This window comes from Equus asinus, chromosome 4, assembly GCF_041296235.1.
Source record: "Equus asinus isolate D_3611 breed Donkey chromosome 4, EquAss-T2T_v2, whole genome shotgun sequence".
In the NCBI taxonomy this organism is placed as follows: Eukaryota; Metazoa; Chordata; class Mammalia; order Perissodactyla; family Equidae; genus Equus; species Equus asinus.
In genome coordinates, this window is record NC_091793.1 from 98,439,167 (window position 1) to 98,583,345 (window position 144,179).

General features: G+C 37.1%; 1 protein-coding gene and 1 long non-coding RNA gene across 7 annotated transcripts; one reads left to right on the forward strand and one right to left on the reverse strand.

Annotated features, from left to right (window-relative positions):
• Positions 1-24,575: 24,575 nt before the first annotated feature.
• ACVR1C (activin A receptor type 1C) lies at positions 24,576-92,796 on the reverse strand. 6 transcript variants are annotated; one of them, XM_014858266.3, is made up of 9 exons: positions 92,333-92,796; positions 64,509-64,739; positions 43,217-43,456; positions 37,879-38,109; positions 35,118-35,285; positions 33,917-34,073; positions 31,741-31,865; positions 29,249-29,379; positions 24,576-25,023 (listed from the first exon to the last, which is right to left on the reverse strand). In XM_014858266.3, exons 1-9 carry the CDS (start codon positions 92,400-92,402, stop codon positions 24,898-24,900), a joined length of 1,479 nt encoding a protein of 492 aa, XP_014713752.1. In that variant the 5' UTR covers positions 92,403-92,796; the 3' UTR covers positions 24,576-24,897. The 6 variants fall into 6 exon arrangements, with proteins under 6 accessions (XP_014713752.1, XP_070363905.1, XP_070363906.1 ...); XM_070507804.1 differs by having other exon boundaries at positions 24,586-25,023; positions 64,509-64,685; positions 92,333-92,535; XM_070507805.1 differs by having other exon boundaries at positions 24,586-25,023; positions 64,509-64,761; positions 92,333-92,470.
• On the forward strand, positions 92,733-99,192 carry LOC139045110 (uncharacterized). Its single transcript, XR_011502822.1, has 5 exons — positions 92,733-93,275; positions 94,752-94,846; positions 95,811-95,901; positions 96,107-96,178; positions 96,696-99,192. It is a non-coding gene; the product is annotated as an uncharacterized lncRNA (long non-coding RNA).
• The last annotated feature ends 44,987 nt before the right edge of the window (positions 99,193-144,179 follow it).

Below are 144,179 nucleotides of genomic sequence, written 5' to 3' on the forward strand. Positions count from 1 at the left end.
TAAGCCTTGACCCTAACAAGCCCTATATTCCATTGATTCTACCATGATGGCACTGCCCATCCTCCCAACCTATGTTTATTTTCATTACTAAACATCTTAAATTCTAGAATCAATCATTGCAATCACTCTCTATCATACACCTTCAACTCACTTAGACCCCTCTCAATTTGTTGAACCTCTTGGCCAAGCCACCATTATGACAATTAAATGATGCCTTTGAAGTTGTGTAAGAATAAGGTGTATAGCAAATATCTTCTGTTTTCCCCTTAAGATCTAATCTCCTTCCTTCTCTTCCCCACTGCATGCCCTGGCAATTTGACCTATAAGGACTGCATCTATAGAGGCCCGTGACTTCTTGCTTTCAAATGGTTCCACAAATGGAGAGCCCAAGCAGGAAATAGAAGGGATAGAGGACAATGGAGTTGCACTTATTTATTTCACTGGTTCCATTCCTGCAAGTTCACCAAAGGCTGCCTGTGTCCCTAACTGAAGTCAGTTCACTGGCCCGCTGTAGGGGACTCACTGTCCTTCTAAATTTTGGAAATCTTTTGCTCCCACCTGGGTCGTTCCTGTCTAGAGATATTAGCAGCTCCACTGCCAGCAGATCTGGGTTCCAGCATATCCCTGTAGGTCAACTGAACCCCACCCACAACTTATGCTTTACATTTATTATTAAGGTACAATAAACACAGTGAAATGTAAAGAACCCAATCAACTTTGACAAGTGTACACATCTGGAAATCCCACATTCCAGTCAAGATATAGAACATTTCCATCACATTAGAAAGTTTTCTCATGAATTCTTCAAGTCAGTAAACTCTCTTGCCAAGGCAAGCACTCTTCTGATTTCTATCAACATAGATTGCTTTTGTCTATTTTGAACTTCTATAGATTGAATCATTTAATTTTTATTCTTTCATGTCTTGCTTTTTGCTCTCAACATCATGTCTATGAGATTCGTCATAGAGTTATATCTATAGCATGTCTTCTTTTACCAAGAGTGTGATTCTGTTGTGTGAATATACTACAATTGGTCTCTTCTATTCATGGGCATTTGGGTGGTTTCTAATTATTGGCTTTTATACATAAAGATGTTATGAGTATTCTTGTACAATCTTTTTATGGGTATATGTTTTCATTTTCTTAGATAATTAAAGAGGAGTGGAATTGATGAGTCATATGGAAAATCTATGTTTATCTTTGTGAGAAATTGTCAGTTTTTCAAAGTGATTGAATGATTATATATTCCATAAGTAATGCATGATAGCTCCAATTGCTGCATATTTCTGCAACATTCAGGATTGTTATCTTTTCTTTACATTTTTAGGCATTTTACTGAGCGTGCAGTAGTATCTCATTGTGGTTTTAGCCTGCATTTCTAAGAGTGAGTACCTTTTCATGTACTTATTGACCATTTGCCAATCTTCTTTTGTGAGGCGTCCCAGTCTTTGGCCCAGTGGGAAGGGGAGTATTTATCTTCTTATAATTCAATTATAAGAGTTCTTTTTATAATCTCAATGCACGGTCTTTGCAGATATATATTTTGCCAATACTTTCTTCCATTTAGTGCCTTGCCTTTTCATTTTCTGTGGAAGAGGATAGGGTTGAATCAAGGTTAATTTCCTATTTTGATCATTGTAATGTGGTTATCTAAGAGAAGGTCCGTGAGTTTAGAGATACATACTGAAGGAGGTAAAGGTAAAGAAGCATCATGTCTGCCATATTTATGTGAAACAGAGAGAGCGGCAATGATATAGCAAAATGTGGTAAAACGTTAACATGGGGAATCTGAGTTAAGGGTAATCGGGAATTCTTTATACTAGCAACTTTTCTGTAAGTCTGAAGTTATCTCAACATAAAGTTTTAAAAAAAGAATTTATGATATCAAAGAAATCATAGGAAGAATGCCTTTAAATAAGAAGGAAGGTGTATGGACCAAATGTTTGTGTCTTGCCAAAATTCGTAGGTTGAAGCCCTAACACCCAATGTGATGATTAGGAGGCCTTTGGGAGGTAACTGGATTGAGATGAGGTCATGAGAGTGAGGCCTCCATGATCGGATTATTGCTCTTTTAAGAAGAGGAAAGGAAACCAGAGCTTCCTCTCTCTGCCATGTGAGGATACAGCAAGAAGGCAGCCAGCTGCAACCAGAAAGAGGGCCCTCACCTGACATGAATCCGCCAGCACCTAATTCTCAGACTTCCCAGCATCCACAATTGTGAAAATAAAGCCTTGTTTTTTAAGCCTCTCAGTCTACGATATTTTGTTATAGCAGTCCAAACGATGACAGAATCATCAGACTTAAGAGCTAATGAGAAGTCAAGTAAGATAAGGACTGAAGTATGGTTTTTTTTTAAAGATTGGCACCTGAGCTAACACTTGTTGCCAATCTTTTTTTTTTCCTTCTTTTTCTCCCCAAAGCCCCCCAGTACATAGTTGTATATTCTAGTTGTAGGTCCTTCTAGTTGTGATATGTGAGACGCTGCCTCAGCATGGCCTGACAAGCAGTGCCATGTCCACACCCTGGGCCGCTGAAGTGGAGCATGTGAAGTTAGCCACTCGGCCACAGGGTCGGTCCCTGAAGTATATTGAAAATGTATGTAGAGGCTAAATTGTAGAAGCTTTAAATGTCAGACTAAAGATAATTGATAGTTTTCCTGAGAGGAATAAGGATACATTAACAGTTATTGAGCATTGAGATGTGTGATAGACTATTTCAGGAAGATGAATCTGGCAAAGGCATTCTGGGCGAAACAAGAGACTCCCAGTCAGAGACACCAATTAATAAATTATTGCAACAACCCAGCAAATGAAGATTTGGACTTAGGTGGTGATAATGAGAATATAAAGGAAGGGACAGATATGAAAAGCATTGTGATGCAGTGACTCTGGATGGCCTTTAGAAATGTATAATTTCCAAAAGCTTCCCAGAAAATTCTGATACACAGCCAGACATAGGAACTCTGAGACTAGGGGAGGTACTGGCACCATGTGGTGACATTAATGGAAACATGAGCCCTGGACATAGGAATTAGTGGTCAAAAGGAACCAGATTGAGGCTAAAGAAAATGGAAGGCTACTATGATAAAATCTTAGGTTTAATTGTTATAGGACAGGGCACTTAAACAAAATAAACTTCAAAGAAACAAATCCAAAGGGAATGTAATGAAACGGACACTCTACATTGACTAGAAATGGAGCCAAAGATTTGGATAGGGGCTGTTCAATATTGTTTAGTATAAAATATTTTTATATCTTTATTAAATTATAATGCATTTTAAGTTTTATTTTATGTATTTTGAGGACAGTATGAATGGATAAAAATATGTGTGATACAATACAAGCTGTATCTGCTCCTATTCCTTTCTTCACCTCCCTCGTTACTCTAATCTGTAAAAATCTCTTGTGGATGTTTCCTGAAGAGTGAATCAAATGCCTGTTCAAAAGACCTTCCAGTTATATACTTTATTCTCTGTAATTTCTACTTCGTGAGCCTCCACAGTGCAGCATAAAAAAAACGCTTTATGCTTCAGTGTCAAACAAAATGGAGTGAAGTCACCCTGCCATGGTCAAAGGAACAATATAATTACCTTTTTCTCTCTCTCCTTCTCTCTCTCACTTCTCTGATATGATTCAAATAAACACTAATAGTGAACATATTTTTAAGAAAATAAAGTTGACTAATCCAGAAAGTAAATACATAAGCAGATGACGAGAGCTACAGCAAGCACCTACTATGTCATGGTGGTCAATAAATGATAGCCTCCTCTCCCACCCAACTCCATCCACTATGTGAAGACGGTGAGAGGTAGAAAAACAACGGTCACAGTTTTAAAATAAAGTTCATCTGTGTTTTGCTGCCAACCTCAATTCTCTCCCCAGGCAACAAGTTCATTTCTATTGGGCTCTGTTGGGATAGAAAGTGTCTTCCAAAAGGGGTGCAGAGAGGTTACAAGGCAGCTTCAGGAATATTTTTTGCTTATTGTGGGAGGAAGGAGAGAGTAGGCAAAGAACTCTGGAAACAAAATTCTTTCTCCCACTAATCCTATCAATTAGAGATTCATAGTAGTTAATGAGCTGCTCTTTTAAAGTGCAAAGGTCTTATAGGGCTAAGCCTCATTTGCACCTAAATGTCATTAAACAAATAATCAATTTTAGCTAAAACTCAAGGCAGAAAAGTTTGTGATAGGGGAAGGTGATGTGAAGAGCCTTTTTAAGGAGTAAGGAAAGTGGCATACTGCATCTGATAGCTAGAGGTCCTGAGGCCAGTGAGTTTCTGAAACTATGGGAAGAGACAGAAGGTGGCAGCTGGATTTCCAAACAGAAAGGGCCAATGGCCAAGTTCAGCGATGACATCTTGATCAGAGGTCAGAGAGCAATGGATGTGTGCCACTCCTATTTGAGCAGGACTCTCAGATGGCTACATTAAAATATTCAGACTAATAATAACAGTTTCCCTTATTCCCATACAAAAATCATAATCCTTGCAACAATTTTACAAGACAGATATTATATCATCATTTCCCAATTGAGGAAACTTGCACACAGAGAAATTCCATAGCTTACTCAAGGTCATGCCAAAGCTCATAAATATAAGGGTAGAATCTGACCATAAATTTTTTTGACTGCAGAATCTACCTTGTTTTCCAGGAAGGCCTCTACATTTGGCAGGCTACAAATATTATCTTCCTTCTCCTGGGCTCTATCTTCTCAGGCTAGAGCTTGATGGACTTTCTAGTTCAACGCAATGTCTTTCTAGTCAACCTATGCCCTCTTATAGGAGTGGGTCTAAGAGTGGAAAGAACTCAAATTGTAGATTCCAACACCCTGGGATCCACAGCTCAGCTCTTCCACTTACATGCTATGTAGCTATCAGCATACTTCCTCTGCTGTAAATTAGATGATCATACCTAGTTCACAGTATTCTTGGTGGTGGTTTGAGTTATCTATTGCTGCATAACAAACTATTACCTAATTTAGTGGCTTAGACATTTGATATTTATTTTGCTCATAATTCTGTAATCTTATCAAAGTCTGGTAGGGATAGCTTCTCTCTGCTCCACTCAGTGTCAGTTGGGGTAGCTTGAAGGCTGTGGGTGGAATCATGCAAAGGCTTGCTTACTCACAAGTCTGGCAATTGATTCTGGGTGTTGACTGATATTTTAGCTGGTGGTGTCAGCCAAAACATCTATATGTGGCATCTCCCTGTAACTCGGGCTTCCTTACAACATGGGGTTCCAAAGATAAGCATTCCAAGAGAAAGATAAGCATCCTGTTAGATGGAAGCTCTACTTCTTTTTATACTCTAGCCTCAGAAGCTACACAGCATCATTTTTGCAACATTCTATTGTTTGAAGTAGTCACTAAGGTCTATGGGATGGGACATATATTCCATTAATGGGGGAGTGGCAACATTTTGGAAGAGCATTTGGGACCACAGTATTATGGAGGCTGTTCTTGGAAACTAAAATCTGCCACAATCGACTTTCAGGCCACACAAATTCACATCTCTTCCACATGCAAAATACACTGACTTTCTTCCCCATGACCGTTCTCCAAGCTCATCAGGCTTAGGCTTGAGATCCAGGATCTTTTTTTTTTAATCGTTTTTTAAATTTATTATTTTTTTTATTGCAGTAACAGTATTTATAACATTATATAAATTTCAGGTGTACATCATTATATATTTCAATTACTGTGTAGATCACAACATGTTTACCATCCAAAGACTAATTACAATCCATCACCACACACATGTGCCTAATCACCCCTTTCAAGGTCCAGGATCTTGTCATCTAATCAGATGAAGCTCTTTAGGTGTGGTCCCTTGGTTTTATAACTTTGAGTGTCATTCCTCTCTATCTGCAGATCTGTGAACTAAAGAGATAATTCATGTATTCTACACACACCTGACATACAATGACATGAAAAATAGAGGCAAACCATTAAATGTACTAACATTCAAAAAGGAGAAAAGAGATGAAACACAGCAGGCACTGGTTCACAACAGTTGTGAAATACAGCCAAAAACATCTTACCAGTTCCTTGATTAGAGCTCACTCCAACTACCTGGGAAATTTCGTTGGCTCTTTGCTCTGCATTATGACCTCTTTCAATCCACTAACTTATCTTTTCTATTCCATAAAATGTAGGTCATCTTTTCAGTTGAGTGGTTTCCTTAGTCTGCTTCCTGCCCATAGATTTTTGGGAGTACAAAGGCCTCTTTTAATTTGTCTCTATCCTTTTCAGTACAAGGTGATAAAATTCCTTTAAACATTTTGTGGGTTTCTTATGAATCAATTTATAATCCACTCAGTCAGACAAAAACAATGTGTCTAAATCTCATTGAGGTAAGTCTTTTTTCTAACTTGGGCTCTCTTTAATGACACCCACCTTAAGATTCTTAGTAATGCTATTGTTTTTATGAAAGGAATCTGTGAGGCACCCCTTAAGATCCTTAGAGGGACTTTTGTCTGTTTGAAATAGTCTATAAGGCACTATCTTAAAACTTTATGAGGTCTTAACAAAGGTTTTATATTTAGACCATGTTTTCCTGACAGCACCCTGGATTTGATCTCTGCTCAGAAGCCACATCTTAATTTTAGTGTCATTTGCCATCTGGAGAGGCTGGGAATGAGAAACAGTTTTCTTTTCCAACCCAGCAAGTCCTGGAGTCTTTATATATAACAGTTCTTTCTTTAGCTCATCTCTGTTTCTTACATTTTACTACAGGCAGCTATAAACAGACAAAAGGCAAAGCACTTTCAACCTTCTTTCTGAAAATCTCCTTAGCTGAAAACAGGTATATTTCTTATTTTCTACCTTACTGCAGGAGACACTGTTGCTAAACTCTCTGTCACTACATAACAAGAGTCCCCTTTGCTCCAGCTTCCAATACCATTTTCCTGTCTTTCCTTTAAGTGCTCATTGACAGTCTTTTCAAGGTCCATGAGGCTTCCTCTAAGTCTCCTTGACTCCTTTAGGATTTCACTAACACTTTCCTAAAGATGCTTCCCATTTCCGCTTGCATCCTGGTCCTAAAGCTGCTACTATAGATTAGATTTAGTTTTGGCTGCACTTTACTTCCTGAAATCAAAATGTGTTCCAGCTATCTACTGCTGACTGTAAAACTACCCTAAAACTTAATGGCCTAAAGAAATTTATTTTCCTTGGAAATCTGCAATTTTAAGAACTCTCCAGGGTTGCTCATGTCTCTTCAACTCAGTCTCAGCAGGGGCAGCCCAAAGCTAAGGACTAAATTCATATTTTGTCTCTGTTCCAAAACTCTGATGTGTTTTGGATCTCAGTTGGTAGACTTAAAGCCTATGGATAACTCTCAGGCTGAAGCCTGGAATCATCTGAGGGCTTGTTAACTCACATGTCTGATGGTTAATACTGGCTGTTGGCTGAGATCTTTCCTGGTGCTGTTGGCCGGAACACCTGCATGTCATCTTTCCATGAGTCCTGATCTTCCATCATGTAGCTGACTTCCAAGTGTAAACATTTTGAGAGAAATAGTGAGCCAGGAAGAAGATATAATCTCTTTCATGACATGGTCTCAGAAGTCATGTATGTCGCTTCTGCTGCATTCTTTTCATTGAGACAGTCATATAGGCCCCATGAGTTCAAGTGGAGGATAACTAGATTCCACAGATGAGACAGCGGCAAGTTTCTAGAATAAAAAACTATATATTATTGCCACCATTTTTGAAAAATACAGTCTGCCTCTAAATAGTTAAATGAAATAATTTACATTAAAAAAATAGATGCTCAACACAGGTCAGTTTCCTGTCTCCAGCAAAACATACATCTCTTTTCTATCTTCATCCAAAATACTGCCTTAACATGGGGTCTATTCATGGTCTTTAAAGATATCTTGGATTGAATGTAAAATCTTACAGGTGTATATGTGCATATAATTATTTTTAATGTGGAGAAAAGCCATCAGATTCTTAAAATATTAGTGACCAGGAAAAATACAATTAAGAAGTATTGCTATGGTCTGTATGATAGGGCACAATATTTTTTAAATATATTTTTGGAAACAGGGCCTATTTCCTGTAACCTTGAAGGTCAATTTTGCAGATATTTCCTTCAGAGAAACTAGCAGGAGGAAAAAGGAGTACAGATACAAGAAAAGTTAAATGTTGTGTCTTTTTTATAATCCAATTGATGTGCACTGTATATTCTTAAGCAAACACATATTATCTCTTTGCTCCATCCTGCTTTTAAATAAGCTCTCTCAACTGAAGCCAAAATCAATATGCAGTAATTCAGCATTCCTATTTCATTAGAGTGGGCATGAAAGAAGGCACATTATGATAGTACTGAAAGCCACTGGGGACTGTGTCAACCTGCCCCTGGAGTTATTCTTTCTTAAATTTCAATAAACAAGCTCTGATTTCATGAATCTAGCCTCAAAATACTTTAAGCTAGATTTGTGTGAGTCATGATTCAGAGGTGACCAAGCCATGTGAAAAAGGAATTTTTTTCTCCTTCTAAACCAATCTTCATCACTGTAATTCCCAATATCTACTGCTTCTTGAGTAACAAAGAGTGAGAAATGGAAGAATATACACAATTAGAAAGGAAAAGAAGAAAAACTGGTAGTAAGAAAGGGGAGCATAAGTGCCACAATAGGAAGCATGTCAGGTACCTGCCACTCCAACCCCCACCATTCCAGAGGAGAAAAAAATCGTAACTATCGGAAATAAGATAGAAGTGTAGAAAGTATATATAATCACCTACATTAATTTAGAATAATAATTAATGGTTTTGTTCTAGAGTTTTGTAAAAATTGCAAATTTCATAGAGAAGTAACACTAAAGATCCAAGTAATATAGGTACCATACCAAATATTTCTGTCAAGCTATGCCTACAATGAAACCAAACATTAGAGGGACAATTTTGGAGATGTCTGCACCTATCACAAGTAGTCTGTCCCTCAAAAGTTATCATTCACCAACTCCTACCATCTGTCTATATCAACCCCTCAACATGAACAAATGATTATGAAGCTCTTGTGATCTTTCTTTTCTTCCCTGTCCCCAGTCACTCCTTATATTATAAACACAATTTACTGAATTTTGAACATGTCCAAAATCTTATTTTAGGTACTTATTCCATTGCAGTGGACTTGATTCAGTCTCAAAAGACCTAGTTCATAGAATAGACAAGGCTTTTGGTAAATCATTGGAAAAACAAATATAATACATTAAAAAATTTTAAAATAAAAGAAACTTCTGCTTCCATCCATCACAGACTATCTGGTACTATAATTACCCTCCTACCATAAACAGCTAATAATCTGAAATGAATAAATGTATATACAATGTTAAGTGTAAAATAGATATGTGAAATATACATGAAATATTATATATTTTATATTATATAATCATATATGTTATATTACATATATATATATTTTAAGATATTCAACAATAGAAAGCATAGAATTATAATCCCTGAAACAAGGGAACCATGAAACAAGCATCCTCATCATTGCCCAGAATCTTTTCCTGGAGGCACTTCCTGGAGGATTGTGAGGAGAAAGGAGGAACCAGGAGCCAAGTGAAGTAAGGCAGTCTTGCTGAGTTGAGGAGATGGAGATCAGAGTTTGAGAAGGTTACGATGACTCGTATTTGCAGAACAGGATGAGAGTTTCACAGAGAAATAGCTTCAAAAGTCTGTATTGAGGTATCCTTGAGTCTTTCACTAATGTTAAGTAGTGCTACATAGGTGAATCTTCTTGAGACAAGGCAAAGAACAATTAGTGCGAAGCTGTAAACTGAACAATTCCCACAGCTCACTCAGGGCTGGGAGATATTTGAGTACTGACCAGACAGAGTGGAGAGAGCTTATTGAAACCTAGGGCGTTCAGTTGAAATCTCAAGAGGGTCACATCTTTGTAATATGGTTAAACTAGCCCTAGAGTTGGGCTATTCTAGACCTACCCTAACAAAGGTTAGAAAACAAGGCTTGAAAGGACAAAACTATTCTTCAAGCCTCTTGAATGTCTTCTAAATCAAATTTCAATTCTCCAGAAAGGATGACAATAAAATCCAGACACTCGATAATGTAAGCTTTACAATGTCCAGCATCTAAAAAAAAAATTGCTAGACATGCAAATGAGAAGAAAAATATGATCCATAAACAAGAGAAAAAGCAAGTAAAAGAAACAGACCCAGAGGAAAACAAGACTTTAAAAATTATTATAAATATGCTTGAGAATTAAAAGTACACATGAAAATAATGAGAAAAGAAATGGTATAAAAATGATCCAAATGATACTTCTAGAGCTGAAATATACAATATCTGAAATGAAAATCTCACTAAAAGGGCATATCAGGAGATTGGAAAATGCAAAAGAAAGAAGTAAGGAACTTGAAATCACAATCAATTGAAATGAATCAAATTGAAGCACAGAGAGAAAAGCAGCAGCAGAAAAAATGAATCGAACCTCAGTTACCAATGGAACAATATCAAGTTGTGTAATATACATGTATTTGAAGCTTCTTATAAAATGGAAGATAGTGCATGAGGTAGAAGAAAATCTGAAGAAATTGTGAGGCCCAGAAATTTTCCAGATTTCGTGAAAGCTATACATACACAGATCCTAGAAGTTCAACGAAACAAAAGCAGGATAAAAGCAAAGAAAGCTCATACCCAGGCCCATCATAATCATAATCATAATCATAATCATAATCAGATTGCTGAAAACCTGTGAAAAAAGAAAATTTTACGACAGCAAAAAAAGGGCACAGCACAAACAGAGGAAGATAAGAATCACCACTGACTTCATCAGAAACCATGCAAACTAGAAGCTTATGAAACACTTTAAAGTACCGACCAAAAAAAACCCCCAAAACAACCAAAAGACAAAAAAACCTGTTAATTTAGAATAGTATGTCAGTGAAAATATTCTTCAAAAATGAAAGTGTTTTCAGACTAACAAAAGCTGAGAGAATTCAGTGCTGTATAAGGAATGTTAAAGAAAAATCTTCTGAATAAAGAGAATAATAGATTAAAACTCAAATCTACACAAAGAAATGAAGAGCAGCAGATATAGTAAATATTAGGAAAAAATAGCGCTCATTTAAAAATTTTTAATTTAATTATTTAAAATATAACTGACAGTTTAAAGCAAAAATCAAATCAATATACTGTGAAATTATAATATATATAAAAGTAAATTGTATGACAACAAAAGCACAAAGGACAAGAGGGAGAAAACGAAAACATATTTTGTAAAATTATTACATTATATGTAAACTGATATGACAATATTTGAAGGTAGATTATGATGCATATTGCAAACTCTAGAACAATCCCTTAAAAAAGAGATATCACTAATAAACTATAGAGGAAATAAATTAGAATACTAAAAATACAGAACTAATCCAAAGTAAGATAAGAAGAAAAAAAGACAAAAAAGAAAACAGATGAGACAAATAGAAAAACAATAGAGCAAGGTAATAAAATAAATTAAAAACAAACATATTGACAATTACATTAAATATATGTGGTCTACACACTCCAATTTTTAAGTCAGAGGTTGTCAGACTAGATAAAAATGTAAGACCTAACTATAAGAAATCCACTTTAAACAGAAAGACACATATATGTTAAAGTAAAAGGGTGGAAAAATATATTACATGCCAACACTATTCATAAGAAAGGTGCAGTGGCTATATTAATATCATGCAAAGTGGACTTCAGAATAAGACTATTATGAGACATAAGAAGAGATATATCATGATAATAAAAGGATCCATTATCAAGAAGACATAAAATCTAAATGTGAATGCACCTAAAAACAGAGCTTCAAAATACATAAACAAAAACTGACTGAATGAAAGGAAAAACCAGCAAATCCATAATTATAGTTGGAGTCTTCCACACCTTTCTGTCAGTGATTGATTAGAGAAATCAGATAGGACAAAAAGACTTGAGAACTCTATCAAGTAGCTTGACTTTATTTACATATTTAGAACTCTAGACGCACAAACAACAGAATACGTATTCTTTTCAAGTGCACACAGAATATTCACCAAGATAAACCATATTCTGGCTATAAAACAAATCTCAAAAAATTGAAGAGGATATAAACCATTTGGAGTACAGACAATTCAGGACAATACTAGCAATAAGTAAACCTAGATTTGGGCTCAGAAGACTGATTCCCGTAGCCAGGACAGTTCACAGGGGAATACTGTGAACTTCTGGGAAGATGTGTTTTTTTCCCCAGGGATCTATGGGTCAAAGCATACAGAACTTGCACATCCCTATTTGATAAGTAAAAAGGAGAATGGGATTTTGCCCCCACTGCTATCCTATTTTTTATGATTTAGAACAATCATACTTATGATTTAGAATAATTGCTAATGTTATCTGAGGAAACATATAGGAGGGGAAATTACCTAAAACAGTAGTGGCATAAAGATGGAGAGAAGGGATAGACATACCAAGGAAGCAGAAACAATAGGACTTGGTTGTTGGGTGGAACAAGAAGGATCATAGGCAACAGCATAGGTTTGTCATGAAGAAAATGAGTCCATTGTGACAAAATGTTTGTATCTAGACTATGTAAGGAACACTCAACTCAATAATAAGAAAACAAACGACCAATTAAAAACAACGGGCAAAATATTTTGACGTACCTCACAGTGTATGAGTCAATCAGCACAGGAAAAGAAGCTAAATATGCATTAGCTATCATGACAGCGCAATTTAAAATAATAATGAGATACTACTGCACTTCCACTAGAAAAGCTAAAATGAGGTCTGGAGCAACTATTACTCTCAGACATTGATAGTGAGAGTGTAAATGGTATGAATACTCTGGACAACAGTGTCCACTCACCATTTGACCACTCACAATTTCACCAATTGTACTCCTAGGTATTTACCCAAAAGAAATGAAAATTATATCCACAAAAATACTTACACATGAATGTTCATGGCAGATTTATTCATAATAGCTCCTAATTTGAAAAATCCAAATGTCCAACAGGTAAATGGATAAACAAGCTGTGATATGGTAATACAATAGAATTGTACCCAGCAATACAAAAGAACAAGCTGTGGATACATCTAACAACATGAATGAATCTCAAAAACATTATGCTAGGTAAAAGAAGTCAGACACAAAAAAGTACATTTTGATATTTGAGTCCAAAGTAACTGTGACATGTCCACATGAACACATCAAGAAGCACCTGGAAATTAGGACTGGATCTTGTAAAAGAAGTCTGGAACAAATGTGTGGGTTTGTCAAAGACAAAAGGGTAGATGAGATCACCGAGAAGGAATGTTTAGGATGAAGAGAGCCAGAACCAGAATCCTGGGTAAATATTAGCATTTTAGGGACACACAAAGAAAGGAAAATACGTGCAGAACACTGAGAAAGAGAAGAAGAGGTGGGAGGAGGAGAACCAGAAGAAAGGGATATTTCAGAAAATAAGAAAAATAATTCCAAGAGAGGACATTCTGTGTCAAAGATCCTAGAGGGACCAAGAAAGAAAAGGGTAAAATGTTCTTTGCACAAGGCTGTGTAAGGTCACTGACGAGCAGAGAGCAGGCAGTTTTAGAGGAGCAATGAGAACAAAAGGTCTATGGCGGTGGATGAAGGAGTGAACAGGCAGAGCTGAGATGCGGACAGAAAACGTACCCTACTTTTACAAAAGTTTGTTTCAGAAAGGAAAGAAGAAATAAAGAGCCACATCTGTGTATTTCTGACTGTCTTCTTCCTACCCGACTGTAAATTTTGGTTATTCAATAAGTACTTCGCAGCAAATGGATTCTCAGTGAGAGGTTCACGACATCACCTGTACATTTCTGGTAAAGGGAAAGCTGACTTAGAGGGAAAGGTGTATTTCATGAACTAGTTCATGTATTATATAAAAGCATAGATCCAGATTGTGGCATAGAATTGAAATGTGTTTTGCACAGTCTTGCTTTTGCTCTGTGCAGAAAACTAGGCTGTATTTCCTCGTTCTGGTTCACTTACATCTCATGTGATAGTGTCACCTTGTGTTTCTCCATTTAAAAATAAAAAGCCAACTCAGCAGTTCCCTTTTCTTAAACAGCTTCAATAACCAGCGGTTGCCTACATTAAAAGCATTAGCTGGAAGATTATAAAAATAGTCTAATGCTTTCTAGCAGGTAAATGCTTTTGAACCAATTCTCCTGTCAGGGATGTAGTGAGGTCAAATCAAAAGGCCAAGGAAGGCCAGGCTATGAGAGAGAAGAGAGAGACGCTTGACATTCAGAGGACAAAAGTGCATTGTGTTTGGAATGTTTTGAGTAAACGCTAAACGGCGCCCACATTTAACCACCTGCTTCTTGTTAAGAAGAGTTCAAATGAAGAACTTCAAGCACAGTGGAGTAACACTCAAAAGAAAATCAAGTGGAATTTCCTAAGTTGCTGAAGCAAGCGTTCTTCTATGAAATTACCATTAGTATCTCTAAACCCAATTTGATTATATTTGAAATTTATTGTGCATGGTTCAGTGGCACCTGGCAATTTCCTGATGTGCAGATAGAATTATGAGGCAGACCTTTTTATTTTTTTTATTTTTTATTTTTTATATTATTTTTATTATATTTTATATAATTTTTATATTATATTTATTTTTTATATTTTTTATTTTTTTAAGATTTTATTTTTTTCCTTTTTCTCCCCAAAGCCCCCTAGTACATAGTTGTATATTCTTCATTGTGGGTCCTTCTAGTTGTGGCATGTGGGATGCTGCCTCAGCATGGTTTGATGAGCAGTGCCATGTCCACGCCCAGGATTCGAACCAACGAAACACTGGGCCGCCTGTAGCGGAGGGCCCGAACTTAACCACTCAGCCACGGGGCCAGTCCCTGAGGTAGACCTTTTTAAATGATTGTGGCTGTGTGTGTGTATGTTGAAATTCCCTGAGTCATATTTGCGATACAACTAAGTTATTAAAGATGCAATCTTTAATATTTAATTTGTTTTCTCTTCCTTATGAATACATTTTACTTTACTTTTCAGACACATTAAAAACTAGAAGAAAAGCACCATATAAAGATACCTACATCGCACCAACTGTACAGCTCATCTTGAAATTCTTCACCTGTCTCCTATCTTTAAATATTCACCAATTAGGGAAGAGAGGTAATAGTGGAATCTTCAGGTTTCTTTGATAAATCTCCTAAGAAGGTAACTCTACTGCCTTTATTAAATACCAACTTCACATTATCTTTGCCGCTTTAAACCCTTCAATGTCCCTCAAAGGCAGGATCAAATTTAAATGCTGCAACCTGAACCTTATACAAACCCCCCATTCTAGTTCTGTAGGTTACTCACTGTCGTGAGCGTTCCTACCTTTGTTTCAGACATTTTTCCTAACCAGGGGCTTCTCTGTCTATTCCACGTCTACAAATCTTTCCCATTCTACAGCATCGACTCATTGATTTTCTTGAATCCTCCAACTTAACTTATATCTCATCTCCATGTCTTTGTTATCATTTAACATCTATACCCACACTCAGCCTTAATGATTTTCTTCCTATGACATCTCTTGTATTACTAGCTTCTAAGTTTAGATTGCTCTTCATGTGCATGCCTTGCCTTCCTAAACAGATCATCTTCTCAAATGCAGGAGCTTTTTGTTTTCTTAGCATCACCTACAAAGACTGTTAATGATACTGTGCACTTAACAGCAATATTTGATAAAGATTTGTTGACTAATATTTGAGGGGAAAAGAATTTTAACCTACTCTAATTATAGAAGTGATTGTAATTACAATTTTGTTAGAGACGGCATTAACAAAAAACCCTCTCTATAGAAATATGTTTCTCATTAAATAGATTTAAAAAAACCTATTCAGAGTTTTAATAACTCTCCTTAACCACAACATACATATATTTCCTCTAAAAGTCACAGAGCATTTCTTAAAAATCTCACTTTTAGAACACCCCATAAAACAACCTGGCTTTAGTGATCCCCTAATCTCCAGGAATCTATCCTAAGAGAAAAAAGCAACTATCCAATTTAAAGTTCACTCATTAGGTAAATTATTTCATCAACATGAATGTTCACCACCTTTTGCACAAGGTGTTAAAAAATAAAAATGCTGAAAAGTTATTAAAAAATTACAACTGAAGAAAACACGAACTACAACTCGTGCTGCTGAAACTGAAGCATTTTTATAAAATTTCACGCACAGATGCCACAATTTAGATTGCCATAAAATAAATATTTTGCCTTTCTCTACAACTCCATGAAGAAGCTAACAAGGACAGATGAGAACTTGACTTAATGACTGCTGATCAACAATATTTGGCTTTGAATCTGGTTGGTACCCATTTAATGCAAGAAAATGAGGACACATTAACAAAACTGTCCCAAAAGTGGAAAAAAAATGAAGCAGCAGCAGAACTTAAGAACCCATAACAAAAGTAAAATCAAAGCAGTGTTCTGTCTCTCTTGAGCTAAGTCCTAGAAAATATCAACTTGGTAGAGTTTGGAATTAAAGCAAACAACCTAATTTTCTCATAATGTCATTCTGGAACAACCACTATGAATTTGGCTAAACTGTTCTTTTTTCTTTTATTTTTTTTGGGAGGGAAGATTAGCCGTGAGCTAACTACTGTTGATCCTCCTCTTTTTGCTGAGGAAGACTGGCCCTGAGCTAACATCCGTGCCCATCTTCCTCTACTTTATATGTGGGCCGCCTACCACAGCATGGCTTTTTGCCAAGCAGTGCCAAGTCCGCACCCGGGATCTGAACTGGCGAACCTGGGGCTGCCGAGAACGTGCAAATTTAACCGCTGTGCCACCGGGCGGGCCCCTACACTATTATTGATGGGATATATAACTATCCCTTGAGGTTTATTACAGACATTTGGGGAGGGGGTGTGGAGGGAGGGGATAATGACTTCCATGGAGTATATCTCACTGTGCAAAACAATATATTACTCAATGTTTTAAAACTGTATCTTCAGACTTAAGTGAAATGACTCCTAATTCTAGTGCTCAAGGATCTAGTCATTGTGATACTGTATACATAAGATATATGATATAATATAATGGCAGTTAATGCAAAATGATATAAAGAAAAATAAAACAAGCTAAGTGGATAGTGAATGACAAAGGGTGTTACTCTAGAAAGGATGGCAAAGAAGAACCCATTTGGTGATGGTATTTTAACAAAGACCTAAACCATACACATATCTGGAGGAAGAGTATTCCAGGCAGACGGACTAGAGCAAGTCCCGTGGATCAGGCAAGTGTATGGCAAGTTCAAGCAACAGCAAGAAGCACAAGTCTGGAGAAGAGCTGAAGGTGGAGGTGGGGGGATACCGGAAATGAAAGCAGAGAGGTTGTCAGATTCCATATCCTGAGGGTGCTTGTAGATCACGTGAGTGTTTAGGATTTTTTTTAAGTGTGAAGGAAGCTATTTTTAGCCTGAGAGCAGGCCAACCCATTAAGTCTTTCAATAAATGCTTACATAAGTGCAAAGAATGGTTACTCTACAGGAATAAGAAAACAAAGACTATGGTCCTAAGCGTCATGTAGAGAAACGGCTGTTGAAGAAGCAAGTGTCACTTCCAGGAAGAAAGAAGCAAAATCCCAGTGCCCACCGGAGCCAGCAGTGACATTCCAAAACCCCCTCCATACACTGCATAGGAATATAAATACAATATAAAAATAATAGGACATAATTGTACAGAAACCAAAATATGACACATTTCCTTTTTATTTAAAATAGAGCTCTATATGCTTCACAGAAACAAGTGCAAGGAGTGCTTAATTTATAATATTTGCCACTTTACAAAACAATACATTTTCAGAAAATGCATACATAAAAATATAACATTTAGGCAGATACGTATTTACATCTAGAGGCAGCTGAAAGTTATGCAATAATATTAAAAAAGCTTTAAAATAAATACTTTTATGACTTGCTGTTGGTAAAGTTAAACATTTTGGTATGAAGGCTATCATTGAGTTCTTACTAAATTCTAAAATACTATTATTTCTAAACAAAATAAGTATATATATATATTACTATAAAATGCATATTTCCACAGACTAGAAATTAATGAAACATCTGAATATCATTCATTTCTCTTTGGATTTTGGAATTCTCTTCAGCTTCAACAACTAAATTGCAACTACTAAAATTGCCATCTGCATATTTTTTGATACAATTTATTGCCCAATTCTTATTTTAAAACCTGATTTATTTCTTCATATTCCTTATATACATTCATTTGGGCCTGTCTCTTGAAAGGTAACCTCTTTTTACATACTTAAGAATATTAGCTAGCTTACAATAAGTCCTTACAACAGTGACTCTTTTCACAGTAGTTCAAGAGTTCAAGGCATGTTTTGCAATGTCAAAATGCAATGGTTTTGACATTTACAATATGTTCTTAGGTATAAGAAAAGTCACACTACCAAAAGAAAAGTATAATTAGTATTAGTACTTTGAAAGTCAATCCAAAATTCCTTTTTTTCTTTTGAGATTTGAATCTGATTTTCTGTTTTTAGGACATTTTAAAACCTGAAACACAGATTAAGTTTGAATAATTTTCTTTAGTCTAGGAGCAGAAGAGTATAAGAGCTCGACAGTAGTCATCGTGAAAATGAACTAGAATTTAATATTTTGGCTCAGATACCCTTGTTTTATATAAAGAGGAAAAAAAGAGTTGGATTTTTAGAATATTTAATTACTTGTATTCAGCCTATTGGAAGAAATAGACATATTGGTAAATCTCATTTTATGCCTGCATTAGTTAGACAGAACTTAGGGATGCAATTTCCTCCTTGCAGGCAAAGTCAATGAATAGGTTTGCACAGGAGATGAAAACTCAACTGAGATATCAAAATTAGAGTCCATATGTCTTGCTGCAGATTGGGTCAAAAAATTAAACCAACAGGACAAACATGTAATTTCTTTTGATCTCTTGGGAATGCTAGGATGAAAATCTAAAGTATTTTTTTCTAAGTTCTCTATTCAATCTGCAGATGTCAAGAACTATTTTGAAATTTTAATTCTCATTTTCGGAAGATATGTAAGCAGGGCCATTTCCTGAAGATATATAAGCACATAAGGTGCTTTTTGCAAAATATAAAAATATTTCTGAGTTGAGGAGCCAATTGCAGGTTGGATTTCAGCCCTACCTGTCCCTCAGCTGAGAGTACTTTCGTGCGGAGCACAACATGCACAGCTGGATGTGATGACCCTCGGTATAGGCTAATTTCCTAATACATTCAGATTCTTAGGGCTGTGTTAACATTCAGGTTCATGTAGCCCAGGGTAAAAATCGTGCAGTTAAAACTGTTAGACCTGGAAAGAAAAAACTTCTTGTAGGAAAACATGAACAAATGATAAGAAAATATAGTCATATCTGAAAATATTAAAATCTAGGATGAGATAGAGCTCCTGTTCTCCCAAATGTTGTGCTAACCTACAACTGAATTAAGAAGTATCCAGGCAGTTCTTAATAGAGAGATTTTAAAATAGGGATTATTACCTAACTTTGATATAATATTATCTTCCAAACCATATGATGTAACGGCTTAATTTAAAAAGATAGCCAAAGCACAACAAAGGAATAGTATGAAACAGCAAAAATAAATTTAGCAATCACATTATGGGATACGTATTTCACATTCTCTGCCCGAGTCACCATCTCTTAAGTGGAATTTAGCATTAAGGCAAAAGTAGACATTTCTTATATGTTAGCTAAAAGCTAGAGTATAACTAGATTGCTAGTCTTTTTAAAATTTAAAAGAAAGTCTTCTCTGCCATTAATGAATATCCTCTTCATCGTGACAAGTGAAAAATTACTGGAGGAGGCATGAGACGAAATCTTTCATACAGGGGTATAGGAAATTAAAATCTTGTTAAGAAGTCCAGTGTGTAGCAATCTGAACAGGGGCAAGAATATTAGACAAACAGGAATTATAGACTGATTGTTGGAGTTGATGAAATCCTGCAAAAATTTTTTAATGTACTGAAAGAAAATGAATGCCAAAGATAAACTAATGAGAAACTAAGAAGAATGAGAAGAAATAATATGCTACTAGACATGGTCCCAAATTCAACTACCAAATCACCTTTCACTCCCGTTCCAACGCATAAAGAGACAGAACAATTCCTACAGCTAAGAGGGGAAAAGAGTCATGAAGAGTCTCTTACCATTACTTGCACTAAGAAATTCTATGTTCTCACAATTCCTAAATTTTATTCAGCACTCCAATAGTTGCCTACCTAACTTGGCAAATATTTCACAATTCTTCGTGAGCCTATTTTAGTTTCTCTCACTGACCTCACCATGAGTGAGCAAACTATTTTAGCAGAAATAAAAAGAGAAGTGGGATTTGATCATCACCATTAAACAGCACATTATGTTCGTGTACATTCAAAGTAGGTTACGATGTATGCTAATTATTTCTTAATTAGTAAACGTTGGATATGGGAGGGCACTGCGGTGGGTGTCACCATTCAGTGCTCCTGTCAGTTCTGCAAATAACCAGCAGTCATTTAATCTCTGATCCTTGGTTTCTTCATCTATAAAATATAGAAATTGAATTGTAAAGTCTCTTATATCCTTTACAATTTCCAAATTCTGGTTTTTGTTTCTGTGTGTGACACATCTGAAATAATCTAGACCACCAAGGGATTCTCTTTCATAGAAGGCTAAACACTAGAATGATTAGGTTAAATAATAGCTGGTTATTCTTAAAATTAGAGACTAAAGATAATTTTAAAAGAGTGAGGAAATGTTTTAAAAGGAGGTAAGAGAAATAATGAAACATAAAAGAAAAGCTAGAGGGAAAAACAAAAGTCAAATATCAGAAAATTTGCATTAAAACACTTTGAAAAACTATATTATAGAAATTCTATTTAATATTAATATTTTTATGAAATTTCTATATTCCAACTGATTTTTTTTCTGTTTGGAAGAGGCCCTCAGGAGCAAAGAGATTACTGTCTTCACTAAATAGTACATAAAGTCCATGTAGGTAGAAGCTTGTGGAGGGACCTCAAACAAAGCATTGTCAAACAGAGAACAGTATGTTTCACAAAAGAAAAGATATTTAGAATATCTTCTAAAACCACAACGATACCATTTAAAGATACTAATTCCTAACCATTTCCAAGTAACTTAAAATTTTGTTTTTGTAAATTTATTTAACGAAATGATTACAGAAGACATCAATTGCCATCAGCTTTACTCATTTGCTACTGTTACTTTCTTAATTTCCCGATGGGAAATAAAATGATCATATTTTAAATAAATTTATTTAAACAAAATACATTTCCACATTTATCTTAAATAAGTAATCAAAAACTATTCTCTGCCAAGCAATTTTAAGTTGAATTTTGCATAATGGCAAACGTGGGCTCCCTGCTTTCGTGTGATTTGCTAAGTAGGTTCCTTGGTACTCTTGCATAAACTCTAGATAGCCCTGAGTTTTCTCTGCTCCAGTAAGTCACATGGTGGCAAAATTCCAGCATAGTACAAGTAGTTTTGTTTTGTTTAATAATTCTACTAAAGTAGAAGTATTAAAAATAATAAATTATTATGGAACTTCTAACCTAATGAATATATTGTAGATTTTCATTTTAAAACAAAAGCTGATTTGGAAGTCTTCAGACACTGCGATTGGGTTACTATTTTCATACAATCATGGAAATTTAAAATGCAAAGTTAATTGAAAGTATAAAGATGAAAAACAAGTGCTACGCCTAAAATAGTGCACGACACAGTCATGTTTCACTTAACTTTCAAGTCAGAACATAAATTAAGAATTCTAGATGTGACATGCCAAATATTTTAGACATAGAAGAAAGCACACAACAGAATCTGTACCAATTACACACTTAAATGCATAGCTTATAAGGCAACAAGTTCATGCTGAAATATTGACAACAAACAATGTTTCCCTTATTTTAAGGAAGTGATGCTGCATACAAACTCCATCACCATTTTATACAGTACTGAAATTTCATAAATAGCATTTTCCCAAGCTTTATATTACACCCAAAGCCAAAATATGTGAAAGGAGCAAAGAACACTGACACTTTGAGCCTAGGAAGAGTACTTTTTGCTTATAACACAATTCAAAAGAAATAAATATTATACAATAAGACCCCATCAAAAACAAAGAATAAGAAGTTTGACAGCATAGGTATATACAGAAAATTTGCCTTATGCTCTAAACTTTATCCTATTTTTCTAAGTGAGCCTTTTCTACTTATAATCATGTTGAGTGTCAAGGAAAAATTAGAACTTTTAAGTTTTCCTTGTCATTTCTGTTAACCTACCCCTTTTCTTAAAAAATGTACGTGGTAATTGAAATATAAGACCATTCAGTTAGGAGTTATAGTTAACCAACACAAAAACAAGAAAAATATCTCAAAATGTACAGATTTCTCTAAAGTTAAACTTGAACTAATAAAAATATAGAATTATATTCAGACACTTTCAAATAGATTACAAAACATTATGTCAAGGAAAATGTTAAAACATCTTCTCCTAAAAATTAAATAAGTATATTTACCCAACATAAATGAATAAAACAGGAAATATTATTCTTGTTTATTTGAAACTATAGTATGACCATAGTAAATAAATAATTTCATTCTCATATATGCAGAAACAATCTATGAGAAATCAAACTAACAAGCATAAGCAAAACTACTCCTTCACATAGCTCTTTTTAAAATCCCTCCACATATGCACTTTTAAAACTTATTATATAATTTAGATTGTCTGGAATAGCCAAATAAAGATATTTTCTAAATGTGATGCAAATTAAAAGTAATTTTCAAAACCCACTGTCATATAGAACTCAAGACATCCTACTTTGTATTATACCTATTTGCCAATTTACTTCCTTCCCCTACACACCCACATCCCTATACCCATTCCCAAATTAGACTTTAAAATCCCTGAGGGCAGAACTTATCCAACTTTTCATCTCCCTATGGGACCCAACATTGTGGCAAGGAAGATATGGGGGCTCCATATTATTTAATGAATGGATAACTGCATGAATGGGAGCAAAAGTATACGCAAACCACAGGTGTCAGAGTTTTGCCTTCGATATCTCATACCAGTCAGATGAAGACAGGGTCAGTAACATATTTCCATAGTGAAATGAAGTGTGATCACTAGATTGTGCTCTACGTGAAAATACTAGGTATATCCTTTAGAATACTGTTACCCAAGTTGTGCTTTGTAGAACCCTAAAATTTGTGATAGCAAAAGGTTTCCCCTGCTCTTAACAAAAGGGTTCCATGGTCAAATAATTAGGAAGCCCAGTTTAAAGAAATTCAAGTAAATTTCTTTACTGCTAGACTCCTCAAAGCATATGATATGTGAAAGTGCAGTATCACTTTTCAAGAATCTATCAAAGAACGCTTTTGGTCTTCGTTCATCTCAGCAGAAGAGTGTTCTAAGGAATAGAGTTTAGGAAAGAACATTTTAGAATAATAAAAGATACCATGTTCAATCTCCTTCACCAAAGCTTTGAAGGAAATATTTAATGTTCCATGTATTATTCAGAACTTATTGCTGAATTTGTCCGTCTCCACAGGAAGTAGAATAAAAGCAAATGATCACGAGCTTTCTTCTGCGCCCACTAGCTCATTTTGAAAGGGGAGGGGGTTATCTCTCCACAGTTAACTGATACCTCTGTAGGGTTTAGTGGTTGTACGTCATTTAAGAGTTTTATCAGTTTTTCTCAAAATATCTCCTAGTTTCCTCTTTCTGTTCTTTTCTTTCTAAAAGTATATGTGCAAAAGTAGTAGGGACCTCTGAAATGCATCTTAAAGACATCTTCTGACAATGGATCTTCATGCTTGATTAATCTCTGGAAGTATTCAGAAAACAATACTCCTCTAGAGGGTGACTATGAAATTTCTGTGAGGAAAATCTCAAAGGATATTGTCTTGAGAGTTCATGCAGGTCCATTATGATTCAGCAAAATAACTCAATTTGTCTTCTGTTTGACTAAACCACAAATACCATGATGAAAGTTGTTGTTTCTGCATAAGGAGAAAAGCACTATGGGAATTAAAGGGAAAGTAGGAAGCTAGCTAACTCCGCAGTGTGGATTACCACAGGATTTGGACCTACTGCCAGCTCTACCATTAGCTATGTGACTTTGGAACATTTCTCAATGCCTTAAGATGTCACGTATCTCATTTGTAAATGAGAGGAAGTAACAATTTTAGTGGCTTTCAAACTGTTTGCCTGAGAGGCTGCTGTGGTGGTGGATTATGAGGAGTAGGGACACAGGGGGAGGGGAGACCAAGTAAGTGACCTCTGACCTCACTTCTATCTTCCAACCAAGCAGCGCCATTTTTACTTGCTTTATATACTAAAGTTCAGAGCAATATTTAATTTTTTAAAAGATTCTACTTAATTAAAAGAAATAGAGAAAACCATAGATGGTATGATCTAAAGTTTTGTCTAGACATAACATGCTCTAGTTCACATTTTTAATGAATGTGTTTTTATCTCAGGAAAAAAATGTGTTTTTACCTTTTTGTTTCCTATTCATTCATATGCTCTTGATTCAAGTAAAATAAAACCTTAATAACTTTTATTATCTTTATATAGCTTATTTTACACTTTTATAATATCCTTCTTATTAAATAAAAAGATGAGTTAATGTATTGCTTTTCAAAATAAAATTAAAGACAACACAGAAGGTGGATGAAGTCAGCTCCTGCCCATGCTTGACTTGAGAGTTATTTTTTCATGCTGCCTTTGGGCACTTAAATACTGTACTGTATTATCTTTGAGGTAGAACAACAACAAAAAAGGCAAACATTCACATAAAGAGGGAAAATGAGAAAGAAAGCTGTGAGAGATTTCTTTTTTACACGATTGTCATTATTAGGCCTTGCAGTCTTCTTTGACACAAAGTTGAGAAATAGTCTTCTTAATACGGAGGGCGGTTAGGCGGGCTGCCCCATTGGCATACCAACACTCGCGCATTATTCTCCCCATGACTCGGAGTGCCTTTAAGAGAGAAAGAGATCAAAGATTTTAGCTACTCACACAAAACAGAGTGCAAGAGAAGCAAAACCACAAACCCAGAAATTGATGCTAGGCTCTGATGAAGAAATAGTAAACTTAAAACAACATGAGAAGGAAATTAGGGCAAAACTCCATCAAAAATCCTGTCAAAACACATTTATTAATCTTATAGAGGCTAACTTTTAATTGAAAATTCAATCCATTGATTTCTGGGAATATGGTAGAATGGCTATCTTTTAAAATCTTCTAAGAAGGGACATGAAACACAAAAAGGGATATGAGTGGGTTGGAAATTCTCTGTATATCAACCTGGATGGTAAGTACACACTTGTATACATTGTATAAAAAATTCATCAGTCTGTCTACTAAAGTTTGTGAATTTTACCATATGTAAATTATGCCACAATAAAATAATGATCTAAGTATAAATATCAAAAATTCTGAATTAAAAAACATCAGTATAAGTGAACTGGTAAATAAATAAGATAAATACTCTGAGGAGAAAACAATGAGAACGCATAAGTCCACAAAGATATGAGAAATCGCTGAAGTTGAGAGGCCGCTCTGGTGGCATCACTGATCTCAGAGTCTAGAATTTCAGAAATGATGGACTACATGCGAAAGACAAGAAGCATAGCCCAAAGCACACAGAAGGTTGTCAGATCAGGATGTTCACAAAGTCCTGAGTGTGAGGATGAAGTAGTCTTAGAAGGAACTTTGTAAAGAAAATTGTCTAAGTCTTGGCTCTTGGTAAAGAAAAAATCAAACCCAGGCCTGAAAATGTTGCAGTAAGTCTGAGCTCATAATGAAAATTCACAAGCACATGAGGAAATAAAGTATCATAAGCAAGAGTCAACTGAAACAACACAGTAAAATCAGACCCATCAAAACATAAGGTGCTAGAATTAAATGCTATAAAATATAAAATCAGTCTATAAAAATACATTTTTAAAAAGCGAAGTGGAAATTCAAAATATAAGTAAAAAAACAATATTTTTTAAAAAGTGCTAGTAAAGCTTCTTGACCTGAAAAATATAGCCATTAAAATAAAAAACTAAATGGATGAGTTACATGGCAGATTAGATACATCTAAAGACAGAACTAATGAAATGGAAGATAAATAGGAAAGATGATGCATAAAGACACAAACATGGAAAATAGGGGAGACTAAGAGACAAGAAAAGTAAAATGAAAGGTCTAACATGTCTGCAATGAGTTCTCTAAAAATGGGCAATAGAGACAATGAAAGGAGGAACTATTTGAAGAGATAATGGCTCAGAATTTTCTAGAACTGAGAAAAGTGACAAATCTTCAGAATTAGAAAGTCCAAAAATTCCAACCAAGATTAATCAAGAGACATCTACACCAAAACCTCATAGAGAAACTGCAAAATACTAACAACATAGGGAAATTCTTAAAGTAGTCAGAAAGGAAAGATAAATTAACTAAAAAGAAACAAATATTAGTTGACTTCTCAACAGTCAATAATGGAAGCCAGAAGACAGTGGAATAATACCATTAGGGTGTTTAGAGAAAATAACTGTGAACCTAAATTTGTGTGCCCAGATAAACTATTTGTTCAAGATTGAGGACAAAATAAAGACATTTTCAGATAGCCAAACACTGGAACAACTTACAACCACTAGATCCCCACTGGAAAACCAATTTAAATAAAATACATTTAAAAGATACATATCAGGAAGTCAGAAAATGATCTTGAAAGGAAGCTCTGAGAGCTAAAAAGGAATGTTGAACAAAGAAAATGATAAACATATTCATAAGTCTAAACAGACAGCGATGGTATAAAATCATACTAATATCTAATACATGGGATTAATACAAAACAAGATAGAATTAAAATACCGGGAAAAAATGGACAAAAATTGCATATATCAGCAATGTACAAAATTGATCACATAAAAATTGTTAGATCTATTTCAGGAACGCATGATTACTTTAACAGTGGAAAATCTATACATGCAATTCATCAGCTTGAGAGACTACAGCAGAAATGTCCTATCATCACCTCATAGAAAGGGAGAAAGCTTTATCAGAGTCAGCTTTTGTTTAATGTAATTAAAGTTCTTACAAACAAGACCTACAGCAAACATCATACTCAGAGATGAAACATACAAAACTTTCAGAAGCAAAACAAAGATAGTCAATATCACTACCTTCAGGCAACATTATACTGGGAGTGCTAGAAACTGCAATAAGAAAGAAAGAAAAGGCATGGGGACTGCTCCCAAAACTCTCATTATTTGCAGATATGATCATCTATGTGGACACCCCAAAAGATCTAAAGTTTTATGCCTTAAAGAAACTTTTCCATGCACACACATGTATAGCAGCATTGTTTTAAAACACTAAAAATCACACACATGACAGTCAACAGAGTAGAAAAAGAAATTATATTATATCCATACAATGGAATACTACAAGATACGAAAATGAACAGATACAGCTGTACGTATACAAGGGAAAATGAAAATAATTTTAAGAAGAATATCAATAGTAGGTTTCCGTAATATGTTTCATGATATACAAAAGTAAGCAATATATTTTTCAGTATATATATATAGATGGCAAAATTCTAAAATTCTAAAGAAAAGCAAGGTAATGATAAATGATTAATTATAATAGTAACCTCTCACAGGGGTGAGGAATCTTCAAAGGTACTGGAAATGTTCTATTTTTAAAACTTGGGACTGAATTCACTGGCTTTCAATTTATTCTTATACTTTATATATTATACTTTAAACTTTACACATATGTTATTGTGTACTATATTATGTAATGTATATATAAATTGTTTTATATGCATGAAATTATTAATATTAGAAAAGAATTTAATTTAATTTCAATTTGGTTCTAAGTGCCTCAAATTCTGCTTCTAAAATAAGTATGTAGTTAAGATATCTATACAAAATAGGAATACCAAGAGATAAATAGAAAAAGAGTTGAGTGAAACACAAAGAAGGGGAAAAGGTGAAGAAAAAAAGTAACTGTATATAATAATCCCTATGACAAAATCAAACTAAAAATGTCACTTAAAAAAAGACCTCAAGCATTATATTTAACTATGGCAGAAGATACAGAGTAATAGCTGGGATGGAGGAGATTAAAGTAGTTCTGGACTTAGTTAGATGGTTTACAGTCTTTCCCCCACCTTCCCTTCTTCTTGTGGGAGCTAGAAAAGTCTCTCTCTTCATGTGAGGGCAGAACAACCACTGCGATAATTATTTATGGTGTATCTACTATATGACGGTTACTACATGTGTCATTGGGGGTGAAGAAATAAACAACAGTGGGCCCTGCCATGAGGAAACTTCTCTGCTGTGAGAGAATAAGCTCAAACTTCAGCAAGTTAGGGAGTAGGAATAATTTATTGACTATAAGGATGATTGAAATTGTAATACTCTGCGTGGCACAGACATTGACTATCCACCAAATACGCCTGTGTTCTCCACAGTTCCCAGCCACCTTAGAGTCAGATGGCACGGTGGGACTGATTCTGATCTGTAAACCCTGAGTGAAAGTGATGTGAGTCACAAGGAGCCAAAGCATTAAAGAGGCAGTGTGTGACCCTCCAGCTCCTCTCTTCTGCTGATCTAGACACCTGGAAACTGTGTGTTGAGATAGCAGCAATCCAAGATCAAAGTCACCTGGATTACTGAATCATCACAGAGAACACAGACGCTGTTGAAAGTTGCCTAACCTGTAAGGGACTTCGCACAGCAAGAAATAAAGTCACGTTAAGTAAAGTCACTGAGATGTCAGCGTTTGTTACTGCCACAAAACTTAGCACTATGTATACACACAGCTAAAGGGAATAAAATCCTTCTGAAGACTCATACAAAGACATATACCCACATACAGTCATGCATCGCTTAACAACGGGGATATGTTCTAAGAGATGCGTCGTTATGTGGTTTTGTCATTGTGTGAAAATCATAGAGTGTACTTAAACAAACCTAGGTGGTATAGTCTACCACAGTATCTAGGCTATATGGTGCTAATCTTAAGGGACCACTGTCATATATGTGATCCATCATTGACCGAAACATTGTTATGTGGCAAATAACTGTATATGAAAGGAACTGGATGCCTGGATTAAGAGAAAAGAACTATACGGTCTCTGAAAATCTCCCCTGATAGTTACCTAAAAATTATAATTGAAAAAATATACATAAAAATATAGCCTTACTTCACAGCTTTGCCACTGGTTTGGGATACTCGGTCGAAACTTCTGGTCACAAACAACCTTCCTCATTTCCTCTATTGAGGGATCTGAAGGCACCATGTCATAATAAGGCAACTGGTACTCCTCAACAATTCCTATAAGAAATTTGCATAATAAATTTCCCAGTGTGAATAAAAACAAAGATGCTTATTTCAAACTAATACCAATTATGTCTTCTAGGTACAGGTGGCACCCGGGGAAACGGGAAAGTCAGGTTTATCAAAATTAAGAATCACTATAAAACCAAAGATATAAGTTTAAAGCACTCAGTTGAATAGTTATTATATGTTTATGAAATTTTATATTATGAAAATTTATATAATTTTGCAATTATATAAAACAAAATTATATGCAATTATTTTATATATCATTTATATAATTATTTTTATAACATTTATATTTATATAACTATAAAAATATATTTTATATAATTATGTATTACATATACTTAATTTCTTATGTAAATATATTACATCTATATAATTTTAAATAACTGTACAAAATAGAATTTTATATTATGAAAATTATGTAAATCTTGATTTACATAAAATGCCATTGTGCAATTCAAAAATATTGTGTAATTGCAAAATTTGTAGCATGGCCTCATTCCTCTGTGAATGAAGTATATTTCTCTATTAATTAACCTTTTCAAAACAAAATAGCTTTCTCTTTTTGAAAATTGTTAGGCGATCTCTTAAAAGCTGAGTTTCTTATTTAGATTTTAGAACCAGTGCACCCGAGAATGTTCCAAAGAAGCAGCCAAAGGTATTTGAAGACAGATAGTTCAGCATGAAGGTCAAGATTTAGAGTCTCAAAGACATAGACAAAGACTTGACCTCAATTATCAGAATATCACTCGAATTTGAACATTTCCTTATAACATCATTTGAATTAACTACAGTCCTTTTAATTTAAAATATTTAAGATATGCCATAATATTAGAAAATAAACTTCAAATCATGTTAACTAAATTACTATTTCAACAGTTGAAGAAAATTGAAGGACAAAAACCTAAAAGCAAATCTAAACATATATCAATATGAAATTTTAAAAAATAATAGCAAACATGTTTGAATCTTGCTATTTAATAAGCACTGTCCTAAGCCCTTTACTTATTTTAACTAATTAGTCCTCAAAACCACTGACTAAAGAAAGTGCCATATTGTCCCTATTGTACAGAATGAGGAAACTGAGGGACAAAGTGTGTCATGCATTTGCTCAAGATCACACAGCTAGTAAGTGGCAGATCTGGAATTCAAGTCATGTTCCACACCACATAATTCTATTCTATGAATAGTTTCATCTTCCTAATGCTTTACTATCTCATCTATGAATAAAGGGGAAAAGTATGTTTTCTCATTCAAATACAATTTTAACCTTGTAAGATTTTCATTTTTTTAAAACGAGATTGATGTGGGGCTGACCCAGTGGTGTAGTGGTTAAGTTCACGTGTTCCACTTCAGCAGCCCAGGGTTTGTGAGTTCAGATCCTGGGTGCAGACCTACACCTCTCATCAAGCCATCCTGTGGGGGCAATCCACATACAAAATAGAGAAAGACTGGCAACGGATGTTAGCTCAAGGCCAAATACAAAACGCAAAAACTGATAGCGATTTAATAATAACAGCTGCTATTGAAAGTTTAACCTGAGCATGCTCTGTATTAAAAACGTTACATAAATTAACTGAATTAATTCATTAAATCCTCAAAGCCCAAGGGGTTGGCTTTATTATCATCTTCAGTTTACAGATGAGGAAAGTGAGACCAAGTAACTTTCCTTAAGACAGACATTCAGGAAGCTGCTGAGCCAAGGCTGAGCCCTAAGTCTGTCTCACTTGAAAGTGAAAACTCCAAACCATTTTCTACCAGTATTTAACGTTTCTCCACTGATGCAACAATTTCACCAGACTGCATTTGTAGGACTTCATCCTCTCAAACTCTTCCTCTCATTATTAATCTCTAAACTGCCGGGAGCAGTAGAGTCAGGAAGTCAGTCCGTGCTCAGCTCTGCCCTCCACTTTATCCCCCACACATTCACCATCACAGGAAAGAAAAGCCTGAGAACCAGCCTATGAACCAGGACTTCAATTCAAGTCCGGTGGCCTTGGCAAGTCATTTGACTTCTTTGGGTTTCATTTCTGGTATAAAGTAGGGAATATAGCTAACTGCATTCAAACTCAAATAAGAAAATTTTCAAGCGCTTTGCAAGGTATTGTTATGGAAACCAGAATTATCAGGAGAACTGTCACCTCACCTAAGCAGTAATCATAATATAAAATCTCCGTTATATGCAGGATGCCCCACTTTTGCCACTGGAAAGATAGTACCTAAAAGTATTTTCTTAAATATTAAGAAATGATTCAATATAGTGCTTACGAAAAAAAAAAGATAGAAAATCCTATCTTATATTCACAGCATCAAGGAAAGGCAGACACAAAGACTGTTTCTAAATCTTACCTCCAACTGAACACCTTCGGGCTATTTCCCAGTAAACCAGACCAACAGAATAGATGTCAGCTCGTTTGAAGGACTCAAAGATATTCACATTTATTGTATCATCGAGCATTTCAGGAGCCATATACCTTCAAAAACAGGCACATTTCAGATTCTGTATAAGATTTATAGTAGTCCAGGAAAACACAATCTTAATAAATCCTGATACAAAATATAAATTAAGATAGCTTACATCAATTTAAGCCACTATAATAAAATTAAATAACATAGTTACTGACTCAACAACCATAATATAGAAAACATTTTAAATAGAGCTAGAGGTCAGCCTACTCTGTGTTAAAGTACATGCGCCAGGAGCCAAATACTTAGAAAGTACAAGCTGGAGGGAAATTCAGTAAGCAAAGAACTCAATAGGAGAGATGGAACTCAATTTCCACCAGGAGTTTGTTGCCACAGAAAGTTCCTTGAGGGCAAAGAGCAGATTTTATTCATCATGATGGGCCCAGCACTCCAACACAGCGCTCAGCAGCATTCCCTAAATATCTTCTCTGAATGAACAATTTTATTATGCATTGGCTCCAAGAAACGTATACATATTAAATATTGGCTCCCCCAAAAATGACAGCCTTGTCTGAATAGAAGTAAATCAAAGAAATCTACAGACCATGGGACCTGAGTGAATCTAGCTGTCCTAGGGAGATTTTGAGGATTTTCCAGAATATTGAGGTGAGGACATTTCCCAGAATATTGAGGTGAGGTTGCAACCCTCTCCCAAACTCTTTTACAAATTTTAGATCCTCGGAAGGACTCTGACATCTAAGGCTTCCCTGAGGGTCTCTAAAGTGGGGACCATCAAATGGGCAAGTTAAGACTTCCCTTTTACTGGGAAAAGAAGAGGTGCCTTACAGCCACCCAGTTTGAACAAACTGTCCTGAAGCATTCCTAGGGCCTCATTAAATCCTCCCATCGAACCAAGTGAAAGACTCAGAAGGACTAGCTTGGAATCTTTTTCTTTCTCTTTTTTTTTTTGAGGAAGATTAGCCCTGAGCTAACTACTGCCAATCCTCCTCTTTTTGCTGAGGAAGACTGGCCCTGAGCTAACATCCATGCCCATCATCCTCTACTTTATATGCGGGATGCCTACCACAGCATGGCTTGCCAAGCGGTGCCACATCTGCACACGGGATCCAAACCAGCGAACCCCAGGCCGCCAAAGCGGAACGTGTGCACTTAACCGCTGTGCTACCAGGCCAGCCCCTAGCTTGGAATCTTAAACAGGGCTGAGGCCAACTATACCAGCTTAGAAATTCCTCTCAAAAGCCTTTAACAACTCCAGGAAAATGTTTTGGTTGTTTTCTGATTTCAAGGTCAAGTACCCTGGAATTATGCCAAAGCAGTACAGAGCCTGAAATTCAAATAAAAAGAAATGGAAGTATGCTGGCCATATGGTCACTGGCTGGCCATAACATAAAAACACCAGAGCTCCCATTATTAATGGGCCTGTCCTGATATATGTGTAAAGGTTTGCTCTGTTTATATCATGCTTGTTCTTAACCCTCAGAGATTCTGTTCTTTGAAAGTGAGAATTGTGTGCAAACTCATTATCTTAATACACATCAGTTTGAGAGATTCAACAATAAGCACAAGTACAGGTAAATACAAAAACTGTTATATAACATTTCTAAATATTAGAGAACACAATAGCATACATATGTATTTTATTACACAGAGTCCCTTTCTTAGTCCAATATATTGATTCTGTACCGGTTGTTTAGAACCTGAACACATAGAACGAGCCCTGAGTTTCAGTTCATTTATGAGGTATACAGGATTTGGAGGAGTTATACACTGCTGACATTCTTCTCTCTTATCTGTAGGAAAATGTATTTTCAGAACATAGCACACTAAAAAAATACATCACCGTCTCTTCCTCCATTCCTCTTCACTGGATTCCCCACTCAAATGGATACTGTCTATATGACCAAAATGCCAACTCTCCTTGCTTTACAACCATCGTGCCATTGACTTATCAACGACACAGAGAAGCCTTCTTGCTTTCTTGGGCCTAATGATTTCCCATTTGGACCTACCTGCCCCACCCTCTCTCCCCACATCCCAGGCATTCATATTTATGGGGTAGTCATAAGTCTTAGTATGCTACCAAAGTTAGTCATCTTACCTTTTGGTTCCCACTTTAGGATTCTGAGGTATGTCGATAGTGTTCAGTATTGAATCATGCTTCACAGCCAATCCTAAGTCTGCTATGGCACAAGTTTCACATTTTTTCACTAAGATATTCTTTGATTTTATATCTCGATGAGCAATAGCAGGTTTACCTATGACACAGAAGAAAAGCACATTCTGTTTTTTGTTTGCTACTGAAGATTGACTCTCCAAAAGGAGTCATTTTGAAGACTTGGCTCAAATGTTACCTCCTAAAAAAGGTCTTCTCTCACCACCATTCCAACTCCAAGTCCTTCTCCAACAGAGTAGCCCGTTTTGCCTTCTTCATAGCTCTTATTACTATCTAAATTATCTTGTTCATTCACATGCATGTTTAGTTATCTGTGCCCCCCAGCTAGACTATAAGCTGCATAAAGGCAGTGACTGTGTCTTGCTCATCGCCACGCCTCCAATGCTGAGAACACTAGATGACATTTAGTAGTCACTAATAAATATTTGTTGAATGAATAAGGAAAGAATTAAGATTGCTATGTCCACATAAGAACATGGCAAATACTCTCAGAAAACAAGTTTCAAATTTCTACTACCCTAAATCAGCAGTTCTCAAATGTGGCCCAAACATCTCCAGGGGTCCTTGAGACTATTTTCCAACCACATATCTGTGTGATATCACTTTTTCTTCACATACTTCAGCCAAAACAACAATATGGGAAACAAGTGAATAAAGAACAGACATGAAAATCCAGACATTAAAGAGATTTGAAAAATGTAAAACAAAACCATTATCTTCACTAGATTGGTTTTTGTATTACAAAAAGTTATGTAAATTTTTAAAACTATAATATTTATGTTAACATTGACTTGATTAATTATTTTATGTAAATTAATAAATATTTTTAAATTTCTCAATTTTAGTTTCTAATATAGTCAATATCCCAAGTATAAGTGCCAAATGACAAAGATGGAGGCACTAGGAATAAAAATATTATTATGGGTAATATACCAAATCAGGAGTATGTAGATGAGAGTTGGCTGTATCACGACAAAATCTTCAGCTTTATAAAGTACCTTTAGCCTTTCTTTACATTTGATAATTGTTTGTAATAAACTAAAATATAACTGAACACTAACATACAACCTAGTGTTTCTGTCCTCATATTCAAGGAAATTAATATTCATTAGAAAGAAAAACATACCTTGTGTACCAACAATCTCCATATGAAGGTGGGCCAGACCACTAGCTATCGAAAGGGCCAGTTTGATCATTCCAGCCACTGTCACTATGTTTCTATTCAAATAGTCATATAAGGAGCCCTGTTCATGATATTCGGAGACAAGCCAAAGCTGAGTCCAAGTTCCGTTATCTAACAGAAAAAAATTATTTTGTTGCTATAAATATACATTGAGAAAGAAGCCAAACGCTTTTAAAAATGTCTTTTTTTAAAGTAAATCTGTATTGTTAACAAGGCAAAGTGAATTCCTTCAGTGATAAAGTTTACGGTCCAAGTGAGTCAAGCAAAGATTCTCAGTGAATTCCTGACGATGTTGACATATTAGAACTTCTCAAACGCACCCATCATAGTTACAGAAAGCTGTGAGACAGTGATTCTAACTGAACAGCTCCTTTCTCACTCCCTCTACATCAATACCTGCTGGTGATAGCAACCACATTGTAGGAGAAACTACTGAGAGATACTTTTGGCCTCAGTCTTGGATTATAAATTACTCCTGAGCTTTTAAGAAAGATTGTATCAATGAAAAACAGAAATATAACAAATTACACAAAGTAGCACAAAAACTCTTACACTCCAAGAATGTTCATGTTATTCACCTTTCAAAATATGAAGTTGATGATTTTCCCTAAAGGTTATAGTAAGAGACAAACACAATTACCAGACATTATCAAATAACTTATCTCATTTAACCAAAAGTGGATCCAGCTTATAAAAGATTTTTGGCAGAAGAGAATTTAGCCTAAAATTTCTCTAGGTATTATAGCCCTTAGAGTTAGTTTAAGCTTTTGCGATAAGGTGTCTACAATAGCCCTGGGCAGTCCTAACCAGTTCTGACACGCAGAGAAAGGAAACCATAATAAATATTTGCTAAGGAATTTTTCTACCTAGTGCTTTATGAACAAGAACTCCTTGCTATCTAAATATTTAATTTCCAAAACTGGGTGGTGATAACATTTCCTAGCAATGCAAATCAACATAACATGATAAAGTTCACTAATAAACTCACCATATACAAAGTAAACCCTTACTCACCCCTCTCTCCCTGCTTAACATCAGTGACTACCTTTGCCCTCTCATATCAATGTTTCTGTCAGACAGTTGACTAAAGAGCGAAACTGCAAATGTTGCAAAAAGATACATAAACGCATGAAGATGAAAGCGATATTAGAGACTACTTGGAATCATGCACAAAGCCACTGACAAGTAAACCATTGGCAGAGGTAGACCGGTTGACTGAAGAAGAGAAAATCAAGGATGATCTCTCTTGTGCATACTGTTTTATAATCCAACAAGTGTCATGAGTAAATTAGCCCCGCCAAGATGATCCATATAACCACAGTCATTACTGCTTGACAACACTGCTTATTAATTTAACCAGTAAGCAGTTTAGCGCAATCTCAGGAAGGAAAAGAAAAAGTTCTTAACAGCTTAATAAGAAATATCTCATTTTCAACAGTCTGGATATATTTTCAAAGTACATATAGTTAAGAATTTGGAAAGAATCTTTTCTTTTTAAGCTCGCCTTGGCTTTAGTCTGTTTCTGTCTAGCAAATCAGAAAAGACAAGTCATTAGCACACATTATTCCGGCCAAAATGTACGATAATGCTAAGCATCTCTTTTGCCGTCTAAGTAATAATGAATACTTTCATGATCAAGCTTATATTAGACAAAAACAATCATATTTTTAATTTTCATAGGTAATGGTGGGTCCCTGATATCCATAGATGATTCGTGTTTTAGATAGAGCTTACAATCTCTGCCTCACCAAAGTTCTTTATGAGTATCACTAATTCAAACAAAAAAATAGACTGGATCAAATTTTTCTCACTTTTGTTCCGTGTTTCTCTCTAAAGGACCTAAAGTCAAATGAGTAAAAGCCATGTGAAAAGAAGAAGGAGAACATGGGATATCCACAAACTTTATATCCAGCCTCAGGTTATTCAGGCATATATACAATATTTTATGAATATGGATTTAAATATCACACGTTGATGCTGTGTCTCGCTCCATGAAACTCAAAAAGTAATACTGTTTGGGGTTGTTAATGTTAAACCTCAAGATGTAAATCAGATTCAAAGTACATTAACAGAAAATTTCACTAAAATTGTCTTGCTTGCCACCATTCTGATAATGTTCACAGAAAACTTGAGTCCAGGAGTTGAAGCCTGTTATGTAGATGGAAAGGAAAGTCCTGGCAAAGGTGATTATTCAGATAGCACTCACTCATGTGTCTACACCAGTTATTAAAATACTGAAATATTTCCATCTTGGTTGGTTAACAGTTACTATACAAAACTCGCAATGACATTCCTCTGCCCTAGACACCCAAAGCGACACCCCTCTCCCTGCCCCCAAGATGCCTCTAAATCTCTTCATGACCCACCAACTAAAGGGGTAAAACCTAACAGAGTAGGGTTCTCCCAGGACTCTGTTCCCCCTGAAGCTTCTATTCTGATTGGTTAGTTCCTGTGCCATACCAGTCATCAAATATTTTAAATATCAACCTGGCTATACAGCATCATCATGATTTTATATCACTCATTTGCCCTGCTTTATTGTACGGTTATGCACATTTATCTGCAGAGAAGAGAAAAGCATTTTCGTTCCTGAGTAAATGCATCAGGCTTTTACGTAGATTTTATTTAAACAAAGAGACTATTTATTCTCATCTGATAGTAGACAGAATATCTTATTTGCTGAACCCAACGAGATTGAAAATACCTTTGTTGTCGGCAGCAATGAAACCAAGGATGTTTTCATGTCTCAGCATAACCGTCTGGTAAATTTCCGCCTCGCGAAACCAAGATCTTTCATCTCTGGAAGAGAATATTTTCACAGCCACATCTTCCCCACACCATCGTCCATGCCAGACCTCACCAAATCTCCCTTTTCCTACGATCTCCTGAAGTACAATCGTCCTTGCAATTGTTCTTTGAACCAACAGAGGTAGACCTAATCAAAGAAAAGATGGCATTGATGATTAAAAACAAGTGCCAGAAAAGAACTGTCATGATGACTATTATTTTCATAGAAAAAGCAAACATTTAAGCACTTTAATAATTTTACCAATTGTGAAGAAATAAGCACCTTTATGCCAAATTTTAATGTCAGGCCATGCTCAAAAAAATACTCCAAATTCTTAATAAGAATTTCTCTTCTCATATTCATAAATAAAAATTTCTTGAACACAGCCTGCTGCTGCAGATAGCTGGTTTTCCAGAATTGCTAAAAGTCTCTCTGATTTGTTCATTAAAGCCAGGGAGGTTACCAAATACACAAAAGTTCAAAAAATACATGTCGTTGGCCTCTAAAATCAACTGGATGGCTCCTAGGACAACTGGGAAGGCAGAAGAATTCTTTGCGAGTTTTTTTAAAAACAAATTAAAATTGGAAAGTGAAGAATCAAACTCAGTGATCAAGTGGGGTGAACATGTTACACTAAAGGCAAGATCCAGTCATAGAAAATATCAAACAAATATTTTTTGTGGAATAAAAGAATATTCAATATATTCAAGAAAATATATTCAGGGTAGAATATTTAGATTCTTTGAGCCAATAACTTCACCTCTAGAATTCTATCCTAAAGATATAATGCAAAATGCAGAAAAATTTACGTCAAAGTGTTTAGAGCCAGCCCCAGGTGCCTAGTGGTTAAATTCAGCATGTTCTGCTTTAACAGCCCAGGTTCGGTTCCCGGGCACAGACCTACACTGCTCTGTTAGCAGCCGTGCTGTGCTGGCAGCCCACATACTAAAAAAGAGAGGAAGATTGGCATGGATGTTAGCTCAGGGCAAATTTTGCTCAGCAAAAAAAAAAAAAAAAAGAGAGAGAGAGAGAAGTTTAATATATTATTATTATTGATGGAAAAATAAAGAAAAGTGTCAGATAATAGAAAAATTGTTAAATATAATGCAGAGACTAAGAGCACAGAAAAGAAAGACCTGGGCTCAAATTTCAGTTGTGCCACATAGTAACCATAGGCAAGTTTCTGAACTTGTCTGAGCTTTAGCTTCCTTGTCTGAAAAACTGGGGATAATTATATTACCTATCTCATAGGGATACTGTGAGAATTAATAAGCTTAATATTAAAATCCTAGCACAGGATCTGGCATATTACTTACTCAGGAATGGTTAGCCCTTAATATTATGTCTTAGGACAGATTACTTAGAGCTAACAACTGCTGCCAATCTTCCTCTTTTTGTATGTGAGCCGCTGTCACAGCATGGCCACTGGCAGACGAGTGGTGTAGGTCTGCACCCAGGAACTGAACCTGGGCCACCGAAGCAGAGTGCGCCAAACTTAACCACTAGGCCACTGGGGCTGGCCCTGAAGAGGTATTTCTTAGTGACATGAGAAATTACTTTTGCTAGAATGTGAAATGAAAACATTATGGTAAATTCTATCCATCTAAATAAGTGTATCTAGCTATTCAAAATATGCTCAGGAAAAAGACTGAAAAGGAAATATGCTAAATGCCATAACAGTGACTTCTATTTAGTGGAATCAGGGTGAACTGTGATATGCTTCTTTCTAATTTTGTACATTTTCTTAATTTCCACAATGGGTATTTACTACTCTTATAATTAGAGGGAAAATAGTTAAAGGGGTCACAGTATAAATTTATTCTGGAAAGTCATGTTTAGTTACTGTCATTGCACTCAGATGGCTGGGAAACCCTCATAGCAACAGCCCTGGAAGCTCCTGCAGACTTCGGCCTCCCCTCCAGAAATGAGCCACGGTTTATGCACACGCTCTCAGCTTCATGAGAACCACCCACCATGGCTAAATAAGCGCAGACTGTAAGTTTGCTATTATGGGTCTCAACAATTAGTCACAGAGCCCCACAGCCAGAAAGTTCTCCTGAGATCATCTGGTTCAACATTATCATCTTAGAGATGAGAAAATTAGGGCCCCAAGGTAATCAAAGATTTGCCTGGGAATATGTTGCTAGCGAGAGGCAGACCTGCAACTAAAACACTGGTCCTTAGTTCAAACTTTTGCTCTCTCATCATCCAGCAGGTATGCCTGCAGTCTTCCTCTGTTGAGCAGATTTCTAGCAGCAAACCATACGGGCTATTTTTGTAGCTAGAGCCAATTTTTTTTTAGTACTTGACCACACAATAAAAGTTGTACTAACAATTATTAGGCCAAATCGCAATATTAATCTCTCCCTCCCGCCCCCATCTTGCACACACACTCACAAAAACATCACCACCAACCACCACAACCAAACAACAACTGGCTAGTGACCTAGACAAGCCGATGTTTTCAAACCACAAATTGATCAAGCACGTGATCAATGCCACAGACCATAGACAGAAGTAAGATGACAGCATCTAAGGGACTCAGCACAGCAATTAGGTTGGGACAGTAAAAGTCAATGAAAGGTGCTTCAGGGGGCCGGCCCGGTGGCGCAGCAGTTAAGTTCGCACGTTCCACTTCTCTGCAGCCCGGGGTTCACCAGTTCGGATGCTGGGTGCGGACACGGTACAAACGCTTGGCAAGCCATGCTGTGGTAAGCGTACCACATATAAAGTAGAGGAAAATGAGCACAGATGTTGGCTCAGGGCCAGTCTTCCTCAGCAAAAAGAGGAGGACTGGCAGTAGTTAGCGCAGAGCTAATCTTCCTCAAAAAAAAAAAAGAAAGGTGCTTTGGTATCTTTGAAAGCAACCTCCCCAAATAATCCAATTCTTGTGTTATACACTTAGAGCTTTCTTTTGAAGGTCCATGGACTTTCCTTCCCTTTGTAGGTTCGTTTTACTCTTTTTTACAGGAGTTGTAGAAGCTGATGCCTTTCAGATGGAAAGGCACCTCTCAGCGGTGTCAGAAGTGTTATATCATGAGAGGAAAGCCGCCATCTACCCAGTTTCTGAGAAGCCACCTGAGACACAATCCACTCTCAAAGACAGCCCAGCAAAACAGTTCACTTTCTCTCCTGCCGGCATTATGTCTCTTTGAAATTTGTCCCTGACCTGGTCACGGATAAGCTTCACAATTTCTGTTTCTCAACATCTGACAAAGCTGCCTCTCGTTTAAGGTTGCTGGCTAATGCAGAGATGCCGAGGGGAAGCAGAGCTGCCTGCCTTCCTCCCCAAGGGTGAGCTGCTGTGACAGAACCCTGGCTGCAGATGGACCCATCCTCTTGGGTTCTGGATGGCAGCACAGAGTTCCTTTCAGCCAGTGGTCACTGCTAAAAATATGCAGCTGGCTTCGGGAAAAAGTGTCTAAAACCCTTTCAAATTGGTCATTAAAGAAATCCTTCATGCTTGGGTACATTTACAGCTTTCTTTTTAAGAGACAGAATAATCTAAAAAGGAGAGGGTCCAACAGTCAATAAATCCAGTTTCAGGATTAAAGATGCACCCCAAAAATTCACTTTTTCTTTTATGCCCTGGCTTAGGACTACTTTCTTAAACTAAATATCCAGTCTCCAGTTATAAAATCTCTATTCCTTTTATTGGAAAGGGAAATCCTTGGTCATCTCAAACATATTCAAGAAGTAGCTCCCAAATCCACATTTCTACCTGACATCTTCAGATGAACCGCAACGTTTTGGTGGGGATTAAATAGATGACTATTTAGCCACTTGAAACTTTTAAAGAAATTACGTGAGGTTTCAAGGAACTTGGCACAAATCAGAGCTCTCTGTGCCCACAACATTGCCAGTGCTCAAGAAATAGGGCACAGCAGGCCTCAAAATGTAATGCTAGAGGAAAGAGTGCTGAGTCCTACGAAGTTGTAGTTTTAAAGAAAGAACACTAACATTACATCCAATAATCTAATTTGGATTTCAGTTTTATAAACTTGGCAGTTTGGAGATAGTCTCCCGAATATTCCTCCTCTGAAAACGTGCCACCTAATTTGTGCAATGGTGGTGTAACCATTGAAACTGGTCAGTGACAGTGGAGGCGACCTTGCCCCTAGAAGCAACAGTCTGAGCTCCCCGGATGACGTAGTTAGGCTTCTCTTTTCCGATGAATACTTGTCTGTCCAAAGCTGCTCCATGTTAAATTTGATGTTCATATAGATGCTATCATCCCTCTGTCATCTGCCCCTGTTAACTGTGCCTGCCTGGATGCTCCTAAAGGCCATGGGCAAGGGAGTTCCTCAAAATCTGTTTCGGGTAATCATCCTTAACGATCTTTCCAAAGCAAGAGGCGATGCAGGAGCTTCTGAAGTGGCTCTCCTAGGCTTACCCTAGTTCTTATTTCTGCAACACCACGTGCTGACAGGGTTTCTGGAAATATATATGAGACCAGGGTTCCTCTCTGCCATTTCAGAGAGTTTGCTATTACAAAGGAAACTCCGCTCTGTCACCAGAAACCCAAAAAGCCCACAGATGCTTTGTGATGTGAGAAACGCTCATTTAGGCCATAATACAGCCTGGTACTTTGAATTGCTTCACCAGGGATTCTGCAGTTCCATTAAAGAGGAAAAGAGTGATATGTAACCTTAGCAGCAAAAGCCAGCACAGGAACGCTGTGCGCTTCCCTTTCATCTTCCATTGTTATGCTTTAAGAACACATTCTTGATTTTAATTTCGGGTCAGCTCCCTGTTAACTTCACACACACATCCCAGGGGATGCCTACAGATTCTGAAGACCTTCATAACCACAAGCAAAGGGGCTGTAAGAACACTACTTTGCATAACTAACATCTTTTCCCCCAAGACTCAACTGCTTATATAAAGTAACTCTTTTGAACCCATGAAACATTACCAAGAGAGCAACAATGATTATTACTAACTATGATGGGGGAGAGGGGAGAAAAGAGAAACTCTTTCTTGCTTCAAAAATAAATTCTGAAGTCATGTGAAAATGACAGTCTGAATGCCTAAAAGCATAAAAGGCAATTGAGAAGACTTACTTCTTCAGGCCATGACAGTGTTTTCTCTTCATCAAATCCTAAAAGAAGTCTCTATATCAGAATTTACCATGTACCATATCAAGCATTTTAAACAGTAGAATTCATAATATTTGGGCCCTTTTTTGTTAAAAGTTGTTTTTATTTATTTTTAAATAAGTTTTCTTACTGAAAAATGGACAATGGGCACATACCAGAGCCAGATCCAGAGGCGGTCACATCGTAAATCAGATCTTTTAGAGTTTTTCCAGCATTTACCAGATTGCACTCAGAGAGGGGCTCCTCCACATTCTGTCTCTTTTTCTTTCTGTATGTACACTGTCGGCCTTGGCAGACCCATACTGTCAGCACTGCAGCTATGGACAGGAGGCAAACTGGCACAGTAACAACAATGGTCAGCTCCAAGGGTCCGAGTTTTGGGGCATTTGGTGATGCTTTAATTAAAAAAAGAAAGAACATGACCATAAATCAACCCATTTCAAATATTTTAGAAACTGGAAATGCAATCGCCCAAATTTCACATCTGTAACGTGCAGCTACACTGTATGCGCTTATGTCAGTTGGTAAAGACTCTCTGTGCTATAAGCAAAGATGGGGAAAGGGATTGAGGTTAGGGCGTAGCTAGGAATAATTATGCCAGGCAACAACACGAGACAGAATTAGGAACTTGGAAAGCACTAGCACACAGAATCCTTTTTAAAACCTCCAAACCATCTGAGATTTTTCTCCCACTCTCTCCCCATTTTTCAGCTGTCCATCCTTAGAGTACATTCATTCATTCATGCCACAAATAATTCCTGAGTTCTGGCAATATGTTGCCAGCACTATTCGAGGCACGGGACATATAGTGGTGAGTGAGAGAGCCCAAATCCTTGCTCTTGTGATGCTTATGTTCTCATACACCCATTAAAAAGATGGCTATGCAATACAAACGCAAGGGATGGTAAGTGCTATGAAGAAAATGAAGCCAAGGAAACAGTGACAGCGAGATGCTACTTTCCATCGACTGGTCATGGGAGGCCACTCCGGGCAGGCATCAGGGAGCAACAACAGAAGTCTCTCAGGGAAACAAGGGTGAGGTGCCCTAGGTGTGGACCTGTTTAGCGTGTTCGAGAACAACCTGTGCCCAGAGCACAGTAAACTCGGAGAAGATAGAAGGAAATGGGGTCAGGGAGGTAAAAAAGAGAAAGATCATGTGGGGTCTGGTAGGCTAAAAGGAGGACTGTGAATTTTATTCTAAGTAGAAGCTGTTGCAGGGTTTTCAGCAGGCAAAAGATAAGATCTAACTTATATTCTGAGCGGCTGCTGTGTGAATAGACACACGGAACACAAGCTTACGAGTGAAGAGACCAATTAGAAACTGAATGCAATGATCCAGGCGAGACACGATGGTGTGGGGTGACAACTCTCTAAAATAGCACTCCCTTCTCATTCTCTGTTCACTCTCTGTACCCTTTTCCTGTTTTATTTTAATTCCTGGATCTTATCACCACCTGGCACATCATATATTCATTTATTTATTATCTGATTCCCTCCCAAGAACATATGCTTCGTGAGCGGAAGAACTTGGCCTGCTTTGTTCCCAAATATATGCGCCGTGTTTACAATGGTAGTTCCTGAATGGGAGAATCACTAAAGGTTCTACTGGTTTTATTTTTAATAAGTAAGGGATAAGACATTTACTTTCAGAAAAATAAATATGATCATTGAAACCAAATAACATAAGGATATAATTAAACTTGTGACTCTAATTTTAAAACACATACAGCCAGATTTTTTTTTTAAGTTGACCTTGCATGTAAGAAATCTTTTTAATTTAGAACAAAAGGGGATACAAGAGAAACCTGTGATGACAGATACTTCCTGTGTTTTTCAAAGAAATTATTTTGACACTTGAAGTGAGCACGTAGTTCATTTTCTTTTCATTCACTAAAGACAGCCTCAGCATCAATTTAATTTTATCCCTAAGTCCTGCCAGCAAGGATGTTGCTTTTTAGTTTTGATAAACCTTGGGGTGTATTTGATAGAATATTGGAATAGAATTCTGAAGTCTTAGGTTCTCAAACACCAAGGAGAAGGAGAAGAAAGCAGGCTTTGGAGAGAGAGGTCTGCTTCCAAGCGTGGGCTGCCACTTTCTCACTATGTGGCTATTGCGCCGTGGGACAACTGCACGCCCTCCGGCCCGCTGACTCTGCACGTGGGCTGCCACTTTCTCACTATGTGGCTATTGCGCCGTGGGACAACTGCACGCCCTCCGGCCCGCTGACTCTGCACAGGCACGGTGAGAGTTAGAGACAATGCATGGGAATCAACAGCATGATGCCTGCACCTGAGAGTCTACACTCACGACAACAACAATGGCCCTTGTGAATCAGCCATTCCTCAGACTTCCTAGAGAGTTTGTTATAGTAAATCTATTTACATATTACTTACAATGTGTCAACCAGAATACATATGATTTGAAAACAAATATTATTTAATTCTAAAGGAAAAAGGATCAAATTCCTCAAAAAATGTGTTCATAGAAGTTTCACTATAATCCTAAAAATAGTAGTCTATCTACTACCAATGAGTAAAAGATTTAAAAGTGTTGAGTGAACCTTGGAAACAAACACAATCCACACTCTTGTACTTCGCCTGGTGACTTCTGACAGATCACCGGCTTTCCTCCTCCCGAGTGTTTTATACTCCTCTGAAAGCATGAGACGTTGCACAGGTGCATCTGAGGACAGCTTGGGCTTGAGAGTTCTTACAAGAAGGAGATAAAAGCTCTTGGACTTGACTTTGCTTGAGAAATCGTTAACCATGGCACCTGCAACTTGTAACGTTTGCTGTTGTAAAAGAGCTTCATTACCCATTTGACAATGAACTTTCAAATCTACATTTCAAGTTGTATTCATATTTTCATGGCCTCACACAGGTATTCTAGGAATGCAAAGAAAGCCCACAATGCACTTAATTACTTGCAACTTACATAAACATCTATTTAAATCTGTTTTTAAAAATAAAATTCCACTATCGGATACATTTATATGGCTAAATTTTATTTTGAAATACGTTATCAGGAACTATCAATATCAACATTACAGTTAAAAGCTTATTGATTATCTTCATTTTGGTAAAGCTCTATTAAGCAGAGCTCTGATCATCACTATGGCAACCCATAAAGAGGCAAAAGGTCAGTAAGCCTGAAAACAGAATAATATTTAGAAAAGTACACTGCTCTGGTGAAGGCTGCTGCACTCAGGGATGTTTATTACAGATGGGCAATGTTTCTACTTTTGTGAACAAATTTACTGATATGAGTTAGTAAGAAAAAAGATTACTCAGCTAGAAAAAGGCTAGCAACATCATCCAGAAAGAGCTCCTTAAACACTGAGCAATTTTCAAAGCAAACATTTGTAACACTATCTTCGAAACCAAATGTTGATTGTAATTTCTACAGGAGATAAATGAAAAACTGTAATGTACACCCAATGAGTCATGGTAGAAGGAGACAGTAGTGCAGTTAAGAATACATTTTAATAAGTTACCTTTGATGACATATTAATTTTTCTGGCAGGTTTTACATTCTTGATCATAGAACTCTTATTTTTTGATAGTTTCCAGTTTTTGAGATTGTCTGTGTCAATTGAGATGCGTTCTCCATGGAATAAGCAGCTTCATGGGGGGATATGTTAATCCCAAGTGCAGTCTGGGAAGTGCTGCACTGCTAATTCAAGTTATTTCACTCCCTAGTGAATTAAATAGAAGAGAATGGGGAAAAAGAGAGAAAAGTGCTAGGCCAGATGGGTGAGAGCAGAGCTCACAAATCTCTCCCCTGTATAAGTTACAATACATTAAACCAAGACAACACAGGGGAAGGAAGTATTTACAAGGCAGGGGGAAGGGAGCATCGACTTGAATGAGGTGGAAGATTCTGTACAGCTGAAGACATCATGTGAACGGCAAAAGAATGTAAGAAGATAAATTTTTTTTTAAAAAAAAGGAAAAACAGAAAAGGAAAAAGGAAGGAAAGAAGAAAGGAGGAAAAAAGTTTTTTACCTGTAAAAATACCTTTATTAAAATGGCATCAATATATGCTTGGCTATAACTTCTTCCTGGCTCCAACACATATTGGTTTATATCTCCAAAATTTTTTTATTGAAGTGTAAGTGACATACAATATCCTATTAGTTTCACAAGTACATCACAGTGATTTGGTATTTATATAACTACAAAAGGATCACTATGATAAGTCTAGTTACCATCTGTCACTACACTGTTACTACAATATTATTGACTATATTCCCTATGCTGTCCATTACATCCCCATGACTTATTTATTTTATAATTGGAAGTCTGTACCTCTTAATCCTCTTCATCTATTTCGCTCACCCTCCAATGCCTCCCTGCTCTGGCAACCACCAGCTTGTTCTCTGTATCCATGAGTCTGTTTCTGTTTTGTTTTCTTTTGTCTGCTCATCTGTTTTGTTTTTTAGATTTCATGCGTAAGTGAAATCATATGGTATTTGCCTTTCTCTGTCTGACTTACTTCACTTAGCATAATACCTTCTAGATCTATCCATGTTGTTGCAAATGACAGCATTTATTTTTGTGAATTTTGTAAGTTTCCCTAGAGACGCGAGGGGAACTGGTGATAGTAAAAGGCGATGGTGGTTGCCACTGCCCAAATAAAGTCCAGAACCAGTTTAGATGCCTCCACTCCTCCCAGGACAGTTCACTGCTCCCATTACCTCCTTGCCACTTCCTATTTCTGGCTTTAGGGAGGCAAACTCCTCAAGACGAAAAGAAAAAGATGAGAAAATGTGGGCATGATCCCCATGTTTCCACCCCTGCTGACCTCTTCTCTTTCTTTCCTAAAAGTCTGAAAAATTATTGACATGTATGAGATTTATTTGACCTTCAAATTAATTTAATTTACATTTCCTTAGTAAACGCTATTAGGAGGAGAAGCCTTGGAACTACGTGGAGATATAGACTTGACCAACTGCTTCAAATAACTCGTACTGACACTAACATAAAAGTCTTGTAGTAGTATATCTACATTCAACTTACAGGCACATTTCTTCTCTATATTTGAATGACATTCAACTGATTAGAAACTAAGATATGACTATGGAGCGATGTATGGAACCTCTTTGAGGATAGAGTGACTGAAGAGACATATATTGGCTGGACAGCTGTTTAAAAACAAATTCAGATAAAGAACACAGAGGTCTTCATCCAGACAAAGCACATTTTTATGAAACATTTCAAGGTTAGTGCTTCCTTCCCAAAAGCTGCTGGAACAAGTAGCTAGGGAAATTTAAAACGATCAGAACATCCCTAAAGAAACCACAGACTGATTTAGCATTAAAACCACTCCTCTTCCTTTCATGAAAGATTTTCCTCAAGTGAAAAGATACCATTTGGCAAGGCTGAATCCATGAATGTATAAATATCAAGTCTCCAACTGCCTCCTCACCCCACCCCCAAAAAAGGGGAAGCATTTCTTTCTCCAGTTTCTGGCTTTGAAATGTTCTCAGGTAAAAAACCAGCCAAAAAGGCAATGTTGCTTGAGATGCTTTCTGATGGGTCTGTTTCTGTCCTTACACCGCGAGGAAATGCCACAATGTCAACTGAATGATGTGGTGATATACCGTGCATCCACATATCCTATAAATCTCCTATGACACAACCCTGTGACTTCAATTAAAGAGTTTTTGTTTAGTTCACAAGTTTCTGGGGGAAAAATGTGGAAATAATATGTGCAGCTGAAAGAAGAAAGAATAAATTACCTCTAAGACATTCAAAGCTACCTCATTAATTAGCTCAAAAGGAATAATTTCTTTTGTCAAAAACAGAGTGACATTTTAAGCAATGAGAAATCTCTCAAATCTTCATGATGAACCTCCTTTAACCTGCCATTTTTAAAGCATCCTTAAACGTGGGTACCATCGTTTCAAACATTTGCTTCACGGTAATGAAAACACATGTCTAATTGGTTTCTTCTTGCTTTACTAAGTTGGTTCAGAGACTGGAACCAAATGGATTGGTTTGTAAAACGTTGCACTGAGAACAACTCTCTAGAGGGTATGTCAGAGAAATGCAGCACAGTCCACACCCTTGTGGAACTGAAAATCTACTAAGGAATACATGACCCATCTAGGGAACAGTTCCAAAGCGACTTTGCAAGGTGAAATATGAGAAAACTTTATGTAAGAGCAAAGGAGATGGGAGATAAGAAAAAGATCCTCATGAAGAGTTCCATTCATGATGAATCAGCTCAATATAAAAGAATACATAACTGCACTTACATGTGTGAAGCACACACGTGAGGTAGAATGGGTCTAAGGAGCTAAGTAGCTAACACTGGTTTTATTTGTCTAACACTCCCATGGAACTCTGTACTCACTGCTTGCAGGCAGCCACCCCACCACCAGCCCCTGCCAGAGTTTGTCCTAGCCTCCTACTTCTTCACAGTGACCCTTATAAACGTCATCAGGAATAATCCAGGTAGAAGTTAATTCGGTTAGATCCCTCCAACATGTTCCACCATATGGAGAAGCAAATGGTCTCCCTTCTTCACAGAGCAAGAATAAGCATGTCAATCAGGTTGTTTCTGATCAACGTGACATCAAGTACTGGACAAGAGCAGAATATTTTCTAATCTAGATATTCTACTAAGCCATGACAGTGATAGAAATAACATGAGAATTATTTATACCTTTTAACTGAATCAGATGAGCTACTGATGGGCCATTTCATTGTTCAGTGCTCAATCTTTAAGTGGCTATTTGCATACACTGTCTTTGTCTGGCTTGATTTCAGGAGTGTACAGCAGGCAGGGGGCATCACACATACAAGTACGTCCTGGACAGTTTTCCTCGTTCGCCTGGTTTTCTGGGAGTATGTGAGGAACACTGAGAAGCTTCAGATCTCATGTTGTCCTCTAGCATCTGAACTTAATAATAATACTGTTTTTGTATTTTACGGAAATATGAATGATAGACTGAAGAATATAATCTTTGGCATAAAGGGTCTGAAGAACTTTGACTGAAGCAGAGATGAGACTGATAAAACATAGAAAGGAGAGTTTAAATTGGCTCCTGAGAATTACATCAGTTTTTCTTAATTTCAGGGGATGTACCCAGAGATTAGTTTTAATCTGTCATCAAAACACATATTCTCAAATAATACATATCTGTAAAGAAACTAGATAATAATTACTCAAGGAATATTTTAGGTTTTCTTCTCAAGCCAAGCTTGCACATGGGAAAAAAGAAAGTTCCTTGGAAGCATCACCCATATCTTGTCTCTCTGTTTCTCCAGCTCATAGCAGAGAGCCTTTTTCCAAGAAAGCTCTTAAAAATCTTGATGACAAAGGATCAGGTACACTTCTCTGTCCTCAAGATCATGCTAGAATAAATTCTCCCACAGCTGACACATTCACACAAAGCAGCTTGTTCACACAGAAAAGACTGATGTGAGAGAATCATATTTTGACCCAGCTCAATGTCCCAAACATGAGAGTCGCCCCCAAAATACTTGAGTAAACAGGAATAGTATTCACATAACTGAAGGAGTAGGGGCTTACCTAAGGTAAAATCCTTAATTTAGAACTGGTCATAAATTTTACTTTCAATTTCCCATTACATCTCTACGAACAAAATTTCACAACTGCAATCAGTGTACTTGTTTCTTGAGACAAGAAATGTTGCCTATTTTTAACTTTTAAAGCACAAGTTTGACTTCTTTGTATGCTTATATTTCATAGCGCTTTCCAAAATATAAAAATCGTAGCATCTTTCAGTTCATGGGGAAAAAAATCCCCCCGTCTGACACACCTGTCAGGTGTGCCCTGAATCCTCAGAGAATGAGCTATAAATGGATTTGTTCATGTGATGGCAGAACAATTCCACAAGGGGTCCCAGGAGTATTTCTCAGCATGTAGATGTCACCTTCCACTGACTAGAGCAATGAATTTATGTTTAAAATAGAAAACCATATAAGTTAAGAAACAACAATGGATTTGTTCAAATGAATGAAGATAACAAAATTTTTAAACTTCCAAAAGAATAATACTCATTATCTGAGTCTGCAATTTTTATGATTATTGCATGCTTTAAAATTATTAATTTTGATAAATTTTATTCTAATGTTTTGGCAGTTTATCCTCCTTTGGATGTAATCCTTCAGTTTGACTTAAATTAAAATCTAATTTAGACATGTACCCAATCAATACGCATTGTTCACCTACCCTAACTGATATAAATAATCAATTTTTCTTCTTCTCTCTACACAACTAAGAACAGAATAGGAAGGCAGAAATTATACCGAGGTTAATAAAGCACCCACATTTAATGTTGTGCATGTATTTTCTTTATTTAAACTAATTATTTGAATCAGTCAAAAATATAATAACATTATTAAAATAGTGTATTGAAATCTGATAGGAAAAATCCCAGAAATTATTACTACACTTACCCTTTCAAGCACTGTATGTTTGGGTAGCAAAATGGGAACAAAGATACCTTGAATGTTTTTGTTGAATAGTCTATTTCCATAGGAAGGGTGGTAATTAGCACAACAGGAACTAAACAGCAATTGCTATCAAAATTAACCCTATAAATAACCAGCTTCTCTGGCCCAGGTTTCCTGACCCTCTCCTGGATGAATTTTCATAGATGATTTTAGAGTGCTATTGACATCACTATTTCTCTGACCATTTCTCTGATGTCACCTAGAGTCACCCGAAATCATTTCTGTTACAAACTGAAATGCAATCCAGCCATGAAAGAATCAAGCAAGAAGATGTGAATCCTTCATGTAGGAAAAGTCACATGTTTTAACAATAAGGGAGAAAAGTAAGATACAAAATTGTATTAAACAGAATAACTCAACTATACTAAAATAGAAAATATGCTAAACTAATGATAGCGAGAACTCTAGGCCACTGGATATAAGCTCAATACATACTGAATGAATGAATGAAAGGGAAAGCCGGTGCCCAGTATGGAAGAGTCAGTCACTTCCGCTTCCACCAACTGATAACAAGAGGGCGACCTCAAGGATGCCAAATCTTCTGATTTTTCAAGACAACCCAGATATCTGGATTTGTATATTAAGACTCTTAATTTTTAACGTTATAAAGAAGTCCACTTTTCTTTTCCAGAAACTGTGTAAATCAAAAATAACCTGTCTGTGGTCTGGTTACAACCCACAAGCAGGTAGAACTCTGGATAACTTGTTTTGCTGTTTCTATGTTCCTTAGAATTAGGTTTAGCTACAAGTAACAGAAGAAACCAAACAGAAGTTTCCTTTTCTCTTTCTTGCAAAAGAAACTTGAAGATGGGCAGTCCACTGTTAGTAGGGTGGCTCCATGACTCTGAGACTCCATCAGTCTTCTCAGAAGTTCCCGAAAACACTACCACTCATCTTACCAGCCAGAACTTAGTCACAAGGCCACACTTACCTATAAGAGTGACTGAAAATATTGTCCATTGCGTGGACAGCCACACAACCAGCTAAAAGTCTAGGTTCTGCTACTAAATGGGTATTGGAGGAAACCAGATGGCTTTGAAACACTTATTTATAGTCATAGTAAACTTTGATCCATTAGATTCTTTTCATTAGAAAAAGAACATGGTTGCAACAAAACAAGTCAAACAAGTAAGAATTGATGAGGAAAGAGTTAAATAATGTCCTTAGCCTGTCTGCTCTCCAATACCAACTTGAGATGTTAATAGAGTGCGTAACTTCCGTAAATTTACCTATACTCAAACATTACTTTGAAACTTGACATTTCATTCTTCTTTTGTTGTGAAATATAATGAATACACAGAAAAGTGCATAGGATACACAGATTGAGTATAAAAACAAGTCTAAATTCCCATGCATTACCACCCCTCTCACCCTGCATGTCCCTTTACCCCCATTCTGAGATACCCCAACATGGTCACCACCTTATCCCTTCTCCCAGGGTAGCCATTATCCTGATTTGAAGAATAATCATTTTCTCATCTTTGTACTGTGGTTCCCAGAATCACTTTTCCTATATGGTTCCAGGTTAAACTGGGGACGTTTGCATACATATTTATGAATGAGAATGGCCTGTGATCTCTGTTTTGATATTGTCTTTGTTGGGTTTTGATATCAAGGTTATGCATAAAATGAGTCAAGGAGTCTTTCCTCTTCGTCTACGTTTTGGAAGAGTTTATGTAAGAATGATCTGTTCCCAAAAGTTCAGCAGAACTTTCTGGTAGAGTCTCTTGGGCATTGAAATTTTGTTTACAAGAATATTTTTGACTCCCTTTTTTTAAACTACTGATTCAAGTTCTTTAATAAATCATATGACTATTATTCAGGTTTGGTAAATTATAATTTTCTAAAAATTCGGTTGTTTATAAGTCATGTTTCAACCTTACGTAGTCTTAATTTTTTTAATCTAGTTCTTCTATCAATTACCAAGACAGTGGCGTATTAATATCTCCCTCTGAGATTGTGAACTTCTTAATTTCTCCTTCTGGATCTGTAAATATTTTCTTTATTTTTGAGGCCATGTTCTTAAGTACACAGAAATTTAAATTTATTAAGAATCTCTGGTAAACTGAAATGTTAATCATTGTAAAATGACCCTTTTTAACTGTAGTAAGTTTTTTTGCACTAAAGTTTATTTTGTCTGCTATTAATATAAATAAATCAACATTTTTCCTTATTTAATATATGCATGGCATATCTTTTCCATCACAACAATTTCAACATTTTTATAAACTTTCATTTTAGATACATTTTTTAAACAACATTTAATTGGATTTGTTTTCGCAAATCTGATCACCTTTGCTTTTTAACTGGAGTGCTTAGTATATTTACATTAGAATTATTTACATTTAACTATTCCTGACATATTTGGATGCTTTCTTTATGTTATATCTGTTGTGTGCTTCCTTTTATCTCTCTCCCCTTTTTTTGGTATTTTACTTCTTTTAGATTGTTTTTCTTATTCCATTTTTACCTACTGTAGATTAGAGGGAACACAGTCTCATTCTATTCTTTTAGAATTAACTTAGAAATGACAACAGGCGTATTTAAAAGCATAAAGCTAAACGATAGCCTTATCCTCCTCCTAGACAAAACAGGCTCTTACAAAATTTTAACTCCATCTACCCCTCTCTTGACATATATAATGTGCCATTTTTATACTGAATAATCATTTTATCTTGGTTTTTAAAACACCACAAGACATTGTCGTTGTTGTAGATTAATGTTCTTTAGAATTAGTCACCTATTTATCACTTTCTTTGTTTTTCATTCCTCTTTGCATGTCAGAACTTTGGTATTACTTTCTTTCTGCTGGAAGTACATCCTTTGGAATTTCCTTTATCAAGGAGTCTGATGGCAAACTCACCTATTCTGTTACTCTGAAAATGTCTTTTCCTTAACCTCATTCTATAAAGATGTTTCTGCTGGGTAAAGAATTGTGGTTTACCAGTTATTGTCTTTTAGAATATAGAAGATACAATTCTACTTTTTCTCTTTTTACTTTTTGCTTTTGAAAAGGTGCCATCAGTTCTTCTGTAACTTCTTTCAATGTGATCTACCCTTTTGTCTGTCAATTTTTAGGATTTCCCTTTGTCTTTGGTGTTCTGTAGTTTTACTACACTACGTCCAGGTTTGAATTTCTTTTTATTTCTCCTCTTGATATTCATTGAATTTCTTGAATTTGTAGATTGGTGTTCATCAATTCTGGAAAATTCTGAGATATTATCTCTGCAGATAATGCTTTTGCCCAATTCTCTCTCTCCTTACCTCATGGACAACTATGTACAAGTACATGTTAAATGTTCTCATGCTTTCCTCTATCTGTCATTCTCCCTTCCACATTTTCCACTATGTATTCTCTATATGCTACATACAAGGTAATTTCTTCTGCTTTGTATTTCAGAACTCTAATTCTCTCTTTAATTGTTGCTATACCAATTGCTGTTAAATCTATCCATTAAGTTTTTAATTTTCATTATTGTATTTTTAATTTTAAAATGTTTTGTTCTGTTATTGTTGAAATCTGCCAAGCCACTTTTTTACAATTTCCTATTCTCTAAAAATATTTCCAAATTTGCCCTTTTTTGTTTTGGTGAAGAAGATTATTCCTGAGCTAATATCTGTGCCAATATTTCTCTGTTTTGTATGTGGGGATGCTGCCACAGTGTGGCTTGACGAGCGATGTGTAGGTACGCACCTGGGATTCAAACCTGCAAACCCCAGTCTGGCGAAGCAGAGTGGATGAACTTAACCACTACACCACTGGGCCAGCCCCACCGTTTTTTTTTTAAACTTACAAGAATATTTGGTCTACAATTATTGTCTGATAATTCCAATACATGAAGCCTTTGTGATCTATTTCTGCTGTGCACTCTTTTCTGCTGGTGCATGCTCATGCTGTCTTGCCTCTCTGTGTGCTTGGGGTGCTTATTCTTCACTGCTGCTCATGTCCTTGCAAAAGTGTTCATGTGTCTCTTTGAGACCTAATATTAAAGTGCCTTCCTCTAGGATAGTACTTTTTGCTGGCGGGCAGCTGAGGCACTAATAGTCTGGGACTACCTTAAAGAAATTCTTCCTTCTGGAGAGTCTCTCTATTACTTAGACAATGGGAACTTAGGCGTAAAATCCACACGATGGCCAGGCTATGTTCACAGCTTATCAGGAACAAGGTTTTTTTGTTTGTCTTTAGACTATTGTTATTTTCATTTCCTTCTTTTGTTTTGCCTGGTCTTCTTAGTAATAAATCCAAGCCCTCTTCCTGGGGTTGGAAGAAGATGGGTTTATATCTGGTTTAAACTTGCAATAAGGAAAGAGACCATCAATATCTCTGCTAAAAATGAGAGTTTCTATTAGACGACCCAATTTGAGCAAATTACCTCTTGACTTTTGTCTTCCCTAAACCTTGAGATCCCAATAACAAAACTCAACATTTTCCTTATTAGAAAAAGCAGATACACATGAGGAAAAAAGTATCAGATAAAAGTATAAGAAAGTTAGTGCTGGCCTAGTGATGCAGTGGTTAAGTCTGCATGCTCTGCTTTGGTGGCCCAGGGTTCGCCAGTTCAGATCCCAGTTGCAGACCTATGCAATGCTTATCAAGCCATGCTGTGGCAGGCATCCCACATATAAAGTAGAGGAAGATGGGCATGGATGTTAGCTCAGGGCTAATCTTCTTCTTCAAAAAAGTATAAGAAAGTTAGATAATAATGTTTTAAACAATAAGGGTGTTCACTGATTCACATAACAAGAAAGCTTAAAGTAGCCTGGTGACATTGTTGAGCCTCTTTGCTAACAAACCATAAAATCAACCTTTTAAATAGTTGCCATTTTTCCAGTCACATATGTCACAAATATTTCTATCCCATATTTAAATTATCTTTGGTTTTATTTGTTATGTTTTATTATTCATTTTTATTTTAGTCTCCATGCAGTCAACTATATCTGTCTTTTCCTTTTATAGCAGTTGGATTTCCTGTCTTATTTAAGAACAGCTTCCATACTATGAAGTCATAAAAGTCTTTTTTTTTCTAAATTTTCCTCTGACATTTAAATTGTTTTATATTTCACAATTAGATATTTAATCAAGCTGTAATTTATTTTTGTATATGGTATGACACTGTAGTACAGCCCTGTTTTCTTCCAGATGGATAGATAATTATGCCAGCATCATCTCAAAAATAAACTATCCTGGAATTTCCATTTCTGCCAAGTTACACTTTAGATGTCCACAGAAGCATTTCCTGGTAGGGAACAAACAAAAATGCTAAATAAAATATAAATGAAAAACTTTTTTTCTATTTCGTGATTAAGTTGGTAGGAAAATAAATGAATTGCTCAGCAGACAAATATAAAGCACAAATCCAGAGAGATACTTAAGAACTGGGGCTGCCATTTACCCTGGAGGCATCTGGCAGTGCTTGGTGGCTGGGGTTTAGTTTTTCCAGACTGTATCACAAGATCAGGCGATAAAACATGGTTCCTAAAACAGTGAAAGATCAGATCAGAGGTCCTTGTATAAATCAGACAACTATGAAAGGCATTACATTGAAAACAAAACAGAAAGTGTTCCACAGAGAGAGACAAGGTATATATACTCATGTATTTGTCCGTCTCAAACTTGACTTTGGGTAGAGCAGAAAAAAGAAAAACAAAATGTCTTCAAGAGTTCCTCACCACAAGTATGTACCCATACAGGGAGGCTTAAAGCCAGAATTCATGCTATATGTTGGCCAAAAAAACCTAATCAAAACACTGAATGAATTTTGGTTGGTAGCACCCCCAGATACCTGGCAGATGCTAATGTAAATCTTCTCTGGAGGAATACATTTTAAATACAGGCTTCAAAAGTTTCCTCTAGATATAGTTTCCAAAAACATGAGCTCACAATCAAAAAATCACAAGATGCACAAAGTAAGTGGCCACCAAGAATATGAGTCCGCAGAATCAAAAACAGCAGATTCAAACTCACAGAAGTGATAGATATTGAAATTATCAGAGATTCAAATATTAGAAGATAAAGGGAAAAGAGATAAGGGGCACAGAGAAAAGATACAGAAGGCCCAACTTACAGAAAATCAGTGAAGGCATTGTGAGAAGAACGAAGGAGAACTTAGAGGGTTCACAAAAAGAACCCATTGTAGGGACCCACACCCAAAACATCTTCCAATGTGAATGGAACTTTTTCACCTATTATTGCTTTATTTACCCTACCTGGATCCCACCCTCATGCACACTCATTTGTGTAAATAAGTCTGTGATTTTGGAAATGGAAATATTCTTGAAGAGTTAAGAATATATCATTTTTTTAAAAATTTTTTCCTGAGGAAGACTAGCCCTGAGCTGACATCTGTGCCAATCTTCCTTCACTTTATATGTGGGATGCTGCCACAGCGTGGCTGACGAGTGGTGTAAGTCTGTGCCTGGGAACCAAACCTGCGAACCCAGGTTCCTGAAGCGGATCCCACCGAACTTAACCACTATGCCACAGGGCTGGCCCCATATCATGTATTTTTGAAGGTGAGTTTTCCCTCCAAAGTGGCCCTTCTCCTAATTTCAGAGGAAGCTGAGAGTGGACAATCTGCACGAGTTACTGGGAAGGAAATTTAATGAAGCCTGGGAGTATTAGACCAAAGGTCACTGGAGTCTGAGTAAGACAGGCAGCATCCAGAAAGGTGGGCAGACATTTTTGGAATTGAAGATAGCTATTCTTATCTGGTCCAAAAATAGACAGAAAGAAGAAATTAGGGTACACTGTACAAAGTATATATATTTTTCTTATTTAACTGACTTGCATAGTCTAATTTTTAAATATTCAGTACTATACTTGTTTCATGAAAATAATAACATATTTGCTGTTAGTAGGGAGACAAACTCAAAGCACTAGTCAAATAAATGGCTGTTTTTGGAAATGGCTGTTGTCTTTCAAATTTTACGTAGGGAAAAAAATCCCTCGGGCCAGCCCCAATGGCCTAGTGGCTAAAGTTTGGCACACTTCACTTCAGTGGCCCAGGTTCCCTTCCCAGGCGTGGAACCATGTCACTCCCTTGTCAGTGGGGATGCTGTGGCAGTGGCTCATATAAAAAAAAAACAAAAAAAGACGACGATTGGCACCAGACGTTAGTTCCGGTTAAATCTTCCTTAGCAAAAATCAAAAACAAAAAAACCCTAAATATTTGTGAGAACAGTTGCACCTGGAAAGTCACTCCAGTGACATCAAGGTATCTCCTTCAATAAGCTTCAGGGAAGGTTGCAAGTTTTCTAACATTTTATTTCTACCAAACTATAAAATTACTTCTATCAAAAAAAATTAACAACTCCTAAATATTAGCCCCCCCCCATGTAATGTCAAAGAAGAAAGTATTTTTCTCTCTTTTTTTTGTGAGGAAGATTGGCCCTGACCTAACATCTGTGTCAGTCTTCCTCCATTTTGTGTGTGGGATGCCACCACAACGTGGCTTGATGAGTGGTGTGTAGGTCCACACCCAGGATCCGAATGAGCAAACCCCAGGCCGCCAAAGCAGAGTGCACAAACTTAACCACTACACCACCAGGCTGGCCCCAAGAAAGTATTTTTTGAAGGTCAAGTGACAGAATTTAATGTGATCTAAATAAAATCTTGATTACAGTGATCTGAATTAATTCAACTTAAATGTAATCCAATTTAGTATTAAAAAGGAATGGGCAAGAAGGTTTTTAAATGCCATTTAGAAGCAAAACATTTTAAATTAAAATAGTGACTAGATTCTTAATAGATTTTTGTACTAATAAATTAAAATAATAAATGTCTTTACTCCATTTAAAATTATCACATTTTAAATATCAGCTAAAGCAGTGTTTCTTAAATTGTAAACAACTTATTAGTGAGGCCTGATCAGCATTTTTACTTAATGAAAGAGCACAGAGCAACTCACACATTTTAAGAGTAAGAATACTTTGTAAAATTCTTGTTTCAGCTGTGTATGCGTGCAGGTTGGGGGAAATTATACAAAATGAATTTCTTTCTGTGTGTCACAATGGAAGCCAGTAGGAAAGCCACTAGTCTAAGGTTTTAGGAAGTAGAATCAAACACTTAGAAGAATTTTTAGGAGGACAGGAGTGAGTGCTCACAGCTCTGCAAGTGCTGAGCTACTGGGGTACCAGCACGGAGAGGAGGAGGCGAACGAAGTCCCCAGCTGTATTCAAGGTAGGAATTTTGTCACAAAGAAACCAAGGAAGAGCCTGATTATTACAAACAGGATCTGAGGACAGAAGAGGGCCAGCTGAAACACGACAGACTTGGTTACTGCCCCTATAGCAAGTCAGCTATCCAGAAATGGCCCCACAGTCTTCGGTGATGGATGAAAGAGTCAGAGGCAAGCGTCCACTTGGCTTTCAGCCGAAACTGAAAAAGGAAGTCCCAGATTTTCTCCAACCTCTTCTGGTCACCTCCCAACCGCTTCTTCTACTGTTTTGCTCATGAATGTGATGCAGAGTATTAAGTACTGTAGAAATGCCACGCTGTCTACTTTTCAGAGTGCTTATATATGTTTCATATATATGTGATCACATCTGAAATTGATGAATCTCTACAAGCAGAGCAAGGGATTTCAATCACGCCCCCGATGACATGGAAACAGCGGCAGTTCTTGGCACTGGCTGTGTCAGCGCTCAGCCTGGAGGTTCCCAAGTCCTCTTCAAACAGCTGCTGTTCCAAATACAGCTAATAACCCTTTAGTGCTGCCTCACAGAGAGAACAGCATGACACAAGATGACGGCGCACACAACCCTATTCAACTGAATGTCAACTCACCAGACAATGTCATTAAAAGAAACAAACTCTTAGTTTAAGTAGAGAAATTTGAATTCAATTAAATATCATATAGTATTTTTTGTAAAAATATTAATTACTGGCTAGACACATATCTTCTCTCTTATAAATAATATTTGAAAACCAATTAATGTAATCCATCATCTCAATAGACTAAAGAAGAAAAATCATGTGACAATCTCAGTTAAGTTCATGAAAATACCAGGAAAAATTTAATATTTATCCATGATAAAAGCTTTCTCCTAAACTAGGAATAAAAGAATCTACAAATAACCTATGGTTATTACACTTAATGGTAAAAGAATGAGTGCATGCCTCCCAAGAGCAGAAAAAAGGCAAGGATCTTCGTCTAACCACTCCTATGCATCATCATATTGGCAGTCTTAGCCAGTGCAAAAAGGGAAGAAAAAGAAATAAAACACATACAGCTCAGAATGGAAGGTGTAAAACTGTATTCACAGATAAAATGTTTGTGTATGCAGAAAATGCCAAAGAATAAAAAAAAAAGCTACTAGAATCAACATATTATTTTGTCAAGCTTGTAGGATGTAAGGTCAATATACAAAATTAATTTTGTTCTCATACACTAAAAATTAACATTTAGAAGTTGAAAGTAAAAATACCATTCACAATAGGACCCAAATCACGCAAAATTTGGAGACAAATCCAATGAAATATGTCCAAGACCTGTTCTCCAGCAACTACAAAACACCACTAAGAGTAACTGAAGAAAAACTAAATAAATGGAAAAATATACTATGTTTTTAGATCAAAATGTTTAATATTGTTAACGTACCTATTCTCTCTAAACCTATATATTCAATTCAATCTAATAAAAATCTCAGCATGTATTTCCATAAATATTGTCAAGCTGATTCTAAAATTTAAACAGAAATGCAAAGGACTTAGAATGGCCAAATCAATTTTCAAAAAGAACAAAGTCGGAGGGGGTCATACGACCTGATTTTAATACTTACCATAAAGCTACAATAATCAAGAAAGTTTGATAGTGGTATAAGTAGAGACATAGAGAACACTTGAACAGAATAAAGAGCCCAGAAATATACCCACATACATATGGTCACTTTATTTTCAATCAAAGTACCAAAGGAATTGAAAGGATAGATTTTTCAACAAATGATGCTGGAACAACTTCATATCCACATGTGAAAAACAAAACTCTACCTTAACCTCACATAATAGCAAAAATTAGGTTTAAAGTGAACATAGATCTAAATGTAAAGACTAAAATGTTAAAAATTTCTGGAAGAAAACAGAAAAGAAAATATTTATGATGTTTGAATAAAGACTTCTGTTAGGACATGAAACATGTGAACCATAATAATAATTTTAAAAAGACAAAATAGACTTCATCCAATTGTAATCTTCTACTCTGCAAAAGAAACCTTCAAGAAAACACAATGGCATTCCACAGAACAGGAGAAAATGGTCCTAATACACATATCTGATAAGGACTTGTATTCAGAATATATAGAGAATTCAAATTCAATCATAAGAAGATAACCCAATTTTTTTAAATGTGCAAAAAGATTTGACACTTTATAAAGGAAGATACACAAACATCCATTGTGCACATGAAAAATAATGAACATCATCAGTTATCAGGGAAATGCAAATTAAGATACAATTAAATACTATTACACAATCACTTAAAATGATAAAGACTGATTACACCAAGTGTTGGCAAAAACATGGACCAAGTGAAACTGTCATACATTTCTGTTGGGGATGTAAAATGGTACAAGCAGTTTGAAAACTACTTGGGACATTATTATTTATAAAACAAACATATACTTATCACATGATCCTGCAATTTCACTCTTAGGTATTTTCTCAAGAGAAAGGAAAACATATGTACAAAGACTTGTACAAGAACATTCATAGCAGCCTTGTTAATAGCATCCCCCAAATGGAAACAACTTGAATACTCATGTGTGGGTGAATGGGTTAAAAATATCCATACAGTGTATATCCACACAATGGGATATTACTCAGAGGTAAAAAAGGAACAAGCTACTGATAAACTCAACAACATGAATAAATCACAAAAACATGCTGAGTGAAAGAAGCCAAGTGCAAAATAATTTGTTCCAGAAAACTCTTTGTATGTGAAACTCTAGGAAAAATAAATCTACAGTTATAGAAAACACATCAGTTGTCTAGCCCTGATAAAAGTGAACATTGACTGAGAACATTCTGAGGTAATGGGAATGTGGTAGTGGTTACATGGGTATATGCATGTGTCAAAACTTATCGAACTCTACACTTAAAATGTGTGCAATTCATTATATCTAAATTACACCCCAACAAAATTGATTTTTAAAAAAGAAAGACTGGTACCTGACTGGACTTGAGGGCAGAACACAGACTTCTCGGTAGTGAGAGTGTATAGTTGGGCTGGGAAGGACTTACATTCTGGCTGCAATAAGTACCTTTAATTTGCCCAACTGCATATGAACCATTTTGTCCTCCAAGACCTTTTGTTGCAGTCAAAGTACTGTCTTGTACCCCTACTCACTTGCAGAATGTGGTCTTGTGAATAATTCATTATTGAGAAAACATTAGAAGCCACTGCCACAGACTAATGTGGAAACTTCTCTCTCCCTCCTTAATCTTTTGGCTCTTGGTCATGGGTAAGACCAGCATCGAATATAGAGAGCCTTCACTTTAGGGTATCTCTGGTCCACAGATAACCAGGGCAGAAAATGCAAGGAAAGAAAAGTGTCCAGAATAGATGCTAGATCACTACCAAACCAAGGAATCTACAGAATCTGAAACAGAGAGACTAAGTGCGGTCTAAAAACCAAGACTGCAAGTAGCTCTGGGGGATGAAATATGCCAAGTATGACTTCTGAGATTGCAACATGCAGGATAACGCCTTAGAACAGTGTTTCCCAAAGAGTGAGACATACCAGTGGTGGTATATGAAATGATTTTAAGTGTTCTTGAGATAAATTGGAGTGGTAAACAAACAGGATATTAACATTAAATCACATGATGATTTTTTTCTTTAGTTCTCTTAGTTTTTCTGATTATGTGTCAAAAAGCCTCATTTCATGCTCAAATATCTTAACACCTCTTTCTTCTCTCTTTTAAACAAAAGTAAAATACAAAATACCCAACTGGAATGCAGTAGGTACGTTTGTCTATTTGCGTATTTATCTTCTATCTATGGCAAGTAAAGTGGTTTTCCATTTGGGGTAGTGATGCCAAGTTTTAGCATAAAATAAATGTTCTTCAATAAAAAGGGTTGGAGTGGCTAATTTATAAAAAAATATTAGATTAAAAATACTATACTAAAATTACTATAGTGGATATTGATATGGTGATATATGAACATCTGAGATTGGATAACAGTACCTTAAAATGTTCATTTGTAAGGAAAAGTATGTATCTGGGTAGAGATATTAACATATGAATAAGCACTGAATCATCACTTTATTAATAAATATTGAAGAAGATCCACCAACAGGACATTTTCATGTCATAAGTTAGTTTTTAATTTGAATTATTTGCCCTTTAATATCCCCCAAAGTTTCAGATTCCAGATTACTGATAAAAGGCAAGATTAAGATTTTCAGTGGCTTATAAATTAAAATAAAATACCATAAAATTGGCGAAAGGCAGGAATATATCTGAACAACAATGAAGGGTCAAATCCCATTCTACCTCTATCTTTCTGCTAATGAGTGCTCTCATTGGAGTGTGGGCAGATGAAGAAGATAAATAGAAGATCTCCATGAAAAAAAGCTTCTGTCTTCATAAAAGTTGGCAATCTACTACTTTTAGTTTCGCTCTTTTTCTTACTTGGCGCACATTTCAATTTCTTTCCTTTACAAGAATCCATAAAAATTTACATTTTACTTTAGGTCCATTAATCACTTCAAAAAATGCAATTCATGTGGACAAATTTCTCCAAAACTGTTATGCTCTTGTCAATGCTTTGACAGTCTTGTGCAACTGAAAAAAAAGTCAACCTCAGCTAGGCTTTAGCGAATTTTACCAGTCAAAAAAGAAAGAGAGCTGTAAAACAGATTTTCTTATTTAAAGAAACAAAAAACAGTTTGATTTCTACCACGCTTATAATTTCCCAAGAGTAAAATTAAATTCGGAATGAACAAAGATAAACCCCTTACCTGTTGGAAGGTGCAGAGTTATGTTGTTGCAAAAATCTGTGAAGCAGCACTCGGTTTTGGTAACATTGTTGGAACTATGACAGAAGACTTGAGCATTTAATTCCGGGAGAGAGACACAGGACTTGATCACCTGTTCCTTTCCATTGGTTAGCATAACTGAAGCCCAACATGCTCCTTCTGTTTGGCAGGTAAAGTTTGAAGAGTCACACAAAAGACACACACACTTCAATCCTGGAAGGTGTAAGGCAACAAGCTTTAAGATACAAAAGACATCATGCAAATTTATTTCATAATACTTGAGTATCAAAATTCAATCTTAATGAAAATTGAGAGAGGGATAAACACAAGGTAATCCTGTCACTCCCTCTCAGCCATGTGTTTTATTTAACAGGTTGCCTAATCATTAGTTACCATTCTTTGTATTTTTGTGAATTTGTTCAGTTGCTACTATATTTAAAACAATTCTCTCATCTGTGGTCTAATTCCTCCTTCTTAAACTCAATCAGCTCATTCCTAAGTCAATAGCCCCTCTAAAATGCTAGGATATAGTAACACAGCAACCAAGGGGTGCTGTCCAGCATCACCGTAGAACATAAAGTGTGGTCCCAGCAGCTGTGTAACCAAACAATCCAGTATATCCTGTTCATTTACTCTTTCCCCTTTACACTTCTGAGCGAATACGCTAAATAGAAACCTAACCATAGATATTGACAGCTCTAAAAAAAAAAGTGTGATTCTTTACATTTATACTGTGTGGTATTTGAACATTACTATTGTCCTAGTACCTTCAAGGCACTGATGAGCCACTATACCTCCCCCTCTTCACTAAAGAATGCATCTTAAAATGTGAGTCATTTGAAAATAGACCACGACCTTCAAACAATTTTCTTTAATGAGCACATCTATTCCATAAAGCAAAACACATCAATCACAGAATTTAATATATCTGCATCAACAAAACTTTCAAAAATTAGACTTCGATAAATTAATCTGTTCGCCTTATAAGTTTCCTCCACACCCCCCACTTACTACACACACACACACACACACACACACACACACACACCCTGCACATTAACTCACGTGTTCAAAGTGATGCAGCACTTCTGTTCTAACGTAAAATATCTGTCACCATAGAGTCCAGTGGCTGTGAGCAACTGATTCGAATTTTATTTAATCATATTGTTTTTAAATAATACAATACTGAATAAGCTTTTCGTATTACTTTAATAAAATTTTTGTTAAGTCAAAAGTGCCCCCCACAATTATCTAAAAGTCCTAAGTTTTACTATACAATCGTTTTTACTCAAACTAAAGTCTTTAAATCACTAATTACTCAAATTGGAGCTGATTTTATACCTGTAAAACATTTGATCCATAACTGGCAAGTTTTATACTCACCTTCAAATACCAATATATGGATAATATTTCTATATAACTCAGTGTATAAGAAAAAATTACATATTGTCAATAGAAATTATCTCTTCTTTTGATCATTTTTCCTGACTGGTAAAATACCATCCCTATAAACACTTTTATTATTATGTGCTAAGGATAATACAACCATAAAATAAAATACTATTTTGTTATCAACACTGGACCAAGCATAATAGCTCACTCTTTTATGTATTTCAGTGGTGATCAACATAAACAAACATATTCTTTTGCTGATATTTACGTGCTTCGGTGGGACTTTATAATCTAGATTTACTTGGATTCAGTAGAGCTAGATATATAAAATCTAGGTGATTTGAAAAATGTTTTAAGTCACTTTCCTTGCATAAAAGAGAGCTCACAGCATGAGGATCCATCCACCCGTGTCTTCTGATAGTAGAATCTGCTACTCCAGCATCTTCCAATTCCAATTTGACAAACGCCTTCAAATCCTGATTATACTAGCTTTGCAACCTTGGGCTTTACTTGGCCCCTTGTGCCTCCATTTCCTTATATGAAGGATAAGAAGAAGAATATACCTCCTCATAGTGTTGTTGTGGAAAATAAATTAGTTAATCCCTTAGAATTAGTTAAAGCCCTTAAAACAATACCTGGTACATAGGAAATACTATGTAAATATTAGTGACTGTGTCTTCTCCTAGTGGAGGAGGTACAGCTCATCCTATGTAAACAATCGGAATACATTTGTAATCCATGAAGGAATGGCTGAATGAACTAGGGTGTACAGACCATTTAAAAGGCATAACAAAGAAATGCAACTCTTTCTGCTCTGCCTCGTGAGTCGAATATTCTCATTCTTTTAATGGTCCAGACTAGATCCCAGACAGTCACACAGCAGGGTGGTGTCTGGCAACGTTCCAGATAAAGAATTCAGGAAAAGACGAAGGTCCCAGTCCTAGCTCTGTCACCACCTTGGGGATTGACTTTGGAGAAGATACTGAACCTTACAGGGCTTCACTGCCTTCCTCTGAAAATGGGAAAAAAATTGGGGTAGGGGCAGTGGGTCCAGAAATCTTGAAGCCTCATATAGTGCCAACATTTTATGACTCCATGAATTTACAATTTATGGAAATTTACAATTATAAAATAGGGAAAACTCTTTGACAGTTAAGAAACTTACTCCACTATGGTTATTCTTCAATCTCTTATTTTAAGGGGCTGAAGTTGGGAAGAGTAACTCTCCTGACACACAATCTCAAACCATTTGTTACTAGATTCCTCACCAGAATCTCTTTGAATTTTCTATTTCCAAGAGAAGCCTAGCCTGGAAATCAAGGAAACTAACTAATAACATGGATCCACTGGGCGAAGACAACCATAAAGTACTCAAACAGCTAAACATATGTTAGTTTCATGTGCGTTTATATTGCATATAAATCTCAGTGCAACTGTGGGAGTTAGTTGTCACAATCTCCATTTTATAGATAGTGAAATGAGGCTCAAAAAGATCCAGTGACTAAACTGATGCGGCAGTCATTAGACTACCCAAGCAATGTTGTTTCCATCCTACCAAAGCTGATATTTAAAAAAAAAAGACGGGTACAGAAACCATTCTCCCACATCATCAGTTCCTAGCAATTGTGAATAAAATACAATTCTAAGACAGCAGAAAGAAATTAATAATTAACAACTGACATTTGAGATTTTGATCTATATAGTCCTAATTACCTTTTAAAAACACAGATTTTTTTTAAACAAATTCTACCTACCTATTTTCTGAGGAGACAGGTGGTCAAATGAAAGTCAATATCATGTGCCTTGCATCTAGCATAAATCACCTTACCTTTCGGGTAGTTTGAGTTTTGTACTAAGTCTAAGCCTCTAAGTACCTAACATGATACTTTTTCTTCCAAGCACTATGAGCTCCTTACAAAAATGGTTACATGATAGTTCTCATCAAGGAATAATGTGGATACTCACTGAACATTTAACAAGCTATACAAATTTCCTTCAGTTTAAAGTAAAAGGTACCAATAAGAAAAATAACATAGACCTAGCTGATATAGTTTCAACATAGTATACGACACCTTACTTTAAATATTGCACGATGGAAAACACTGAAAAACTGAGAATTTGTTGATGATAATGGCTTCAAACATCTGCTAAATGTTCTCATTTATTCCAGGTCAACTAGCAATATTATAGCACTGACAGAGAGCAAACAGCAACCTAAAAGATGCATATCTAAAATACAACACAATCAATCTTGCATTTTTTCATTTCCCACCAATCCACTATATGGTCACATTTGGTATATAATTAAATTATATTTATGTCAACCATCCTCAACACAGAACCCTTGTGCTGCCAGTTAAAACATGTTGCCATTGATGATTAGGCTTCTGCTTTCAGATTTTGTTTTTTAAAAAACTAACGTTAAGTCAATTATTCTAGAATACTCCCTGACAGGATAAATCTGGTTGTTAGCAGACAGTAGTCCAGCCTTATGTTTCTTTATTTTATACTTTCCCATTATAATATACTTAAGTTACATGGAAAGAGATAGCAAATGACCTTGAAGAAGGAGGTAATTACCCATAATAAGGAGGTCCATTAGATATTTTTCCCCACAAAGATTGCACTTTCCTTGTGCCTCCTCCCACCCCTTTAATTAGCCCCTCTTTCCCCCTTTCTGCCAATTAGTCTGTAAAAGCCAAGACATCTGTTACCGACATGAAACCAAAGGATGTGCACATTCCTAGTCAACCAGAAAATAAACTTTCATCCATATTTACATGAGATGGCAAGCGCACCCTGGTGTCCAGAAATGTAAAAACCATCAGACTACAAAAAAAGAACCAAATTTACCTATTTGCATTTTTGTGCTATCCTTATTAAAAAGTCAAATATTTGCTTAGGAAATACTAGCTGTTTTGAATTAGATACGGTTTTCAGTAAGTTGGTTTCATATTTCCTAGGTTTCCTACATTTTGGATCTACGTGCTAAAATATCTATTGACCAGTGCCTTATGTAAATTTCTGACACATACTCTTTTCTCTTCTCTAGACATTACTTGATTTGACTTCCCTAATTTTAGAGCAGGCTATTAAACACAAAATATTTTTTAAATTCAGAAAACTGTCTCAAATTTGACCTGCTGCATATGTAATCTTTTCATCATTTGCAGGCTCCTGAGTTAACAAAAGGAACAATTCAAGCTGATGAGTGTGCTGAATGTGAAAAGTACAACAACAGGAAAAAAGCCAAGACCACCAGCAGGAGGGCCGGTGAAGGAAAGCCAGAGAGGGTCAAAGGAAGCCATGCAAACATCCGTCTTTCCTTTCTACTCCTTTTCAAAATTTTATTTTCTTGTCCTGCAGTCATTTCAAAGCATTTGCGTTTCTTAACAGAAGGAAAAGTAGAATAGAGAAAGAAAATAGCTTTAATAAAATATGGGCAATATAAATGCAAAATTTTAGTCCAAAAGTGCTTTCAATAGTTTCAGCTTTTAGAAATTCTATTTGCCAGGCTGTATCTAAGAACTTCAGAACTCCCCAAATATGGGAATATACTCAGCACAAGGGAAAAGTGTTCCTTGGTGCAAAGTGGCAATTATGTTCCCTGTTCAAGAAGGCCTCACTCTTACAGCTGAGAAGGAATGGAACCACCCTCACAGAGGGAGTCTATCCAGGAGAACGGCTTTCACGTCCAACTGCAGGGCTCAATTTACGAAGAGTCCAGCACACTTTGAATTATAGCGCTAGCCATGCTGAATGTCCTCTGTTCAAAGGCAGCGCTAAATGAAACCTGAGGTTTCAGTTTACCTCTAACATAAACCTAAGACTTCAGACAACTTTCTCAATCTCTCTATACTTTAGATTCCTCATCTGAAATACGATGAAGTCAGGAAGTAGATCAGAAGATTTCTAAAGACTCTTCCAGTTTTCTAGTCCTCTGTGGCTCTGAGCTCATGTCACAATTCTCAATATAAGTAACTTTAGGGTTATCTTATCTATGTGGATAAGAGAGAGCTGGGGTCTGAAGTATGAGCACCCAAAGTAGGACAGATTTGCACCCTCAAATTCACACACTGATATTTCAGTGGGTGAAAGGATCCTACTGGTTTATAATCCAACAAAACTTCTCCAGTGGATTTTAAAGATGATTTATCTTGTACTTTATTTATCATATGAGAATTTAATACTCTTTCCAATATAGGCATAACAATTTTGGGAAATGGAGGGAAAGTGATGGCCTGCAAATGCTTACATCCTCTCTGAGTTTGGCTAGACATCCAGAGACTCTGGCCTAGTCCCTCCATCACTAAGTGTGCTAAAGAAAGCACCCTTTAGCAATCTGATTCTGCTAAGAAGAAATGAAAACATTTCCCAATAATATTTAAATGACTGACAAAAAAGTAGAGCTCAAAATCAGCTAGAATTATGTTATTTTTTTACTGATAGCCTCAAAATTGTGACTAAATACAGAAAGGATATGTACGATGGCATAATATCATGAAGCTTTCATTGCAATTTAAAACTTTAAATTTAAAAGAGAAAAATGATCAGTTTAACATTTTTGCTTATCGGCATAGTTATTAACTGAAAGGTTCACTTTTCAAAGAAAGGCTTTTCCAAAAATACTTATTAATAACATTAGCCTCTAAACTCTTTCAGTCTGGAACAAATATAAATCAACCATAAAGGGATATAATCTAATCTAAAATGGCTGATGACAAAAATTACTTGTGTGGATTCTCTTAAATTATTCCTATGAAATGGGATAATTTGAAATCTGAGATGGGGAGAGACAGCCTTTTCCTTCCTGCCCTTGGAAGTCCAGGCATCAGAGGGCAGCAGCTGGCAGCGGGAGCAGTTGTGTGCTGACTGCTTTTGGGAATAACACAGCATGTCCTTGTCTAAATTCTCGTTTCCTTAGGGAGGACACACCGCCTGGAGTCCCCCGGCCAGCTTTAGACTTTAGCTGTAGCCATGTAAGGAACAAAAGGACCCCGTTGGGGTCTCCCATCTCAAACCATCATGCCAAAGAAAAGAGTGTTCCCAATCACAGGACACATTCCCCCTGCTGCCTCCCATATAATTCTTACTTAATTTGAGAAGTTATTTTCTTACGTTGGCAGCCGAAATGGTTCCTTGTCAAACTGTTCCCTCATTCTTGAAGTTTTTTAACTTACTGTCTCCTGCTTAGGAGAAGAGTGATGCTCAACGGATTCCAATTACAATTTATAATAAAACAAAATCCATAATGATTAATAGGACCTAACAGGCCAGTAGGTCTGCGTTCTTACCACTTCTAGAACCTCATTTCTTATAGCTCCGCCCTCCAGACACACTGGTCGACTTTTTATAGCTCTAATATAACAAGCTCATTCCCACCTCATGGCCTTTGCTCTTGCTTTCCTTCTAATTCTTCAGGTCTCAGCTCGAATGTCAGCACCTCAGAGAAATCTTTACAGACTCCTCTTAACAAACGATCTGCTCCCCAACCTTCCTGGCACTTACTGCAATCTGTGATTAGCTTATTTATTGTATCAGCCCAACTGGAATGAAAACTCCATGAAGGCAGGGATCTTTTCCTGTCTTATCTACCATCATATCCCCAACAAGTAGAACACGATGTAGCTTAAAAACCCAATAAACATGTACTAAATTAAAAAGTATAGAAAACTGCTATGTACAGAAGAATGCAAACAGCCAAACACATAAAAAGACTCAAAACCCCGTAACTATTCTCATTGTGGTATACTTTCTTCCAGTCTTTTTTTCTATATGAGTTTTCAAAGTTGAATTCTACCTATAAACACAATTTTAAATACTGCTTTTTTATTCTGTCAGTGTTATATCATGAACTTTATAATCTCTTCTTTAGAGTCATTTAATGCCATTTATAGACCTATCATTAATGTAAATGGATGGCATATAGCATTTCCTTACTTTTAGGCATTTCAGCTGTTGTCAGTTTTTGCAATTAAGTAACACTTTGTTGAATATCTTTGTGGGTTAATCTTTAAATTTGACTTCCTAGGCTAGAGTCCCAGAAGTGGAATTACAACATCAGACATTCTTGATATACACTGTCAAATAGCATTCTAGAAAAGTCGTACCAATTAAGATTTCCATCGGCCCTGGATGAAAGTACCCATTTCACAATGCACTTGTCAGCATTAACTATTCTCACCAAAATATTAATAATATGATAGATAGAAGTTGTACGTTATTTTAGTGTGCTTTTCCCTACTAATGGGATTGAACTTTTTTTCAAATATTTCCTCTGGATTTCCTCTTGGGTGAATTTTTTTGTCCATGCCATTTATGTCTTGGATGAATCTTAAAATTTCTTCCCTGTTCGAAAGAGCTCTTTATAAAGATGGAAATCCTCTGTCATGTGTTACATATAACTTTTCCCACTTTCACATTTGTTTGTTTTTTCCCAATGTACCATCTCCATTGTTTTTGAAAAAATGATAGTTGCCCTTTGTCAAAAAGTAGTAATACACATGACATAAAGAAGAAGGTAAAAGAAAATAAATACCCCTAATCCCACATCCCCAAAATGACTGCTCCTATCAGCCTCTCCCAAGATCTGTCTGTGGAGTTTTACATTCCCTATGCATTGTGATGTTCCCATTAAAATCCTAACACAATAGTTGGAAATTGTATCTAACAACCTTTTACTTAGCACTTTCTTCATTTGCCTTCAAGCTTAACAAATCCCCCATCCAGATATTTTCTAATTATTCAATATTTTCTTCCAACTTATGATTTGGTTTTTTTAATACACTTAACCCCCAAATTCACACAGAATTTGTTTGCATCGAGATAATACATAAATCTCTTTGACAGATGATAAGTGAATTGCTTTATGGTAAATTCCTAGATGTTAAAATTTTTTAAGTCATTATTTAAAGAATATTTTATTAGTCGGGGTTCTCTACAGAAACTGCAGGATGTCCATGTGTGTGTGGAAAGAGAGAGAGAGAAAGACTGATTTATTTTCAGGAATTGGCTCATTTCAGTGTAGAGGCTGACAGTTTCGTTCCAAAATCTGTGGGACAGGCCAGCAAGCTACAGACCCAGAGAGGAGCTGACACTGTAGCTCCAGTCTGAAGGCAGTTTGGAGGCAGAATTCCTTCTTCAGGGGACCCCAGTTTGTTTTCTCTTAAGGCCTTCAACAAATTTGATAAGACCCACCCAATTATAGAGGGTAATCTGCTTTACTCAAAGTCTAACATTTATACGTTAATCTCATCTAAAAGAATCCCTTCACAGCAACACCCAAACTGGTGTTTGACTGAGTATCTGGCCTAGTCAAGTTGACACACAAAATTAACCACCCACAAGTATTTACCATACATCAAATAGTATGGTAAGAGCTAAGGAAAGGAGGGAGGCAAGAAAGAGAAAAGATCAATCCCTAAAGGAACTGGAGAGTTAAAGGGCACTATGATAGCGTGGTAAACTGAGTCAGGCATGTGTACAGGCTGTGTCACAACACAGAGGCTGAGCAATACGTCATCCAGCTGGGGCTGGCGGCAAGGACGGGTAAAGGAGGCTTCTTTGAATTGAGTGTTGAGGAGCACAGTTCTTCACCATTCCCAACCCCTCCTCGCCCCATTTAGAGTACCAGTCGCACCTCACCCTCTCAGTCCTCAGAGACCCTCCAGCCAGTCCTCACCCACCAGGCAGCAGGAAATACCTCCTGTTGTGGAGCTGAAACGTATGGGCACTAACCTGACCCTACTTTGCCACGGGTTCTCGTCACACTCATTGCGCAGATGGAACTCCATGCCCCACCCGTCTCCGAGTCCCAGGCCCCGCCCTCGCAGGGCCCCTGGAAGGTTCAGCCGCCATCCCTGGAGTTGCAGGTTGGGGCTCGGAGCCCTCCCCCCGTGTAGGGCCCGATAGCCTCCGCCTCCTCTTTGCTTGATCGGTTTGCAAGCCCTCCCTGGGTCGCCGGGACCCCCAGGCTTTCAGCCTGGCTTTGGGGTGAGTGAATTCGGGAGCTGTCAGCTCCTGGCTCGCTTTGACCTCTGGACGGTTTCCCGGTGCACCCGGGTACCATCTAGCGGCAGCGGAGAGAGGATGCGGGCTACTTCTTAGAGAATGACCTCAACTCCGGGGGAGCGTTTCTAAAGCACTTTTTTTTTAATTTATTTTTTTTTATTAAGGTTATGAAAGTTAACATCCTTGTGAAATTACAGTTGTACATTATTATTAGTCATGTTGTAGTTACACCACTTCACCCCTAGTGCCCTCCCCCCAACCCCCCTTTCCCCTGGCAACCACCGATCAGTTCTCTTTGTCCGTTTCTAAAGCATTTTTAAAACTCGAGTCTCCTTAAAATAAACATAAAAATCTCACAGCCTTAGTTTTCTGTTATTTGGGATTTCAAAATAAAATGTATAGCTTGTCTAGAAACAAATCAACGCAGTGGTGACTTGAATGTGCTTTTCCATTTGAAAAGTAGTCTTCCCTCCCTTGAATATCATCGCTCTAGCCTAAGGGAATGGCTTTGAAAGCCACTGCTTGATAGATCAGAATTTACTAAAGGAAATCTCTTGCTTGCACCAAAAGAGTCCAGCTTTCTAAATATTGCTAGTGAAGTCTCAACAAATTATAAGAAAAGAAAAATTAATAATTAAGCCCTTAATACTTACTACAATTTGCATATTCATTTAGATCTTATTGGCTATATAGCTGTTACACTGATGGTCACATAAAATCATACTTGATAGCAGTGGTTACGAGATTCCGGGATTTCATCAACCAGTAAAATTTCAAAAATAATTTTAGGACTCAACCAAAGGTTGAACTAAATTTTTGTTTTCCCAAGGGAGAACACTAAAAAACAAAGGAAAAAACACACCCTCTATTAATATCATTTCAAAAAGAAAGGGCATTATGCTATCGACCAAGTAACAAAGGGCATAAATCTCAGAATTAAGGACTGATTTTACCAAGAGCAAAGATGCTTTTTTTTAAATTTCAAATATTGAAAAACAATTGTATTTTATAATGTTATATTTCTTTTGTCTTTTTTTTTGATACAAATTGTTAATCCGGGGGTTGACTGTGCATCAGAAACTGGAGCTTGAGTGTCCAACCTGTTCCTGTACTTTGTTTTGTTTACAATTAATGGCCACAATATATATAGAAATGTTCTGTAAAATGAAAGAGGCAATCTTCCATATGCTATTTTTACTCTATATGGAATGTTCTGGAAAACTGAAAAAAGCTGAATAACAGTAGCCACCCACCTCAAGCTACAAAGAAAGCTAGTAGTGGGAGACCAGTGTCTAGCTAACAAAGGACCTCCTTGCTCAGGGAACGGGCTCCTGGGCCTTCTGGGCGCAACTCAATGAGTTCACACTAGGCAAATGTTCACCTGCCAGAAATTCACCTTGCAATGCCTCCTCCAGGACGGGGGCACAGATCTTAACAATGTATTTGATCAATGTGCAACTCAGGTCTATTTTACAGGACTTGGAGTATGGTATACATTTTTTTGAATTATTACAAGCCTGTGTTAACTATATTGCTTGTCAAATCTATGATTTACTTGATGATAAACTCTTGATCAGGAATACACCATATAATTTTAATATGGTTTCCATGCGAAATTATCACCAGTTATAACCAACTCCTGAAGGATACCATTTCCAGCAACATCCTATAATTATACGTAGAGATTGCTACCTTGTCATGTAAAGAAATGAACCTGTGTAAAGAAAAGAACAGTGCAGGAGTTCTGATACAGTCCAGCACTGGTCAAAGTTAGGAGACTGGGGGTTCTAATCCTCGTTCTATTCATGTGGCCTTTGAGCTTTCTTTGTCCTCAACTGACCCGTCCAAGAAAGAATTCAATTAGATGATCTCTAATGTCTCTTCCAGCTCTAAAGTTCTATGACCCTAAGAGATGAACGCATCAATGGCCACCATGCAGTATCAGAAAGAGCAATATGAGTGACTACACACCCAGGCAACAGAGAGGTTGTCGTCCTAGAATCACAGTTCACGAAGAAAGCTGTTCAGGGGAACATCGTATTAGTCTGATAAAGATTGAAGTGAATAATCTAAGTTCATACTTTGGAGGCCCATTAAGTCATAGAATCTAGTTTTGTGTTTTCAATTTCCATGAAGTAGAAAAAGTGGAAACCAAATGGGAGAGGATCACAGAGAATTTGCTAACAAAAGGAGAAGAGGAGCACATGACATGGTCAACCTATTTGGGAAAGATGGAATAAAATACAAAAGATTAATGATAAAATCATAAGGTTTTAAAAGCTAAGGAAGCTTTCACTTATGAAAGGAGGCAATTAAAAATAATCAGCAAAGAAAAAAGTAAGTAATCAATTAATGGTCAGTCAAACTACAGGGCTAAAAGAATATACAGATAGAAAAAGAGACAGAACTGTCTCAAGTTTAGAATGAAAGTAACAAAGAAAATTGAAAAGTTAAGGTCCTCAAGAGTTCTCGGGGGCTCGTCAGAAATTTTTTATCACAATCCACAGTTACTCATTTATATGATCAGACATGGTAAGGAATACATAATTCTCAATCTAGAAATAAAAGGAAACTATCCAAAATAAGCTGATCTAACCAAAAATAGAATGGCAAGTGATGAGTTGAAAGGGGAAGAGGAGGGCAAGTGATTTAGAAGGAACGCTTTTTTTAAGGCTGATCCCAGCTGGGCCTCTTTCCAACAGTGACCCCAACACTCAGGGTTTAGGTTTGATACTCTGGAGAACTCATATGGTGCAGGCATGAAAAGGGCAGCATTGCCTGCACCTCTGCTCCAAGAAGATGGGTGGGAGCAGGAGCTGAGGAGGGGTAGATGAAATTTTTAAATCCACAATTTAAACTATATATATATATATTTACTATATATAATATATATAATTCTCAGACTTAGGGTTTATCATAGCTGCTTTTAGAAGGTAGACACATGGCTTTCTCTGGAATTATATTTTCCTTATGTTTATCAAAGCACTATTAAACAAAATAACTGCTTTTTTTTTGCAGCTACAAAATATATTTCAAGACATCAAAGCAAAGAATTATACAAAGAAATTAGAGGACCTGAGAGAAGTCTCAAAGAATTCACATTAGCTAGAAAAAAAGAAGTCTAAGGCAGGTCGTCTGTCTGAGTTTTGCTGCTTCTCCTGTGATAAGCCAGTATAAAACAATACAATTTTAAAAACTTTAGCAAAGAAACAAACACAAACCTTGTCTTTGTAGCTCTGTTCGAGTTTCATATTGTCGGAATTCCGCACCGTGTCATGCAAGGATCCCGTGCTACAGAGACTGCACACCTGTAGCTGAAATTCTGACCCACTGCTAGAGCAGCCTGGTGGCCCGGGAAGTTACTCCACCTCTGTAAATGTGACTGCGTGCACATAGGTGAAGCCCAGATAATAATTCCTATCTCACAGGTTATTATGTGATTAAGCGATATCTTAGATAAAATATTTGACACACAGCAGATATTTAAAAAAAAATGAAACATTATAAGCTCCTGATATGACAAGTTATGACCTACTCCAAGTTCAATATTCAAGGCCCAAACGATACTCATTAAAAATAACTTTTAGATGAATCTAGAAGGTATTATGCTCTGTGAAATGTCAGACAGAAAAAGAATACAGTATGATTTCACTTATATGTGAAACCTAAAAAAAAAAGAACAAACAAAACAAAACAGAATCAAATTCATAGTACAGAGAACAAACGTGGTTGCCAGCGAGGAGGGAGTGGGGGAAGGGTGGAATAGGAGAGGATTAGGAGGTACAAACTCCTAGATATAAAATAGTCACAGGGAGGTAACGTACAGAATAGGGAATACAGTCAATGAGATTGTAGTAAGTTTGGGTAGTGACAGTTGCTAGTCTTATCAGGGTGATCATTTCATAAAGTATATTAACATCGAGTCACTGTGTTGTCACCTGAAACTAATACAATACTATATGTCAACGATATACGAATTAAAAAGAAAAAACTTTCAGTGTTTCTGACAACCCTTTCGGACTTGGATTAACTTTTTCTTTGGTAGCGACACTGCCACACTAAGGTGATAAAGTCAGCAGCTCCCAAACAAAACGGACATTTTTGTTAAAAAGAAACAAAAAACTGGCATCGGGGCATGATTAAAGGGTACAAGTATCCAGGATGTTAACTCTCATTAGTGGTTACCACACTAATTTTTTTTCCCTTCTAAGCCAATTATTTCTTGGGTCTGACAAATAAATGTGGGAAAGACAAATATGTCAACAGAAAAACAAACAAAGTAGATAAACGGAGAAAGAAAAACTGTCAATAAACACGAAAAGGCTTGATTTCATTAAGATTCAAAATGGAAAATTAATACAAAGACGTTATTTCCATTTGCTAAATTGTAAATTATTGTGTAAATCATTGTAAAACACCCAGAAATGGTAAGAGGTGATCAAAAAGTTTCATCTTTATTCACAGTTGGTGGAGGATCAATTGGGACACACTTTCGGGAGTACAATCTGAACTATTTGTCTCTAGAGTCCTAAAAATGTTTGTGATCTTTGTGGTTGTAGTCCCACTTCCTCTAAATGAAATAATCATAAAAATAATATTTTATTTAAATTTCTCATTGCAAAGTTATTACTCATAAAAGTAAAAAATAGAAATAATCTAAATGTCTCCAAATCAAAAAGTTTAAATAAATGTTGACAATACATATAATGGCATAACATCCTGCTTTTAGTAATTTTTAATTAGAGTGGCAATTGTTCACTGTAAATATTAAATGAAAAGTAGAATCATAAAAGATACAGGATATGATCTCAATTTGCATATTATGCATAGAAATAAGACTAGAAGGAAATACATCAAAATATGATAGTAACTACACGTTTGGTGGTGATCACTTTGTAGCGTATACAGATGTCGAATTATAATGTTGTACAACTAAAAATTACATAATGTTATATACCAATATTATCTCAATAAAAAATATATTAATAGTTGTCTCTCAGGTATAAAACTAAAGATGACTTAGACTTTTCAACACTTTCCCTAATTTCCTATAATGAACATATGTTGATGCTATAATCAGAAACTAACAACATTATTTCGTTAAAGTCATTTCTTGCTCTGTCAAGTATTTTGTTCACAGGGAGTTGTTGAGGATGTCACAGGCATATCTTCAGTCAGCTCTCCTGCACAGGCCTGTAAAGTAGCACTGATGGTGGAGTCTGGTGAACACCCATCTCTCTGCCGTGCTGGCCCATAGCTTACAGCAACTCTATTTTCAAGACCAAAACTTGGAATTCGTGGTCCGAAAACAGGCTAGCCTACTTGAAAGCAGGGCTGTCCCTGAAAATTCAGGTACGTGATTATTACAGAATGACTCCTGTTCCACACTGGAAACCTACTTGATCTCTGGGACATTAACCAGCAGACCAGCCTAGCCTCTAGATCTTTCCATAGCTTTCCCCTCATCTTTAAATTTGTCTTGGAAACGGGTCAAAAACAGGCATAGTGACTTTCCATGATTGTGTAGAAGACAATCAAGAAAAATGCTGACTGCCCACTGTGTATATGACACTTTACTGAACAACGGGTACCTCTCATCTGACTCAGCAAAAAGAGGTTTGTTAATGAATTAATGAGCCTGAGTATAGACTGCAGATGCAAGCAAAATTCTCCATAAGCAAGCTTAATGCTATAGCAAACCAACAAAAAGAGCCCCAGCAGCCCGTAAGTGCTCCCTTGCAGGTGATAAATGACCTTTCAAGTTGAACCAAATGCTTTCACCTAAAAGAGCAGGTGAGTAATGCTGTATTTACAGTGGCCTTTATCTATGTATGGATAATGTCCCTCAGTTGCAATGTCCTTTGCTAAGAGAAGAAATCACTAATCCATGCTAATGAATAAAACATAGCCTAATTTATCGTAACTTGATTTCATTTCTATCTACTTTATGCCATTTTACACACTGAAGATGACACACACAAAAAACATTTTAACATGGACAGAAATCCCTTACATAGAAGATATATAACAAAAGAAAATCAATCATTTGTAATTTTAAAGTATTTTTATTTGTTTAGTCAACATTATAAATACACACGGTAAAATAAAATAGTATAGGAAGAATTAAAATGAAAAGCATTTATCTAGTGACCCATATCTCCCCAGTCTCACTTTAAAGGGGCACTTTGAACTATTTTTGTTGTTGTTCTTTAGGACATTATCTTAGACATTAATTTTAAAAATATACTGCTATTCCTGCTATTCCGGATTAACCACTTTGAAATCTTATCTGCTGACCTCCTGATTTACATAAGATTTCTTAGTTCACATACATGCCCTGCAATTTGGGGGCGAGGGTCAGGTTTATGAAGATGTAATTTGCACTTAGTAACATTCACCCTTTCCAGCGTACAGTTCTATGAGTTTTGACAACAGCAGTCAATCACCCCTCCCCCCAGATTTCCTCATCCTCTCTTTTAGACAACTCCTCCGGCCACTCTAGCCCCTGGCAAGCAATGATGTTTCCTGTTCCTATACATTTGCCTTCTCCAGAATGTCAAACGAATATAGCCTTTCGAGTCTGTCTTCTGTCATTTGCCTCAGGCATTTGAGGTTCATTCATGTTGTCGCATCCATCAGTAGTTCATTGAATGAATGCACAACAGTTTGTTTATCCATTCACTAGTTAAAAGAATGTTTGTGGAGTTTTTTCCCAGTTTTTGCTGATTAGGAATAAGGCTGTAATAAACATTAATATACAGATTTTTATGTGAAATAAGTTTCATTTCTCTTCGCTAAACATCTAGAAGTGACACTACTACATTTAATATAGAACACATGTTTAAATTTATATAAAATTGCCAAAGTGTCTTCTAAAGTAGGTACCCATTTTATTTTCCCACCAGTAAAGTATGAGAGTTCTAGTTACTTAGCATTCCTGCCAGTACTAGGTATTGTCATCTTTGTTTTTTGTTTGGGGTCTTTTTCTTTAAGCCTTTCAAATAAAGATGCAGTGGCATGTCATTGTGGTTTTAATAAGCATTTCCTCAATGACTAATGGCCTGAGCCATTCTGGTGTGCTTATTTCCATTTCCACAACTGACCATGTATGTATGGGTCTATTTCCAGTTCCTCTTTTCTATTCCATTAATCACTGTGCCTCTCTTTTTGCCAATAACACACTGTCTTGATTACTGTAGATTTACAAGCCTTCAAATCAGTCACCATGAGCATTCCAACTTTGCTCTTCCTTTTCAAAACTGATTTGGTTATTCTAGTTGCTTCACCTTTGCACATAAATTTTTTAAACAGTTTGGTGGGTTCTGAAAAAATCCCTGCTGGAATTTTGACTGGGCCATTGATCAGGATTACATTGAATCTACAGACTAATTTGGAGATAACTGAGATTAACTCTGAGCCTTTGATTCTGTAAATATAGTATATCACTCCATTCTTTTAGGTCTTCTTTAAATTCTTTCACCTCTGTTTTATAGTTTTCAAGATACAGATTCTCCACGTATTTTGCTAGATTTGTACCTAAATATTTCGCAGATTTTTAGATGCTATTGTAAATGGCTCCTTTTTTCCCAATTTCTAATTTTTCATTGTTCTATATAAAAATACAACTGATTTTTTTTTATATTAACTGTGTATCCTGAAATCCTAAACTTGAACTACAATTTATTAGTTCTAATACCTTTTATGGAGAGTTTTTAGTATTTTTTATATATAAAATCAAATCATCTGTGAATAAAGAAAATTTTGCTTATTCCTGTCCAATCCAATGGCTTTTATACATTTTTCTTATCTTAATGCATTGCCTAGAACTTTCAATGCAGTATTGATTAGAAGTGGTCAGAGCAGACATCCTTGCCTTGTCCCCATTCTCAGTGAGAAGCATCCAGTCTTTCACAGGTAAGTGCGATGCCAGGTGAAAGTTTCCTGAAGAAGCTCTTTATCATGTTAAGGAACTTCACTTCTATTCCTAGTTTGCTGAGTTTTTATCATAGATGTTGAATGTTGTCATCTGTTTTTTATGCATCTATTAATATTGTCATATGGTTTTTCTTCTTTAATATGCTAAAATGGTAAATTGTAATATTAGATGTTTGAATGTTGAACCAGCCTTGCATTCCCAGAATAAACTCCATTTCATCATGGAGCATTATCCTGTTATTTTGTTGGATTCAATTTGATAATATTTTGTTGAGGATTTTTGCATCTCTAAGAGAGATACTGGTCTCTAGTTTTCTTTCATTGAGATGTCTTTACCTAGTTTTGGTCTCAGTGTAATGCTGGTCTTATAAAATGAGCTGAAAAGTATTGCCTCCACTTCCAAATTCTGAAAGAGTTTGTACAGAATAGATAATATTTCTTCCTAAAATTTTTTACGAAATTCACCAGTAAAGCCATCTGGGATTGGAGCCTTCTTTGATAGAAGTTATTCAAGTTATCTATTACTTTTTAAGCAGCCTTTGGCAGTTTGTACTTCTCAAGGAATTTGTTCATTTTACCTAAATTTTCTAATTGTGGGCATAAAGATGTTTGAAACATTCTCTTATTTTTATTTTTATCTATGTAGGGTGTATAGTGATCCTCTCTTTCAATTTGACATTGGTAATTTGTGTATTCCCTCTTTTCCTTGGTAAATCTAGCTAGAGGTGAATCAATTTTATTGATGTTTAAAAAAATAAGAGTTTTTTGGTTTCCTTGATTTTCCTTAATATTTTTCTATTTTCAACTTCATTGATTTCTCTCCTTACCTTATTATTTCCTTCCTTCTGTTTGCTTTGAGTTCATTTGTTGTTCCTTTAAGTTTCACTCTAATCACAGCTTTATGTGTTTCTCACAATTTTTATAAGTGTTTTCCCTAAGCACAGCTGGAGATTTTTAAACAGACTTCTTTCAGTAAAAATACAGACAGTGGGTACAACACTATCAACAAACTTCACCTAACTGGTATTTACAGAACAATACGCTTAACAGCCAAAACTAATCTATAGTAGAAAAAACAAGAAGAGCAGATGCCTTCAGGAGTACAGCATTGAAGAATGACCAGGTAGGGACAAGAGGAAACTCATTTTGGTGATGTTTATCTTTAATAGCTTGAAAAAGATCAAGTGAATGCATTTCTAAAACTCCATGAGTGCATATATAAGACTTGTGAACGTCATTATATGTAAACATTTCATCAAAAGAGAGAAATGTTAGCAAATATTGAACTTGTGTAATAATATGTATGCTGAAGTATTTAGAGAGCAGTGTAGGGCTATTTATAACTTATTTAGAAATGCATCAAAAATAATATGTATTAATGAAGAGAGGGATAGATAAATGGATATATATGTGATAAAGCAAATATAATAGTATAATCTAGTTGGTGGATGCATGGGTGGTAACTGTAAAATTCTTTTAATTTCAGTGTCTGAATAGTTTCATAATAAAATTTTGGGGGAAAATGAAAATGAAATAAAAACTTTTCCAAAAACAAAATAGATAAGAATTCATTGCCATCAGAACTGAACTACAAGAAATGTTGAAAGAAGTTCTTCGGGCTGAAGGAAAATGACACCAGATGTAAATTCAGATCTATACAAAGTAATGAAGAGCAGTGAACTGAAATGATAAATAGGTGGGTAAATGCAAAATATGACATTTATTTTTTAATTCATATAAAGGTAATTAAATATTTAAAGCCAAAATAACTATTTGTTTCAAGGTTTATAAAACATTTAGAAGGCAAAGATATGAGATTAATAGCACAAAGGACAAGAAGAAGAAAATGGAGGAATATGATAGTAAGGCTTTTAGATTAAACCATGATAATTTAAAGATGGATAGTATAAATCTTGGAGAAATCACTAAAAATAAAACAAAGACATGGAGCTTATAAACTAATAATGTAAATAATACAGAATACTAACATTAGTCGATTAAACTAAATGAGGGCAAAAAAAGAGGAAGAAATAAAAGGAGAGATATAAAAACATAAGATGACAGATTTAAACACATATATTGTATAAACACAACCATTATCAATAAATATGTTAAATGTAAATGTTCTAAATGCTCCAGTTAAAAGACAAGTATGTAAGACTAGATAAAAAAGCAAGACCCAACCATATGCTCTCTTCAAGAAACCCAATTTAAATATATATTTCAATATACATGTCCATATACATATATACATATATATACATATAAGCTAAGAATAAGAGGATGGGAAATCTATCATATGCAGTCGTTCAGCACAAGAAAGCTGTAGTAGCTATATTAACAGTAAAAAAGAGAGAGAGATACAAATATTAAATATAAGAAAGCTGCGGTGGCTATATTAATAGTGACAGAGTAGACTTTAAAACAAAGAATATTACCAGGGATAAAGACAGACATGTCATAATAATAAATATTACCAGAGATAAAGCAATAATGGGGATGAAGGAGGTTTCCTAATGATAAATATGCATCAAGAGGACAAAACAATCTTAATGTGAATGTACCCATTAACAAAATTTTCAAAGATATGAAGCAAAAATTGGAAAAACTAAAAGAGAAACAAACAAATTCAGAAGTAAACTGGAGATACAAACAAGCCTCTCTCATAATTGATAAAACAAGAAGACAGAAAATCGGTGAAGATAGAGAAGACAAATAACACTGTCGAGCAACTTGACCTAAATAATATCTATAGAACATTAAACCCAACAAACTGCAGAAAATACATTATTTTCAAGTGCACATGGTACATTCACTAGGTCAGACACAGGCTAGACTCTAAAATAAAAATTAATTCAAAAGAACTGAAGTCATACAGATTATGTTCTTTCATCCTCCCAATGGATTTAAATTAGAAGTCAATAACAAAATAATCTGGAAATTCCAAAAATATTTGGAAATTAAACAACAGACTTCTAAATAACCCACAGGTCCCAGAAAATCACACACACACACAGAAACTAGATAATATTTTGAACTCAATGCAAATGAAACACAACATAGCACAACTTACAGATGAGCTGAAGCAGTTGCCGAAAAAAAGAAATTTAAAGCTTTAAATGCTTATATTAGATAAGAAGAAATGTCTTATATAAATGATTTAAGAAAGGGTCAGCACACCACAGCCCATTGGCTGGCCCATTTATAAATAAAGTTTTATTGAAACATGGCAATACCTATTTATGTATTGTCTATGGCTGCTTTAATACTACAAAGGCATAATTAAGTAGTTGCAACAGAGATTGCATGGCCCACAAACCTAAAATATGTACTATCTGACCCTTTAAGAAAAAACTTGCCAACCCTTGATCTAATAGGTACCATCTTAGGAAGCTAAACTAAAAATGAATAAATTAAATTCAAAGTAAGTAGAGGAAGGAAATAAGGAAGATAAGGGCAGGAAACAATTGAAGGAAAAAAACCAGAGAAATTCAATAAAACCAAAAGTTATTTATTTGAAGGAAATCAATAAAATTGATAAACCTCCAGCTAGACTGATCAAGACAAAAAGAAAGAAAATCCAAATTCACAATGTCAGGAATATAAGAGGGGACAGCACTACAAATCCTAGAGATATGAAAAAGATAATAAGGAAATATTATGAAAAACTTTATGATAATGACAATATCCAAAGCAGAGTTCAGTAAAAGCAAGTCCAAAGGAGCACGTTCACCTCAATCTGGTGCAGCAACTCTCAGTCCTTTTAAAGTGGCCCAGTTGTTTTAACAAAGTCAACTTTCTTCTCTGTGCAAAAAAGTAATGCCTTTTAATATACAATAGCTAACATAATACAGCTAGAGAACAGCTGTAGGAAAGAAAGATAAAAAAAAAAGGAGCGAGAGGGCTTGGCCCCGTGGCCGAGTGGTTAAGTTTGCGCGCTCCGCTGCAGGCGGTCCAGTGTTTCGTTGGTTCGAATCCTGGGCGCGGACATGGCACTGCTCATCAGACCACGCTGAGGCAGCGTCCCACATGCCACAACTAGAAGGACCCACAACAAAGAATATACAACTATGTACTGGGGGGCTTTGGGGAGAAAAAGGAAAAAAATAAAATCTTAAAAAAAAAAAAAAGGAGGGAGGTTCACTCAATTATGCATTTATTATCCTGTAAGGAATCCTCTGCTAATCATATAGTTAGTCTTTATTCAGTGTTTCAAATTTACAGTGTACTGTCTTTTTCCTGGAAATGCACACTTCAGATTGTAAGTGGAATCTGAGTGAGAACGCAGTCTCACTGTGGTTATTAGAGCAGGCAAATACTCACAAAGTAGGTCTTCACTCTTGAAGAGCAATAATGGGGACAAAGGAAAGGAAAAGACACACTTCTAGAAGAGTAGGCCAGGAAAATGTCATCAGATCAAATTGTGAGATGTGATGAGTTAATAGTCTTTAACATATTTTGGCTCTGTTTTAAAACAATCTGGTTCCTTAAAGCTGTGTTAATCTGGATTGCCACCCTCTGAGTTCTCTCTTGGATAAGCATGTATTTATGAAACTAAACATACTGCATTAAAATTATCATTGTCCAGATCCCGATGGATTAAATTATTTTCTAATCCTGTTTTTGACCACAGAGCATTTATTTCAGTCAATCACGGTGTTGAACAAAAAATTTACACGGGACTTAATCAACATAGAGAGATGTGGCATCTATCTCGGTCATTTTACCTTATCATGAGGTTAAGGATGATAAAATAGACCAGCAGAAAATGTATGTGTTTCACTTTCAAAATTAGAGCATCCTAATCATTTCAATGTGAAAAGTTTAATGGAAAAGTAGATTGATCTAATCTGGGGTGCTTAAGTCACTGGCAAATTTAAATTGTTTTAAAAAAATAATAAGCCAAGCTCTTGAGTCATGCTGAATGATTCACCCATGAATTCTTGAGGGGATTAATTTAAAACAGTTCTAAAGAAACAGTCTTCATGCACCTACTCTAAAAAGACAGAAAAGAACAACAGACAAGGGAAGTTATTCCAGAAGAGAAAAAGCGAAGAAACAGGACAGAGCAGAACCTGGTTAGTCTGGTTGGCCAATCAGAGCAGACGAATTCAAAAGCCACGTGATAAGGCAAGGGAGCGTCCCCTGAGGAACAGCAGAGTGTGGCTTCTATGGAAATAAAGTTTTCCTTGCCTATTTCACACTCCTACTCACCTCCTCCCTCTCTTTTACTTTTTACTGGATCCCTAAGTGAGAGGAGTAGTGATTTGTATTGTTCAGATTCCAGGGAACCAAGAGGCTCACACACTTTAGGGATCCAGCTTTGAAAGAACACGAAAGTCACAGGCTCACAGTCACGGTCTTGTCTTCTACTCTTTTCATAGCAGGTGTGGGAAGGGCAGGACTTGCTTCCTCATGCAAAAGAACCAGCCACCTTTCTCCACAGACTCTGTCTTTTCCTCACTTAACAGTCGGCCCTGAGATTATAGTCTGGAATTCTTATCACAAGGGCCATGCAGCCTGCACTAATGTGAGGTACTGGAGATGGAGGTCCTCTCCTCTGGATTCAACTGGCCAGGCATTGCACAGTCTTCCAAGGGTATCACAGTGTCAGGATCCAGGATTCCGATTTATCACAACCCCTCTTTCTTTATTCTGAGGCTATTTAATTGTTTATAAAAGTTTAGAAAAGGGGAGTATATAGAGTTCCACTATGCAATTTGGAGCCAAAGTACCAGGTAACAAGAAAAAGTTACTTTGCCTCCCTTTTTTAGGATATCCCCCTTAGTATAGGACAGAATAACCCCTCTTAGACTGGCGGTGAGGCACAGCGGAGCCAAAACAGTATTTAGGTATTCCCAGGTTCCTTCACAAAAGTAGCATTTCTCTACCACTTATGAACATATTCCAATATTATCCCAATTTCTTAAACAACGTTAAGGATAAACCTTGAGATTTTGACTATCGGCTTTGAAAAACTTAAAACAAAGAAGTCCAAAGCAATGGAAAATCCAGAAGAAGCCTCACAGATATAAATGATAAGGAATGATACATAGTACCCTCTTTGTGCTTGGAATTTTTCTCTTTTTTTCTGTTTAGTTCTGTTTTCAACTTACATTTGAAAATAAACTCATTTTTTATTTATTGAAATCAACTCTTTAGATACATGTGAACATACCTGTTTGAGCTTTTTAATGTTCTATGCGTACAATTGTTCATTTCTAGGACACTTTCCCCTACAAATCTCAAAATGAAGCCAACGATAATCATTTGGTAGCAGGTCCAGACCTAGCTCGAGCAGGCACTAAACAGCCTGTGGCTGATATTTACGTCTCCCTGCCCCTCTCCCAAAGGACTTGCCATCACTGTTGGGGCAACATGATCTCAAACCTGAAACTGTGTCAGATTATCAGGTCCTGGGGGGCTCACGGCCTCTCTAGCCCCAGCTCTATCCACTCTCCTCTCCTCTTCACCCTCTCTTATTTACAATAAGAGATGCAAGTACTGCCAAGAAAAATACAACAAACTGGATCTCAACTACCGCCTGGAAGCGTTTCTCCTAAAAGGGAAACATACGAATGTTTATTCAAAAGGAAAATACACTAAAAATGCATTTGAAAACAGCAATCACATTCAAAAGACAGTTAATTTGGGCAAAACCAACTGCTTTCACATAACAGTCATTTGCAGGGGGCCTAGAGATGTATTCTTATCTTTTGCACATATCCTTTCATGTTCAGATACTCATGTAAGATAGGAACGACTAGGGATCCCTCCCCGCTTACTCAGAGCAGTGGAGACAGCCAGCGCAGAGAGCTGGGAGTGCCCCATTCAGAGATGTATGTGGGGACAGCAGAGGAGCTGGAACAAAAGTTTTAACAGACGAGGACTAGAAAATAGGTCTATCCTTCTCTTTCTAACGCAATAACTAGGAATACACGTATCAGACGCAGTTCACCTCATCACAACATTTCTTTAATGTTGGGTTGCCAGATAAAAGTACAGAATGCCTAGTTAAATTAGAATTGAATGGCAACTAATTTTTAATGTATGTATGTCCCATGTCATATTTGTAACATGCTTAAACGCAAAAATGATTTGTTGTTTATCTGAAATTCAGTTCAACTGGGTGTTCTGTGATTTGCCAAATCTGTAACCCTATTTAATGTCTTTTAAAATTACCTGTAATTGTCCTTGGGTTTAGATTTGTTATCTTCGGGTCAGACTTACCCCCTGAACTCCAGACCCATAAAATCAATTGTTGACTTGACATCTCTGCTTTAGTGTCTAATCGGCATTTCAAACTCAACCTATCCAAAACTGAGCTCCAGCTAAATGCCACTGTCCCCTTCTCTCCCCAGATGCTCCCCCTGCAGTCTGCTTCATTCCACTCTTTGCCTGGGTTAACAATTTGGGGTCATCCTTTGCTCCTTTCTTTCTCTCACATCTCAAATCCTTTATTTTTGTATGACTGTAGCGAATGAGAAGAACTCTCTAGTTTACACTTCTATAAGTTTGAGGCTAGAAAATGGCTGAGGCAGTACAGTCAGTGAAGAAATATGCCCCCAAAGACTTGTGCACAGAGTTTCTCCTGGGCCAGAGAAGTCTCTTCCTTGGAACCAGGGAGCCTCTTGCCACATTTGTGTCAACCAACCAGTAAATAACTGTGCTTAAACAAGGACAAAGGGGCCACATCTTTTGCATTTATAAACGCAGTCAGCCCAAGGTTTTGACTTTCCCTTCCAGTACCACTTAACATTTATAGTGGGAACTGCTAACGGTTGTTAGGGGGTAAACTCTCACTACCTGACACCCCCACCTCCACCCTGGTTATTAAATGAAACAGTTATCTTTTCACTTTTAAAGTAACAGCATCTAGCTTTCCAGATTCTTAATAATGCCAAGACCAAGGAGTTCCGTGAAATTGGTAGAGAATGCACAATGTGTCAATCTATATAATATGCAAATCACAGTTTCAAATTTGAGAACTCCAGGACACTTCTGCCAATTCTTTGTTTAGTACACATGATAAATGTCAGGAGGTCATGTCAGGTCTTTCTTATCAAACATCAAGGAACCCAGAAACTAGATAATTACACAACTCAGAGCAGACTAATTTTTAGGCCACTCCAGACCAATATACATTTTCTCTAAATTGCCATCAGCGGTTACCCTCTGAGATTCTCATCAAGGAGCAATAGTTTCTACTCTGCTGTTAATGCATGCCGCGCCTAAGTAATAGGGATGCTGTTAAGAACAGCTAAAGCAAAAAGGGTGTATTGGTTTATCAATGTCTTCAGATATTTAAGGTTCTAGGCTTGGTGCTCAGCAGAGCCAAATTGGAATGTGATGTTTTCTGTCATACCGTTTTGCTATGTCATCATGTCAATAGCAACTTCTCATATAACATGTCAACAATGGTATGTACATTTTCAAAAATGGTCAACATGATTAACAAGGTGATTTTTAAAAGAGAGCAAGACAAAAATAATGTGGCTAACCACATGAGAAAAACAATTTAAAAGAGGAAATAAATTACCTTAAATCCCTCTGTCAAATAATCAAAGATTTATATAAAAATTAAGAATCAAAAATGTAGATAACAACAAACGTTTTTTCTGTGGGACAAAGAGAGGTAAAGTTTCTTAAAGAGATTTCAAAATGTTAGCATTTGACACAGAAAAGTTCATTATAAAAGTTCCATTTTAATAAGTACGTCTCTACTATATTGACACATCATCTCCATATCAGGCATTTTTCTTAGCCTTCAAATTTTGAGGAAACAATCAAATTTGAATGGATGATCTATTTTTTTTTCTTTTTTGCACATTTCAATGTCCAAATTTTCCATGTCTTTTTAAGAACATAGTGGGGCATGTTTACCTAAGTTGCTATGCCCAGGGTCTCTGAAATTTTCTAAAGATTCTGTCCTATAACAAAATATACCTTTCAAGCTAAACAAAAAATAATTGTCTATTTTTTAAAATGTCTGCAGCAAAGTTATTAGCTCCATAAAATCAAAGGGTTGTACAGACAGCCTGTAGAGAGAATTTCACAGGTGCCCAGTCAAAACTGTGATGTTTGGAAGACTTTTTGCGCGCGTGTGTAAATTCTATTAGATTATCACGAGCACTCTGAGTACTCCAAGTTAGTGGAGTTTCCACCCATTTTTTATAAAGACTTTCTGATAATCAGTTTTCTTCCCATTGATGGATTTCCTAACTCTGAAAGCAAACATTTCACCGTATCCCATCATCTTCCTGACAGTCTCTGGGTACCCGCTTTCCTAAGGGGCTGTGCCTTTTCAAAGATAACTGAAATGCTTTAATCCTCATATTGTACCAATTCATCACTTCCAATAATCAAATTTTCACTTGAATATTGTATTTAGCGATTCTCTCAGGCCATCTGAAACACTGAAATATGTACAGGCACAAATCATACTATTCAAAACATTCTCCTGCACACGTCACTAAGAGAAAAACTACCCACCCCGCGTATAGCTATTAATGTCAAACAGATTGTCATCCAAGAAAACAAAAATGCATCAAAATCAGCTTCGGACAAAGTACAGCTCTACGGAAAAACACCAGGTTTTTATGTGCAAATGTCTTAAATGTCTGTTTGAAATGTTTAAAGAACAAGTTAGCAAGGAAATCTGTTCCTGGTCTCCATAACCCAGGATAATGTAATAATGAAAATAATTCTAGAGTTAAAGGGTTTCTCAACATAGCATACTATGATTTTACCAAAGATGCATTTGCCCCAGTTTCTAGTGAACGTTAGAAAGAAATGGGTTTCTAGCTTGGGCCGAGGGCTCTATTTAGCCTTTCAAGGCACAGACCTGTTAGAAACGCTGGGACGCCTGCCAGAATTTTTTCAACTCTTAGTAAAGATCGTACCTCGAAAGCAATGTGCGTTGCACACGACATAGATTTAAGCTCCCACTCCCGCCTACAAAGCTTGGCACCAGTGGCTTTTGAGGTATCCCCCACCTCCCCAAATTCAGACTGATTCGTTACCACCGCCCCCCACCCTCCCACCACCGCCACGCCAGCATCCTTGTTCAGCTTCCGGAGCTCGGCACAGAGGGTCCCCGAAGCCCCTGCAGAGTAAACTCATGGTGCCACCCAATGCCCAGCCCTGCGCACACCTACAAACACGCTCTCCTACTCCCGCCGCGGCAAACTGCCCCCAATCTGTCACCCATCTCACTCATAATACTCATACCCCTTCATCTCTGTCGCTTTTTCCCTCCTCCTGGTGTCTTCGTCCCCAACACACCTGTCTACCCCTACAGCTGCCAGACTCAGGGGCCCACGCTGCGCCCTATCCCGCGCCCCCTCAATCCAACAGGCGCTTCCCACTCGGCCCCGCGGCGGAGCACCTTCTGCCCCTACCCCAGCGCCCACTGCAGAGCGCCCCCGACTCCCACCCTCCGGGCGCGGGGGAAGGGGCGCCCATCCTACCTGCCGAGAGCGCGGCGGCGGCGATCAGCAGGAGAGCCTGGCGGAGCGCGGCGTGCAGCGCTCGGGTCATGGCCACCAGGCGGCTGCCGGGGCTGCGAGGCCCCGGAGCGGAGCGACGGGGCCGGGACAGCGCGGGCCGCTTTGAAGTTCCCGGGGCGCGGGAGGCAAGCACAGCCCTGACACCTTTTTGAAGTGTGCGGTTGGCTCTAATCGGCGCGTGTGCCCCCCTCCTCTGTCTCCCCCATCCCACGCCCCCCGCGGCGGGCGGTGCGCGGCGCTCCTGCCACTGGCCCCAGCAGCCGCGCTGGGAGGGGGGCGGGGGCGGGGGCGACAGAGCCCGCCCCTGCCGCGCCTCCGCCCCCTGCGCCCTCTCACAGCCGCCCCGGGCCTGGCGCTGCCCGGCAGGCGGGCAAAGGCAGCCCGATGGCAAGGCAGTGAGATCACCTAGAGCTGGGGGGAAGGAACGGGGTGGGATGGCGCGGAACCCCAAGACTGGATACCGTGGGGGTGGGTTGGGACAGGAGGGAAAGCCCTGCTGAGACTTTAGGGAAACTTAAACCCTGCAGCAATTGCTTCTTGGTGGTCCGCTCTCTAGTCTCCTACGGAAGATCCAGCCGTCCAGATCGCTTGACATTCGTTTGTGGTCCAGTGCCCTAAAGATTTTCTAACTAGACTGAGCCATGAGACACCCCTGGTATTCCTCCCCGTGTCGTCCCACCACCACATCCTGGCTGTGCGTGCGTCTGTGGAAGGGCGCCCTCTCTGTCCAGCCTTGGAAATAACCAGCTGTCCGACCGAATCGGCTACCTAAAGCTTTGGTTTAACAAACTTCATTTCTTGTCTGATGCCTTCCAGCGACTCTCCACTCTATGAATGGCTACCAAGGCTAGACCACCTGCGCCAGGTGATGTGATCGTCTGCCATATGTAATCCAGGTTTGGAGGTAGAGGCCCCGACCTATGGAAGCTATCTCTGCAGCTACAATTTCAGCAATTGAAAAACTGGACGCGGGGGAGGGAGAGGGAGACAGTGGGGGAGGGGGGATTATATACACGGATTAAGGGGAGGTGAAGAATGATTTAAAGTAATATATTAGAAACTTGTTTGAGTATTGTTTAAGTCCCTGGAGGCTTATTATCAAATAGGTGTGCTTCCCAGGTGGATTATGATTGAAAATGTAAGGGCAACGTTACCAATGAATAGAAATTAGCCTAAATTCAATCCACGTATATAGCCTATACACCAAAGTGAATGGGATTCTTTTAACCTGCACAACACAAAAAGCCGAGAATCCAATACTGGTGTTATCGCTACTGTTATGGGCCTCCTTGAAAAGTGATTGTCATTTAAATTAATTGCTTTAGAGTAAGAGATATTACTTGCTTCACCCAGCTCAGCTCTAAATAAGGCGAATGTTCTTTCTGAGGTCTAGGAAAGACCTATGGTGGAATGGTGTATACAATTACCTTTACCATCAAAGGGCCACAGTATTGGAGGTAGGATGTTTGTTGGACTTTGATGCATGACTGTGACAGTCCTGAGGCTCTCAACCCATCACCACCACCTTGGATGAATCAAAACATTTCTAAGCATAAAAAGACTTTGTTCTCATTTTATTCTGGATCCAAGCAAACAACAAAAAAAAATGGAGATGTGGGACAAGCCTGAGCCCTTCCAGACACCCACAAAACAGATGCTTTTTTTAAAAAAAGGCAAGAAAATGCTAGGACACATTATATTTTGGCTGACTTGGCTTGCTTATTATTTGGTAACTGTACCTAGATTGTGATCTACCATTGGATCATGAGATTTGGTGCTGAAAGAGCAAAACTTAGTGTCCTCTGTGGGCCGCCTTCCTCAAAAATAAATGGACCGTCATCCCTCCCAATTTCTTAGAATCATGATCGGGGTTAAAAAAGGCAGTGAATGTGAACACACTGTCAAATCATAAGGCATTACACTCATGTCAGGTATGTACTCCCCACATATTTATTTTGTCTCTTGAATGCAGTAAGCAATGTCCCTGCAAGTTGGAAAGCTCTCATCTTCTAAAGAAAGCAAGGTTATTATCCTGAGAAGTCGGCTGTTGAATAACTTCAACATTCTAAACAAACTCAACCCTTTCCTCTTAGTCCAGCAGTGCATTGTCCGCTGTGGTATCTGCTATCCACATGGTATGGTATTTGCCAGTCACATATGGATAGTAAGCACTTGAAATGTGTCTAGTCCAAGTTGACATGCGCTGTAAGTACAAAATACACACTGGCTTTCAAAAACTTAGTACAAAATAAGAATGTGAAGTATATCATTAATAATTTTTATATTGCTTACATTTTGAAATAATATTTTGGACATACTGGGTTAAATGAAATATATTACTAAAATTAATTTCACCTATTTCTTTTTGCTTTTTAATAAGACTACTAGAAAATTCTGAATTACATATGTGGCTCGCATTATTTCTTTATTGGACGGTGCAGTCCTCATCAGATGGCAGAGATCATTACCTTTGCCGTAAGTACAGTATAAAAAAACCAAGAGTTATTAGGTGCCGTGCCAATCAACATATGACCAGCCAATGAAGGAAGCAGGATGTTTTGAGTTCTTAGTGCAAAGTTCTGTAACGCAACAAAAAAAGGTTAATATGTAAAAAAATCTAAGTACTTAATCTGTAGGATTCTTTTAAACTACATCTTCAAATACTATTTCCCTCTGTCCTCTTATGCATGTTCTTCTTCCAATATCAATACTATGGAAGCTTTGAAGTTAACCACTCTCAATGTATTGAATCCCAATAGCGGGCAAAGTATATTCTTAGGCAACTTTAAATATTTCTTATATGCTTGAGTCCTTAATGCCATCTTCATAACAACCAAGAAAAGACCTTCATCCTTATGTGTCCCAAATTTTACTTAGGAATATTCTTTATTTATACACACACGCAAACACTCCTATGGAAATTAATCCAGTCTTAATCCAATATCTTTTTTTAAAAAAGATTTTTTGTTTTTTTCCTTTTTCTCCCCAAAGCACCCCAGTACATAGTTGTATATTCCTCCTTGTGGGTCCTTCTAGTTGTGGCATATGGGACGCTGCCTCAGCGTGGTTTGATGAGCAGTGCCATGTCCGCGCCCAGGATTTGAACCAGCGAAACACTGGGCCGCCTGCAGCAGAGCGCGTGAACTTAACCACTCGGCCATGGGGCCAGTCCCTCAATATCTTTTTAAATGAACTATTATTAAGAAAATACTCTTTGGAGCATACTAAGTGACTCCTGTTATTTAATATAAGCAATACAAATGCATTGTTCAAGATGTGATATAATACATCTTTCATGTTTCTGTTCATAACAGAAAAAAGATTTACATGAGAGTTTTTTTAAATTTCATTGGAAAGAAATTTACGTGCAAATGTTTTTCTCAAGATTTAACCTTCCCCCCACCCTTAATCATCTATTTGTACATATTCGTTACCATAGCAACGTTACATCATGACTCCTGGATTCTCATAATGAAAACAAAACAAAAACAACAAATAACTGAGGAGTTCATCAGCAAAACAGATTTTGGGTAAGAAAATCTTGCATAACTAAGGGAAGCAGATATTGGGACTTTAAACTGTAAAAATTTGATACAATTTCAGAATAACATTCCAAATTAATAAGGCAAATAAATGTGTGTAATAAGTGAACTTTCAAAATGACTGTTTGTTGAACTTTAAAAATGACTGGGATTTTTTTATCATATGGGTTTCTTTTATTATTATCCTTTCCAGAATCTGCCATGCCATGCATCTTAATTTCTTGTTTCATCTTGGAACGTGAACTTATCATGGAATGAGCATATGGTGAGGAGGCATACTATGATAATTTGCTGTATACTATCAAGGTCTAATCTTTTCTCATTTTACTGAATTTTTCCTTCCCTAAACTCACATCCCCCCTAAAGAATCACTCGTCTCCACTCATCTCATCTCTTAATCCCAGAAATCTTTGCATTGGGGACTCTCAGTTTCACTTGTTGAATATCATGTTGAAATGATAATATTTTGAATATATTAGGTTAAATGAAATAAATTATTAAAATTAATTTCACTGCATGAACCATCTGGGTGGCATAGTGGTTAAGTTTACATGCTCCACTTCAGCAGCCCTGCGGGTTCGGATCCCAGGAATGGACCTACACACCACTCATCAAGGCATGCTGTGGCAGCATCCCACATAACAAAACAGAGGAAGATTGGCACAGATGTTAGCTCAGGGACAATCTTCCTCATCAAAAAAAAATTAATTTCATTTTTTTAATGTAGCTATTAGAAAACTTAGAATTATTATGTGACTCTCATTATTATTTTTGTTGGACAGTGCTCATCTCATGAATCCTCACTGAATGTCAAGGATTTTTCCTGTGCTTGAAATGGTAGGAGAAGCAAGACTTTTACTCCTTTTGTCTCTTCAATAGCAACCCATATTCAGTCAATAATAAGGTCACATTTATTTTTCTTTCATGTTGTCCATTGTCATTCACACTGTTATTTCCATAGTCCAAGCCCCAAGTAACAACATACTGAGTTGTTGTAATTACCAGCTAAATCATCTCCACAGCTTCATGTTATCCCCATCATAATGTAACCTCAAGGCTGCCATCAGAACAACTTTCTATTAACATGACTCTGATTATGTTCTCCCCTGCCCTCAAATCTTTAATGATCACCCTTGCCTATAGAATTAAGGCTAAATTCTCTAGCATACTGGTTCTCAAACTTTTTTATATCATGACCCCTTTACATTTCAGAAATTCCAAGGACCCCAGAAAGCTTATGTTGAGTTATATCTATCAACATTTACAATGTTAGAAATTTACATTGATAAATTCTTAAAACAAAGGAATACAAAAGCACAAATTCCATTAGCCTTCTAAGAGATGACCTCATTACACACCATGTAGCCTCTGAAAAGTTCCATTGTCTCTTTGTGCCAGAATGAGAGTGGAAAAGACAAATTACATTTTAGTATTACCTACAGAGGTAGTTTTCACCTCGTAGACCCCCAGAAGGTCTTGAGAACACACAGGGGGCCCTGAAGCACACCTTTAGAACTACTACACTAGCTCATTTCTCTACATTCTCCCTAGGTGACCTCATCCCTTCCCATGACTTCAGTGTTTATTTCTGTGTTATGTGCTCAAGACCCCCAAATCTCCATCACTAGCCTTGATCTTACTCCCAAACTCTGGATTTGTATGTCCTACTGTCATTTCTCTCTATACAACCCAAAAGTGGTCGAAACCAATTTGTACAACAGAAGCTGCTCCTCAAACCTGTTCCTCCTCCTGTCCTACTTCTCAGTAATTGTCACCACTCAAGCCAGATACTTTGGATTTTTTCTTTATCTCTTCCCTCTGTCTCATCGTTTACCTCCAATAAATCAGCAGTTTCTATTGATTCTAACTTTTATAAAAATCTCTCAAGTTTTTTCACTTCTTTCCACCTCTCTGGCACTATCCTATGTCAGATTATCATCTTCTGTTACTTGAAATGTCAAAAAAGCCTCCTAACTGGTGTCCCTTCCTTGAGGTTCACTCTTCTGCAATCTATTCCTGCCAACCCTTCAGCCAGAGGAACCTTTTTATAGCACTAATATGAGCATATCACTGAGAGCTATCTAAGACATATGGCCAGTTCTAACACTAGCAGGTCTAACATTGGCATCTGAAATCAGCTTGGCACATAGTAAGCACTCAATAAATACTTGTTGAATGAGTGAGTAAATGACATTTAAGATCCTCAACCTGATTTTCCCAAGTGTATCTCCATCTTTCCCTCTGCTCCCCACACATCAACGCTGTGTTGAATAAATAAATTAGCTCAACAACAGCAGCATTTTTATAACTAGGTGTTCACGTCCTTTGTATTCACATTGTCCAACCACAGATGGTAGTTTGGGTAAAGTATAGCTAATGAGCGTGAACGCTAAAACTGAGAATGAGTAAACCTTAAAAGTGACCAAAGAATGTTCGTTACGGAATTTTCTGACTTGGGGGCTAAGCCATCTCTGTAAAAAGAAACTTGAGCTCTATATCAGTCAAGGTTTTTAATCGCAAAGAAAATAAATTTACCTTAATAAGTGTAAGTGGGAATTAAATTTATTAAAGAATGCTAAATAGCTTATAGCTTCTCCAGAAAAGCCCGTGAACCAGGCTTGGGAGTTACACAGCCGGGGACAGCATGCCACATGCTACTACAGACCTCAGAGATGCTGTGCCCCATCCTTCCACTGGGCACAGACAGTGCATCTTGCACCATCAACACCCTGAGGCTGGACAGTGGATGATTCTTCTAGAACCTCTCCAACTGCTGCATCTGAACACCAGCTGTGGCTTTCTGCACTCTAACTGTAGCTTCAAGGTGGCTTGGGAACGGAGCAGCAGGCTTTTATAAAGAGAAGTAAGGATTCACAAGGTGGGGAATTCCCTCCAAATAGGATGAATGTTCAAAAGTGCTACTGGTCCAAAAGGAATGACAAACTGGGATCCAGAAGCCCAGGATTCTAATCTCACTTTTCCAGAATTTGGGCAAATTACCTAATCTTTTCAAAGTTACAGTTAGAAATTGAGGCTTCAGACCTCCCATCAGCCTTATTTAGCCACAACTTTACCACATTTTATATTCTTCACCTATAAAATGGAGAAATGTACCTCCAAGACTTATTTTGTGAATGGAATGCTTTTAGATTGTTATGAAAACGTGTTAATACTATTGTTATCACAAAATGGGCATGATACTATTTTCCCATGCACAAAACCTTTGATAATGAGATAAACATTACATGGAAGTCTTTTGAATTTTAAAAAAAGTTGGACAAATACAAGGAGTAGATTTTTTAATCACTTGTGTGAGAAATAAGAGTGTAGAATACTTGAATATAATTAAAATTTGCAAGGATTTAGTACTGCTGTTGGTGAAATTGTTTGGAAAATGTTTGATCTTTGTTTTCCTTTTCTGCCATGGTGATAAATGCAGTTTATGTGCAAATATTGGTGGCCATGAGTGACCTATTCCCAAATGAAAGGGGCCACATGATTGTCCTTGTTCCTTTCTATTTCCCTGTTTATTTGTCTGGCAGGGCCTTGGTTCTCCTTGTTTTTCAAAACAAAATGTAAAACATAAAATGTACAAAATAAAAAAGATTGCAAATGACAAAAGCCCTCAAAAATACTTAGCAAAAATAATCCTTTTCTATCTCCTCAGAGTAAGTCAGTTGTCCTTAAACTCAAAAGTCAGAGGTTCTTCTAGAACCTAACAGGGCAAGAAACTGAAGAGAACAATGATGGAAAGCACAACTGCCCAAGCTCCAGAGGTGCAAATTTAAGAGTGGTGAGAAGGTGAGATGCTGGGAGATCTCTATAAAATCCCAACTCAATCATTTCCTGTTGGATTGTCTGTGTGACCTATAGCTTTTACTATCCTGCCGCCAAGTGGGGTTCTTTTCTTGTGATAAGGGCCCCCGAATGTGTCTGTACTCTTAAAAGCTCACAGTAAGTCATTATCAACCCACTCATTTCCTTTGAGATGACTCCTAAATTCGAATTATTAACTATATAGCAAACCATAACATTTTGGAACAGGGAGTACATTATTTTCTTGGTTTCCCCTTCTTATTTATTGTGTGGAGATGTAAAATACAGTGGTACCTCTGTTTGTGAATTCTCTGGCAATCAGATTCTCCTTAAGAAACTCTGCTATGGCTGGGGGAAAAAAGTCACTGAATACTTGGTCCTTCATTGAAAACCTAGTTGTCTCATAGCTTGCCACTCCTCACACAGGGCAGAAGGAGTTGGAGCAGGACCTGTTGTCCCAATATCCAGTTGAAAGTACATATGCCTCATCTAAGAGAAAAGGCAAAGTAACCCCACATGGTCTTTGATATTTCTAAGCTGTCTTCTTTCCCACCCTTTTGCTCCCTCTGTCCTACACAAAGGGCTCCTAGTCTCTGACCCATCCCTCCCATTCAAACAAGAAAGGTTATGAAATCCTATGCTTATTGGTTGATAAATTATATTTCAGAATGAACAAAATTCTCTCAGGCTACTACTATACCCGGGTATTTGTATATTGTGCCTTTAAGCCTTTTTTGGAAGAAAAATTTTTTTCTTAAATGACTTTCAGATAACAGCAACATGATCAGGGAGAAATCTGAGGACTATGGAGAAACTTGAAATCTTATGTAAAGAAGACACTAAAGATATTCCTCTAAGGAGACCAGAGTCTGGCTTAATAAATCAAGTCTAATATTTTCTGAGGTTTCAATGGAGAAATATTGTCGTGTGGGGAAGAGGTGGATGGATAGACTTTTCAATAATCAATTCTGCTATTAACACATGGGCCCAGAGAGTTGGCACACAGGGACACAAGTAGAAAATGTTCACCCTGTAATACTCCAGCTCAAATGTAGAACACAACTGTTCTCTAAATTCCTAGTACTAGAATTGACACGGGGCGAAGCGTTTAAACAAACTCCACTTAAAGCCCAGATAGAACGAAAAGGGAAACAAAACCAGATAGGAACATACAACCAGGCAGCACAGTTCATAAAATATCATTTGCTCGTGTTTTGTCTTGTGGTCTCCTAAAGGCATTTCCACCCAGCTCCAGGCTCATTTCCCTGTGGCCCATTCAGCAAAGGTCATCCTTTACAAGGGGGAGGCTGACCCCAAAGAGCAACAAACATTCCCTCTTGCCTTTTTAAAGCCTAACTTCTACATGTTCATTCTCAAGAATGAACACCTCTTCACCACACTGACTCCAAGAATATCCGACTCTTGCAAGGAAGACCCCTCACTCTCCTCCCACCCATGTCGGTGTGGCCTTGCACGTCACAGGAGAACCATGTCAGAATCCAGAGCAAAGAAACACCAAAGGAGACACACACATGCACACACACACACCGTGGCAAGGGACCCAATTCACTGCAATGCCAGATTTCTCTCTTTGTGGATGCTTGATAGTCAAGTCCGCACTCAAAGGCACCAAAGAGGAGTTTGCCTGAGGAGATTGGCCTATCCATTACCCTGCTGCAGCTATCTCTTAAAAGACCAAGCCCAGAAAATGAGAGAGAGGCAGAGAAGTGAACAACATGTTGTCATCTGCTTCTTCAAGAGTCCTGGAACATGTCGTGCTATAGTACAGACACATCTAACAAGCTCTTATGTCCTTAGGATAAATGAAATGGAGAACAAGGGTTTTTTAATACTCTTTCATAAACTTTGAAGGTCGAAGTACCCAATAACACATAGCATAGGAGCAGATAGAAAACTTGCTATTTTCTATCTTGATTTGATTAAGACTGCTTCCACAAACCCCCAAAGTTTCACTTAAGCTTTAAGTTTTCTGTGCTATTAATACATCTTTAGTGTTTATATCAAAACACTACTGCTAATTGCTGTCTTTTCTTCATTCATCCCATAAGTGGAGTGACCATTACGTGATAGAAATGGCTTCTTGACACTTGAGTCAAACAGACCTAGATCCCAGCATGTCCTTTTGTTAATAAAAATCTAACTAAATCAACATAATTACTCAGAAATATTTATTTAATGCCTACAACTTGGAAGGTATTATTCCGTAGTCCTATAATACACAAGAAGATAAATTTGGTCCTGTTGTTTCAAAAAAATGGACTTATTTTGTTGAGACATTTGAGTTATTGTCATCTCTGCCATTTGATAACTGTGTAACTATGGTCAAGTTAGTCCTTGGGTCTCCATTTCCTTTCTCATGAATTCTCACCGGGAAATTCTGAGACTTACACTAGAATTAGTAACATGATGTTTTAAAGCCCTTTTACATTGTAAGCACTCGATAAATGTAAAGACCCATCCTCTTCTTTCCTAGTTTTTGCCAAAAATTGTGTTTAGAATTGTCTTCTCCCAAAATGACATAGAAATAGTTAGTAACATTAATTTTTAATAATTTCCACGAGGTAAAATCATGTAACTGATTGGCATCTTACACCTAACTCAGGCAGCTGGCACACCACTTGTCACTTAATCCATTCAATTCCTACTTTGTGCCGTGCACTGTGCCATATACTGAGTATGTAGTGTGAAAAGAGAAATGTCATCCACTTGTCATGAAATTTATGTCAAACAAAAAGATGTTAAACATCTACTTATATAATTAATTAAATTTGATCAGTATTTGAAAGGGCACATATAGGATACTATAAAAATTATAATAGGTTGAATCGGTCAGAGGTAACAGGGAAAGTGTCTGTTAGGAAGTGTGTTGAGCAGAGCTTGAAAGTAGAACAGAAAGTAGTTAGGTGTTGTGTGTGAGTGTTTGTGTGTTTGAAGGACTCAACGCAAGAAAGCACTTGGTTTTAGAGGAACCTGAATAACGCCAGTGTGGAAAGTGCTAGAGATGAGTCTGAAAAAATATTCAGCTCAGGGGGGTACCTTTTAGGCCACGTTAAGGATTTAGGTCTTAATTTTTAAAGTAATGGGAAGTCACTGAAAAATTTAAATAAAATCAGATCGTAACGTTAAAATATCACTGTAGCTTCTAATGTGGAGAATGGGCTGTGCCTAGGCAAGAGTGAAATCTAGGTCACTAGCTGGGAGGATTATTAAGTCATCTGGGTGAAAAAAGATTTCTGGCAGGAACCAGTTTTGGCAGGGACGATAGAAGGGAATTGTACTGAGGGAGGAGGAGACGGGAAAGGAGAGGAATGACTCAAGGTAACCCTCAGGGTTCTGATGTCTGCACTGGGTGGGCAGAGATGCTGTGCACTCAGAGAGCAAACACTGAGAAGAGTCAGGTTGGATGTGTATGAATTCCACTTAGATGTTGAGTTCCAAATGACTGTGAGACACCCAACTAGAGCTGAGGAGCCAGTAGTTAGATATATAGGTTTAGGACTTACAAGATTAGTTTTGGCTAGAAGCAAAAATTTGAGAGTTCTCTTGGTATGCAGGGGGTAACTGAAACCAAGGCTGTGGATAAGATTTTCCGGATACATGTTTTCAGACCAGACAGTCACTGAAGCTGTCTTAAGCTTTTTCCTGATTTTTTTATAGTCTCCTAGCAAAGCTCACAACTGGTTCAATCCAACTTAAAATGTTTTCAAGAGTCATATTCTGTAAGGTAAGGCTTTGAATTTTAACCAGTTACTGATTGTAACTACTTGAGAAAATCCAAAGTTTTTTCCTGAGAAAAATGTTGACGCTACGCCTAAATACCACTACATTGCCCAACCCCTGTGCTGGCGTGTTGATCTTTTGATCATATACTCAAGTGTACACAAGTGAAAGAGAACTTTGCCCCTTCAAATCCAAGGTTTAAACCATATGGCTCTCATTTGATTCACAACACAATATAGCTGCATAACAGCTATTTCTCAGAAAATCCGATCATGAATGAAAAAAATCCATTTTTGCCTGAGATGAGTATTTACAGGGGGGAAGGGAAGCAGGATGCAGTCCTCTGCTAAGTCAATAGAAAGAAAAATGTCACTGGAGGTGATTGTATTATTTCAGTCTGCTGTATAACCCTAACTGGGGATCATTTCCTTGTATCTTTGAAGGTTAAGGTATCAAAAGAACAAATTTCTACAGGATTTTAAAGCTCTGCCTCCTTCTTAGGCATGGAGCTGCAGAAAAAGAAGAAGGTTTGAAAAAGCTAAATTTTTAGTTTACATTCTTCTGTGTTCCATAAAGAATCTGAGATGCCTTACAAGAATACATGGAATGAAATATACATATTCAAAACAAGAAAAAATACAAACTGGAGTAGATGGCTATGACTGAGGGAAAGGTCAAATGCAAATATAGGCCAAAGACCTCTAGACAAGTACCAAAGCCGGATTGCGACTTTGAGTCTGAAATTTTGACTTCTAAGTAAAGGGGTACACCATTACATTCTTTAAAGAAAGATGTTTTTTCTTTCCTCCAAAGGTAATTTATTGCTTGGGGTTTGTTTAGAAGACGTTGAAGGATATATTTAAAAATACACTCAAAAATATCCCTAATGTAAATGTGGTAGTAGATTTTATATAGCTATTTCTGGCAGTAGTCTTCATTCAAGACATAATTCCAAAAACAGCTCAATAGGAGCAATTTTGTGAGGTGAGAGAAGTGGAGGGAAGATGATCAATGTGGCCCAAACACGTGGCTCTGTGATGACCTAACTTAATCCGTAGCTAAAAATCTGGCATCACTAGATGACGGACTCTCCACTACTGTAGATGAAATATCCCAAAGGAATCTGATTAAAGCTCTGGATCTCCAGAAAAACAAACATAGCATAGATACACACACACACCCCCACCCACCCACACACACACACACAAACAACGTAGCATATAAATTCAGCAGGCTCACTAATCTTTTAGAGCCCAGCTTGGAATATGGGATCTTAAGTGCCTATAAAAAATTAAATTAAAAAAATTAGAGGTAGTATAAAGGAGTGTTTAAAAGTATATGCTCTGTGGGCCGGCCCCATGGCTGAGTGCTTAAGTTGGTGCGCTCCGGTTTGCGGCCCAGGGTTTCCCTGGTTCGGATCCTTAGTGTGGACATGGCACAGCTCATCAGGCCATGCTGAGGCAGCGTCCCACACAGCACAACCAGAGGCACTCACAACTAGAATATACAGCTATGTACTGGGGGGCTTTGGGGAGAAGAAGAAGAAGAAGAAGAAGAAAAGATGGACAACAGCTGTTAGCTCAGGTGCCAGTCTTTAAAAAAAAAAGAGTATATGCTCTGGCCTCAGACAGACCTCAGTCTGAGTCCAGGCTCTGCCACTTGCCAGCTGTAGAGCTTCAAGCAAGCTACTTAACTTCCCTAAGCCTCAGTTTTCTCATCTGTAAAATGGGGTCAATAATATTGTTTACTTCATTGCATCAAGAGGAGGATTAAATGAGATAATGTATATAAAGGGCTTAGCACAATGCCTTTAACATAGTAAAGGCTTAATTAATAGTAGCTATTAGTTATTATTAGCTTAATTAATTAATAACTAATTGGAGCTATTATTACTAGTCATGTTGTTTCCATTTCCCTGTATCACCAAGAACATTAGCAAAGTGGTGATCGATCCACAAAACACTATGCTTCTATGTGCATTGCTCTAGGAAGGGTATATATAGTCTTTTTTCAGATTTTCAGTGAGGTCCACGAGTGAAAGATGTAAAGACCACTGCAAGAAAACAAACATAAATTAGCTCTGTTCTTTCTGAAGGTACTGACTCAGCCTCTGTTCCTCACTCTCCATTTTGACAGGGCGCTCAAGAGATCAGGGCACGTATTTATCTTATATGTTGTTTCTCTAAGAAACAATAGTGGCCTCATTTAGTGGTCACTAAATGTCACTAAGCTCTTATATTAATCTGATTCTGTTTCTGGACACTCCGTTGTTGACCTTAATGTGCCTGACCCACCTGATAGATCCTTGGATGGGTCAAAGATATATTAACACAACAAATGATAGAAAACCTCCCAGGTAGATTACTGAGCTATGCAAAATTACTTTAAAATCCCTCCCATAATGCTGGCAGTTATCACTGCTTCCCTGTTTGGGGCTACTTTCTCTTTTTCTGTTCCCTGAGTTATTTCACCCAGGCCTCTACTGTCCTTTTCTTGCCTAAACCAGATTCCCCATTTTTGTCCTTTTTAAAATTAGCATTTGCAATAAGAATATTCTTTTTTGTTGCCCAAACAACCAATGAGGGTAAATCTCCAAATCTTAACTCTTCTCCATGGTGTTTATTGCATCATATTCAAAGATTCTTTTTTGGTTGTTGCTAGACATGAGACATGGCTTGTTTTATTCTTTTCCCGATTCAGAACCATTCTGGACACTTGAAAGAGTCTCCTTCCACACAACCAAGAATTTATTGAAACGGCATGAAAATTTAAAAGCTTTAGGAATTGGAAAACTTCCAAAAGTCTTGCAAAATTAGGGTTGAAGATGAGACCTGTGGACCTAGGGGTCAATGAGCTTTGCTTTCTGAAGCTGTGCCATGCTAATGTGTTTATCATTTACATGACTCAAATAAAAACCATGTCCAGCTCACACCATTGCTATTTTCTCTTTGATTTGGTATCATGAATTTTGTTTTTAACGTTCAATGCTTACATTACAGCCATGAATTTCTTAGCTCAAATAATTACTTAATATTTGGACTGCAAACAAATCAGGCCCCTTATGAGTGTTATGATAAAGAATAGACTGACTAACCAGGAGGGATCCGGTTAATGTCATCAGAAACAATGAAAGAATTTTATAAAATCGTGTATTTTTGAGCCAGTGAAGCTTTTCATTCAATAGAGCTAGGTGGAACTTGGAAAACTGGTAAGGATTCAATTAATGGTATCTATTGTTAATTTTTAGCTATGCTGCTTCAGTTTTTCTAATAGGACCAAGAACATTGGAGAAGAGGTTATTAATATTCAAAACATTGAGTGAATATGCAAATGTGCATCTCTCTGGGAATCGTTCCATAACCTTGTTCAAATTCTCAATGAAGCCCTTGAACTGAGAAAGTTAAAAACCACTGGATAGAGGCAAACACAAGTTGGTTTGTTCCATCTTTTTAATGAAGATTTCTACTCACACCTGACCACACTTTAATCACCCCTTAAGAATACCAATGTACTCAGGGCAGGCGTGTTTGTTTTATATATTGTTACTCTGAACTCTATAGGTCACAAAATGTCTCTAGGCTTTTTTATTGTTCAAATTACAAATACCTTGGACCATTCTATTGTTCACACTAATGCACTTCAGCTACCGCATAGCCCCTTGGAATTTCTAAAACCCGTGTGATTCAGACTCACAGCCTGGTTTGGGAACAACTAGTATTTACTGAACCTCTTGGTGTAATGCTAATCTTATTTATTAACTAAAACCTCTTTATTAACTAGCATGGCCTGAAATAATAGAAGTTTTTCTAAATATATCTTATAAATGCATAAATGCAAGAGCAGTCGTTCAATAGAATGCATCTTACTATCACAACTAAATTCATAACAGTTATTGCTTTTGTGCATCTTTTATTGTCCAAGCTGTTTATGAACGTGAATGCCTGATCATTAGGAATGCCGTCCTTGGCGTGAAACAACACTGATCATCCTAGCACTAGGATCTGTTCTTTGAACTGATTTCTAGATGTGACATAACATACACTACACACTGTCGGTTACTTTCCCATCACTCATTCCCCCTTCTTTCTGATTTGTTGATTACAATGTGTCCAGCCCCATAGGATGAATTGTAATTGGTCCCAGTCACTCCCCATTATTCACCTAGTGGTGGGCATATAACACAGTTCTTATTCATTAACAAGGAAACTGGAGGTGGGCAGTCTCAGTGTTGGTTTGGTTGATCACATTGTCATGAAGAACCAAGGTACCATGCCAATGTCAACTCTGTACAAATAGCATACATCCCTTTTTAAAAAGGATTTAGGTTCCTACCATACATTGATCTAAACCTGTAATTAAGCATTACTGTTTTCAGTAAAAACAGAATGATTTCTGTCAGCTTCAAGGCTAGAATTATCCAAAGATATTTGATCATATCCTTTAAAACTGATTAATTTAAAAAATAGTATATATTAAAAACTGATTTGTTTGATTATATGGTTAAATTAATTGATTTCCAGTGAGTATGGCTAACATGAAATGATACTAGAAGCCTTGAGAGAGGATATTGTAGGCAAGGCAAGGAAATGGATGCCAGAAATTACATCAAACAGAACATTCTGTGTAGTCATGCCCCACATAACGATGTTTTGGTCAACATAGATGATGTTTTGGACTGCACATATGACCATTGTCCCGTAAGATTAGTACCATGTAGCCTAGGTGTGTAGTAGGCTATACCATCCAGGTTTGTGTAAGTACACTCTATGATGTTCGCACAGTGACCAAATCACCTAATGATGCACTTCTCAGAATGTAGCCTTGTTGACGCGTGACAGAGCCAAAGAGATGCACAACTGGTTGCCATACTGTAATAGTGAAATATTCCTTATTTTCTTCAGATTAATGAGAATCCTGAACAACTCATTTAAAAACAAGAACTTCAACATACGAAATGCCACAAGGTTTAGAAGAATAATTTATTCACACTATTCACAATGACTATGGCTCAAATAATTGTCATGATTTTAGTAAGGACTCGCAAGTACTCACCATTTTATAAGCACAGTGTCATTGAGAGGACACAGCCAGACATGTTTCCCATCAATTCACCATGGATGATTTTTTTAAACGATTGTAAGCAAACTTGGTTCAAAATGTATTCAGTGGCTTTTATAAATGCTTTACATAATATATTACATGCAAGAAAAGGAATTTGTCTATTCATTTAGTTCAAATTTTTTTGCTGTTCTCATTTTGTTTTGTTTTTGCTAGAGAACACTTTCCCTTCACCTAGCACTTACTTTTAAAGGCTTTAGCAAAACAATCCTCATCTGAGAAAACAGTAGTCTTAGGTATTTGGGGTCTAGGCCAATGTGACAACTAGGAAACATCTAGTCTGCCATAGAAGAGGATCAACTAAGCTGTCGAAGTAACTGGAATGGAAGTCAGAAAACTTGGGCTCTTGTTCTGGCTGTTTCACTAACTACTATGTATTTCAAGGGCAAACTACTTAACCTGTTATGATAACCACCATTTATTTAGTGCTTGTAACATGGTAGGAATGTTACCAAGTGTTAAAAAGAGGTTTTCTCATTGAACCAACATATTATCCCTATTAAGGACCTAATGTTATTGGCATCATTCTCACATCAGAAAACTGAAGCTTAGAATTTACATCTAAGTTCGCATAGCTAGGAAGTGGTGGAGACAGGATTTGAACCCAGGCAGTCTGAATCCAGAAACCAATCTTAACCCATAATCTTCCCTCCTCTCTCAACCTCATTTTCTTCTTGTATACAATTATAAGGGAAATATATTAATAAGATAATTTGTAAGGAGCTTTTATGCTTTAATATCTTTTTAACGTCTTTGTTTCCAGGCACCTTGCCCTTAAGCAAGATGTAATTCAGCAAGAAAGATAAGTCTTCATTACAAACATATATACTACAAGTTTATAAATAATAAACATAGCAAAGTTCAATTTAATAAATATTAATTCATCACTGCAGATGTCCTAGATGTAGTTTAGTTATATAATTGATAATACATTGTGCATTTATACATATATGAATAAAATATTCAAGAAGGGAAAGGTTCCAGTTTAGGGAGGAAATGGCAAGTATAATCCGATCATTTTAATAAAATGAAACAAATGCTATGATGGAGATATTCTTAGGACACTTACAAGGAAGCACAAGGCACTTAATCCATCCTGAAATGAAAAAGGAAGGGAGAAGAGGTCAGAAAAATCCTCCTCTGGAAGAAGATATCCAAGCTGAGCCCTAAACAGGAAGTAAGAGGCACCCAGAAAGGGAGGAGGTCGGGGATGGAAATGGCACAAATAAAGCTACGGAGCAGTGGAAGAGAATGATACGTTGGGAAGCAACAAATACTTTGATATTGCTGGAGCTGCACATATGAGGCAGAATAAAGTGGATGTTGAGACCAGAGAAGAGAGTGGGATCACTTTATGGAGGGATTTAAATATTATTTTTAGAAGCATAGATCCTACCAAATGAGCCATAGTCAGCAAACAACCTGTGCACATACCATCTTTCCATTCACCTATGCCCAAGGTAGGCATCACTAAAAGATCACCAATCTTTCCCCACTGAACCAGGTCACAATCTGGCAGTCCCCCTCTAATCAGTGCTCCAGGCAGTCACCCATTAATGGATTGGAATTTGCATTCAAGATGGATTCCATCTGCCATTCCAGTTATAGCTGATGGGCTGCTAGCCAAAAGCTCTTGTTGGGCTAGCTTATACAGTCAATAGGGGAGCTTGTTAAAAGTGTAGTTTCAAATTTAGTACACTGAGTGAGGCCTGATAGTCTATATCTTCAATAATTTCCACAGGTGGTCTTTACGCACTGCCATGTTTGGGAATCTGTGATGCAGAGCACTCAGGGGAAAAGGAATGACGTAAATCCGAAGTTGCAAAGTGGTGGCCCATAAGCTAAATTTGGCTTTCGTATGTTTCACAGGGTTGGCTAAATAATTTTTACATGCTACATTTTGTATTTATATTTTATATTTATATTTCCCTATTTATAAAAATTGGGGGGGAAATCACATAAAATCAGGATATTTTCCTTCTCTTTAAAAATTAGAAAATCTGCATGTCATGTAAGCTCTGACTGTTGGTTTTTCTCCTTTTTGTAATGCAAGTGCCTGATTTAAGTTTTGATTGCCAAGGCATCCATTTCAAGGAGGCATCAACTTTGAAGATGACTATCACAAATAAACACATTGCCAGCCACACCACTAGATAAAGAGCTAGGCCACCACCGTCACTTTAAATTTCTGCTCTTGTTTTAAATTCACCGATAAACAGTGAACCCAAGAAACCCTAGGCTCCCATCTTCGACCCCAATAACAGCAGGACCCCAGGCCCATGCACACTCTCTCTCTCTCTACCAGAGACTTCGTTGTGTGGCCCCAGGTGAGGTTGAAATTTCTAGGTCTTGTGAGTAATAAATCTTTATTTTCTCAAAGTTTCCTGATGATTATTGCTGAAGGGCCTCTTGCAAGCATATTTTTTTTTTTTTGATTTTTTTTTTTTTTTTGATTTTTTCCTTTTTCTCCCCAAAGCCCCCCGGTACATAGTTGTATATTCTTCGTTGTGGGTCCTTCTAGTTGTGGTATGTGGGACGCTGCCTCAACGTGGTTTGATGAGCAGTGTCATGTCCGCGCCCAGGATTCGAACCAACGAAACACTGGGCCGCCTGCAGCGGAGCGCGCGAACTTAACCACTCAGCCACAGGGCCAGCCCCCCTCTTGCAAGCATATTAAGAACCACAAGGGCCAGTCCAACCACCACATTGGTTATTGATAGGCTGACACTGGCACACAACACTGCACCACGAGACTTCCATTCCAACACGGTAACAACTAGCTGGAAATGAACGGCCCTGCCTCTTTTGGGTGGAGCATGCACTTACCATTTTGTCACAGTCCTCTTCATTCCTTGATGTCTCCCTTCTTCTGCAGATGAATAACACTGCTGTTTACCATTGTGTTTTCACTCTTGTTTTGTTTATACAGATAGTATGTACAGAGAAGAGGAAAGTGAAATTTTTTATATAACCTCATCTTTGTCAAAAGCAGGAAAACAAATGACGGATCAAAAGGGCCAGTCTCAGAGGCAGAAAATTCAGGGATATTAAGGCATCAATCTCTTTCTCATGAAGTTTCAAGAAAGATTAATGATGTCCTTGTGCAACAGCTTTGCCAAATAACTGTGTCAGTTTCACAATCTTAATGACACCAGGGAAGTTTCACTCTGCCACTGTTTTTCTTATATGTTAAAGAGCAAAAGTTCAGTAGGATTGCAGCAGAGAAAGAAAGTCCATCTCAGAATGTGACACTGCTTTCTGCAGCACAGAATTTAGTATGATGGGGTTGGGTGCAGTTTGTCAGCAGAATCACCTCATTATAACCTGACTCCAGCTCTAATGAGGACCTCGGCATTGTCTTAAACATGTGCTATGGCAGGCCGGTCCTAAATTTAGTGGTTTGTGAGCAATCTTCTTATACGCCCTGATTATTTGTGATCTCCTAATTGGTTTTCCAATTGTATTCTGAAAAATATAAATTATATTACGCAAGGTTTTACACGTAATCATTCCATTAAACTTTACGGCAAGCAGTACTATGTAAGGATAACCATGATGTCATTTTTGAAAGTTTTAGTTATGTAAGTACACTTGAATACATTGTAGTCATAAACTTTTTAAACAACAAAGAGGTATGGAGAATGAAAAGTGAAAATTTCCCATATTCTCTCTCCTACCTCCTCACTGCTCCACCCTCATGGATTTCACTCTCCTTATCAGAACCATTCTAACATGAGGTGTGCATTTTTCCAGACCTTTTTCAACATAATTATATATACGATATATACTTTGGTCTGGATAATTTCTTATCACTTTTGAAATCGCACTATACATTTTATTTTACAACTTGATTTTCCATATAATTCCATAACTTGAATTCCGTATAAAACTTGATTTCCATATAATACGTTTGGAAAATCTTTCCTCGTCAGAATTTACCACATGATTTTTAACCATTGTGTAGCGTTCCATATCAACCATTCCTCTATTGATGGATATTTAGATTGTTTTAACTTCTTCTTTATGGCGTGGCAATTAATTCCCTTAATCATATATCTTAGTGCACACCTGTATGTAAAAAAGATATCTAGGAGTGGCATTTGCTGGTTCAAAGTGTATGTATAGTATAATTTTTTTAGGTACTCCCAAATTGCATTCTGCCTGCAATGTACCCATGATCTTGGCTATTATAAATATTTTAATGTTTGTCTATCTGAAGGGCAAAAATATATCTCTGTTTTAATTTGCTTTGAACATTTTTTCACAGGTTTATTAACCATTTATAATTTTTAAAATTTATATTAGTTGTTTTTTTCTTTCTTAATTTGCATGGAATCTTTAGATATTAAGGCTGATATCTTTTTACATATATATATTCCAAATTTTTTGTCAGGTTCACAATTGTCTTTTGTGTGTGTGTGTGTGTGTGTGTGTGTGCACGTGTGAGGAAGATTGGCCCTGAGCTAACATCTGTTGCCAATCTTCCCCCTTTGTTTTTTTTACTTGCGGAAGATTGTCACTGAGCTAACATCTGTGCCAATGTTCCTCTATTTTATATGAGATACTGCTACAGTGTGGCTTGACCAGCGGTGCTAGGTCTGTGCCAGGGATCCGAACCTGCGAACCCTGGCCGCTAAGCAGAGGGCGCAAACTTAACCACTACACCACCAGGCCAGCCCCCAGAATTGTCTTTTAACTTTGCTTTTGACATCTATTAAACAGAAATTCTGAACTTTCAGTTATTAAAATCAATTGACACTTTCCTTTATGACTTCTGTATTTTGTGAATGCCCAGGAAGGTTTTACCTACCTCATGGTTTTAAATATCTGCTTCTTTATTTTCTACACATGTTACTCACCAGGCCTATCAGCTTGGGTTTGAATCTGATAATGAGATGGTTATGAGGATCTTCAGCCTTCGTGAACACTGGGTGGACACGGAGTAAGCAAGGCTCTTCGGGGCCCAAGTGGCAATGTGAACTGCACATTAGGGAACACGCCCTTTCCCTACCTGTTAACATAGTCCAGCTCTATCAGCTTGTGGCTTTGGGAGTGGCATGTCTAGAGACAGCACATTAGACAATGACCATTCACATTGTATGTCCCTTTGGCATCGCTCAGCCTCCTGTCCAGATCAGCAGAGGAAGCTATCTCAATGGGACTCTACCCAACAAACAGACTTTAGTGATAATAACAATAATAACATTATTAACTATTAATAATTATATTAATAATGATGATGATAATCATGCCTAACATTGCCAAGCACTTACTGTGCACCAAGATGACGTGCATCATCTCATTGAATATTCCCAGCAACTTTATGATGTAGGTACTACTACCACTATGACCATCAGCATCTCCTCACATTTTCTGAAGGTGCCATAGCTAGTAAGTAGCAGAGCCAGAATTTAAATCAAAGTCTGTCCAACTCCAGAAGCTATGATTATAGCCCAGGAATTATCATGCCTCATCCTCAAATGGTTCATGAAATAATTCTTTGAGAATATCCAAAACACAACTGAGGGAGGCTAGTGAAGCAGCAAAGGTCCTCGAATCTAGTAAGGAGGTGTTTGTGTGATGTAAGCTGAACTTTAAATCAATACGAGTAGATTCAAAACTTGATATGGAAAAGGAAATAGAATAATTTCCAGATGGATATAAGATCTAGATGAGAGAAAAAATAATAATGCATTGAAGAGCTAAAAAGATGAAGTGATTTTTGTTAAACAGCTTGGAAGAGGAAATGGACTTTCCAAATATCAAACAAAACTCAGAAACAACTAAAAACAGACGATACACTCTGCTATGTAAAAATAAAAACTTACTGCATTGCAAATATGACCAAAAGTCAAATGACAGAGGACAGCTTTTGGAAGAAGCAGGGTGGGAATTTGCCACCAAAATCACTAATAAAAGACCAATGGCCTTAAATGTAACGAGTTCATATAACTCAGTAGGAAAAGTCTAAAAATCAAATTGGGAAAAATGGAAGATAAATATTAATAGAAAGGCTAATACAGATGGTTCTTGAACACATGAATTATTGTTCAGCCTTACTGATAATCTTTAAAAATAGTAAATAAAATCATAATGAGGTTACATTTTCATCTACCGGTTTGGCCATGATAAAAGAGAGAAAGAAAGAGAGAGAAACTATGTTGGACCGAGTTGAAGGGAAAATGCATTATGTAAAATGAATTATGAAAATGTATTTTTTTTATAAATTGTTGGTCAAAAGTATGTGGGTACAACTTCTCTCCACAGGAGGCTTGAATTTAAAATTTTTCAGAATAAAATTCCTCACACTCTTCGATCCAACAATTCCACAATTAAGTGTGACGCTGCACATACATGGCCACCTCTAAAAATGATATGCGTACGAAGATATTCACTTTATTGTATTAGCAAAGATGGGAAACAAGTTAATAAGGGACTATTTAATATTTAATAAGGTGAATAAATTACACTATATCCATACAAGGGAATACTTCAGAGTCAATAAAAAGAAATAAGCAGCTTAAACAGACTGACCTGTTAGCAAGTTAAAAAGCAAGGTACAGAGCGGTCTATAGATTATGCCAGAATATGTGGGGAAAATTTTGTATACACACACGTGCATACATACACAGAAGATCTCTGGACGGATTCACAAGAAAGAGAAGGAAACTGAGTGGTTGGGAAATAAGAGTGGGAGATTTATTTTTCACCATATACTCATGTATAACTTTTAAATTTGGAATCAAGTATAAATGTTACCTATTAAAATTTTAATAATTAATGTTAGTGGGAAATTTACAAGGATGTCTTCAACAGGAAGCATTTTTTATAGAAAAAATATTGAAGACAACTTCAATATCTATTAACAAGGAAATGATTTTTTTTTAATTTTATTTTTTTCCTTTTTCTCCCTAAAGCCCCCCGGTACATAGTTGTATATTCTTTGTTGTGGGTCCTTCTAGTTGTGGCATGTGGGACGCTGCCCCAGCGTGGTTTGATGAACAGTGCCATGTCTGCGCCCAGGATTCAAAGCAACGAAACACTGGGCCGCCTGCAGCGGAGCGCGCGAACTTAACCACTTGGCCATGGGGCCAGCCCCTGCAAGGAAATGATTTTTTAAAAGATGATACATGGAATCATGCACAGCTGTTAAAAATTAATTTAATCTTTATAATAGTGGATCGCTTTTAAGATTAAAAAAACCCAAGTTACCGTACAATAAGTATAATTTGGTCCCAATGTTTATAAAACAAAAACCACACTTGTGTATGTACATGCACACATCTAGGGATGTTTGTGAAAGAGGGCCTGGAATCTTACACTCTATGGATCCCTGAAAGACAGGGGGGAGTGGTGCGGAATCATTCTCATTTTTTTATTCATTTCTGTTTTGTCTAAATTGTACAGGGTCATGTGTTGCATTTCTCATTAAGTGTATATGCTCTTTGTAATTAAAGTCATTGAGACCTTATTTGTATTTGGAGAATGGAGAAGTCATGGATCTGGTGGTTATATAATATTGTTACTTTATTATTTTTTTCTGAGTTTCCCAGACATGTATATTCTTTACTTAATATGCTCGGTATACTCAAACATTAGGAAATGTATATAAAATAAATGAAAAATATTTACTTGTTTATCATATGTTAAAGTTTATATGCTAAAAACCTACAGTCGACATTTAGACCTCAGTGAAAAGAAATGTTTGATAAAGAGCTTAAAATAAAAGGTACTTGATTGGTTTAAAAAAAAACACCCAAGAACTGGGATTTCAAATTAAGTTAAGAAAACAGCCTCAATTCTAACTCAGAATTTTTTGCTATGTATTTATTCTTTTGAAGCCCTGTGTCAAGCCAATTTACAGATGGTCTGGTGAGCCACAGGAAAATAACCTCGCTTCGCTCATGAATCATAAACAGTTGCTCTAAATAGTTATTAATGCAACTTCTCAAAGCATCTGCCTCACCCAAGGGAATATTTTACCCATAAGTTTGAATCTGCTCAGAAGCAAAATAGGTAGATTGATGCTCTGCTTCTAAGTGAAGCTGCCTTGTAATGAAGTCCTCTGGGTACTCACAATCTAAATTCCTCACCATAAAGAAAGATTAAATTTAATTCAATTTCATACTTGGAAATTCTGTCCTGTAATTAACAGAGTTTATGAGAAAGACCATGTTCTATAGTTTTCACAATTAAATACCATTGAGCACCTTAAACTACTAGGAGACCTTCACTTTCAGATTTTTTAGAAAGCCAGCTATTAATGGGCAGAAGGCACGTATTCCACATGTTCTTAATGTACTTGACTCTACTTGTAGTTAACAGATGTTAACCAACAATGAGTTTTCCATTTTCAAAAGAAGTCACTAATCCAGATAAAAAGTAGACTTTTGGTGGTGAACACGATGCAGTCTATCAAGAAACTGAAAATAATGTACACCTGAAATTTACACACTGTTATAAGCCAATATGACTTCAATAAAATAATTAAGAAAAAAAAAAGTAGGGTTCCCTGGCCTGCCTCAGCCTCCGGGGGACCCTGGAATCTGCATGCTGTGCCAGGAAGAGCAAAGGTTCTGCTAGCCGGCATGCTCTGTTACCTTCCAGAATCTCAGCTGCTTCTTCTAGAGCAGGGGTCTCCAGAAGCAATCCACTGGGTTGCAGACAGAAAAAGTTAAAATTTCTATTTATTTTTCATCTCAGCCTATAAAAGTCTAGTTTACGTATTTCTGTTATAGTGGATATAATGTACATAATAGGTTAATGCAATGGTGTGTATGTGTGCATTATGTATATTTTTAAATTTAGAAAATATTTATAGAGATTGTATCCCTTAATTTTTTAAACAGCTTTAATTCATATATCGTACAATTCATTCATTAAAAAAGAAAATCACTTATTTTGCCTATGCCTAAGAAACTAGTCCTGGATAGGAATGAAATCTTCCAAGGATTGAAGAAGCAAACCAAGTCCAGTTCACAGTTACTCAAGTACTATTCAACTTTGTTCCAGGGATGTGGATGTTTAACTTTATCGTTTTAGATATGAGGAATGTAAACTACCTGTTTTTGCAATATAACTCAGCATGACTCATTTATGAATGATATTAAAGAGAATGGATGTGAGAACCCTGGACTATAGCCCTTCACAATTAAGGACACTGGTGGGTGATAAAACGGCTTCCCTAACAGGCCAAATATGGGTGATATTCTATGCCATCTATGAACTATCCAGATTGACAGGTCGTCACAGGTAGCAATAAATATAGAAATATTCCAAGAATCCTATTTTAATCAATAGGCTAAGTCTCCGCCCCTACCAACCATTTTATTTATGGAAGAGTGAAGAATTTTGGTTTCAACAGTTTTTCCCCTGTAAAGTGGACATTCTGGCAAAGATTGTATTACTTAGAAAATAAGAGCAAAGTATAATGTTAGAAAGATCACTGCATAGGAAATCGGGGAATGTGAGTTCTAATCAAAGCTCTGTCAAGAATTGGCTGAGTGTCAAAGGAAAGTCAGTTCTTCTATGTAGAGAGAAGAATTCACTTTGCAAAATAAAGGCCTAGATACAATGAAAATTTCACTAAGATCTCACCAGATCCAAGGTAATATAGAATAACATTTAAGAGACTCTCTTCAGTAATATATACTAGTTGCATAAATTTTGGCAAATTATTAACTTTTGTGCCTCATTTTCTTCATCAGGAAAATCAGGATAATGATAATATCTACCTTATTGGATTATTGGGAGCTATCAATGAGTTAATATGTGTCAAGAGCTTAATACATTCTCAATAATAGTGATGGCAATGCTGAAGAAGACGATAGTGGTGACGGTGGTGATGATGATGATTTTATGAAATGAGCCTTTATGAGAGAAGAAGATAAGGTAAAAATATTTGGATTATCTACAAACTGTGTAAAATCCAAGAGAACACAAAATATGATTATACATAGTGGTCAAAGGAGAAATTCAGTTGAGGAACTTTGTAATGTAAGTCTCATCCATGTTTGAAATTTTTAAGGCAACTTGTGCCTTAGGCACTTAATCATTGGGTAAATAAATCCCTAATTCTATTAATTGCTTTAAATACAAAATTACATCAGATTACATATTTAATTTCAAACATAGGCACTGAAAAGCAGTCAAATGTAAGTTTTTCTTTTTATCAGACATAGAGACTCATTGAGAGTGATACCAGGTCTATCATTCCTAGTCTTGTTCTCATCCAGTGGGATCCCTCACACCGTGCTTCTCTCACCATCTTGACCCAGAGATGGATGTTTCTCAGTCATTTCATTGTAAAATGTTAATCTTTGAAGAGTGGGCAACTTTCCCAAATGAGTTATATAAACATGAGACTAGCATGTAGAACATGTCAATGCAAGTCAAGAGATCCGTACTGTATTTCTAGCTCTCCCCATTTTGTCTTACTCCACCACCCTTGGTCAAGATTCTGAATTGCTCTGTGTTCACATGTGTGATTCTTAAAAGTGACAAGAACATTACACATCCCTTTCCTACTCATTCAAAGAAAAACAAGAATTTATACTTGATAGCTCATCTTCAGATTCAAAGATCCACTTTTCCTTAGGTAACTAACATATTACAATTCTTCCAAATGTCAAAATGAAGTCCTCCTGGTACACTTTTTCACTTCTTCTTTTTTCCCCTTCAAGAGAAAAGCCACCATTGGATACTATATCACTCTCAGAAATAGTTAGTCACATAACTCCTGCAAAAAAAAAAAAAAAAAAAGACTCTTCACAAGTCAATAAAGTACCCTGTGTACCATTTGGAAATGGAAGTTCCTAAGCCAAGATCCATAATTCCTCTGCCCAGATGGCCAGCAATTCCACCCTTGAATTCAGTGTGTGCATTGGTTCCCCTTCTGATTCATAGGGCCTCCTTTCTCATTAGTGTAGCTGTTCGCTGGAGAAAGCAGGTCTAGTGACTGACAACATGAAGCAAGTTAGGCAGACCTCCAGGAAATACTGTTTTGCCAAAAGATGGTGAAATTCTAGCTAGATGTTTTCCACCTCAAATCCATGCCCCTGTGAAACTGTGGGAGTGTAAGATTAAAAGCCATTCTCTTTTGGTTTGCAGAAACTCTGTAGTTAATAATTGACTGAAGCTGTTATCGACGCACTAGAACCATGCACACAAACCAATGAGAGATGAGAGAGGACGAAGCAAAAGGGTAAAAGATGCACTTGTTTTCAGCAAAACTGTTAAACTCAATCACACCCTTCCTGGGAAAGTCAAATCAAACGTACTTGTTTTCAATTCTTTTATGTTGTTAAACACATTTTCTGCACTATCTCCCAGTTCAGGTGCACAAAATCAGCCCTCAGCAAAATTATTAATGGTTTTTGGGGTAATCAAATCTCTTCTTTTGTCCAGCCAATGCCCAAGGATAAACAAGCTCCTTTTTTCATTTACGAAACAGTTGTTTCGTCGTCCCCGTGTCTGTCTGTCATGAAGTATGAACGTTCAGAGCAAAGCCTCTGTCTAAGCCAGTTCACACAGGTCCTGGTCGACATGGGCTATATAACAAGAAACAGCAATAAAAGGGGCCACAAAACCAACAACTCAAGTAGGTAATGAAAAATAAAACCTACATCTTGCCATTTGGCATAGATCCCCCTGGGGCAAAAACAGTGACCCACTTACCTTTGTATCCCCAACACTGAATACAGTGCCCAGCATATTACATATTAGCTGCCTTAATCATTACTTGTTGACAAAGAATAAATAAGTGAGGTCTTTTTAACCCACTCATACCACTGTACAGCATAGTGTAATGGCTGGAATACTTAGCGTGTGGGAGTCTGCCTCCTCATCTGTAACCTGAGTAATAATATCTACCCTACAGAGTAACCATGAGGAGTAACCTCAAGAACATGTGCTGACACAGGACCTGGTCCAGAGCAGGTACTATTTGCTGAACTAGCATCTTGGACACTTTTAAATGAGTTAATAGGCAAAGAAAGAGAGTGAATTCCATCATTCACAGAGTTTATTTGGATCAGAACAGCCTGCTGCAGGAAGAGGAAAGGGACTTGCCCTCAATATGGGAACAGTTATAAGCAGTCCCCAGTCTCTAGATACGGAGCCTACATTTATATGAGCAAAGGATTTGACAAAAACAACTTACAACAGTCCAGAATCTTTTTTTTTTTTTTTTTTGCAGAAGATTAGCCCTGAGCTAACCACTACCAATTCTCCTCTTTTTGCTGAGGAAGACTGGCCTTGAGCTAACATCCATGCCCATCTTCCTCTACTTTATACAGGGAACACCTACCACAGCATGGCTTTTGCCAAGTGGTGCCATGTCCGCACCCGGCATCCGAACCAGTGAACCCCAGGCCACCAAGAAACGGAACATGTGAACTTAACTGCTGCACCACTGGGCAGGCCCCACAACAGTCCAGAATCTTAAATCTGTATATATGCTCCCTGAGCTACGGGACACCAAGTCATTCAGAGGTACAAGAGAACACAACTGAAATTTAGGTCTGTAAACCCCCCTGGGCCAGCATCGCCAACCCAGCCTCGCTGAGAGACTCCTTCCGTGAATCTACACCAGCAGCTTCATAGTCCAAGGGCCTGAGCATCCATTCTGGCGTATCCAAGTCTCTTCTGTTTCTCCTTTTTTTTTTTAAATGTAATTTTTATTTTAATGGACTCATTTGAATCTGCATCAGAGAAATGGTAAAATGAGATAAAGAAAATTATGTCAAAATCAATCAAATTTATTATTTACCAACTATAGAAATGGGTTTAGTAAGGGCAGAAAAAAGTGCCGTCAAAACCATGGTTTCTAAACCAACCCTGTCCCCTGTTCCTGTGGTGAATTGTGAGTAACTAGGACTACTCTTCTCAGGTTCCAAAAAATACACAGTGTACTTTTGCCCAAATTAATAAGCTAATAAATTTAAAGTGTTCTCTCCTCTTTGATAAAGGAATCTGAGCTCAAGGTTAGCGAAATAAAATCCTGAGCAAAGCAACAGCAACAAAAACAGCCAAACAAAACCAACTTCTTACGTGTTCCTCACTGTGACAAATGTTACAGCGATGGAGGTGATGATGAGATTTATTAAATTCCCCGGGTTGACATACTGGAACCGCTCATTTACCACAACAAGAGAGCACTCTGCGTCCATGGCTTTTGAATTTTCATTTTGGATTGTTTGGGGAGGGTAAACACATCTCCTGCTCTAAGGAAGAACACTGTGTGCTGTTGGAGACATTCACTGCCCTCCCACCTAAGTATCTTACAGAATATTCTACAACTTTAGCTGGTATTCACGTACAGGCATTGTTTGATGGCAATCAACTTATTTCTTGTGTTGGAACAGGCACTGACATGCTGTCCTGCTGCTCAGTATGATTCTTGCAGAGTTCCAGGAATTGTCCCCAGTGTGATGTCTCAAGAGTAATAGAAAAATGGCCTTGTTTTACATGACTTTGTGGTTTTCTTCATTTAAGAGCCACCAAAACAAATTATGGATAGCAAATAACTTTTTTTGTTCAATTCACCAAACCTCTCCCCCTCAAAACTGTTAATACCAACTGTAGCCATAGGGGAAATGAAATCAGAAATAGTGAGATGGACAAAGAAAGAGTGAGTATTTTTGTCGTTGCAATAAAATAGAGCAGTGAAGCTTGTAATAAAACAGCAACTGCTTCTGACCAGCATCGCTAATCCCCACAGCCACCCTTGGGCTCAAAAACTGCTCAGGGTTGACTGCCTTCATAGCCAAAGCATGTGGCTGCCTAATGGTGCAATTTGAGGAGTACTTGGAGTCTCCCTGGCCCTAGCATATTCACCTTGTCAGTTTCCATAGTCCTGAGATTCATTGTTAAGGTTTTATTGTTTGGGGTTAAGAACTATGGCTTGTTAACATAGTGATACTCCTGCAACCCGTAAACATTAGGCCACCAGCCGGACTCTCTCTACATCCTAGAGGCAACGCCTTCTCAAGAGTGAGTTCTTCTAGGGGTTCTCCTCAGTGTCCAGAGGTACCTAGATCAGTGCTCTCCAACTGTGATGTACACATGAATCACCTGGAGATCTTTTAAAATACAGTCTCTGACTCAGTAGGTCTGGGGTTGGGCCCAAGATTTCTATATTTATAATAAAATTTTTGATGCTGTTGCTTCTGGTCCACAGACCACACTTGGAGTAGCAAGCTCCTAGGTTCCTCCCAAGGTTTCCTTGACTGGGATACAAGACCAGAGGTCAGCAAGCTTTTACCGTAAAGGGCCAGATAGTAAATATTTTAGGTTTCATGGGCTGCAGGGTCTTCACTGCAACCACTCAACTCAGCCATCATAGCAAAAAAGGATCCATAGACAGTATGTAAGTAAACAGGCATGGCTGTGTTCCAGTAAAACTTTATTTACAAAAGCAGACAGCAGGCCAGATTTGGCACCCAGGCCTTGGTTTGAGGAGCCCTGCTCTACCCATGCCTAAGCAAGGCAAAGAATAATACATTCAGAATGCAACCAAGAGAGCAACCAGGAAACAAAACTGTGGGTTGGAATATCCTCATAGAAAATTTGGACTCCCCTTCAGAAGGCTAGTCTGGTGCCCTAGACAGAGAGGACACGAGAAGTAGAGGTGCAAGAGCACAACCACTTACTGCCTCACACTTTACACATAACTTGCCCCATGCTCGTGTTGGGTTTTCCCTAGCAGAACAAGGGGCCGAGGAGTGGGAAAGGAACAAGGCAAGTTTATATCCTGTGAGCTCATGCCCCAACCACCAGCCTTTTGCTGATACAGGTGAAGTCACACATAAAAATTTTTTTTGGCAGCCAGGAGAAGAAAAGATATTCCTGAAAGGCACTGTGAGGTCTACTGTACAAGTAACACAGATGGTCCTCCCCTTTGTCTTGCTGACTGTTAAACCCTTTGTAACTACCCACTCCATACTTGAGAGTCTGGATATGTTGATACTCTACTAGACATTCTTATATGCCCAGAATCATTCATTTACTCATCAAATATCTACTGAGCATCTATTTTGTAACTGGGATAGCACTAACTCCTGAGGAAAACTTGAACAAGACAGACCCAATCCCTGCTATAGTTTGTGGTTTAGTGGTGACTTCAGACAAATATATTTGTAATTAAGCTTCAATGTGGTAAGAACCATGAGGACAGAAATATCAGTGCTCTGAGTGATGATAAGACAGACATATAACTGAGCTAAGCTGTGACCTGCAGAATGAGCAGCCATTAGCCAGGGTTGAAAGAAGATGCAAAGCGGTCCAGGAGGACAGGAGTATATGGGCAATAGTCAGGAAGCAAAAGAAAGAGTGTATGTCAGAAGAATTAAAGGTGTTTGGTGAGACTGGAACAAAATTTAAGTAAGGAATGGTGAGAGATAGGACTAGAGAAGTATGCAAAACCCAAAAAATGAAAGGTCTTATAAATATGGTGACTTTATAATTTATCAACCAAACTGGAACACGTTTGTGAGTGAGAAGAGGGACTGTTAATAATTATACTGAAATAACGAACGTAAACTGAAACTATTCCAGGAAAGTGGGACATATGGTCAGCCTACTTATAAACCACAGGAAAGATAGAGATCTGTATACAAAGGGCAAGGGGAAACTGTTAAATATTTAGGGCAAGTGGTGACATGACCAGATTTGTGTCTCAAACAATTATTCTGGCTGCCGTATAGCAAAATTGCAGGCAGGACAATCATTAGGCAACTCCTGCAATAACCAAGTGGGGGATAATGGTAGCCTCAACTAGAGTAGTGACAATAGGCATGAAAGAAGTGGATGGAGTCAAGAACTACTTGGGACTTAGAATCTGCAGGACTTAGAATTGATTAGGTTGGTCTCCATCCTGAGCAAATGGATTCATAGTGGTGCCATTCAATAAGATTAGGAAGCACAGGCATCATAATATATTTGGTGGAATGATTATAAATAAAGTTTTGTGCTTATTAAGTTTGAGAGGTTGTGGAATATCTCAATGGAAATGTCCAGTAGGCAATTAGCTACACATATGGATCTGAAACACGTAAGAAAAGATCAGGCTGGAGATATGATTGGATGGTCATTGCCTTGTAGCTGGTAATTGAAATCATAAATTGCCCATGTAGAATGTGCAGAAAGTTGCCTGAGACTGAGCAGATGTGAATTTCATAGGCCCCAGACTAAGGCATACAAAATGTTCACTTCCTTTATTTTGGGAAACATTGCATTACTTTTTACTGCCTTGGTTGAGTGAATTCCTTTATGAACAGTTGCCATTTATTAACTGTATATTCTATAAAAGATGTTTACATAGCTTAGCAACTCAAAGGCTCTTTATTTTTACCTCTAATGCTAACAGACACTCAGACCATGTATGATCCCCAGTAGTGGACCTAGCCATGCTCAAATTAGAACTTCTGCTAACTGCAGCAGTGATCTAAAATGATCATTCCTACAGAAATAAGGCAAAGAGTGTAAGCTCTGAGACTGTAAGGACAGGATCAGGAACTTTCCTCCCTCCCCAGAGTCTGTATTGGAGATCCCCTCTTATATGTTCCCAGAGCAACACAAATTTAATTCCATCCCGGCAGTTGCCCCTCTGTACTGTATCATCTGTTTCCTTGCCATCTTTCCCACTGGACTGGAAGCCTTTGATGGCAGGGACTGTATCGTGTTCACTGCTGTTGCCCAGACCAATCATAGAGCTTGATAGGTAATAGACTCCTTAAATATTTGCTGAATGAAGAGAGAATGGATGGAAAGGAGGCGTTTATGGTATTTTCCCCTCTGCTGTTCCTCAACAGAGTGTTGTGCTTGCTGATCTCCTATATAGGTCATAGCATCTGGTATCAGGGTCTCTGAAAACTTTCAATTGGACAGGAAAAATCAGCTACATAGAAGAGAAACCCAGTGTTATTTCAGACAATGGAACTACTCCTTTGGGGTCAGATCTCATAAGCAGAGACTCACAGGTACATTTCTAGCTCATGACCTTGGCAAGTTAACTATCCTTTTGGTGCCTCAATTTCTGTCATTGTAAAATGAAGATAAAACTCTCTTTCAAGATGGTAAGGCTGACTCGAAGACGTTTGTGTACAGCACCATCACGTGATGATGAAGGTCTGCTCTGTGCCGCACCGTGTCAAGAACCAGTGAAGATGAGCACATAATACATGGTAATTATTAATGTGGACCATACTTTAAAATGTGGGTCATTACTCACAGTGCTCATGTTTTATTGGTTTGGACAATCATGGCTAGTTGCTCAGTGCCAATAAAATGTAGCATTGACTTTGCATAGCCTTGACAAAGAAAGGAACAAGAGAAGAAAAGAAATGGAAGTAAAAGAAAGAAAAAGAGAGTAAGAGTGTTCAAAGTAGGTTTCTAACACCAAAAATTAATTATCAGTGGTTCCCCATTGCAGAGATGTAGGTTCCAAGAGGTTAGCAGATTTGCTTGAGATGACTGAAGCATCTAACGTAGGGAGGAACTAGAGAGTAGAATGTGAGGTCTTCATCCTTCATGCATGAAGAGGTTCTCATCAGGGATGAACAGAACAAGACTGTATTTTTGACATGGAAATTGCTGGGTGTTTGTCTTGACAAATCTTGTACAGTAAATCATGTGTAGCTATTGACTGACTCCCCACAACCTGGGTAACAGATGACAAATTCTGGAGGCATTAAAACAGCAATTTACTACGTAAGGGACATTAGAACACGAAATGGAGACAACAGTTGTGATACTGCTGCTAAAGAACTTGGCCTACCTTTTTCTTCTCTCTAAGTACTCATATTTCAGAAGGAGGGATGCATCCAAAGTACTTCAACCCACCCATTCGGCAAGCTTCACTCGAAACAACTTTTCCCAACCTCTAGAATAGGGTCCTTTGATGTGCTGGGAGGTGAGCATGCCCACACAGGTAACCTCACCGATAAGAAAGATTAAGTAGCCCCCATTCCAAGAATATGTCCCTCAAATTCTTTAGGGGGTGTAAAACACCCCTCATTTATCCAACTTTGTATGGACCTTTTTAAGAACACAGTCAGAATAAAACAGAGTAGGCACTTAAATATATATTGATGAATGAACAAATATAATAATAAATACATGGCTGATAGACCGAATGAATGAATAAAAGATTAAGATATTTTGTGGCCAGAGTACAGAGAAGATAGTATGGCAGAATATTAGTGTCCCAAGATCCATTTTACTCCTCTTCCTGCATACATGGCCAAGAAGCTAGACAACACAGTAGTCCATCTTATCCACAGGGGATATGTGCCAAGACTCCCAGTGGATGCCTGAAACCACGGCAGTACCAAACACTGTACATACTATGTTTTTCTATGATAAAGCTTAACTTATAAATTAGGCACAGTAAGAGATTAACGACAATAACCAATAATAAAATAGAATAATTATAATGATATACTGCAATAAAAGTTACCATAGATCTTAGCATATGATTTTTTTCTTAAGTCGAAAACTTTCACCTTTTCACTCAATGAAGCACTTTATGGCTTCTCTTTGGCATATCCAAATTGCCAGCATCACTACTTTTGAGCTTTGGGGCCATTTTTAAGTAAAATAAGTTACTTGAACACAAGCACTGTGGTACTATGACAGTCAATCTGATAACCAAGAGGGCTACTAAGTGACTTATGGGCAGGTAGCATATATAGTATGGATCCGCTGGACAAAGAGACAATTCACTTCCTGGGTGGGATGGACAAGGATGGCCCAAGATTTCATCATGCTACTCAGAACAGCATGCAATTTAAAACTTAAGAATTGTCTATTTCTGGAATTTTCCGTGTAATACTATTTTCAGACTGCAGTTGACCGTGGATAACTGAAACCCTGGAAAGCGAAACTGCGCATAATGGGGGACTACTATATATTTCCCCGTCTCCTTAGTCACATCTAGATGTGACCATGTGACCAAGTTTGGGCCAACTTTTGCGATATGTGTCATCTTTAACTTAGAGACAAACTGTTTTCCTGGTTTTTGGCTTTTTCTCTTCCCATGGGCTGGAACTTTGACCTGACAGTGACTCAGCTTCAACCACGCATATGCGGACCATGCCTGGGGTGGGTAGAGCTATGATTAGTAGAAACATGGATCTCTGAATGTCCTCTTAAAGCAGAGCTGCCTAGCCAACCTAGACAAACCAGACTCTCATGTGAGAGTAGAATGAACTAAAATCTTATGTAATCCACTATATTCTGGGGGTTTCTTTGTTATACTAGCTAAGCCTTTACCATAATTAGTATAACAAGCAGCAGTATCCATGAACATATAGAAATAACTGAGGAGCATTGATAAAAACCTTGATCTTCTTCATAAGTAAACATTTTTCGAAGGTTCAAGGGAGATTCAAAAATAATTCACAGAAGTACTTCAAGGACTTTAAAGATCCGATGGGAAATAGAGAGAATGGGAATGAGAATATAAAACATTTGAGGAATTTCGAAGAATCAATAACATTTTTGTGAGAAACTTTTTATATAGGGTATGAAATAGAAGTTTCAAGATTTTGAATCTGGGGAACTGAAAAAGTAAATTTATCAAACTGGAAAAGTTAGGAAAGGAAGACGGCCAGTTTGTAGAAAAAAGTAGTGAGTTCAACTTTCCAAATGTTTAGTTGGAGATGCGGGTTTAAAAAAGTGGGAAAATCTTTCTGTGATTGAGTTCCTTTGGGTAACATTTGGTTAATAGGTTTCTTTCGAACAGAACTTCTCAATCCCTTTAATACACTAATGTGCAAGGGGAACCCCAAGAGAGAAGGCAGCGTGCTATCCAAACTCAGCTGATCACAGACCACGGTCTCAGAGAAACTGAGCTGGGTGTTCTTTTATTCTATGTTACAGTCTCTACCGAGGTTCAAATTTCAGTTGCTGTGGCAGTGCCATTCAAGGGGAGTGGAGCCTGGCTTTGAAAGTGGTTGGACTGATTTAAGGCAGTCATATGTTAGGAGGACATTCTAAGATTCCTGAATCTCAGTCCCGGCTGAGAGCGAGTTACCTCTTTGTAGAGATCAGCTCTGACATGCAGATGTAGATAGGGGAGTCTTGAGATGAAAACCAAGAGAAAGCAAACTTCTTGGTGGCCCAGTAGTCATATTATAAAACACCAATTAGGGATGGCTTTGGAACTTTCTAGGGTTATAGAAATGTTCTATAGCTTGATCTGGGTGATGGTTACATGGGTATATACACAGATTAAAAAACAACCATCAAGCTGCACTCTTAAGAGCTGTTCATTTTGCAATGTGTTCACTAGACCTCAACTTTTTTTTAAAAGGAAGACATATAGGAGGAGATTGCCCTTGGTTGTCAAATAAAGCATTTGGTGGCTAAAGACAGTATTTAAGTCAGATTTTTCTTTACTGAAAAAATAAGCAAACCTCATCATCTGTGATACCCCATAGGCCCCCACTCAGGTTTCACACCTGATTAACCAGGATGCCTAAAGTGACTAGGGTCTGGAAATTCATCACATCTGATAAAATACAGCCTGAATAAGGATATTAATGCAGGTTAGCTCTGGGTTTTCAAAAAAGAATAATAATATTAGCTAACATTTATTGAGTGCTGCTATGTGCCAAGGAATATAGAATTTAACATGCTTTAACTCATTTAATCCTCACAATAGCCCTGGGATATAGATACTATTATTATCCCACATAACAGATGAAAAAATTGAGACACAGTAAATTTTCTAAGTTTTATTAAATCTAGGCAGATTGGCTTCAGAACTGCTCTTTTTACCATTATGCTATACAGCCTCTCATCAAAGATGGCCATTTCCTTTGGAGTTCAAATTTACATAAGGATTATAATACTATCTTTTTATTGAGAAAAAAGAGTTTGCTTCTATCATGTTACAGTCTTCATTTTGTCTCTAGATTGTACTTTGTAAATATGCAATAAATATTTGGCAACTAAATTAAAGTGCACATAAGACATGACACCAAAAGCATAAGCAACAAAAGCAAAAATAAGGTGGACTCCATCAAACTAAAAAGCTTCTGCACAGCAGAGAAAATAATCAACAGAAGGCAACCTACAAAATGGGAAAAAATATTTGCAAACCATATATTTGATAAGGAGTTAATGTGCAAAATACATAAAGAGCTCCTACAACTCAATAGCAAAACAAACAAACAAAAACAAAATAATCCCAATGAAAAAATGGGCAAAGGACTTGAAAAGACATTTCTCCAAAGAAGACATACTAATGGCCAACAAGGATATGAAAAGATGCTCAGCATCACCAATCAACAGGGAAATGAAAATCTAAATCACAATGAGATATCACCTCACATATATTAGGATGGCTATTATCAAAAAAACAAAAGATAACAAATGTTGGTGATGATGTGGAGAAATTGAAATCCTCGTGCACTGTTGCTGGTAATGCAAAATGGTGCAGCCACTGCAGAAAACAGTCTGGCAGTTTCTCAAGAAATTAAAAATAAAACTATCAGATGATCCAGCAATCCCATTTCTGGATCCAGAAGAATTGAAATCAGGATCTTGAAGAGATATGTGCACTCCCATGTTCATTGCACCATTATTCACAATCTCCAAGCTGTGGAAGCAACTTAAATGTTCATTGATGGATCGGTGGATAAAGAAAATGTGGTATATACCAACAATAGAATATAATTCAGCCTTAAAAAAGAAAGTAGTCCCAGGGCTGGCCCGGTGGCGCAGCGGTTAAGTACACGTGCTCCACTTTGGCAGCCCAGAGTTCTCTGGTTCAGATCCCAGGTGTGGACATGGCACTGCTTGGCAAGCCATGCTGTGGTAGGCGTCCCACATATAAAGTAGAGGAAGATGGGCACGGATGTTAGCTCAGGGCCTGTCTTCCTCAGCAAAAAGAGGAGGATTGGCAGCAGATGTTAGCTCAGGGCTAATCTTCCTCAATTAAAAACAAAAGAAGAAAAAAAGAAAGTAGTCCTTCCATATGCAACAAAATGGATGAACCTGGAGGACGTTACGCTAAGTGAAATAAGCCAGTCACAGAAGGACAATTGTTGCATGATTCCATTTATACTAGTTATCTAAAATAGTTAAACTCATAGAAACAGAGAGTAGAATGTTAGCTGCCAGAGTCTGGGGGGAGGGGAAAGTGGGGAATTGCTATACAATGGATATAAAATTTTAGTTACGCAAAATGAGTAAGTAAGTTCTAGAGATCTTCTGTACAACATTGTGCCTATAGTTAACAATACTGTATTGTACACTTAAAAGTGTGTGAAGAGGGTAGATCTTAAGTATTCTTACTACAATAATAAAAAAGGAAAGAGAAGTAGTCACCATATAACATATAATTAGATCATTCTATTTACTCAAAGCTTTATATCTCTTCCTTTGATGTTCAGCACTCCACTAAACAATAGGCAAATTCTTTTTTTTTATCTCATTCTTCCTTTGTTTAGCTCCTTGCTATGTATACCTTATCTATAAAAAAGCTAAAAAAAAAAAAAAAGATTTTAAATAAAGTTAAAGCCCACAGGTGACTAGGGAAATTATGGAGCCAAGAGCATTTAGTCAACCCTTAAAAGCTTGTCTCAAATGTCACCTCCTCTGTCAAGTATTTCCTAAATCCCTAGGCAGGACGAATCTCTCCTTCCTCTCTGTCCTTGTTTCTGTGGCGGTAGGTTATGTTAGCATTTATTACACTGAATTATTACAATTCTGACTCCACATAGGGAGGAAATATGTCATAAGCAGCCTTGTATCTCAGAGCCTAGCACTCCTGACATATAGTAGTGGCTCAATAAGTGATTGATTGCTGAATGCAGGAAAACACTTTTGGAGGTGCTTGGGAAATTTGTGTTATCTCCTATATATAGCAGCATCCTTAAGTTGATTGAGTGGCAACTGAAACGGACAAATACATTAAAATTAGGCAATGGCTGTTTGCTAATGAGCAATCTGCTTTTATAGTCCTTACATTTATTCGGTTACTAAGCGCAAATTCTTTCTAAAAACTCACAAGTGATTTTGAAGTCGTTGGATAATCCTTTCAATGTGTCTCTCCACGGATTCCCCTAAACACCACTCTCCAGCCAACCATCTTGAGGGATATGTTAAAGTGTTTCTCATCTTAATTCCTACAATACCTGAGTGATTAAAGCATTTTATAATTCTAATTTCCTGTCCATGAAGCAATCTAAATATTTGTGCCTAGGTTTGAGTTCTAGATATTTCCTTACCATTCTACCAAATGCCCTTGAGAGAATTACTGGGGGGGTACCTCTGCTACCTTGCCCCTGGCTGATCTTTTGAACCAATTACAGCTTTCTTCCCTGCAGCTTCTGAAACTTTCTCAACACATTGCTCAAGACAGTCACTACTAAATAAACAGACAAGGCCTAAGCAGTATTTCTAATGCCCCAGATTTATCTGTCCACACCCTTGGTCTACCTTCCAAGTCATGTTTTCCCAATCATTACCATTCTCTCTCCCATTCTTTCATTTATACCTGAACCACCTAAAAACCCTGAATCTGAAAAGTTACAACAGTTATCAAGGTTCTTCCTTGTCCCAGCGCCTCAAAATTTTCCCTCCTCTTTCAGCTCTTGAAGGTCTCAAGGCCTCAATCTTTTGCCTGGACTTTGAACCACTTACATTCCTCTCTCCAAGAGTATTTTTTTCGTCCTGACATGGGATTCAGAAGATTTGCTTCTGCTACTAAGGCCTTACAGATTGGACTCCATTAAAAGTGCAATTCCCTATGCTTCTGAATCTCCAGGAAAAAAAAGAGAGTGTGAATACTCAGAAGACTCCTGGCAAATATGAAGAACAGAACCCAGAAAGAACCATGAGGTCCTGTTGAACATATTTGTTCTTCACCCTCTTCATTAGCACATTATCTTTGTGAGTGCCAGATTTGTTAATGGTCATTAATAGGAGGTAGGTCCCCAAGAAGTAACATATTCTTAAGAGTGTCATCTTTAACGATGGGAAATACCTAAAAGATGGGATAATTCATATCTCAGATGTGTAATATCCCCAATTCCAACTCTCCATCCTTTTATTCATGTCTACATTAGTGACTCTTACTATGTGCAACCTGAAACTCAAGAAGCAGCCACATCTAAATGTTTATTGGCACAAATTAAGGTAACATGAGTAATTTCATGTCTGTAACAAAACTTCTTGTCTCTCTCTTCCCAGTGCACCTTTTCACTGAGAAACTGCTCTTCCCTTATGCCGTGTGATTAAGACTCAGTCAGTCATCCTCTGTCCATCATGACTGGTCCACAAAGCAGGCAGAGCAGCTCCCAGACACTTCCTATATATGAGTGCTAAGAATAATTGTTCTCTAATCTTCTGAGAGGGGAAACTGTACGGGCCACGTAAGACCTGAGTTGACCATAATTCCCACCACATGGAGAAAGCCTGCCTAAAAATCAAGTCAACATACAGGAAAGCAGAGCCAAGAGGTAGAGAGAAATTCCTGATGACATTATGTGAACATCCACATCCATTCATACCTGATTCATTCTGACATTGACCTTGTCAATCAGATTAGTCAATAGAATTTCTTTTCTTAAAGTAGTTTAAAATGGGTGTCTGTAACCAGAAGAAACTTGATTAATATATACAAATATGTGATAAATATACTATTATATATGAAATATGATCTTGAAATTTGGGAAACCCAAACTGTACAGTATAATATGCTCATTTAAGCTGCCTCTGTATTCCAGCTTGCTGCATCTAAACTGCTGCCCTGAGTTCCTACCACCCAAGCGCTAATGATGAGCTAAGAAACAAAAGCAAGAACCACCTAATTAATTCCTCCTCTGGTTTGGTGGATCCACCTACCTCTTGAATGAAGTCTTCTACCTCCTTTATATCTCTCCTAAAGTCATTAATATCCCTGCCACTAATGTACCCCCTTACTTTTACTGATATTGATTTATAGCATCTTTCTCCTTGACTAAATTGTAAGACCCTCAAAACAAGGGCTCTGTTATATACTAGTCTGGGTTCCCCAGAGCTCAGAAAAGAAGGTGTGCCTCAAAAGCATTTTCTTGGGATTTTTTGAATTGTCACGTGAATTATTGATTTTTCATGGCAGATTGCTTCAGTAATTCTTTGCGATTCTGGAAGTTTCATTAGAGGCAGCTACTGCAAAGCAGTTACTAAAACAGATTCTGGATGAAAAACAGTTTGCTGCTGTTGAATGTGGCCTCAAGCCTACAATTTTGTAGACTCAGCTTCTTCCAACTAAGCAATTCCATAGTTAAATATTCTGGGCAATTGTTTACTTATTTACTTCCATTCCATAAAGCTAGAATAACTTTGGGAAATGGAGCATTCTGGTGAATGGCTTACAGTTAAACTAAAATCCCTTCACGTTCTATTCTCATTGTTAAAAACTTTTCTGAAATGTCTATTTCCACCTTATAAAATAAAGAGAGAATATAATTTATTTGATAGAAGACATTATAGCATCTTAAGGTAATCATTTTGAACATCAATTCTCTTTGTCACTTAGATATGGAAAGTGTAGAATGTGGCCCCACATCTCTTCGGCCTCAGGACACATATCGGAATGTTTACTTTTATTTTGACTAAATACCTGATGCTGTTGATATATTTGAACTTGGTTCTCTCGCCTGGAAGCCGAGTGCAGAGAAAAACAAGCAAATCAATTGAAGGACTTGCCATTCTACTATACTGTATTTAGATGGCATAAAACTTCATGAATGAGGTCTTATTTTATATATCATACTAAACACACAGTCTTTTGTAATTTCTCAGTGAGCCAGAATTGACACATTAAGAGACACAAATTCTATTGTGCTACAAACACATTGATAAGACCTAAATTTTCCAAGACACAAGGAACAGTGGACTTGCCCCGGACTTAGTTTGGTCATCTATATTTGTTAGAGTGGGCGGAAGAGTAGCCTTCAAATGTACATTTACCTTCCATGAGAAGAGATTTGGAAAAGTACCACAAAGAGAACAGGAGAAGAGATTTTAGTCACAAATTTTTGGAAGCTAAAAAACATACAGATAACTTCACAGACTCAAGAAGCTAAATCCTAAACTGGCAGTGAGGACAGCTGAGAGGCAACTCATTTCACATTACAGACCCCTCAAAGACTCAGGAATTACTGGCACTAGCTACCTCTAGAGATGGCGTGAAGGTGGGGTTAAAATCAAGATGTTTGGTTCCAACTCTGTTTAAGAACTAGTTAGCCTCCAAGATCTCCTCCCCTTCTTGAGAGAAGGCCAGAGCTTAGTCTCTGAAGAAAGTAAAATAGAGGGTCTCTCGCTGGAGAGCCCTCGACACAGTTGACAGTGGGTGTCTTAACCTGAAAAGGAAAAAAGAAGATGTGTGCAATTTTGTGTATCAAATGTTGTGACTCTCAGCCTTTTGCCCCATTTGGATTCCTGAGCACTGGCAGCCTGGCATATAGCCTCCAGGTCAAAGATTACAAGAGTTTTCTCTAAGGAATCTGACCAGCCAAAAGAAAAGTCTTCAAGATAACGACATTGGAAGCTTTTGTTCGTTTGTTTTTTTGAGGAAGATAAGCCTTGAGCTAACATCCACCACCAATCCTCCTCTTTTAGCTGAAGAAGATTGGCCGTGAGCTAACATCTGTGCCCATTTTCCCTCTACTTTATATGTGGGATGCCTTCCACAGCATGGCTGGATAAGCAGTGCGTACGTCCGTGCCCAGGATCCAAACCGGTGAGCCCCAGGGCACCAAAGTGGAGCACTGGAACTTAACTACTATGCCACTGTGCTGGCCCCTTAGAAGCATTTTAATTAAATGGCTCACCCATGCACAGAGAGCTTTCAATCAGCTTTTCAGGGCCCCATTTTTATATATACTAATCAGCAAAAGCCTGGAGAACAACTTTAATATGAATACAGAGGTCAAAACCACAAGAAAAAGATAAAGTATAAAGGAAACAAAGGGTTTCTTTTCATGAAGTATAAAACAGCACATGAGCTATAATTAATATGCAGAGAATTCAAAGACAAATGCTGCAACCACTGACTAAGAAGAGAAATGTGTGTGTGTGTGTACATACATACATGCATATATTCAGAAACAACAACAATAAAAATCCTTTGGGAATTTAAATGATAGTAGAAATGAAAGCATCCAATGAATCAGAAGGTAGAGTTGAGAAAATCTCTCCAAAAAGTAGAGCAATATGGCAGAATATGGAAATAGAGAGAAAACATAAGATTTCAGGAAGAATCCAGATGGTCCAAAATCCGATTAACAGGTGTTCCAGAAAGGGAAAACAGAGAAAATGAGGAAAGGGAATCATCCAAAAAAAAATTGAGAAATTTTGCCAAAACTGAACAACATAATTTTCATGAAAGGGCTCATGAAAAGCTCAGCACGATGGAAACAAAAAGACCCAGACTGTATCAGACACCTCTAATGTAATACGTCAGATCTTCCTGGTCTCCCTTGTCTCTTTTTTCAGTCACTTCTATGGCAACCGGATCTGCCAGGCTCCGACAAGCTTCACATATGTCTCTCCTCAAGCCAGCACTACATGCCTCTTAACTCCTGCCCTGCAGCTTTTCTGCTGACACTAAAGAGTGTGATGCCCCAGAACCCTATTTAACGCTTACACATGTACTGATGTTCAGGGTAAACCTTTGACCAGTGGGAAATGGGAGCTGATGGATAAACTTCTTTCCTCTTGCTTACCTCAGATGGATGATCCTGAGATGTGTTGCATCATGGATGACAGTTCTGTGATATCAGACCAGTAACGCATCTTCGTATTGGCTCTACTTATTTTTTCCTCCACTCCCCTTGCTGCTTACCCCTAACTTCTGGATGTGCACTACCAATAAAGTAACAGCAACTAAGCCTTTGCCTCAAGTTCACTTTCTGGGAAACTGATGTCAAAATACATCAACATATATCATCGTGAAATTTTAGACCTCTAAAGGATAAAGCATAAGAATAAAGAAAAAGTCCTAAAATTTTCTGGAGAGAAGAAAAATAGATCACATACAGAGGATCAAATATCACAACAACAACACTGGAAATCTAGAAGAAAATGAAACAAAACTTTCTCAATTCGGAGAAAAACAATCCAACTTCTTTAATAAGATGCTAGGGATAGAATATCTGAAGTGTTCAAACATAATAAAAGGAGAAATAAACAACTAGAGGAGATCTGGAGATGAAGAAAACAAGACAGTTATCAACTCCAGGGAAACTAAAAAATGTGGACAATAAATAAAAATAATTGTAACATATTATGTGATCAGCTATTTAAAATATTCACATACCATTACAATGTAAACACAATATTTATCCAATCAAAATTTGTATGTATGGAGTAAGGGTGGAGAATGTGATAAAGAACCAAATCTATGTATTCTCTGGTGGAAAGTCAATGTTTCAAAACTAAACACTCAAAAAATGGCAACATAAGCAAAATGGAAGTAAATATGAAAACAATCAACAGAAAGGTTTGAAAGTGATTGCCTTTGGGAGTGAGCAACGGGGTCAAGAACAGGGAATTGCTATTGTTTTGTTTTGTTTTATTAAAACATTGGAAAACTATTTCACTCTTTAAACTTTGTGCCTGGGTAAAAATTAAAATTAGGACTTCTGCTTCCAGCCCTTAGGAGGAAAAAGTTTGGCCTTACTGTCAGGACATACTCAACTAGAAAACTGAGTGAAATATATGAAACAACAATTCTCAGACATTGAACAACAGGTAGCACAGGACTATAATGGCTGAGATGGGAAACTAATAAAGTAAACCCTGTGAGTGCCTAGATGTAATTTCCAAAACTCAGTGTGGAAAGAAAGAACCCAAAGACACTCCATCAGTTTCACTGGGTAGGGGAGACAGAATTCAGAGTTCAAGGAGGCTGAAGGAGCTAGAGTGTGCAGGGAAGAGTAATGGAGAATAGAAGAGAAAGAGCTTCAGAAATATTTATAGGTTCCCCTTTAGTGTTGGGGTAAATGTCAAACTGCACATGCAAAGGGTGAAATTCTACAAGTCTGTGCAAAGAACAACTTCTAAGGTGATAAAAATTGCCAGGGAGCCACAAAGAGAACAACCCCAGAGTTCACACAGACTTGGGAATATTTTGAGTTCACAATAGCCGGAATAAAATATCCTTGTTAAATACAAAGGGCATTCAGTAGAGACCACTGAGGAGTCAACATTTAGTAGTGGTGATTAACCAGCCAGAAAGTAAAGTCTAGTCTAAACAAGCCCTAACAAAGTCTTTTAAAATAATCTTTGAGGGCCGGCCACATGGTTAACTTCACGCACTCCACTTCAGTAGCCCAGAGTTTCACTGGTTCGAATCCCGGGCATGGACGTGGCACTGCTCGTCAAGCCACACTGAGGCGACGCCCCACATGCCACAACCGGAAGGACCCAAAACTAAAATAGACAGTTATGTACTGGGGAATTCGGGGAGAAAAAGCAAAAAAAAATAGTACAGATGATCTTTAAGAAAAAAAATAGTCATCCTTGAAAGAATGAAATTGATTTGCCAACAACCTAAATAACCTCCAGAACAAAGCCCAACAAACACTTTTTAAAGGAATACAACAAAATCCACCAAATAACATAAAATTTATAGTGTTAAGAATCTAATTAAAATCACTACACATGTATAAAAACAGGAAATATAACCAATAACCAGGAGGAAAGTTAGTCTATAGTAACAAATCTAAAAATTACAGAGATGTGGAATTAATAAACAAGAACTTTAAGACAGCTATGATCATTATGCTTAAGAACTCAGGGGAAAATGAATACAAAGAGGAGGGAAATGAAGGATAGAGAAAGGAACCAAAAAAGAACTTGTACAGATGAAAACTATAACATCTGAAATAAAATTTCACTGGATATGGTTAACAGTAGATTAGAAACTGAAAAAAAGAAGATAGTGGACTTAAAGACAATGCAATAGAAATTCTCCAAAATGAAGCATAGAGAGGAAGAAAACTAAACAAGAAGAAGAGGAAGAAGAAGAAGAAATATCCTCTATGACATGTGGAACAAGATCAAGGGGTCTGACGAGACAAACATTTGACTGAAATCCCAAGAGGAGAAAAGAGACAAGGGGACAGGTAGGGTGAGGGGGAGATATGTGAAAATATAATAGCCAAAAATGTTTCGAAATTTGAAGAAGTCTATAAACCAAGACTCAAGAAGCTGAACAATCTCCAAGTAGGGTGAGTATAAGGAAAACCACAGCACATCACAATCGAATTGCTAAAAAAAAACAGAGACAAGAGGGAAGATATTACAGGCAGCCAGGAAAAGGAGGCCATTATATAAAGTGGAACAAAGATAAGAATTACAGCAAGTTTCTCATCAAAAACTGTGAAAGCCAGGGGCCGGCCCTGTGGTGTAGTGGTTAAGTTCGTCATGCTCTACTTCAGTGGCCCAGGTTCACAGGTTTGGGTTCCGGGTGTGGACGTATACCACTCATCAGCCATTCTGTGGCAATGACCCACATATAAAGTGGGGGAAGAGTGACACAGCTGTTAGCTCAGGGCTAATCTTCCTCAAGCAGAAAACAAACAAAACAAACAGGAAGATTGGTAACATATGTTAGCTCGAGGCTAATCTTCCTCAGAAAAACAAGCAAACACAACAACAACAACAATATGAAAGCCCAAAGACAATGTAACAATGTATTTAACTTCTAGGGGAAAATGTCAATCCAAACTTCTATACCTAGAGAAGTTATCTTTCAAAAATGAAAGAATTTTCGTATAAGTAAAACCTGTGTGACAACATTGCCAATAGAACAAGAAAAAAAATTATATCAGGTGACTACTTAAATAGGGAGGACCAGAAATGATAAATGAGTAAATGGAAAAGATATTCTTTTCTCAGTTTTATATTTCTTTCAAGATAGCTAACTGCCTAAAGAAATGATGAAAACAATATATTTGGAGACTTACAGCATATTTAGAAGTAAAATGTGTAACAATAATACCAGAAAAGAGAGAAGAAAGAAAATAAGTTATACTGTTGTAAATTTCTTGCATTATATGTGAAGTTTTGTGATGTAATTTGAAGACAGACAGTGTTAAGTTTAAAATGCATATTGTAAAGCTTAGAACAAACACTTTAAAAGATAAAATACAAAGGTATAGCTAATAAACCTCCCGTGGAAATTAAAAAGAAGAGCAAAAATAATGAATTAATCTAAAAGAAGATAGGAAAAGAAGAAGAAATAGATAAGGAACAGATTGGACAGAGAAAAAACAAATTGCAAATTGCTAGATTTAATCTCAAACATATCAATAAACACATTAAATGTAAATAGTCTAAACTCAACAATTAAAAGTCAGAGATTGTCAGACTGGATAAAAAAAGCAAGATTCAACTATAGGCTGTCTTCAACAAACTGACCTTGAATGTAAAGACATCAATGGGGTAAAAGAAAAAGCGTGGAAAAGATATAGATTGCAGATAACAATCAAAAATAAAGCTGGAGTGGCTAAATTAAAATTGACAATGTAGACTTCAAGACAATGAGTAAAGAGGTTTATTTCATAATCGTAAAGGAATCAATTCTTCAAGAATGTGTAATAATCCTAAATGTGTATACACATAGAGCTTCAAAATATATGAAGCAAAAACTGAAAGAACTGAAAGGAGAAATAGAAAACCCATGATTATAATTAGAGACTAAAAACTCTTCTCTCAGTAACTGATAGAATACGTAGACTGAAAATCAATAGGTATAGAGAATACTTCAACAACACCAGTAAGCAAATTGACCAATTGACTTGAATAGAACATTCAACCAAAAACTGCAGAATACACATTTTCCTTAAGTGCACGTGTTTGATTCACCAAAGTAGACAGTATGCTGGGCAATAAAATAAACCTCAATGCATTTAAAAGAATTGACACATATAGAGTACGTTCTCTGAACAAAATGGTATTAAACTAGAAATCAATAATAACAATTCCCAAATATTTGGAAGTTACACAAGACATTTATAAGTAACCCATGAGTTTGAGAAAAAAATCACAAGAGAAATTAGCAAATATTTTGAATTGAATGAAAATGAAAACACACATATCAAAATTTGTGGGATGCAGTAGTATTTAGAGATGCTTTGTCTAATACGGTAGCCACAAGCCACATGTAACTATTTACATTTCAATTTTAATTATATAAGATTAATAAAATAAAAATTCATTTCTTCAGTCAAACTAGCCATATTTAAAACATTCAAAAGCCATATGAGGCTAGTGACCACCTTATGAACAGTACAGAGAACATTTCCACCATCACAGAAAAGCCTATTGACCAGCACTATCTTAGAGGAAACAATCAATCATTAAGTGATAATTTTGGTGGAAAAAGTGTCTGAAATCAATTATGTAATCTTACCTTTTAAGAAACTATGAAAAGAACAGCAAATTAAACCCAAAGTAAGTATAAGGAAGGAAATAATAAAGATAAGGGTGGAAATCAATGAAATAGGAAACAAATAACAAACAAAACTCAACAAAATAAAAAGCTGGTACTGTGAAATGATCAGTAAAATTGATAAACCCCTAGGGAAGCTGAACAAGGTAAATGAGAGTAGACACAACTTACCAATATCAGAAATGAAAGGGCATTTTACTATAAACTCTGCAGACACTTAAAAAATAATGCGGGAATGTTATGAACAGATTTATGCCAGTAGATTTCACAAACTAGAAGAAATAAAAAAATTCCTTGAAAGGCACAAATTACAAAACCAACTCAAGAAGAATTTAAAAACTTTAAATAGCCTTATATCAGTTTAACAAAATGGATTCCAATTTAAAACCTTTTCAAACAGAAAATATTATCAAATTGAATCCAGCAATGTATAAATGGGGTAATGAACCAAGACCAAGTGGCATTATTGCACAAATTACTTTCATAAATGCATAACATTTTAAATATAAATTGATATAAATCGTCACATTAACAGAATTTAAAAAATGACCCTATCAGTAGATGTAAAAACAAACATTTGAAAAATCTTAATACTCACTCACGATAAAAATTCAGCAATCTGGAAGAGAAAGGAACTTTTTCAGCCAAATAAAAGACATTTACAAACAATATACAGTTAATTTAATGGTAAGAGACTGAATGCCTTCTCTCTAAGATTGAGAATAAGACAGGATATCATAATTACCGGTTCTCTTCAGTTGTTATACCAGATGTCCTGGCAAATGCATTAAGGCAAGAAAAATAAATAAAAGCATACGTATTAGAGAATAAAAAGTAAAACTGTCTTTATTTGCAGATGATATCATTGTCTATGTAGACATACTAAGAAATTAACATTAAAAAAATCTCCTGCAAGTAATAAATGAATTTATCAAGGTCTTAGGAAAGAATATTAATACACAAAAATCATTGTATTTCTATATTCTAGCAATAAACAATTAGGATGTGAAATTCTAAAAGAAAAAACCATTAAAAATAACATTTAAAACATTTATGAGTAAATTTTTCAAGAGATATCTACACTAAAAACTAAATTATATCACCAAGAAAAATTAATAAGATCTAAATAGATGAAGAGATACATCATGCTTGGATAGGAATACTCAATACTTTTAAGATGCCAATTTTTGTCAAATAGATTAAATGCTACCCCAATGAAAATCACAGCACGCACTTTTGCAGAAATTAGCAAGTAGATTCTAAAATTTATGTGGAACTTATGTGGAAATTTATGCGGAAAATTTAATTAAAGTCATCAAAAGATTGTATCGGAAAAAGAAAAACAAAGTTTGAGGGCTCATGCATACCTGATTTTAAGACTTATAAAGCTACAATAATCAAGTGAGTTTGTTACTGGCATAAGGATAGACATATAGACAATGGGACAGAAATAAACTACTACATATGGTATCTGATTTTTGACAAAGGGGCCAAAGTAATTCAATGGAGAATAAAAAAGGCTTTTCATCAGATGGTACTAGAACTGGGTATCTATATGGAAAAAAGCGAGACTCGTACCTCACATCATGTGAAAAAATTGACCTGAAATGGACTGCAGGCCTAAATGTGAACCTAAAAGTATACCACTTCTAGGGAAAAATGTATGAGAAAGTCTTTGCAACCTCGGAGAAGACAAAGATTTCTTAGGACACAAAGAGCATGATAAAGAAAAAATAACAAATTTGGCCTTCATCAAAATTTGAAACTTCTCTTTGAAAAATGACAAAAAAACCCCACCAACTGGGAGAAAATATTCGCAATACATATGTCTAAGACAGAACTTACATCCAAAATACACTCCAAACTTATACAGCTCAGTAATAACAAAACAAACAACCCTATTAAAAATGGGCAAAATATTTTAACAAAACCCTCAGAAAAAATATACAAAAGGCCATTGAAGCATGAAACACTGCTTAACATCATTAGTCATTAGAAAAATGTAAATTAAATCACAATGAGATACTTTCTCTTCACACCTACTAGGATAGCTAAAATAAGAAAGACAGACAATGCCAAGTGTTGGAGAGAATGTGGGACTACTGAAATCTGTATATTTTTTAGGTGGAAAGCAACATGATATTGGCATTTGCTTATAAAGTTAAACATACACAACATATGACACAGCAATTCTACTGTATAAGAAATGAAGACCTATTTCCACACAAAGACTTGTACATAAACGTTCATAGCAGATTTATTCATAATAGCCAAAATTTGGAAACAATCAAATGTCCAAGATCTGGTAAATGGAGAAACAAATTGTAAAACATTCACACAATAGAATATTGCACAGCAATAAAAAGGAACAAACTCTGGTGCACACAACACTGATAATCTCAGAAACATTATACGGAGAGAAAAAAAGCCAGACAGAAAGGAGCACATACAGCAGGATTACATTTATATGAAACTCTAGAAGAGACATATCTGATATGGTGATGGAAAGCAGGTCAGTGGTTACCTACGCTGGGATTGTAGGGTGAGGATTGACTGGAAAGAGGTACCAGGCTACGTTTTGTGGTGATGGAAGTACTCTATACCTTGATTGTGGAGGTGGATTAACGTGTATACATTTTTCAAAACTCACCTGTACAGTTAAAATGTATGTATTGTATTTTATGCAAATTATACCTCAACAATAATGATTAAAGGACTAAATTCAACTTAAAAGAATATGACCAACAGAGAAGGAAGAGGAAAAGGAACATGCGAAATAAGAGAAAAGAAAATTGTGACCAAGTTAGGAAAAGGAAGAGGAAAGAGGAAATTGGAGGAAACAAGAGGGCAAAATGGAGAGCGTCTCAGATTATCTCTTAAAGGGCTCATTACTATGGGTTTGGCACTTTATGATAGCCCTTAATACTCACAATACCCTGCAAGTTAAAGATAATCACCCTCATTTTACTGATATGGAAACTGAGACCCTTGAGAAATCAAATGCTTTTCCACATTTTCATATTTTGTCAGTGGCCCCCAAACTCCCTCTCCTGCCTGTAACTGACATCCTTTGGAAATCAGTTTTCAAAGGGGGAGTTCTCCAGATGCTGAGATGGAGTTGGCACGAAGAGTGTTT

What these genes read in the sequence shown, in the direction of transcription:
- ACVR1C (XM_014858266.3), bottom strand. Translation starts at nt 92,402, where the DNA reads ATGACCCGAGCGCTGCACGCCGCGCTCCGCCAGGCTCTCCTGCTGATC. An exon ending in CGCCTCTGGATCTGGCTCTG is followed by an intron (nt 38,110 to 43,216) that starts GTATGTGCCCAT and finishes TTCTTTGATTAG; the next exon opens with GTCTACCTCTGTTGGTTCAA. An exon ending in GGAGATTGTTGGTACACAAG is followed by an intron (nt 34,074 to 35,117) that starts GTATGTTTTTCT and finishes TCTGTGTCATAG; the next exon opens with GTAAACCTGCTATTGCTCAT.